Source organism: Octopus bimaculoides, chromosome 12 (genome assembly GCF_046866305.1).
Source record: "Octopus bimaculoides isolate indiv1 chromosome 12, ASM4686630v1, whole genome shotgun sequence".
Lineage (NCBI taxonomy): Eukaryota > Metazoa > Mollusca > Cephalopoda > Octopoda > Octopodidae > Octopus > Octopus bimaculoides.
Window position 1 is genome coordinate 58,779,290 of NC_142939.1, and position 135,000 is coordinate 58,914,289.

Genomic DNA, 135,000 nt, shown 5'->3' on the forward strand with positions numbered 1-135,000 from the left:
CCATTCTTCCACTAGAGGGAATTTTTAATTCCTAACTGCATGGATAATGTCAGTTCACTTTAATTTTTGTGGCTTTTTTGGTTTGGTTTTGTTCTGTTCTGTTTTGTTCACTCATTATATTGTGTTGAAGAATCGTTACTGCACTGGACAAAATGCTTAGCGGCATTTCGCCCGCCGCTACATTCTGAGTTCAAATTCCACCGAGGTCGATTTCGCCTTTCATTCTTTTGGGATCAATAAATTAAGTACCAATAAAATACTGGGGTCGATGTAATCGACCAGTCTCCTCCCACCAAATGTCAAGCCTTGTGCCTTTCGTAGAAAGGATTATATTGTATATGTTACAACGCTCGTCTTTGCGTTCTGAGCTCAAATATAGCCGAGGGTGACTTTGCCTTTTATCCTCTTACGTTGAAAAGGTCGACCAAATAAGTATCAGTTTAGCTGTGCACTGGGGCCCATGTAATCGACTAGCGCCTACTCCCACTCCCCATCCAAATTTCAGGCTCTGTGCCTATAATACAAAGGATTATGTGTTAGATTTTGATAATTCAGATATTCTACTACGAGTATCAAGTATTCATTTTGATGTTCGCACGTCCACTGCGGCCATACTGGGGCACCACTTCCAAATTTTATTGTCATTTTTTTTTAATCGATCATAACGATTATCCAGTCTGCTATATATCTTATCGATATCTATTTGCGCAAACTACTCAGTTACCGGATGTAGAGACAACATAAACAAAACCCGGACATAATACAGATGCTCTGTGTATGTATGTCGCTTCTATTTTTTAATTATTATAAATCTTCCACTGAGGAGGGAGCCAGTTTCCAACAAAGATGTATGTATGCATGTGTATGTATGAATACATATATGTTAATGTGTGTATGTATAGACAGACAGGCGCATTAATAGCATTAAGAAGCTCACTGATACGTGGTTTAAAGTTCCGGTTCATTGCGTAGCACCTTAAGTGTCTTCTGCTTTAGCCACGGGTTGGCCAATGCTTTGCGAGCGAATTTGGGGGCCGGAAACTGTGTGGAAACCTGTCGTATATATGTATGTATGAGTTCGGGTGTCGTTTTGTGTAATACTCTCTCACTGATTATGGCAACTGGCGATGAATTTTTGCGTCCTAAAAAAAATCGACAGAATAAGTAGCAAGTTTACAATGAAAAGTAGTAAGGTCGATTTGATCGACAAAACAATCATGAAGACAGTGCTGTAGCATGGGCGAGGTCCAATGAGAGAAACAAGTAAAAGTAGTCTTTTACTCCTGCATAGTTTTTTACAAGTGGCTGTGTGGTAAGAAACTTGCTTCCCAACCACATGGTTCGGTGTTCAGTCCCACTGCGTGGCACTTGGGCAAATGTCTTCAACTATAAACCTGCGGCCGACCAAAGCCACCTTGTGAGTGGATTTGGTAGACGGAAGCTGAAAGAAGCCCGTCGTGTGTGTGTGTGTGTGTGTGTGTGTGTGTGTGCGTGCGTGCGTGTGCCCACCACCACCGCTTGGCAACCGTTGCTGGTGTATTTACGTCCCCATGATTTAGCGGTTTGGTAAAAAGAAAACGATAGAACAAGCACTAGGCCTTAAAAGTATTGTCGATTCGTTCGACTAAAATTCTTTAAGGGGGTGTCCCAGCATGGCCGCAGACTGATGACGGAAACGAGTAAAAGATAAATTAATTGTATATATTATAAACATCAAAAAGAAAGAAAAAAAGGAAGAGTTAGGATTCTTTTCTACTTCACTTCCTGTCGTGACCATATCATCAACAGCAGCGACCACAGCGGCACCCAGTCAGGTAGGGGACCTTCTACGCAGTTGCTCAATCTACTAGAAATAGCAGCCAAGAATCTCCCTCAAAGCAGATCCTACCATCTTAGGTAAAGAACGACCGATACATTTGATAATCAATGTAATTCTAGACTCACAGTATCTAACAATAAAAAATGGAATGGCCTCACGGTTGAAATGTCTTTGATCAGAGGCGTACTCGATCAGATCTGACGAGGAGCTACACAACTACACAAAAGTTCCGTTTTTTTTTTTATAATACAAAAACGCTAAAATCTTACCTAAGAAACAATCCCTGTTATAATAGGCGATACGGATGTTTGTATTAAAAGAAAAACTCTACATAAAGTGTGCAGTGCCTTGATAGGCAAATTTTTACGAGAAACACCATCCTCGAGGCGGTTTTCTTATACCACGCACAATTATACACAACGCTTGACAGACGAAGAATGTTTTAAGAGCACACCTTTGATGCTGGTTTGATGAAGTACCACTCTAGTATTTAAATCCGCTTATATGTAACTTTTCATATGGAACGTTTTGCGTTCAACAATTGTAACCGACCACTAAAGATGTGCTAAACTCTGTCTTATTTGGATTACATACACACATGTACCGTATTTATTCTTGTATAAGAAGCACCATTTTTATACTTGATTTTAATTGAATAAAAAAAAACTGACGTGCGATTTATACACAAGGAACAAAGCTAAAACAATGAAATTATAAACATCTGTGCCAAGATTTACCACTAAATTATACACTTAGACACGAGTAAATACGGTATGTGTGTGTGTTAATTGAAAAGACTTATACACACGGAGCAAAGCTAAAATAATGAAATAAACGTTTGTTACCAGACGCATAATGTAAGACGAGCAGGACGAATGGCGTTTACCTCAATGAAAGATTGGACAACAACCTACCTGTTGGTTTCTTGATAAGCACTGCCCTTACTGCGCTTTTATACCCAAGCGAGAGGTGTGTAACTACGAAGAGGTAAGAAAATCGATTGGCTACAACGCAAAAGAGCATGGGAAGGTCCATGCCACGAAAATAATTTTCAATATAATATTTGATAAATAAAAAACATAAGACAATTCTTCTTTAATCATAGTTTTCAAAAGATATTTAAAGTCTTTCAAGAAAGGCGCAGGTGGTTGCGTAATAAGAAGCTTGCTTCCCAGCCACATAGTTCTGTGCTTAGTCCCACTGCGTGGCACCTTGGGCAAGTTTCTTCTATAGCCGCGTGCCGACCGAAGCCTTGTGAGTGGATTTGGTAGACGGAAATTGAAAGAAGCCTGTCATATATATATGTGTGTAGCTATGTGTATGTGTGTATATATATATATATATATATATATATATATATATAGTGTTATATGTTCATATAGCTATGAGGGTGTGTATTTGTCTGTTTGTCACCCCCAACACCACTTGACAACCGGTGTTGGTGTGTTTGAGTCCCCGTAACTTAGCAGTTCGACAAAAGTGAACGATAGACTAAGTACCAGGCTTAAAAAAGAAGTACTGGGGTGAGTCGATTCATTCATTCATTCGACTAAAAATTCAAGGCGGTGCCCCAGCATGGCCGCAGTCTAATGACTGAAACGAGTAAAAAAAAATAAAAGATAAAGATAAAAACACATTCAATACGAGGTGGTATCAAAAAGTTCCCGGACTAGTTCTGTAGCGCGCCAGCAGATGGCAGCACACAGTTGCGTGCGCAGAGAGCTAGCAGTGACCTTCATGAGGTAGCGTGCCGAGTGACGACGCTGTGCTTACTTTGTGTTTTTTGTGGATCACCTATATGCTGTAGTCTGCGATTTTTGTCATGGGCAGAAAGTTGGAACAAAGAGCCAACGTGAAAGTTTGCGCTAAACTTGGGAAGTCTGCTTCAGAGACATTGAGCATTCTTCGGCAAGCTTACGGGCAACGAAGCAGCAGTCGTCACAATGGAAGAGCCCTTCATCTCTACGACCCAAGAAGGCACGACAGAGCCGCAGCTCAATTAAGAACATGCACATCGTTTTTTAATTTTTCTATTTTCATTCGACATCCGCAGTATTGTGCATCGAGAATTCGACCCCTGGATCCAACCGTACCGTCGATCAAGAGTTCTACTGCGACGTCTTGAGGCGTTTGAAAGAGAACATTCGGCGAAAGCGACTGGATCTGTGGAGCGCGAAGAACTGGATTCTTCACGACGACGATGCACCCTGTCCACTGAGCTCTCCTCACTTGTAAGTTTCTCGCAAAAGACCAGTTGCCCTATTCACCAGATTTAGCACCTGTGGACTTCCATCTCTTCCCCCACGATGAAAATGTAGCTCAATCGTTGCTGTTTTAACACCGTTGTCGAGATCAACAGTGAATTGCAGAAGGTCCTCCTCGACTCGCTAACGGAAAACGACTTCCAGGCCGATTCCCAAAAAATGGTAGTAACGCTGCAACTGGTGCATTGCTGCGCAAGGTGACTATTTCGAAGATGACGTGAAATATTAGGTAAAATAAGTTATTATTTTTTTTATTAAACATAACTCGTCCGGGAATTTTTTATAGCCCCTCATATACGCAACGAACAGTAAAATAAGATATCACCGTGTCACTCAGTCAGTTTTCTTTCAGTGAATGTTTTGCTCCAATTGCTAAATCTCTAGTTTGATTATCTCAGAAATCAAAGGAGCTAAGCAACTCAAATATCTTATCAATGGTTTATATTATGCAAAATTAAAGTGGGGCACACGGCTGAACTTTCGTTTCTCAAAATACTAACTTAATTTTTTTCATAATTTTACTTTTACTCTCTCGCGTGTGTGTGTGTGTGTGCGTATTTTTTTTATCTTTATTTCTTTTATTGCCCACAAGGGGGCTAAACATAGAGGGGACAAAGGGATTCAGTCGATTACATCGACCCCAGTGCGTAACTGGTACTTATTTAATCGACTCCGAAAGGATGAAAGTCAAAGTCGATCTCGGCGGAATTTGAACTCAGAACTTAACGGCGGACGAAATACCGCTAAGCATTTCACCTGGCGCGCTAACGATTCTGCCAGCTCGCCGCCCTGTGTCTTATCTTTTACATGTTTCGGTCATTAGACTGCAGCCATGCTGGGACACCGCCATGAAGGATTTTAGTCGAACTTATTCTTTTCTTTTTAAGCCTGATACTTATTCTATCGGTCTCTGTAACCGAACCGCTATGGTACGGTGATGTAAACACACCAACACAGGCTGTCAAGCGGTGGTGGGAGATAGATACACACACACACACATATATATATATATATATATATATATATATATATATATACGACAGGCTTCTTTGAGTTTCCGTTTACCAAATCCACTCACACAAGGCATTGGTCGACCCAAGGTTATAGCAGAATATTCTTGCCCAAGGTGCCACGCAGTGGGACAGAACCCAAAACTGCATGGTTGGGAAGCAAGCATCTTACCCTACATCTACGCCTATGTGTGCATTTCATTTTACGTGTGTGTGTGTGTTTGGGAGGGTATTAAGTACTTACAGTTACAACACCAATTTTCTGGACACTGATGATCCCAAACTTCTTAATAATCCAAAACTACTTTTCAAAACAGGAGCTGCAGATTACTGCGGTCACCAGACTAGTTTTGCCGGTGCGTTGCTCAATACAGTATTCATAAAATAAACTTGTACCGTGTATACAGATGCCTGTATTTCATTTAAATTATTGAAGTAAATTAAATATTTGTTTAATTTAGTGTTTGTTGACCAAGGTGACTGACTACCCCTGGCTCGGATTTTTCCGAGCCAGGAATGGATCTGGAATCAACGGTTCCAGAAAACTGACCACCACCACGGCCCAACCCTAATTATGTTATCTGTTGACCCAAGCAAAACGCAATAAGTTTATAAAATGAACTGTCATAAAAACACTTCCACATAACATAGGTACATAGCAACAAACGTTTTCTCAAATGGGTGATTACAGCATTAAGTGGTCAAGTGTTTGTGAGACAAGATCGTAGTTTCGAATCCCGGACTAGGTGTTGTGTTCTTGAGCGAAATAAACCTGCGACAGACCTGCGTTCTGTTCAGAGTTAGAGAGAGCACTGTAATTTTTAGTCATTTGTAAAGTATGGAAACCAGGGCGAGCCCCAGCTTAATGAATCCATAGGCTTATAATAGATCTCAGTCTAATTAACGGCTATAGTTGTTGTTTTACTGCCTGGGCAGCTCCGATCGAATAGAGTTATGTTCAAAGGCATTCTAGCTATGACCACCACACATTTCTTTCAAACACAGTATATCTACAACCACATTTTCAAAGATGCCCTTCCGTTTTTGCTTTTGTTTTGTTTTGTTTTTCTAGATGGTAGAGTATGATTTGAGAAATTTGGCTGCTATTTCGAGCAACGTTATAGAGGCTCCCCCGTTTGCTCGTTTATGGTGGCTTTATTAGTTAGTAGCGATGGCTACAGTTGTTGGGACTGTGTAGCCCTAGGTCAATCCATAAGTAAGCATAAAGATAGTTGTTGCAGTGCAGATGTAGATCAGTCCCTAATCCAGCAATTCTCTGACATTGCAGGTAGCCATCGTCGTATAACCCCACGTCAGACCTGATCCAGCAGACCTATGGTACGCAAAGTAGCGGTTGGTGTGTAATCCTAAATGAGCCCTGATCTAGCAGACCGGTGTTGGGCAGGTCGTAGGCCAAACGGCGAGACGCGGTGTACAGATCTAGTTTCCCAGTTATACTATGCTTCCACCTAGCTAAGGACCACACTGCACTTTTAGGACAGGAAATGACGGATCTTATAAAAGTGCAGTAGGATAATTTGGGCATGTTCAGTTAGTTTAACCGGGTCTATATGACACCTGGGATCAACCGGAGTCCACCTAAGATTTTTGGGAGTCCATGCAAGCAAAATAGTAAATTCGGTAAACACAGCAGTGTTCTTTTACTTTTTGTTTTTTACTTGTTTCAACCATTTGACTGCGGCCATGCTGGGGCACCGCCTTAAAAGGTTTTAGTCGAAGAAATCGACCCCAGGACTTATTCTTTGTAAGCCTAGTACTTATACTATCGGTCTCTTTTGCCGAACCGCTAGGTTACGGGGGACATAAACACACCAACATCGGTTGTCAAATGATTTGTGGGGGGGAGGACAAACAGACACAAAGACACACACACACACATGAATATATATACATATACAACGGGCTTCTTTCAGTTTCCGTCTACCAAATCCACTCAAAGTGTTTGGTCGGCCCGAGGCTATTGTAGAAGACACTTGTCTAAGGTACCATGCAGTGGGACTGAACCCGGAACCACGTGGTCGAGAAGCAAGCTTCTTACCACACAGCCACGCCTGCAAGGATCCATGAAAAAAAATTTTGATTTAGATGTATTTATTGGAAGAAACAGCTGAGTTTCTTTCTCTAACGTTTTACAAAGTTTAACCCAACAAAGTTGGAATTTTGAAAGAAATATCCACAAAACTAGTTTTTAAACGTTGGGAGGCTAAATGGATCCACCAGAATAAAACAATTATCAAAGGGGTCCATAGATAAGAAATGGTTGGGAACCACTGAGTTAATATTGACAGCTACGGTGACTATAATTGTTAATAGGGCAGCTGAAGTAGTTATTCAAGGCCATAGTAAATACTGGTGGTCATATTAATTGCTAGTTATAAAGGCAAGGGTGACTAGGGTAATTATCAGTGGCTATGAAGTTAATTATAATAGTATTGGCGATTATAATGATTATAAATAGTATTTAGTAGTCATAATAGTTAGCGTTGGTGTGCTTAATAGTTATCTATGACTGTAGTAAGTAGTAAATGTTGATTTCAAACTTTGATACAAGGCCAGCAATTTAGAGGAGGGGTAAGCCGATTACATCGACCTCAGCATTCAACTGGTATTTATTTTATGGACTTTGAAAGGATGAAAGGCAATGTCGACCTCAGCAGAGTAAAGACGGACGAAATGCAGATATTAGGGACTATAATGGTTATTAGAGGCTGTAATACTATTGATTACTATTGTAGCTGTTAGGAACGATAATAGTTGGTGTTGTTACATAGTATTGGCTGTGATAGTACTGGTGACTATAGTGTTATAATAAATAGTATCGATGATTAACATGGCTATTAGTAGTTCTATTATTTAGTGGCTCAGTGGTTAGGGCATCGGGCTCACAATCATGAGGTGAGTTGATTCCCAGTCCGGGCTGCGTGTTGTGTTCTTAAGCAAGACACTTTATTCCACATTGCTGCAGTTCACTCAGCTGTAGAAATGAGTTACAACATCACTGGTGCCAAGCTGTATCAGCCTTTGCCTTTCCCTTGGATAATATCAGGGGCGTGGAGAGGAGAAGATGGTATGCATGGGTGACTGCCGATCATCCACAAACAACCTTGCCCGGACGTGGGCCTCGGGGGGGGGGGGGTAACTTTCTAGGTGCAATCCCATGGTCAGTCGTGACCGAAGGGGGTCCTTCCTTCCTATCTATTTACAATTGTAGTTTATAGGGGATATTTTTCAAAACTAACCATAAACATAAAGAAGATAATCTTTGGTTTTCAAACATTATTTTGTTAATATCCAGTCGAATATTTCTATGGAGAGCAATCGAATGGAAGTTCCATGGTCTTTTTTGTTTTTGCTTTTAACTATTATTACTATAATTATCAGCAGTAACAAGGCGAGGAAGAATCGTTACCGCGTCTTTACATTATACTAATAGCGTCGCATCGCCGAAAACTGTGTCTTGGGATCCCTAATACACAAAATTTGTTAACCCTGTCCATGCTAACTCTGCTCCCGAGAACGATTCAATGTGGTCGCTAGCCAGCGAGGCATAATCCTTTCTACTGCAGACACAAGGCCTGAAATTTTGTGGGGCAGAGACTGTCGATTACATCAACCCCAGTGTACAACTGGTACTTACATTCCTTTCGTGGTCGATGAAATTAAGTCAAAGTCGATCTCCGCGGAATCAGAACCCAGAACCCAAAGAGGCCGATAAGCATTTTGTCCGGCGTACTTATGATTCTACCAGCTAGACGCCTTAATCTTGATCGAAACAATAACAAGCAAATCTCCTTCGAATTACTCCGAACGTTTTCAAAAGAGCAGAAGACAATGGAAACTGTGGTACCAAATTCTATACTACGGGGGGGGGAAAATTAGATGATCATGACTGGAACGCCTTTGGTTGTGGGTCTGTTCGACCCAGGGTTGACCTGGGGGATAATCAACAACAGTCGGAATTCGATAGGGTGAAAGTGAAAACGATTTGGTCTTTTTTTTCTGCCAGGATATGAAAACTGTGTGAGAGGCGTAAACCGTTTTAACCAATCGCTGTCTTTTGTGTGTGTGTGTGGCAATTACACTGAACTGTGTATGCATGTAATCAAATGGTGCTCTGTGTTGTTAATTGTAGTTTGTCAATAAGTTAACTGACACAATGAGTAAATATAATTAGTTTAGGCGTGTATGTTTATATATACATGCGTGTGTGTGTGTATATATATATATATATATATATATATATATATATATATATATATATGAGAGAGAGAGAATTATATACCAACAGATGAAAACCTAAAAATGAATACATAGAAATACTTCGAAAACTACATAAATTAGTGAGGTAAGATAAAGACAAAACTAGACACACAGACAAGGCATCTAAGAAGACAAGAGAGTGGGGGGAAACGAACAAGTAAATGACATATTTAGAATTCATATAGCGATATATTGACAACTTTTAGGTATATATATAGAAATGAAGATACGGATATAACTAACATATATGAGGTAGATTTAGAGATGCGGTCGCCTAAATACAAACATATTACAGACATATTAGAGAAAAAACAGACAGTGATAGAGATGAGAAACAGACATGTGACAGGAAGACAGAAGGGACTGTCAGCTGTCTGTCAGACAAAGAGGCTGATATGAAAATAGGGATAGACAGATAGGCATGTGCGCTGAAACAAAGTGAGAGAGAGAGAGATGAAAACAAGGGTGGGAAGAAAGATGGAGATTACGGATGTGCAGAGAGGAGAGAGAGAGAGAGAGAGAGAGAGAGAGAGAGAGAGAGAGAGAGATAAGATAAAGAGCGATGTGAGAAGGTGGGGCGGGGGGTCTGAATGGTTTAATCTGAAGGGGATGAGCAGTCTAGGATGACCCTTTTCAGGTCATCCTAAACTGGTGGTGGTGGTGGCGGTGGTGCATACGGTGGAAAGGAACGAACGGGGGTTGTAACCTCAAGTCAGAGATCCGGCGCGAATGCCAAGCAAACTCGAAATGTGTTCCTCGAAAGTACACACACACACACACACACACATCCTTCGCTTGCTACTGAAGTCCAAGTGTTAAAATAAAATATGTACATGATTGGAAAAGAGAGAGAAACACTCATGTTCAGATAAATTATTTCAAAATACATGAGACCATTTCAAATAGGGATGACGATGACGATGATGATGAGGAAGGCGGTGGTGGTGGTGGCGGTGGTAGTGATGATGATGATGATGATGGTGATCGTTATCACCAACGATGATGAAATGGGAATAATTAGACACAGGAATAATTAAAGGGACGATCAGAAAGTGAAGAGCAGAAATAAAAGTGAAGATGACATACATAGTGTGACAACAAAGAAAGGAAAAATGAAGGAAAAAAGAAAAAGGCACGTCCGTCTTCAAGCATAATACTTCAGACTCAGAGAAGAATGCTGAGAGGGTAGATAGAAATAAGGGGAGATGGAGTGAAGAAAAAGAAAACACCATCGTCATCATGTTGAGCATAGAAGAGATTTCATAGTTCGATACAAAATGTGTGTCTGTGTGTATATATATATATATATATATATATATATATATATATATATATATATCACCAAAAACACAATTTTCAACATACTTTCATTTCCAACGCTTACATACATCATAGAAATCTATTGATTTCTATTCGGTTTCATTCGCACATATACACACACTCACAAACATGTATGTATGTATGTATGTATGTATGTGTCCATTATCAGAACACCTGAGCTGCTGCTGATTAACGGATATACATGGAGTATGTAATGTTACACTGATACAAATACACCAAATTCAGTGATGTAGGTTGCATTCTAAAAATGAATTTTCGAATATAAACTAATTTAAACGAAAATATACATATACTGTAATTTTAACATACCCGCACTCATTTACATCCTATGTTCCTTTTGTTATTCCTGTGTACGTGAATATATCAGATGATGAATGGCAATATATGTTTCCAGCTTTTGTATGTATATAAAATGGGAAAATATATGGTGGTGATGTGTGTGTGTGTGTGTGTGTGTGTCACGGAAAAATGTGTTCTTGTAAGTGGTAAAAGAGTATTAAAATTCTAATAAAACATATGTGTTTAATACCTCCTAAGTGTGCTGCAACAAATAAAATCTTAATAGAACATATATGTTAATGCACTATTTTTGTAAGGTGTGTGTGTGTGTGTGTGTGTGTTAATAGGCTACACAAGTATTAGACTTGATAGAACATACATTTACATAACTATGTATGTATGTATATATATATATATATATATATATATATGCTATGTATGCATGTAGAAATTCTGTGATTTGTTTGTTTTAGCCATTGCTGCCAAGGCCACGTTGGGGCATGTGTGTGTGTAGTTTCCTGAAGTGTGTGCTGTAATGAATATTAATATTTTAACATACATGCATGCATGTATGTTATGTATATATATATATATATATATATATGTCCATGTGTCGTCCATGTACTAGCAAACATAACACATATTTATGTGTGCGGGGGGGAGTGGTGCGCGTGTCTGTGTCTATGTGTATACATTTATATAATATCGAAGTGTGTGCGTTATAAAACAAATTCTAGAGTGCTTGCAATTAATGGGAAATATTTTTGATTTTCTTTATATATATATATATATATATATATATATATATATATATATAATTATGATCATTAGTTTACAATGCATCCATACTCAAATATACATAGAAAACATGTAGACATTACATAGATCTACATACGTACATACATACAATGTTTGAGAGGGTTTCAGTCACTGGACTGTGGCCATACTGGAGCACCGCCTTATACATACCGCCTTTTGACATAATATATACATATCCACACACACACACACACATAAATACATACGAGCAAAATTTGAAACCCGTCAGTGACACACATCGGATCGCGATTTTTAATAACTACAATAATAATAATAATAATAATAATAATAATAAGGTTAATGTTAACCAATAATAATAATAATAATAATAATAGTAATAATAATTTTTTATTTGTCACGGGTACAAATGAAGAAGACATCACAGAACAGTCTATGAATGGCTTCAAATTTTTGGCACAAGACCACAAATTTCAGAAGAAAGGCGAAGTCGATTACATCGATTCCAGTACTTGATTAAAGAATTCGTTCCTTTAACATGAAGATTAAACAAAGCGAAAGAATGGATAATTGAAGAAATCTTAAAAACACAATTACAAGATATAGAAACGTATTCTGTCTAGAGAATACATACGGATTGTGTTGTGGATGTAAGTTTATATATATAAAAACACGTACATATATGTGTGTATGCACATATAAAAAATAATATATACATACACAGACACACCGTTAAATAAGACACACAAACGGATAGATAGATAGATAGACAGACAGACAGATAGACAGACAGAGACAGATGATAAACAGACAGATATATATATATATAGAGAGAGAGAGAGATAGACAGACAGATATATATATATATAGCGAGAGAGAGACTGACAGATATATATATATATAGAGAGAGAGAGAGATAGACAGACAGATATATATATAGAGAGAGAGAGAGATAGACAGACAGACAGACATATATATATAGAGAGAGAGAGATAGACAGACAGACAGACATATATATAGAGAGAGAGATAGACAGACAGACAGACATATATATAGAGAGAGAGATAGACAGACAGACAGACATATATAGAGAGAGAGAGATAGACAGACAGACAGACATATATATAGAGAGAGAGATAGACAGACAGACAGACATATATATAGAGAGAGAGATAGACAGACAGACAGACAGATAGATAGATAGATAGACAGACAGACAGATAGATAGATAGATAGATAGACAGACAGATAGACAGACAGATAGACAGACAGATAGACAGACAGATAGACAGACAGATAGACAGACAGATAGACAGATAGATAGACAGACAGATAGATAGACAGATAGATACATACATACATACACACATAGACAGACAGATGCATACACATACATAGACAGACTGATAGATAAAAAGACAAACATAAACTGACATACAGACAGGCAATATACGTTTAGCCATTGGACTGCGGCCATGCTGGGGCATCGCTTTATACATACTCACACATACATACATACATACACACACACACACACACACACACACACACACACACATAAACACAGAAACATACACACGCAGATTTGTGTTTTCCAGGAAGTGGACATAAATTGGGTTACAGTTTATCTAGAATGGATCATTACAGACGAGTCCCTCAGTTTCTGGCCAGCTTGTTCGTGCCAAAGACACCAAAGCAAGGTAGAATTTTGGAATTTTGGACAGGGAGAGATAAAAGAAGCAAACGAAGGAGAGGATGAAGAAATCTTCGAATAATTATTCCGATTTTGGAAACCTCTATTTTGTTTTTTTTCTATCTTCCTCTTCATATTTCGGTTCTTCTTCATATAGTTATCATTATCAGGAATAACGTTAGTAATAAGCAATAATATTACGAATGGAAAACATAGAAACAAGAAGTTTTCTTCTTACCTCGTCGTACTATGGCGAATTCTAGTGTCTTGTAGAAGAATATCAAGTGGAGTCATTTGGATAACTCCTAGCTCCATGACCATCACCGATCTACATTTACATATATATATATATATATATATATATATATATATATATATATATATATATATATATATATATATGAGTGTGTGTGTGTGTGTGTGTGTGTGTGTATATACTAATATATGTATGAATGAATGTTGTGAGAGTATATATGGATATATGTGTGAGTGCTTGTGTGGCGTGTATTTGTGTAATATTGTTTTTATATATTGATATATATATGTATGTATATACGTGTAAATGAGTGTGTGTGCATATATGTGTTAATATATGTTATGAATGAATATCATATGAGTGAGTGTATGTACGGATATATAATATATATATATATATAAGCAGTGTGTAGATTTTGTAGCTATATATTTATATATTTATATATCTATACATATATAAGTATAACAAGGTGGTGGTGGTGATGAAAGATCAGCAAAGAAAAGTCGAAGATATATATTTTCCCTTTCTCTCTTTCTTTTAACAAAATCTCCAATAAATAATTCTTTTTTTAAAGAGACAGTAGTGAAGCCTCATGTATGTTCAGTTGTAAAACGGTTCCTGGTAATATTGTGGTGTGTATATACATATATACATGCATATAACACGGTCAACATAGACAAGAAGCTGAGGAAAAGACTGTTACGGCTGCCATGGCCGTTTTTTGTAGAACTTGTCACTCACACTTTCACTCACACTCACTCTCTCACTTTACTCTCTTATATTTTCTCTTTCCATCGTCTTCCCTACATCTCCGTTCTCCCTGCTTCTTTTTCCCTTTATTTCTCTCTTTCTCTTTTACTCTCTCTTCCACTTTTTCTCTCTCCTTTTCTCTCCCTCTCTTTCTCTTTCTCTCTCTGCTTTTCTTTCTCTCCGGGTTTCTTTTTCTTCTTCAGTTTAATTCTCTCTTTACGTCGCTTCTATTTACTGTCTTTCTATCTCTTTATTTACCCTGTCTCTTTACGTCTCTCCTATTGACCCTCAATTTCTCTCTCTTTCTATCTTTGTCACTTCTATTTTTCTCTTTCTTTTTCTGTCATTCTTATTTACACTTTCTCTTTTACTGCCCCCCCCCTTCTCTTTCATTAACCCTGTCATTTTCGTTCTCTTTTTTTACTCGTTCTTTTTATCATTTTTATCTACTCTTCCTGTCCTCTTATTTCTTCTATTTCTCTCTCTCTCTCTCTCTTTCTCTTATTTACTCTTTCTCTTATTTACTCTTTCTCTCTTCTGGCTCTTTTATTTACTTTCTCTTTTCGTTTACTCTTTCTCTGTCTGTCTCTTTTTTTCCTATCCGTAGTCTCTGTTTCTCTTTCTCTCTCTCACACACACACGCACTAATGTCGCCTAATCTCCCCCTCTCTATCTCTCACACACTCTCTAATGTCACCTAATCCCCCTCTCTATCCCTCACTTGCTCTCTCTCTCGATCTCTATCTCAAGTTAGTCACCTACTCTTTCATCTTCTCTCACCAGGCAGTCTCTTTATATCTCACTCTTTCTCTCTCTCTCTCTCTCTCTCTCTCTCTCTCTCTCTCTCTCTCTCTCTCTCTCTCTCCATCATTTGCGGTCTCTGAATCTCTCACTATCCCTCTTTATTTCTCTCAATCTATCTAACCATCTACCTTTCTTTCAACTTCTCACTCCAAGCAATCTCTTAATATCTCACTCTTTCTTTCTTTCCTTCTCTCATTCACTCCCTTTCTTTCTCTCTCGCGTTCTTCAGTCAATCACCTAATCTCTTATACTCTCTCCTTCTCTGTCTTTCTCTAACCGGCCTCTCAATACCTCTCCGTCTCCTTCACTAAATTTCTGTATCTATCTATCTATCGCTTCATTCAATCACTTACACTTTTGCTTTCTCTCTCCCCACTCTCTGCTTCTCTCTCTCTCTCTATCCCTCTCTCTTTGTTTCTTTCTCACGTTCTTCATTTCTCATTCCTAATGTATTCTTCTCTCTTTCTTTCTCTAACCATTCTACGTTGTTCCCTAATCCTCTCTATTTTTCTACCTATCTAACCGCTTTCTCTGTTTTCCTATTAATCTCCTAATCTCTCCCCTCTATCTCTTTATCTATCTATCTCTCGTCAATCCTATAATCTCTCACATTCTTTCTCTTTCTTTCTCTCTCCCACATAAATACCCACACGAGGAGACCCCCCTCTCTCTCTAAAATCTTTTATTTATCTAGCTTCCTTTTCTTTCCTCTCTTTCTTCACCTCTTCCTCTTTCTTTAATTCGTCATCTAACCCGTCTCTCTCTCTCTCTTTCTCTTTCTCTCTGTCCTATTAATATTTCTGTCGTAAAATATTTCTATTTCCTATTTATTCATTCTTATAATTTTTCTCCCGCTTTCTCTCTCTCTCTCTCTCTCTCTCTCTCTCGGTTCATCCCATCATTTCTCTCTCTCTCTCCTTTCTTTCTTTCTTTCTTTCTATCCCTCTCTTTCTCTCTCTCTCTCAATATCAACTCACTCCACTTCCGTCCGTGTTTTTCTTACTCTTTGTTTTCTTTCTCCTACTCTCAAGCACACACTTTAAATATCCCTTCTCTCTCTCTCTCTCTCTTTCACTCTCTCTCTCTCTTTCTCTCTCTCTCTTTCTCTTTCTCTCCGTTTCCTCTTTTTCAATCCGTCCTTCTTTTCACTCAATTTCTCTCACTCTATCCCACTCTCTCTTTCTCTTACGCACGCACTCTCTCTCTCTAAAACTTAATATAATTATCTATATCCGCCACTTATCCCCCTCCCGGTCTCTTCCTGCTGCTACTACTACGACTACTACTACTACTACTACTACTACTACTACTACTACTACTACTAGTCCTGTGTAATTTCTTCTCTCACTCCTTGTATGACCCGTGTCCCATCCTTCTCGTCTGTCTTCCTCTGCTTACACCAGTCTTATATTTATCTTTAACCATCATCTATCACCACTCCTGACGGTCGCTGGACCCACTAGAAACAGCAGCCAAATCACCTTCAATCCACACACACCTCTGCCCTCTTATAAAAACACCACTTTCGATGAGTGTTGTCTGGGATACACTATTGCTGGAGGAAATGCGGTGTGATTGTGACTGGATTGGCTTTTGATTTATAGGTTTATGTGCACCTCTCGTGGTTTATGGTGTGGTGTGGTGTGGTGTGGTTGGCCTTGGGCTAAACAATGACCACTCATCTCATATCGAAAGATCCGAAACAAAAAGAAATGGAAAGATAGATTTAGCTAACGAAGTCTACGAGGATCTGAAAGAGAAAAGAAAGAGACGGAATAAGTACGGCTGGAATGGCATTCATTAATCATTGATCTATTTGATCAAAATTGACCTGGGGTTAAATAACTATAACAACAATCATCAGAAATATCCGCCTTTCAAGTAGTTAGTTTGCTGCTACCATTCCCCCATTCACGTCTTCCTTTTTGCCTCCTCCTACATCATCATCATCATCATCATCAACCGCAGCGCCTTGTTTCTCTCAGCATCCAACTTCCTCTTTCTCCACTATCATCACCGTCGCCACCACCTTTTCTGTTCCTTTCCTTCTTTCTTACCTTCCCCAATCCCCTCCATCATCATTATCACCATAATCATCCATCATCACCAGCATCACCGCCCTCCTTTAGTTCCTTCTGCCTCCTCACTTCTTCCCTCTTCTCCATCATCATCAGCAGCAGCAGCATCACTGTCAGCTTTTTACTTCTTCTCTACCTCCTCTTCCTCCTGTCTATCACTATCACCACCCGGAGCTTTCCCCTCCCCTATACTATTCAAAAACTGTCACATTTTTTTCTCCACCTTCAAGAATTTTTACCATTATATTTATGCCAGATTATTATTTATGCCCATCTTGACTTATTTATATCTTTGTATTCTTACTTTTTATGTTTGTTTTCGATTCTTCTATTCATCTGCTTAACAATCTTGCTATTTGTCCATCTATCACTCTCTCTATCTATCTATCTGTCTATCTATCTATCTATCTATCTATCTATCTATCTATCTGTCTGTCTATCTATCTCACCGTCTGTCTATCTTTCTATCTAGCCAGTCATCTGTCTATCTACCACCTATCTCTGTCTTACAATGTATGAGTATCTATCTATATCCGTCTTATCTAGCTCAATATTTTTCTGCCTCTCTCATTTCTCTGTCTTTCTGTTTTTTTTCTTTATATACATATGTATATATTTACACACACACACACACACATACATATACGTGTGTGTGTGTGTGTGTGTGTGTACACCTGTCTATTTGTCTGTCGAATTAGTCGTCTCTTTAGCTAGCTGTCTGTCTATCTACTTCAACATTTTTCTCTACCAATTTATCTGTGACTCTTAATAGGCACGCACTCGCACACACACACACATCCATAGGCAAACTTACATTTTTATCGGTCTTTTCTTCCCAACGGCATTACATTTATTCCACGTTTCAAATATGTATTACTTTTTGCCGAGACAGGCCATCACTAGTTTCTTCAATTTCTGTACAGTAGTCTCATAATACATTTCCATCGGTCTGTTTATAGTATATTAGTATATTTATCTATCTATTTATCTATCTGCTTATCTATTTATCGGTCTCTCTCTGGCTAACTGTCTGCTTATTTTATCTATGTATTTATCCATCTATATATTTGTTTCTATCTATCAATCCACCTGTCTTTCTATCTACATATTTATCTATTTGTTTGTCTATCTTTATCTATAGGTCCATCTATTTTTCTATCTATTTGTCTGCCTATCTCTCTCACTGTCTATCTATATGTCTGTATCTAACAATTTAACAATCTGTACCTATTGTTTCTCATTTCTTCTCCCTCTTTTTACCCCCACGCCCCCTCCCTCACTTGCCTCCCTTACAAACATAAATTTATCTTTACATTCAGGCATATATATGCACATGAATATATACACATGAATAGATGCATACGTACATACATACATACACATCGGATATGAAAATATATTTGTTAAATGTATACTTACACACTCACATACACATACATATATATATATATATATATATATATATATATATATATATATATATATATATATACATATATATATATACATACATATATATATGTGTGTGTGTATAGATATATATGTACACACATTTCATTCCTCCATTAACAATGTAAACATATACATACATGCATGTTTACATACAGACACACACGCACATACATACAAACATACTTACATACAGACACACTCACACACACACGCATACATACATGCACTATATTCATGCAATGCATACATATATACGTAGATCCATACATATTATACGTACATGTTCGCTGGAGGGAATAAATAGTGACAAAAATCAGAGATAAAAGGTTGCGTCTGTAGAAATATTGATATATAAAGATATATTCTTTCACTCAGACCAATATTCTTATCTCTATCTTTAACACACATGCGCGCGCACACACGTGCATACACACACACGTATGCACACGCAAGCATATTTACACACTTAAATGACGCACTTGTAAGTGTACACATGTGTGTTGGAGTGCTTCTATAGAATTAATATACGTATTTGTGAATGTGTGCAATAACTTAAACATACGCAATCGTTACACTAGAAAAATCAACTATTCAAAAGAACTTGTTTCTTGCGGAATATAATATATAAGGAGTCACTAAGTATATCCCTATAAACTACGGTTTGTTTCGGCCTCTTCCTAACTATACTATATGTTTGTGAGAGAGGGGGAGCTGATAGACACAGCAACAGTACATCGTTAACTTGAAGTTTCATGTACAGTTTGCGAAACAATCATCAGACGATGAACTATTTCCGTTTCTACGAAATCCGTGACATAGGCGCAGGCGTACATGTCTGGTTGTGAAGCTTGCTACCCAACCATGTGATCTTGAGTTCAGTCCTATTGCATTGCACCTCGAGCAAGTATCTTCTACTATAGCCCTAGACAAACGGAAATTGAAAGAAGCCCGTCGTGTGTGTTTGTATTTGTTCCGCGCCATCGCTTGACAGCTGGTGTTGGCTTTTTACGTCCCTGTACCTTAGCGGTTCGGCAAAAGAACCAACAGGGTAATTACTAGGCGTTATTTGTTCGACTAAAAGCCTTCAAAGCAGTGTTCCAGGTAAGCTACAGTCTAATGACTGAAAAAAGTAAAACGAAAATGTAAACGCTATTTATGGGTGGTTATTAGGTAGTGTTATTGGAGCTTTGTGCTTTAAGTTAAAATCCCATCAAGGTCATCAGGGTCGAGAAATAAAAAAGTACCAATGCAGGAAAGCGAACTGGCAGAAACATAAGAACGTCCAATCCGATGACTGGCGGTATTTGTTCCTGTTCTTTGCCTCGTGGTTTCAAATCTCACTGAGGCTAATGCAATCTGTGACCGGAAGGTGGCGAGCTGGTAGAAACGTTAGCACGCCGGGCGAAATGTTTAGCGGTATTTCGTCTGCCGTTACGTTCTGAGTTCAAATTCCTCCGAGGTCGACTTTGCCTTTCATCCATTCGGGGTCGATAAATTAAGTACCAGTTGCGCACTGGAGTCGATGTAATCGACTTAATCCCTTTGTCTGTCCTTGTTTGTCCCCTCTATGTTTAGCCCCTTGTGGGCAATAAAGATATAAGAAACGTTAGAACGCCGGGCGAAGTGCTTAGCGATATTTCGACTGTCTTCACGTTTTGAGTTCAAATTCCGTCGAGGTCGACTTTGCCTTTCGTCTTTTCGGGGTCGATAAATTAAGTACCAGTTGCGTACTAGGGTCGATCTAGTCGACTAGCCCCCCCACCCCAAAAATGTTGGGCCTTGTGCCTAGAGTAAAAAAGAATCTATAACCGGTTGAACTTTACAAAGTGGCACTCGGAGACTTTTAAGTGGAGTTCACTCTGCAACAAACTTTCGGACCAGGTTTACAGACGGAGGTGCAGTCGTGGCTGTGTAAGAAGCTTGCTTCCCAACCACATGGTTCAGTATTCAGTCTTATTGCGTGGCATCTTCAGTAAGTGTTCCCTACTACAGCCTCGAGCCGACCAAAGCCTTGTGAATGAATTTGGTAAGCGGAAACTGAATGAAGCCCACCGTAAGTGTTTTGTGTATGCGTTTGTCCCCCACTCATCGCAGGACAACCAGTGTTGACGTGTTTACGTCCCTATAACTTAACTGTTCGGTAAAAGACACCAATAGAAAAAGTACTAGGTTTAAGAAAAGTACTGGGGTCGATTCGTTCGACTAAAACTTCTTCAAGGTGGTACCCCAGCATGGCCGCAATTTAACGACTGAAACAAGTAAATGATTTTTTAAAAAAACAACTTACTTACTACCTTCCTTCCTTCCTCCCTCCTTCCCTCTCATCAGTCTTTGAGGCATTGTAAAGGGTCATGAGCACTAATTTATTCCACTAAAACAAGAGAAAAAAATGTATTGTGCAGGTGTAGGTGATGGCTAATAGTTGTAAGGGACATAACTCGTAACCTAAATCTGGTTAATAAGGAGTTACTTTCTTTAGATAGACGAGCAGAAGTGAATTTGAATTCCTTGAACGCCTGTCAGCTATATCGCCCATCATTCTATACCTCCCTCTCTCTCTGTATATATATATATATATATATATATATATATATATATATATATATATATATATCCCTCTCTCTCCCCATATTCTTACGTTTCATTTTTCCACTTCCTTATATCATAACCATTTATTCTTGTACCCTTCAAAACTTTCTCTATAGTTTTTTTTTAAATGTTTCAATCACCGAATCTCTGTTTTTATAAAGTCTCTCCAAAACGTGTCCAAGAAAAATTCAATAACAACACGAAATCTCGTTGCTCTTTTAATAAATGTGAAGTCTGATTCCTGGTGTGTGTAGAATTTTGTAAAAGCAATAATTTCTGTATGTATACAGATGCATTATTCGACTCTCGTAGTCGAGTATATTCTTTTTGTGTCTCCTCTGTGTGTGTGTGGAGGGGGGGTGGGGGTGGGGGGGTGCGTGCGTGCGGACGTGTAATGTGTTGCATAACAGATAGATAGATAGATAGATAGATAGATAGATAGATAGATGGGCGGATAGATAAACAAATGAGTGACTAGTTAAAAAGATGGATAAAGTACAATATAGATAGACATATATGTGTGTGTATATATATGTATATATATAGAGGGAGAGGAGAGAGAGAGGCATTGATACATACACACATGCGCCTATATATATATATGTGTGTGTGTGTGTGTGTGTGTATGTATGTATATACTTCATATACATAGAATATCACCGTTCTGGGCAGAAATAAGTAGCCTGGTATATCTGGAATGTGCACCTATGTTCGTCACAGATATGCGGTATATCGTTGTACACGGCAGAATTCTCCTCCGTAATAAACTAGTGTTAAATGGTATTCCTCCAGCGTGTCACCATCCTGAGAACGTACAGCGTAAAGAAATAGCTCTCGTGTCTCACTATTTAAATAACATCCTACCTTTGATAGCGTGGGATATATCTCTGCACATACCTTGCATAAATTATTGCTGTTGTCAATAGCCATAGTGCTGCCGTTTCTTGACTCCTTTACACAAAAATGGACTGTGGTTAGTTCCTTCACCCAGGAATACAAAATAGAATCACGGTCCTAGAAGAGCGATAACCTTAATGCTGTTCCCATCAAACCAAACAATTACAACAAGCGGCAATGGACGATTCCGATTGACTATACTTGGATAACTTTAAATGCTAGTGGTAAGAAGCTTGCTTCCCAACCACATGGTTCCAAGTTCAGTCCCACTGCGTAGTATCTTGGGCAACTGTCTTCTCTTATAGCATCGGTGAATTTGTGTAAGTTCCCCACCACTGCTTGATAACCGGTGTTAGTATGTTTACGTCCCTGTAACATAGCGTTTCCGCGAAAGAGATCAACATAATAAGAACAAGGCTTTATAAAAAATATACTTCGGTATGATTCGTTCGATTGAGAACTTTTTTGAAAATGGGTGCCCCCAGCATGACCGCAGTCTAATGACTGAAACAAGTAAAAGATTCATACACATTATTGGTGTGTCTGGAGCAAAGCAGAAAATTCTGCTTGAATCTGTTGTTGTTGTTGGTGGTGGTGGTGTTTAGCCCCCAGGTCGGGCACTAGTCAAGCAAACGAATTTTCACTTAATATAAAACGCACACAGCACGAGAAAATGTCTACACGGTTGCTTGATCTACAAAAGGAAACAACCAAATCCTTCTTAAATCACGCCCTACAATGTTTAAAGGGGAAAGACTGTTGAAAATGCAATCATAAATACCCCCCACCTTGTATCCCTTAGAAAAATGGGATTCGCATGGCCCCCGGAGACACAGGCAATTTTGACGCTCCCGCTTCAGTTATAAATTGGCGTAATAAACAAGAGAAAGTTTCGGGTTCTTCCACACTTGTACCCGGAGAAAAACTGCGCCGTAGTCCCCACTTCCTCTGCTGTGCCTCTGGGTTGTCAACGTCAAAGCTGAATCGTGGACTCACAAATAAATAGAGTTATTTCCCCTACTTCATGCAGGTAGCCAGGTCAGTAGAATTCATTCATTATTCGGCACGTCGTCGTTGATGATGATGAGAAGAAGAAGAAGAAGAAGAAGAAGAAGGAGGAGGAGGAGGAGGAGAAGAAGAAGAAGAAGAATCTCTTTCTACAACTGACGCAAGGCCTGAAATTTTCGGGGCAGTTGGGCTAGTTGATAACATCGATCCCAGTACTTGACTGCTCCTTCTTTTATTGATCTCGAAAAGATGAAAAGCAAAGTCAATCAGTTCGATTAAACTACATTCAGGCGGCACCCCAGTATGGCTGCAGTCTAATGACTGAAACAAGTAAAATTTACGAGATAAAACAAACACACACACACACACACAGATAATTTAAACGAGTTAAGGGAAAATAACTAGAAATGGCAAGTGGAATGTATTTGAACAATAAGGGCGAATAACGGTTTATTAAATACCATACATGCTTAATTTATTTAAATTGTCTCCGCTTTCAGAGACGATGGAACAATGGCATTGGAGGCAGTTAAGATTGACAACCAAATGAGGAGGGGAGATCATCTCAAGAATCAAGAATTCGCCAAAATGACATTCGGTTAAAAACAAAAAGAAAAGACAGAAACACGTGTTCAGATAAAAAGACGACAGTGGACACTTGTTTCTACCTCTATAGGCGTCTCTAGTAGACGAGATACTTAGACATACACAATAGAGTGGAACACATTTATGGCCTTTGAAATATATATATACATGCATGTATGCATACATACATACATACATATACGAGGGGTTGCTGAAAAGTTCCTAACTTTAAGGGTGTCACGAAAGGCCTGGTTGGAGGCCGAACCTTCCCAGTTCTTGTACAGGGCTTAGAAAACCTGAAGGATTGCTGCATTAAGTATGTGAATCTGAGAAGGGAATATGTTGAATAAAATCATAATTAATTGATCCACCTGTATTTTCTTTTAGCCAAAGCCAGGAACTTTTCAGCACACCCTCCTTTGCAGAAACACACACACACATACAGGGTGTCCCAAAAAAATTTGACATCATTTGAGAGGATTACATGGTCGAGAGAAATGAAGCTTAATAGGCTTAATTTTGAATACAACAAGTTTTATTCTACAGATTTCCAATGAAAAATTCTGTGAGATGATAATTTTATAATGTTCCAAAGTTATCACGGTTCTTTGAGATGGCGCAGAACACATTCACTTTTGGTGAGTCCCTTTCGCATTTAATTGTGTCATGTGCTGTACTGATATTTGTTTTATCAAACCCGAAAGGCTGAAAGTCAAGTCGACCTTGGAGAAATTTGAACTCAGAACATGAAGACGGGTTAAATGCCGCTGAACGTTTTGCTTGGCGCGGGCGAAATGCTTAGCGGCCAGCTCGCCGACTTTTTTCGACCACTAATATGACCAACTTTAATGCGGCGAGCTGGCAGAAACGTTAGCACGCCGGGCGAAATGCTTAGCGATATTTCGTCTGCCGTTACGTTCTGAGTTCAAATTCCGCCGAGGTCGACTTTACTTTTCATTCTTTCAGAGTTGATAGAATAAAAATTGAGCAAACACTGGGGTTGATGTAATCGACTTCGCCGCTCTTCTGTATCTGCTGGTTTTGTGCCACAACTTGAAACCAATATTGCCAGCTCTAAAGATGAAAATACCGCTAAGCATTTGGCCCGGTGAGCTAACGATTCTGCCATCTCGTCGCTTTCATTCCGCTAGAAATATCATCCAATTTGCGACGTAATTTTGAATTAGTAGTCCGTTATCTCACGAGAGAGAATAAAAAGTGGTGGAAGGCGGGGTTAGATGTTTTACTTCACTTTTTAGTATTGCTGTTTCAAACCACGAAAGATATAAGTCTGTGGGGGGTGGGAAGCTTCCCACTTTCGTAACCTTTTCTTTTCGGCGAAGGTAAAGAATACGCGCATCCACCCGTTTTCGGTATAACACTAACACTAACACCTAAACACCAGGTGTACGTATTATTTACCTTCGCCTTCTTTTAACACAAGGACTCCTGATTCGAAACTCTACCTAAATTTTTCTTCATTCACGATTATATCGACTGGTCGTCTTAGCATTATAGACCCCTGGGAAAATCGATAAATTTTCAAAGTAACACTCGCACGATTTTCACTAAGAAAAAAATACTCGGATTTTTTGCGTGGAATCAAGGATCCTGTAGTGGTCAAATGTGTATCATGGTAAACAGATGCAAAAGGAATGTGTATGCCTTTGAAGCAAACAAATAAGTGAATGGATTCATAATTAAAAATAATTTATTCACTGGACTTAATTTGTCATTGGTACACATAATTCTTCACTACATGCAAAATGTTGACAACTGCTACGAGTTGCTAGAAATAGAAACAGGGTACATCTATTGAAATGATATGTCACAAGTGAATATATGTTTGTGTGTGTGTGTGTGTGTACGTTGTTCATCTGACACAGTAGTCTACCGTGGAACTTCGGACATTGCTCTGGTCTCTCAGAGGACAAAGAAAACCTGCTTTGGCGCCTGCTGATCCTGGTGGTTTGGACGACCGAGAATTCTTAGATTCGGTTTCGAATCTTGGCTTGGAGAAGGGAGTGTTAATTTTTACAACCCTGACCTCCTAATATGCTGCAAATCCCTTATTTTGGTTCGGAAAAAGGAGGGGCGAAGTGGGTAGAGAGACCCCCCCACACACACACACACCGTCCCGGATTCATTGGAATTTTTTATTTTTTTATTTTTTGCTGAATGAATTCCTGTGACATCCTAATATGCTATAAAACCCTTTTGGGGGTCCGAAAAACGGAGTGGGGTGAGGTGGAAGCCTCGGAAATTTCACCTACCCCACCCCCATTGATATTTTCAGGATTAGGGTTTTAGGGTTTGGGTTAGGGAAATCTGCCCCGGACTCATTAGAAAAAAAATTTACCGGAAAATCAATGCACTGGACCTAGTAGACCACAGCATACATAGTTTTGAATTAGTCTCCTAAACTTGTGAGGCCCCGGGGCAACTATCCAAGGTACCCACGCCTTAAGCCGACACTGCCTCCCGGATTATATCGCCTTAAAAGGAAAAAACAAAGAAAAACAGAACGATCATAAGCCAAGCTATTTCAAGTTCGAACTATAACTAAATAAACAATCTCGACGAGATTGATTCTTATTAATAATCCTTCCGACTATAGGTACAAGGCCTGAAATCAACTAGTACTTATTTTATCAACCCCAAAAGGATAACAGGCAAAATTGACCTTTGAGGAATTTGAACTCCGAACGTAATGAGGGTCGAAGTACTGCTAAAAAATTTTTTTCCGGTGTGCTAATGATTCTGCCACCTTCCTTCTTCCATCTAGTATTGATAATGAGCTAGAAAAAAAAAATCTGTCAGAGTTATCTGTCCTTGCCCAAAAATTCTAATGGCGCTGAATTAAGCTGCAGAATTTTCTGTCTTCCCAGCAACATTTCTTATGTTTTCTGTGTTTTTCTACCACTGTCACATTCGGTGATATATCTAATTGTAAGGATGATTCGTTTATTCGATGAAATTTATATTGGAAATCTACACTGGTTTTAGATATTGTCTCTTATCTTGTTTGTTGCTCTTTCATTCAGAGATGTTAAAATGGGCACTCAAGTAATGGGTGATCACCACTCGACGATGGAAGAGAAAAGAAATGTGTTTCAAAATCGACAGCCTATTCCTGAGCCTTCTCCTGTTAATTACTATGCAGCTGCACAACCACCTTCGCCTCGCCAGACAGGTGAGTGCTTTGCATTCATTCATTCACTTTATGTAACGAAACAAACAAACAAACGAAACAACCTAATCATTTTGACATCCGCCTTTTAATATATATATATATGTGTGTATATATATATATATATAATATATATATATATATATATATATATATATATATATATATATATAATATATATATATATATATATATATATATATATATTATTATTATTATTATTATTATCTAACGTGAATAGATAATCAAGGGAATAAAGTCATGGAAAAGAAAAAAAAAACGAGAAGACATCGTAGTATTTCATTTAAATATTAGAAATAATAGTTAAATTACTTTGACAAATGTAATTTTGAGTTGTCTATTACTTGACAGTTACACGATGATAAAGGTTAAATTAGAAGGCAACATATATGCATTCTACACACACATATGCACATACATTTATATTTACTTATATACACATACATTATACGCACACACATACACACGTACATACACTTAGATAGGCATTATACATGTGTATATATATTTTAAAAAAACAACATTTTATTCAGTGTCCAAAAATACAAAAATAATGAAATTTTAAATATACAACTCCACCCTCGAACATTATAAATCTTTTTGGGACTTTTTATTTCCTGTGAATTCGAATAGATTAACGAATATTTGTAATTTGTGAGGAAGTTAATTAGTAAAGCTTATGGTCAGCCGAGTTCAAGTTTGTTTTCATTTCGAATAATGTCTATTTCACTATCGAGAAAGGCATGAATGTTATACAGTCTCATTCTCCCCTGAATTCCTTACCAATCTAAGAAAAAGAAAACCCCTACTGTTTGTTGTGTAAGAAAATCCAATGAATTGAGATTTTCCTTTACTCATTCAAGATAACATGCTTAAACATTAAAAAAAAAATGAAAACGAAATGAGGTGACCTTGTCTTGTACTGATCTTATAGTTGATTTGTTATTCGTTTGTTTTGTGTGTGATTTATTTTGTTGTGTATTTTCATTGTTTTTGTTGTCTGTCTGGTTGTTTTTCTCTTTAATTTTAAACGTTTAGATATTTCCGTTTGATGTTTATGCTTTGAAGCAATTCTAAATTTCATTAAAAAAAAAAGCGAACTATTTTAAAATAGGTAATATCTTATGTAAATCGTTAAAAATATAGAATTATAAAGAAGGTGGTGGGTTTTTTTAGCCGTAGGTCATCAGCTTCTGATCAACCAGAACTGTGGTAAAAATAATTCTTGTCATGCCCATCCCATCGTTTTTAAGAGTATCTAGCAATATGGGATATGTTTGCCCACGCTCCTCCGTCTCTTTTCTAAAACGTTAGGGTGTGGTTTGAGGTAAATTTGGCTGCTATTTCTAACATGTCGATCGACCACTGGAAAGCATCATCGCCTCTGAAATGGCCTGATGTCGATATTGCTATCATTTAATCCCAGGCAAACCCTGATTGAGCAGACCTATGATCTAAGCAAATTCCAGTCACGACTATCTCGTCTTTTTGTTTACCTGGGATTACACTACGTAATGTATAGTATCGCTCTTGTAGAGTTTTGATTAAAGAGAGATTTTATTGTTATATCTAGCGGGTTGAGCAACCACCAGTAGTATTCCTTGTTGAGATCGTCTACATCATTGTTACAAAATAATCAAGCCAGCCATCTTACAGTTCTTAAATGTATTCCAACTTCTAAACGATCGATTCTTTCAAATACAGGGATATTGAGCTACATCTTTAGCTTCCACGTCTCCCTCCTGTATAAGACGAATGCAACAAGTAGCCCAAGAAGTGTTTAATTAACGACTGCTGCTTTAAACTACATAATAAAAGAAGTTCAATTATGTAATGAATTCAGATTAAAATGGAACTGCAACATATATAATAGCAACAGGTATTTTAAAATACTATAAGACTTGAAATACTCTAAGACAATCACATGTAAAGGGTTCCTAAGGTGCAATCTTTGGGAAGAACATCTTTGAAAACTGTTTTCTGTATTATACACTTGTCGTATCTTCTACCTTAACGTTAGTTATCTCTTATTTTTATCTTTCTGTCTACCTTGAGAGTTTTCTATTAATTTTATCGTTAAATCAAGAAGTAAACAATCTTAACAATGAAGCTAATTTGAAGATATGATTTATCTCTAATATTATTAATGCACTTTGGCACTTTGACTACATTGATGTAACTTTATGGTGAAGGTGCGTGGCTTAGTGGTTAGGGCATTCGGCTCACCATTGTAAGGTCGTGAGTTCAATTCCCGGCGACGCGTTGTGTCCTTGAGCAAGACACTTTATTTCACGTTGCTCCAGTCCACTCAGCTGGCAAAAATGAGTTGTACCTGTATTTCATAGAGCCGGCTTTGTTACACTGTGTGTCACGCTGAATCTCCTTGAGAACTACGTTAGGGGTACATGTGTCTGTGGATTACTCAGTCACTTGCACGTTCATTTCATGAGCAAGCAGTTCCGTTGATCGTATCAGCTGGGACCTTCGTCGTCGTAACCGACGGAGTGCTTCTATACCTTTTATGAAGTGTTCATATGTTATATTACATTCGCTGCTCACCAAGCTATGGCTCAGTGGTTAGAGCATCGGGTTACGATCGTGAGGCTGTGTGTTCAATTCTTGAACTGGGCTATGTTGTGTTCTTGAGCAAGGCACTTTATTTCACGTTGCTCCAGTTCACTCAATGTCACTGTTGCGAAGCTGTATCATCGTTTGCCTTTCCCTTAGACAACATTGGTGGTGTGGAGAGGGGCGACTGCTGGTCTTCCACAAATAACCTTGTCCAGACTTATACCTCAGAGGGGAACTTTCTAGGTGCAGTGTCATGGACATACATGACTGAAAGGGGTCTTTATATATATATATATGTGTTGTATGTTTATTTCCCTCCTATCTATCGAAGGAGGCTCAAGCACTTTGACACACACATACATACATACATGACAGAACTTCCACTTGACCGAATTCACTCACAAGGTTTTGGTTGGCTTGAGGCTATAGTAAAAGACACTTGCTCAAGGTGCTGTACAGTCATGGCTGTCAAACAATTTCTGTGACCACATCACTCCTAACATCTGGCCACCTAACTTCTCAGTGCAACTCCCTTGACTATTATGTGTGGGGCGCAGTTGAGCGAGAGACCAACAAAACCCCTTGTAACACCAAAGATGAAGTGAAGGCAAGGATTATAGCAGCATTCCCCAACATAAGCAAGGAGACTGTCAAGAAGAGTTACAGGAGATTTTGAAGTTGTCTGGGGGCCGTGGTTGAAGCCAATGGCGATTTTATTGAATAAATTTACTCTTTAGTATTTCAAGATATTTTAAAGTAATTTTGATAAATAAATCTGTTAAAATGAGACGTCATTGTTATTTTCATTTTTGCGTAATTTAAATGACAATTTATTCACCCCACCCTGTATGTATATATGCAGCACGGAATTTTGTCAGTGAACAGGTTGCGGTTTCAAAGTGACGAAAATATTTCTACAAATTAAATTTAAATGTCGAAATGAATCTAATGGTTTTTGTGTGTTTTTAAATGGCTTATAAACACCTTGCATACTGCAATTGTTTATATATATATATATCATCATCATCATCGTTGTTTAACGTCCGCTTTCTATGCTAGCATGGGTTGGACGATTTGACTGAGGACTGGTGAAACCAGATGGCTACACCAGGCTCCAATCTGATTTGGCAGAGTTTCTACAGCTGGATGCCCTTCCTAATGCCAACCACTCAGAGAGTGTAGTGGGTGCTTTTCACGTGTCACAGGCACGAAGGCCAGTCAGGCAGTACTGGCAACGGCCACGCTCAAAATGGTGTATTTTATGTGCCACCCGCACAAGAGCCAGTCCAGGGGCACTGGCAACAATCTCGCTCAAAAGTCCTTACACATGCCGCGGGTACAAGTGCCAGAAAGGCGACGCTGGGCACAGGTGCCATCACAATTTCGCTTTCGCTTGCCCCAATAAGTCTTCGCAAGCTGAATTTCGTGTCCAATGAGGGAGACGACATTGGCATGGGTGCCAGTCGTCAAATTTAGTTTGATTTCACTTGCCTCAACAGGTCTTCGCAAGTGGAGTTTAGTGTCCAATGAAGGAAGGAAGGTACGCATAAGTGGACTGGCTGAGGCCTTAGATTTAGGTCTCACTTGGCTTGCCGGGTCTTCTCACGCACAGTGTGTGGCACCTTGGGCAAGTGTCTTCTATAGTTCTAGGCTGACCAAAGCCTAATGAGTGAATTTGGTCAACAGAAACTGAAAGATGTTCGTCTATAATGTGTGTATTTATGTGTGCCCTTGTCCTGATGCCATGGGTTTTAAACGAATGTCCCTAGAAAAATCTGCCTCACCTAACTTTGTCTGATCCATGCAAAAATGAAAACAACTGGTCATTGAACGATGATGTTGATGATGATGATGAATTGACCCCAGTATTTTTTTTTAAGCTTGGTACTTATTCTATTGGTCACTTTAGCTGAACCGCTAAGTGATAGGGACATAAACACACCAACACTGGATATCAAGTGTTAGTAGGGGATAAACACAGACAAAAATACACACACACATATATATATGATGAGCTTCTTTCAGTTTCTGTCTACTAAATCCACTCACAAGGCTTTGACCAGCACGAGGCTGTTGTAGAAGACTCTCATTGAAGATGCCACACAGTGGGACTGAACCCTGAGCCATGTGATTTGGAAGTAAGCTTCTAATCACACAGCCACACCTGTGCCTATATATATATATATATATATGGCCGTTGCCAGTACCGCCTGACTGGCCTTCGTAGGATTTTCGAGCGAGATCGTTGCCAGTGCCCCTGGACTGGCTCTTGTGTGGGTGGCACATAAAATACACCATTTTGAGCGTGGCCGTTGCCAGTACCGCCTGACTGGCCTTCGTGCAGGTGACACGTTAAAGTACCCACTACCACTACACTCTCTGAGTGGTTGGCGTTAGGAAGGGCATCCAGCTGTAGAAACTCTGCCAAATCAGATTGGAGGCTGGTGTAGCTATCCGGTTTCACCAGTCCTCAGTCAAATCGTCCAACCCATGCTAGCATGGAAAGTGGACGTTAAACGATGATGATGATACACTCACACACACACACACATGCACGCATTCACTCACACACATACACACACACACATACATACATATATACATACAAATTCTATTCTACTATTTTCTTCTCTTCTCTTATTCTATTTCCGTGATAAAATTTCTCCCAGGTGTAACTCATTACAATTCGTATTGGTCTAACAGCTCTTAATGTTTGTCTTTGTTGATTGGTTTACTCTGTATGTCCACTCTGTCGTTGTCTGTTTGTTCAAAGCTCTAAGTCTCCATGAATTTTATATTTCCAAAATTTCTGGATGCTGCTGTCTTATGAAGTTCCCTATATTGTCGTTAAAAGCATGAAAGAGGAGTAATGAACAGTCCAAAAAACTGATGAGGAGTTATCTTCTTTTAGTATTTTTTCCTGTACTTTTCTCTCGAGTGTTTACGTATTTTTCATTCGGTGATGATGTCCTGTACTTATTGTGTACTTATTTTATGGGATGGGCTAGTCAATTAAATTGACCCCAGTGTCCAACTGGTACTTATTTGATCAACCTCAAAGGACGAAAGGCAAAGTCAACCTCAGCAGGACTTGATCTCAGAACATAAAATGATGGAACAGTGTTTTGTTGTTTTCTTAATACAGGTATATAATGTTTCTGGGAATGATGGCATTAGAAAGTTTGTCAGACTCCAATATATTTTCCTGATCTAGCTAAAAAAAAAAAAAAACAATGATAAAAAAATGAAAATGATGTTAAGGAAGGTTATAATCCAAGAACCTTTACTGTAGTTGAGCATCAAGTTAACCAGCCTTGAAATTGTTTTTTTTTAATCTTTTTATTATTTACAGTATTATTTCTTTTAGTCTGTTTAATTATTTCTTTCTCCTTGCACTTTATAGATATTGTCCGTTTTACTGGCATGGCAGTCGGAATATCAAGGTAAAGTAATAAATTCATGTCCTTTCTTGTACTTCATCTTATTATTATTATTATTATTGTTGTTGTTGTTGTTATGCGATAGAAGGTAGATTGTATTGTTTATCTGCATGCATGGTAAAGAAATTCGTTTTGTAATCACATGAGTTCAGGTTTAGTTCCACTGCACACCACCTTGAGCAAGTACCTTCTATTATAGCCTTTGACCAATCAAAGTCCTTGTAAGTGAACTTGATGGACAAAAACTGAAAAGAAGCTTGTCATATAAATATATATATATATACATATATATATATATATCTATATGTGTGTGTGTGTGTGTATGTTTCCTCTTGTCTTGACATCATCTGCTAATTATAAGCTACATACAAGCAATATCGTGGAGGCGCAATGGCCCAGTGGTTAGGGCAGCGGATTCGCGGTCATAGGATCGCGGTTTCGATTCCCAGACTGGGCGTTGTGAGTGTTTACTGACCGAAAACACCTAAAGCTCCACGAGGCTCCGGCAGGGGATGGTGGCGAACCCTGCTGTACTCTTTCACCACAATTTTCTCTCTCTCTTACTTCCTGTTTCTGTTGTGCCTGTAATTCAAAGGGTCAGCCTTGTCACACTGTGTCATGCTGAATATCCCCGAGAACTACGTTAAGGGTACACGTGTCTGTGGAGTGCTCAGCCACTTGCACGTTAATTTCACGAGCAGGCTGTTCCGTTGATTGGATCAGCTGGAACCCTCGGCGCCGTAAGCGACGGAGTGCCAACAACAAGCAATATCATTTTTTACAATCTTTCTTGAACCCGTGTGAAGACTAAGGGAAAATATTACCTTATTTGGCAACAGGTGAGCATTGGCCACAGGAAAAGCATCTGGCTGTAAAAAGTCTGCTCTAACAAGTCTTGTCTGACTCATCTAAACTTGGAAAAGTAGGTGTTAAGACAATGAAGATGGAGGTAGTGGCTGCAGTGATGTCGATGATGAAGTACAGTTCTCTTGAGTGATCTGTTGAGTTATAAACGAGCATCATCATCATCGTACAACAAGGTGTTGCTCTTTCTTAGTCTTCTTTGAAAAATGTGCCCAGCCAAGGGAAAATATTGCACCTTGGGCAAGTGCCTTCTACTATAGCCTCAGACCGACCGAAACCTTGTGAGTGGATTTGGTAGACGGAAACTAAAAGAAGCCCGTCGTATATATGTATATGTGTTTGTGTGTCTGTGTTTGTCCTGCCACCATCGCTTGACAACCGATGCTGGTGTGTTTACGTCCCTGTAACTTAGCGGTTCGGCAAAAAGAGACCGGTAGAATAAGTACTAGGCTTACAAAGAATAAGTTCTAGGGGTCGATTTTCTCGACTAGAGGCGGTGCTCCAGCATGGCCGCAGTCGAATGACTGAAACAAGTGAAAGAGAAAAGAGTATACAAGTATAAAATACATTTATATATATATATATATATATATACTGTATTTTATACTTATTTCCTTTTAATACTCTTCTTTTTACTTAATTAGTATTGCAAATATCACTCAAGTCTTATCTAAAAATGAAATATTTATTATCTATTTCTTTGCAGCCTATTTGCTGAGAAGCTCCTTTCACATCCCTGCATTGTGCTGCGTCGACAGTGCCAGGTAAGTGTATTACCATTTTGTACTCACTCTCAGAAATGTGTTGTGATTTTTTTTTTGTTTTCTTTTTGTGATATTATAAATTACTTTGTTTTGATACAAGTTATGAGAAATAACATTGAAATATGTTTACAATGAAAATAGGAATTAAACAATACTGCTTGTGTGATGGTGTCACTTGTTTACAACTACACATGAAATGTCAAAACAAAGACACACACACACACACATGATGAGCTTTTCTCAGTTTGTCTACCAAAAAGCACTCACAAAACTTGTGTTGGCTTGTGCCTATAGTGGAAAACCTTCAAGGTTGCAAGCAAGCAGGACTGAACCTGAAACCTTGTGTATGGGAGATAAACTACTTAACTGTTTAGCTATGCTTCAACTTATCTATTATTCCTCATTCAAATTTGCTTTCTCCAGTGCTGGTATTTAATGTTCTTTCTGTTACAATTTCTGTCTTTCAGGTCCACTATAATGCAAAATCTTACCATTTAACTCCTTTCACCCTATTCCAAATAATTGTAAACCTGCAACAGAAACAGGTAAGTGTTTTCTTTCTTCTTTTTCCATCTTTGGCTCTGACTTTCATCACAATCACTTTCATAGCAGCTGTTGCTTTTGTCATTGTTATAAGATGATTCCCATGCATTCCCTGAAGAGAAGGTTACAATTTTAACATCACAGATCCCTATGGATCACACAGGTTGTAATCCTTTGAAACATATGTAGGAATAAAATATGCAATTATAACATGCGTTTTCTCCATTCCTTAAATTTTTAAATATACTCAAATACCCAAAATTTCAAGGAGTTCCTGCATTAAAAACAGGAACTACACCACAGTTATTTTGTGTTCTTTGCTACATTGGTTTCTATTAACCCATTTATTCTATCCGAAGAATTTTTATTCATTAAGATAGAAGAAATACATATAATTATATATATATATATATATATATTATATGTATATATTTATGTATAAAGTAACCACTCACATGTACAGATTTAAAAAAAAAAAATTTTATTGCAGGGCTCTTCTGCTCTTTGGAAAGGTGTAGGCAGTATGTTTGTGGTGAAAGGATTACTGCTAGGGACAGAAACCATTATTGATGAAACTACATGGCTCCCAAAGTAAGTTCCATTTCTGCGTGAACATTCAAACTGTATTTTGTTATTTCTTATTATATCACTTACAGTATACACGATGACTTGGGACGAGCTTACCAAATTGTTTGAAATGTTTGGTCATCTCTTTTCAGGGAAATCTCGGCTCACAGTTCTTTAAAGAAATACGTTGAACATTTGCTTCTGAAAGGGTAAGCAAGCACAACCTTGAAATGTATTCTATCTGTTGATATTTGGAATATTTTTTTAATCCTCTCTCTCTCTCTTTCATACACACACACACACATACAATCATCATCATCATCATCATCGTTTTATGTTTACTTTCCGTGCTGGAATAGATTAGACAGGTTGTCATGGCTTGTGTCGTTTCTTAATTGGAGTTACTCTCTTCCTGGCATTGTAGGATCACATCTCACTTTTACTTTGCACATTTGTTTTTTTATTTTTATAGCCAGAAGCCCTTTCTTTTGCAAACTACTTAATAGATTGTACTGAATACATTTTATTGTGGCACCAGCACTAAGAAGGTTGTCATGTTCTTGACAACATTCAAGGGTCCTTTTAACCTTTCACTGTCTCCAATCATTAAGTGACTACTTTACAGTATGCAATGGGTACATTTTATCAGGTACCAGCCAAAGAATCCTTACTACTCTTTCATGAAAACAGACAGGACTCTACTCCTTTCAAAATAAATGGACTCATTCGATATGTAGAAATGGTGTAGGTAGAAATTCCATGTGGTGTAGCTAGTGCAAATTAATGTGAAACATGTTTATATAGACCAAATTAAATGCAGCATGTTATATGTTGTGTGGTAGATTTTAAAATCGGTATGTGTGGTTGATAAATTTATATTTTTCTTTACCATTTTTCTTTTTCAGAATTTCATTTGCAGTCAACACACCTTTTTATGCTGCAGTTCTTATTGAAACTGTCCAGGTAAAAATATAGTGTTACTTTGATCCTGTTACATATTAAATAATAAAAATCCTTTATTATCTGATACCTGTCAGTTTGATTCGGATATAACACTGTTGGAATAGTTTAGCACTTATATTTCCATGGTTCAGATTACACTATAACTAACTTAGCTTTCTTCTCCATACGATTGTGAGGCCAACAGCTTAACTACTAAGACATGCGCCTCTAATCTATATAAAGATTATCAGCAATTAAAGTGTATTTTTCTCTCGTTCTTTCAGAGTGATATTGGTGGAGACAAACCAGGTTTATTTGATTGTGTCAAAGAAGGTGTTACACGAGTTGTTGGCATTGGCATGCCACAGACAACTCGGTTATTACCAATCTACAAACTGATGTTACCAACGGCTACGTATTGGCTTTTGGACTATATCACCACCTCTATTGCTCAATACACAGTTATGTCTGCAGTGCGATCTGAGCAGCAAGATCAGGTAAATAGATTTGTATCTTCGTTTGTTGATTTAATGTTGATTATTTTCCCATACGCCCTTGGCTTAGATGGGAATTGATCTTGAGGCATATCATTATTGTTTCAACGTCTACTTTCCATGCTTGAATGGATCAGATGGAATTTGACAAGGCACATTATCTACAGTCCGAAGCCCTTCCTTTTGCCAACCCTCACCTGTTTCCAAGCAAGGCTATATTTCTCCATGGCCAGACATGTTTTTCACAGAATATTGGCAATGAAGGGCATCACCTGTGTGATAGTAATGGTTGTGGAATTGCTTGAGCTAAAGTCTCTTTTCTTAGAGATTTTATCTCTGACAATTCTACAGCATCATGGCTTCTAAAAATGTATATATATTTAGCATGATATACAAATGGCAATTCTAATTTAATGCTTTTTTCAGTTGCATACATCAAGTTTTTCTACAGTCTGGTAAGCTTCTGCAATACCAGTGAATGCTTTATTTACTTCTTCCTGAATATCAAGACATAAATTTTGTTTAAGCAGGTAGCAATCAATGGCAAAACGAGTCTCATATTCATATCCTTTGTAGCAATAATGTTTCTCCTGCTCTGATATACATATATATATATATATAACATCATCATCATTTAACATCTGCTTTCATGCTGGTATGGGTTGGATAGTTTGACAGGAACTGGCTAGGCAGAAGACTGCACCATGCTTCACTGTCTGTTTTGACATGGTTTTTACGGCTGGATACCCTTCTTAACACCAACCACTAATTGGTGTTAAAGAGGGTGTTGAGCTTGACATAGCCCTGCAACTTACTGGTTCCCTGTTAAACTGTCCTGTCCATGCCAGCATGGAAAGAACATGTTAAATGATGATGATGATCATCATCATCCGCTTTCCATGCTAGCATGGGTTGGACAATTTGACTGAGGACTGTTGAAACCAGATGGCTGCACCAGGCTCCAATCTGATCTGGCAGAGTTTCTACAGCAGGATGTCCTTCCTAATGCCAACCACTCTGAGAGTGTAGTGGGTGCTTTTACGTGACACCGGCACGAGGGACAGTCAGGCGGTACTGGCAACAGCCATGCTCAAATGGTGTTTTTTACGTGAATGATATATATTTAAAATCAGGTTTTTAACACAAATCTGTGAAGAGATTTCATCTCAGACAATTCTGCAACATCATGCCTTATAATGGTGTACATACATCTAGTATGATATACAGATGGCAACTTTAATTTAATGCTGTTTCATTTGTGTACACTGAATATATCAAAAGTATTTTTCTCCTTTCCTTAAAATATTTGTTTTTGACTCAGGTTCATTTTGCAGTATTTGATCCTAATATTCATTCTCGCTCTTTTCCCTTTATTTTACATTTTCTAGGAAATGGATGGTGTTAGCGTATATCAGACGTGTTTCCCAGAATTATTAGCACAGTACACTGGTGGGCTTTTGTCCAATGCCTTACTGTTTCCACTGGAAACTGTACTTCACCGACTTTATCTTCAAGGAACTCGGACAATTATTGACAATACAGACAATGGGCTTGGAGTTATCCCCATCAATACCAAATACGAAGGTGTTATTGACTGTTTTAAAAGTATTTTCTTTGAGGAAGGCGTGTTTGGATTTTACAAAGGCGTTGGAGCATTAATTCTACAATACGCTCTCCATGCTTTAATTTTGAAAGGAGCCTTCTTTCTGTTTAACACATTCACTAAAGATATGACGCCACAGCGGAAAGTACCAGCATCTCAAACTGTAAGTACAATTTCTCTCATCAAACATAGCATCTCATTTGTAACCTATGTGGTGGTGGTCATCGTTCTTGTACAGCCTTTTCTAGTATACAAGGTGAGCATGTAGGGTAAACGATGACAATGAATAATTTTTTGTCATGTCTGAGATGCTAAATTCATAATGAAAAGAAGTTTGCTATTTAATTAAATCCCTCCAAATTCTTAATTATTTTCAAAATCATTTACGATAAAGGCATTGTATTTCATTGGAAATATGGCCACAAGATGTTTGAATCATATTCTAATTTTTTACTATTGCTGATATTTGCTGTATTGAATTGTCAACGAGAGTCTCTATGTGGCTACTTGATATACTAGAAATAGCATATAGTTTGATCTCCAAATTTGCATCCTGTCTGTTTAAAAAAGAAAGGGCCTATATTTGACAATGTTGTCTAAACTATACCATGTTTGCTTTATATATGGCATAGAATAAGAATAGCCTGGGCATAGAACAAGAATAGCCTGGGCAAAGTTTAGAGAGCTCTTACCCCTGCTGGCGACAAAGGGACTCTCACTCAGAGTAAAAGGCAGACTGTATGACGCATGCGTACGAACAACCATGCTACATGGCAGTGAAACATGGGCTGTAACTGCTGAGGACATACGTAAGCTCGCAAGGAATGAAGCCAGTATGCTCCGTTGGATGTGTAATGTCAATGTGAATACCCGTCAGAGTGTAAGTATCTTGAGAGAAAAGCTGAACATTAGAAGCATCAGTTGTGGCGTGCAAGAGAGCCGATTGCGCTGGTATGGACATGTGGTGAGAATGGAGGAGGATAGCTGCGTGAAAAAGTGCCACACCCTAACAGTTGAGGGAACCTGTGGAAGAGGTAGGCCCAGGAAGACCTGGGCTGAGGTGGTGAGGCAAGACCTTCGTACATTGGGCCTCACCGAGGCGATGACTACTGACCGAGACCTTTGGAAATGTGCTGTGCGTGAGAAGACCCGGCAAGCCAAGTAAGATCGTTGCCAGTGCCCCTGGACTGGTTCTTGTGCGGGTGGCACATGAGATGCACCATTTTGAGCGTGGCCGTTGCCAGTACCGCCTGACTGGCTCCTGTAGGATTTTCGAGCGAGATCGTTGCCAGTGCCCCTGGACTGGCTTGTGCGGGTGGCACATAAAAGACACCATTTCGAGCGTGGCCGTTTTCGTGCGGGTGACACGTAAAAGCACCCACTACACTCTCTGAGTGGTTGGCGTTAGGAAGGGCATCCAGCTGTAGAAACTCTGCCAAATCAGACTGGAGCCTGGTGTTGCCATCCGGTTTCACCAGTCCTCAGTCAAATCGTACAACCCATGCTAGCATGGAAAGCGGACGTTAAACGATGATGATGATGATGATGATATATATATATATATATAAAATTATTATTTATATAGATAGGGTGATAAATTGAATATTAATTCAATTTAAAACCAAGTGACCTAGCATATAAAAAAAATCTGAAAATTCAGAAAAAATTGTATTACACGTGTATAAGGGATGACCACTAGGTGGACATCCAATATGCTAGAAAGAGGTCATCAACGACCCAATCACAAAGAAAAATAATGTTCTCCAGATTTTTCTGGAGAGCATTATTTTTCTTTGTGGTTGGGTCATTGATGACCTCTTTCTAGCATATTGGATGTCCACCCAGTGGTCATCCCTTATACACATGTGTGTATAATGAACTGCTTCAGACTAGAATCCTTTTGTTGATCAGAGGTCAAACAACTTCATCCCACCTTCCAGATCCTATTAAGAGTTATGTGGAGTTGGATGTTGATATTTGTCATCATCATCATCATCACTAACATTCATGTTTACATGCTTGCTTTGGTCAGACAGAATTCATTTCTATTGCTTGAACTCCTTCCTGTAGTCAACCCTTACTTGTTTCCAAGCAAGGTAATACTGAATTTTCTGGCATACAAGTCATTGTATATAGTGTAAACATTCAGACATCATCTCTGTTCTTCTAATTCCCGCTGCATTTTACATGGAATTTCTGGTCTTCCAAAGTCATCTTGCTATATAAATTGACCTACCTTTGTTTTTAGCCATGCTGGAAAGTAGTGTGTGCAATCAATATTGAACTTCTATGTATATACCTATATCATCTAGACTATTTGTTGTGATATTCATGGCGTGAGTAAAAATATTGTATTTTCTTGCATACAAGTCAATGTTGTATATATAGCATAACTATCTTTTCAAATCCTGCTGTATTTCACAAGGAATCTTTGCTTCCCCCAAAGTCATCTTTGTGTATAAGTTGACCTACTATTTTGGGTTGTAAATTTTTCTCTGAAAATTTCAACTTGTATTCTGGAAAATACTGTGAGTGGAATCAATGCTATATTTCTGGGGTTCTCAACTGGGGGGTCTGTATAAAATTTTGTTGTTGAAATCTATGTGCAATAAATTTGTTGTACTTCTACAGTACACAAAATATTTTAAACAATTTTTTTATACAATTCCTAATAATATTTAATTATAAAACTATAATAGGATTTTTTAAAACATCAAATCGATAGGTGGGTCCATCTAAGTAAAATAGAAATTTAAGGGGTCCATAGTTAAAAATATGGTTGAGAAACACTGATCTAGATTACTTGTGATATCCATGGTGTGAGTAAAGATATTGTATTTTCTGACATACAAGTCGACATTGTATATAGTGTAGACATTCAAACATTGTCACTATCTTTCCAAATCCTGCTCTGTTTTACATGGAATTTTTGGTTCTCCGAAGTTTCTTGGTGTGTAAGTTGACCAACTTATTTTTGGCTGTGTAACTTGGTCTGATAAAGTTGACTTTGTATGCTGGAAAATACGGTACTTGCTCATGGCCAGACATGTTTCCATGGGGAATAGGAAACAGAGGATACCGCTAGAATGACTATCATGTGATGTCAATATCCTAATTACTATTCTTCATCTCCTCCTTCTCCCTGACCCACTCCCATTACCTTCATTTCTCCTTCCCCAAACTGATATTCACTGCATCCAACTCCATCCCCATCTCAAATCACATCATAGTTTCACAAACTTACCTGCTCACCCACCCCTCTCCATTTCCTCTGTTCTTAGTCGTTCTTACATTCACCTTGTACCATGAGGGTATGCTCCCTTCATCTCTCTTTCCAGCTGGTGAAGCCTAATTCTCCTCTGCAGCAAGAGACCTGTTGCAGTCCCTCCATCATATTTTCACTTCTTCCAATACTACACTCTACTCAGTTGAGGAGGTCTTGTCTTGTGAGTACTTGGGGATCTTGTTAATGCCAGTGCCACAAAAAATAAAAAAGCATCCAGTACACTGGTCAGTGATTGGAAGGGCATCCAGTTGTAGAAGCTGTGCCAAAGGAGAGATATTGGAGCTTGGTGCAGCACATTAGGTCGATGGTTCCTGTCAAACCATCCAACATATGCCAGCATGGGAAAACAGATATTAAACAATGATGATATATATATATATATATATATATATATATATATATATATATATATATATATATATATATATATATAGTTAATAAAAGAACATATATCAGAAAGAAACGGACTCTAAAATGTAGAGCATTAATTATTACAACAAAATTTTATATATGGTTACCCAAAGTTTTGACTTTGTGAGTGTGAAACCTTGGGTAACTCTATATAAAATTTTGCTGTAATATATATATATATATATATATATATAAAATAATGAAGGTGGCTATATGCAATATGAAACTAAAAGGAAAAAATTCAATAATCACTAATTATGACTGATGGTGCAGAGTAGCACTTACATTGCTAGAAATAAGAGCTAAAAGTCCTTATACCCATAGGAAGCACAAGTCTATGCACTGAGATATATATATATATATATATCTATATATATAGGCTTCTCTCAGTTATCTGTCTACCATGCAGGCTTTGGTTGGCTTGGGGCCACAGTAGAAGACACTTGCTCAAAGTGCTACGCAATGGAACTGAACTCAAAACCAAGTAATTGGGAAACAAACTTCTTAACCACACAGCCATACCGGCACCTAAATGTCTTAACTCTTTAATTGTGAAATTAAGTTTCATGGTTATTCCAGTAATGCTGTTAAAATATCTATGAAAAAATAGAATTGGTATTTTCTGCAAGTCATGTTGTTTCAATAAACTTGACATATCTCAACAGAAATTGCTTTCCAACATGGCATTCCTCAGTAAAAGATAGATTGGTATATATAATTGCTTTCCACAGTTAAGAGTAATGAAATTTTGAATGGATATATCAAAAGTTTTAACTAATCATTTTACACCAAGCAAAACTGATAAAAGGATACAAAGAACTAACTTCAGAACCTGTTATTTCATGTTATAAATACTGCCAAATATTGACCAATTAATTAGGATTCCATTTTTTAATTTTCTTTTCTTGTTTTTTAACCAATTTAAATAAAGAATTCCAACATTGTTTTATTTTCTTTTTCAGCCGGCAGAAGATTTTAATCCATTCCAGCCTCGTTACAATTAACTCTGTGATTTCCCAGAACCAAAAAAAAAATTCACTATGAATGCAAAATTGTTTTCCTGTTAAACTGGAAACTACTCCCCAAAATAGTACTTTTTACACGGATCTCAATAATAGATCTATGGATTTTTCTCTCTTGTTGATTAAATAACTTTCCAAAAATAATTTTACAAGGCAAGAAACAAAAATGACATATGTAAAGTTATTGTGCAACAATAAATTATTTATACTGAAAAAAAATTGTTATTAAATAATATTTTTTTCCATGGCTTATTTTTCTGCACATTTTTTTACATTACATTTGATTTTTTTCATCTTTTTTCTTAATGCTCCACCCACCTTGTTTTTTTTTTTTTATATATGTATTATCATCTGTTGTTTCCTCCTTTATGATCCACTTCTATTTTCACTATTCACATAATTCAGTTCTGTTGTCACCTCTATCATTTGTCTATCTCTCCTTTCACACTTTTGCAAACCTGGCTATGGATACATCTGGCCATCCTTGATTCTCTGTCCACCTTCTTATTCCTTGAAGGTATGCTCAGAAACCACAACACCAAGATGGTGGCCTTTGATCAAAGGTCTGTTTGGTGATGAAGGTCCAACTAAGACGAAATAACAACAACAACATTAGATTTGTAGAAAAAATATTTTTAATCATCACTAAATGTTATTTTTTTACCTTGAAATGCAGTTACACCTGATATTTCTAGTTTTCTTTTACGACTGGCTTCCCAAGAAGGGTGTAACTTTTTACTGGAAACACCTGCAAGTAATTTTACGAAAACAGAAATTAATCTTTTCTTGATTGTAAGTTATTGCAGAATTGTAGACAACACATAGTTGGTGCAGGCATGGCTGTGTGGTGAGAAGTTTGCTTCCCAATCACATGGTTCTGAGTTAAGTCCCACTGTGTGGCACCTTGAGCAAGCATCTTCTATTATAGCCTTAGGCCTACCAGAGCTTTGTGAGTGGATATGGGAGATGGAAACTGAAAGAAGGCCATCATGTGTGTGTGTATATATATATATATATATATATATATATATATATATAGTTTGTATTTGGTTTGCAAGATTCTTGATTTGAATTCGTGTAGTGGAGTAACTAACCCAATAACAGCAAAGGACTGAACCAGTGCATATTTATTATTATTACTGGCATAATGCCCCTCCCAAGGTTCAATAGTATGTATGCGACGTGCAACCAAGAGAATACCCTCCATCAGGCATTTGCCATATTCTGAACACCTTACTTCCCTGGGTATGGATACATTGAAACTCCGACGTCTGGCGGCTGACTTGGCAGACGCCCATAAAATTATTAACCATCTTACTTGACACAGCAGCCGTGGGCTGGAAGAGGCCTCATGGCAGGCCCTTTACCAGATGGCTGGACATGATTAAGGAAGATCTACAAAGACTCCATGTCTTCTTGGAGGATGCAGAGGGGCTGGCACAGAACACCAGCAACAGAGAGCCCTGGTGGATTTGGCTGGCTCTATGCATCATGATATCTCTGAGACCACTAAACCCAGGATGACTCCAGCCCCATCAAGCAAGAGCATGAAGTGAAGCGAAGCGAGATACACATGCATTTATATACGATGGGCTTCTTTCAGTTTCCTTCTGCCAAAACCACCCACAAAGCTTTCGTCAACCAAAGGCAACAGCAGAAGACAACAGCCTGAGATGCTTCACGATGGGAATGAACACACAACCACTTTGTGGGGAAATGGACTTTTTAACTAAACATCCATACCTGTGCTTATAAACAAACAAACATAGAAAATCAAAGCAACTTGATTGGCTTCTCTCAGATTTCCTTCGCCGTGAAAGGAAACATCTCAAAGAGTGAAGCAGTGAATGAAAGATACAACAATGTCAGGTAAAAGTTCAAATCAAGGTGAGGAAGTAAAAACAAAAAATTACCTTTGTTGCTTATTGTATTTGAGTTTCCTTTCTCAAATGACTTTCTTTCATGAAAATCTCTTTTGTTAGTAAAAGTATCATTGTTCATCTTGTTATCATTTCTTCCAAGCTGTCTATTTCCGAAGTCTTCTCTTCCCCCTCGACCCCTTCCATTACCTGCGTCTTCTCTTCCCCCTCGACCCCTTCTGTATCCTGAGTCTCCTTCTCTTCCTCCTCCTCGACCCCTTCTTCCTTGGTTAAATCCTTCTTGATTATGTCTACCGTCTCTCCCTTGGCCTCGGCTATATCCTGCACCTCTCCCTCTGTACCTTGCATTGTCTTGGTCTCCGTATGACGATGTTCCTCGCCCACCTCCGCCTCTTTTTCCATACTCAGAATAACTTGGTCGACCAAACGCTGAGCCATAACCACTCCTGCCACGCCTGCCACCGAATCTGAAAGTAAAACACATTTGATATTATAAATACATGCATATATTCTTTTACTTGTTTCAGTCATTAAGACTGCGGCCATGCTGGGGCACTCCTTTGAAGAAGTTTAGTCGAATGAATCAACCCCAGTGCTTTTATTCTGTCATTCTCTTTGGCTGAACTGCTAACTTATGGAAATGTAAAAACACCAACACCAGTGGGGGACAAACAGACACACACATATATGATAGGTTTCTCTCAGTTTCCATCTACCAAATCCACCCACAAGGCTTTGGTCAGCCCAAGGCTATAGTAGAAGACACTTGCTCAAGTGACTGAACCCAGAACCATGTGGTTGGGAAGCAAGTTTCTTGCCACACAGCCACACCTTTGCCTATATAATATACAGTATATACACTATATATATCATCATCATCATCATCGTTTAACGTCCGCTTTCCATGCTAGCATGGGTTGGACGATTTGACTGAAGACTGGTGGACCAGGAGGCGACACCAGGCTCCAATCTGATTTGGCAGAGTTTCTACAGCTGGATGCCCTTCCTAACGCCAACCACTCCGCGAGTGTAGTGGGTGCTTTTACGTGCCACCGGCACGAGGGCCAGTCAGGCGATACTGGTGTGTATATATATATATATATATATATATACACACACACACACAATCAGCACAGCATCATCATCATCATCTCTTAACATCTACTTTTCTATGCTTGCATGGGTCAGACAAAATTTGCTGAGGTAGACTTTTCTGTGACCAAATGTTCTTCTTGTCACCCACCTTCACTGTGTTTAACCGTTATTTATTAAACCCACTGATTACATTTTAAATTATAACATTTAAATACAAAGAAACAGAAAAAGAAAAGGAGAAAAAAAAAGAGGGATTTAACCCTTTAGCATTCAGATTATTCTGTTAAATGGAATCCTTATTTATTCACATTATTTTGAATTGCTCATGGATTTACCTTGTAACTTTCAGATTGCTCTGGTGCGACTGTTTGTGTTTAGAATGACATTGTAGGGTAAGTATGATATGCCAGATCTGGCCAGTTTGAACATAAAACAGGAAGAATATTTGGTCCAGATATAGCTGGTTTAGTCCAAGCCAGTGAGAAAGAGAGCCTCTCTATAGTCATTCAATGTTAAATACAGTAGACGAATCTCTCTCCAATGACATCCATTTTAAAAAGATGAAAAAGATGGCCAGTCACATTGGATAAAGTAGGCCTTGAAGCACTAACAGAAATCATAGTTGTGGATGCTTTGAGACTAAACAAATAGAAAACCAACAAAATATTTCTTTGCTGAGGGATGCAGCCATACCGGCCTTGTTTAAAATGTAATATTCTACTCATTGGCTTTACTGGCAACAAAAAGGAATGTCTCAAAATAGAAGATGTATCAGATCTTCTATTTCAAAGCTGCTCCTATACAAGTCAAATATTCTACTAACATGTTACTAACGAAATAAATGTATATTTACCGTATTCCTTCTGTTGTTGAATCTATTGGGTCAGAGAGAGTCAGAAACATAGAATGGTTAGCAAATACTGGAGTGTCATTGTCTTCATCTTGGAAATTTCTCGAAGAGTCTTCAGAGAAATCAGTTGCATGTGATTCTGTGGCAAAAAGATCACGTTCTCATCTGAAGAATTTGTCCCCAACAAATCATTGCTGACAGAATTTTGGCTGCCAAAAATATCATCGTTCCCAAAATCATCCAGATTAATTCTTTTTACAACCATTTGTTTTTTGTTTTTGTTTGTTGCGGCATCTTTTACATTTCCATTATTTGTGCTTTCTTTACATTGTTTGTTTTTTGATTTTACATCCAGTTTCGCTTTTTGCTTTGGTTTTACACTTGTCACCTGTGTATCTTTAGATTTTAATTCATTTTCCTCTTTACATTTCGATTTAACACCTGTCACCTGTTTGTCTTTCGATTTCACACCTGCTTCTTTAACTTTTTTGATCTCTTTCACATTCGATTCAGATGGTATGTTTTCTTTAGGCTGCTTTGAAGAATCCTCGTTGCATTCTTGCATCAAAGTCTTACCCCCTGAGGCGACCTCCTCTTCCTCTTCCCCATCCTCCCCATCACCGTCACTTGCCATTTCATTAGCTTTTTCATCAAGGAAGTTGGATATCAAAGCTTTCTTTGCCCGAATATTTACTTTCTTTTCTGCTTTACTTTTAGTGTTTTTGTTCTTCTTAATCTGACGACCAGTACTTTGTGTCTGAAGGAAAGCAGCTAAAGACTTCCAATCCGGATGGTTTTCCCGGAATTCGGCTACAGACTTCTGGAGCTGGGATTCATTTGCGAAGCGTGCCAATGTTCGGCTCTCAATAGTCTGAAATCCCTGTCAATCCAAAAAAAAGAATATCATTTGTCTTAAGAAACTACATCATAAGAACTACAACTAACATTATCATTACTTGACATCCACTCTTCAATGCTAGCATGTGTCAGATGGAATTTGTTGAGGCAGATTTTCTATGGCTAGATACCTTTCTGTTGCCAACCTTCACCTATTTCCAAGCAAGATAATATTTCCTTTTTGTCAGACATGTTTCTGAGGAAGATAGGAAATGAACACCATGGCTTGTGTGATGGTGAGGTACAATTATAACTATTGCACAATATCAAGACAAGGAGAAACAAACACAAACACACACACACAATGGCCTTCTGTCAGTTTTCATCTACCAAATACTCTCACAAGGCTTTGATTGACCTGAGGCTATAGTAGAAGGTACTTGCTCAAGCTGCTACACAGTGTTTTTAAGCATACCATGTCCATAAGAGATGTTACCTCCAGACATATACAACAGTAAATTTGCTTTCAATGATGTGTAAAGACCTTCTTCAGTCATGAATGACCATGGGATTGCACCTAGAAAGTTATCCTCCGAGGCTCAAGTCTGGACAAGGTTGTTTATGGAAGACCAGCAGTCGCCCATGCATACCGGTCTCCCCTCTCCACGCTACCGATGTTATCCAAGGGAAATGCAAAGGCTGATACAGTTTGACACCAGTGATGTCACAACTCATTTCTACAGATGAGTGAACTGAAGTAATGTGAAATAAAGTGTCTTGCTCAAGAATACAACACACAACCCTGTCCGGGAAGTGAACTCACTACCTCATGATTGTGGGGGCCTGACGCTTTAACCACTGAGCCATGGTCCTTCACTTCAATGATATATTTACATTAAATATAATAATAGATGGCTATTTTTATAAATATATAAATATATATACATATACGGAAGACATAATAAACACTTTTAAATCTAAAAGCTAATGTTTAGTAATTTTAGCTAAAGTAAAAAATGTAAGCAGATGGAAAAGAAAAAGAGATGCCATACCTTTGCACTAAGCTGAGCAAATGTCAATGTGTTACCCAACACAAACCTAGAAATTGTATCAGGTTTTAATTTCTGAAAAATAAAACAAAATTCAAAGTAAGTCGCTGATGAGCCTTCAGAAACAACAAACATTTAAACATTTTCCTGCTTAAAATGGGAGTTTAACCTTGGAAAGCCCACAACAGTCTATTTTTCAGAGCTCATGGTTCTCTTCTCAAAGTAGTGTTTTGTGGCAGGTTATTCTTCCTGACATCAAACTGTTTTAATTGCGTCATGCAATATGCAGGGATACTCCAGCTGAGGCAGCCACAGCATCATCATCATCACCATCATTGCATGGGTCAGATGGAATTTGCTGAAGCAGTTTTTTCTGAGAGTGGGGGCTGCCTTCTTAGCAGCAACCCTCACCTGTCTCCATGCAAGGTAGTATTTCTCCATGGCCAGGCCTGTTTCTAGTTCACCAGGACTAGAAACAAACAACATTGCTTATATGGCAGTGATTCTAATTTTTAGTCATCACACGATGTCTTGACAAGGGTACACATACACACACACATTGTGCAGGTTGTTCAGCAAGAAAGTGTAGAATCATCTTTCTCAGATCAGAGAAACTACCAAGAAGTAGAAGAATTGTGCAAATGCCTTCCATTTACTACTTCACAGGGTCAACTCGTTTCCCACCTGCATTCTATACTGGGTCTCTCAGAACAGCTAACATGTGGCAGTTGGGTAGATGGAAAAAAAAAAGGGTGACATTTGGCCAAGATAATGGGTTTGTTTCAGACCCACACAAATGTAAAAGGAAATTAACAAACAGCAATACATCAAGCATGCTTATAATTACCTTCAAGGCAGCTATTTCTTTTACCAATGTCTCAGAGTTCTTTTTGTTTTTCTCTGTGTTTTCTGCCTTTTCATTGCTGTAATGAATCAATGTTTGGAATAGAGATAGCCGAAGTAAACTTATAGATACACAGTGTCAGAATGAATTACCGACAGGAATTAAATTTTAAAATAAGTCTTAAACACTTAACATGAGATGTATTATGAATAGTTGGAAGAAAAGATAACTTAATATAGAAACATTAGGAAATAATCCCAATCCTGTTATAAATTTGGGTGATGTTTCTCTGTCTGTTACGTTTTTATGTTTAACTCCTCCGAGGCCATAGGTGCAAGGACAATGAAACTCAAACCAATAACTCTCCTATCTAGTAATTCCCAGGGAATGCCCTAAGGGGGTCTATTTTTTAAGGGCTGCCCAATTGGGGCCCTACTAATCTCCCTTATTTTTACTGCATTTTAAACTAAATACATGGCATTAGCGACCAAACCGGAGCGATGACAATAAATTTCACACCATGAACTCCCAGGGAGTATCATAAGGAGGTTCAATTTCTGAAGGGCTGCTTAAATGAAGCCCCACTGACCCCCACTCTATTTTTACTGCATTTACCTCGCTCCTACACTTGGTTGCCTTGGGGCTTTTGCAAGGTACATTACAGTGGGACTGAACCTAAGACCATATGGTTAGGGAGCAAGCTTCTCAACCACACAGCCACTCCTGTGCCTTTATATTTTTACTACATTTGTTCATTACTCTCATTATTTAGAAAACCAAAAGAACAAAAATTAAAATGTTAAAAGAAGGAATTTGATAATGCTGTTGTCAAACGAAACAAAACGTACGTTGTATTTTTTAACTGCTTCAACTGTCGAATCAATTTGGCCAAAACGTGTGATTTAGATTTCTTAGTCGTCTGTCGCAGTGTAACAATCTGTAAGAACAAAATGAGATGAAGATTAGTAAGAGATATAAACAAGTTTTATTCTTTGTTGTTCTGAGTTCACAACTGGCCAGAACCAACTCTGCCATTCATGCCTCAAGGGTCAATAAAATAAAGATTTATCATCATCATCATCATCATCGTTTAACGTCAATTTTCCATGCTGGCATGAGTTGGATGGTTTGACATGGAGCTGTCCAGACTCCAGCTGTCTGCTGAGGCATGGTTTCTACGACTGGATGCCCTTCCTAAAGCCAACCACTTAACAATGTGCTACATGCTTTTTACGTGCCACTAACATGGGTGCATTTATGCAGTACTGGCACAGGTGCTTTTTTAAGTGGCACCAGCAGGATTCTTTCTTTCATTTTTAACTCTTTCAATGCTCAGAATTTTATTACTGTTAACAGCAGAAGCAGTTTTACCCAATGGCTTAAAAAAAAAACAAAACAAGGGAAGACTTTCTCGTATGCTGTAAGAAAAGACATCCCCAGTGATATTTTCTACATAAAACAATTTTTCAGGTTTTCTAAATTTTTTCACATATTTAATCAAATGTTTTTACAGAGAAAGAATCAAATACTTTTAGAGGCGGAAATGAAAACCATACCTAGGAGATACTGATAAAGTATTGCAGAAGCAGAAAATATCAATTCTAATTTTTGGTGGATAATTAACATTATTACAGGAATGACCATGAAATTTAATTATACAGTCAAAGGGTTAATAACTTTGTTAAAGGATCTACAGCCCTTGACAGCTGCAGATCCTCCCACAAGATAAATCTGACTGACGTTCAGCTGGAACATCTCTGGTCAAGGCCTGCCAGAAAAGATGCGAGCAATAAGAGAAGTTAGAAAATTATAATTCAGGAGACAAAAGGGTGAAAAAAACAAAAAAATGCAGAAGCTTAGAAGAGAGACATAAAAAGCGTAATGGGAGGGGGAGAAATGGGTGGGTGGAGAGTTGGGACTGGAAAGAGTGAAGATATAAAACTAATTCAGCTAAATCAGAGGACAAAAAGGCCACGCAAAGAGACACAGTGCCTGTGAGCCAGTGGCTGGAGTGTGTTAGTGATAGAGTCTTTGCCAATTAGTTGAATAGCTTTCTTTTGGATTCAGTTTATGATGTTTGTGTTGCTAGCAGAAACATTTCCAAATGCGCGCAGACGTGGGCGTGTGGTAAGAAGCTTGCTTCCCAACTACATGGTTCCGGGTTCAGTCCCACTGCATGGCACCTTGAGCAAGTGTCTTCTACAGGCTGCAGTTTGCTTAAGACTGATTTAAGACATGTGATAGAGCATTAACCTTCTTGGGACATCCAGACCAATTGATTGGCCCAAGTGGGACAAGCTGAAAGGGCTTTGTAAATGGTTGGTTTTGAAGTGTGATAGCTAATCAGAGATCATCTTTCAGTAGATGTATCTCGATAGAAAAAAACATTTTGGTCTGTTTGGTTACACATACCAAAACACCGTGTCTCAAAAGACTTAACCTCTAATTCAAAAGCAAAGAGTAAGTTCTATCGACCCTGGACAATTCCACTGTCTTCAGAATTGAGGAGATATTTACTCAGGTTAGCCCACGCTTTTGCAATTAAATTTCAGTGTGGCAGGTGAAACGATTCACATTCTGTCGACAAGACAATTCACGTAGATCCGGAACTGAGGAGTTCGTCATATTGACACCTCATTTTCCCCGTATACGTTAGCTCCTAATTCTAAGAGCAATGAAGATGTGAACTCATCCGCGCTAATATGTCACGGATGTTCATAATAGGTAGAGCGGCCACCCAGAAAACTTAGCATCCGCAGTAAGCAAGGAACACCAGGATCATAAATTCACAGCAAACTGTCCCATTCTCTCTGCGTCCATTTACTTTTCAATTACCAAACCAAGCCCCCTCCACGGTTGTACAGATTCATCCCTTTCCCTGTTGAAGTCAGGTCCACGTTGTAAAGAGGAGGGGATTGGCTACCAGAGAGAAACGAACAGAGGAAAGGAAACGGAGGAGAGATAACGAAGAGCATTTGAAACAGGAAGAGTCCCCGAATTAATATACTGGATAAAATACTATGATTTTATAGTGGATCACAACGCTACAAATCACTGGACTATGAATAAAATTCTACTAATTACATTCTGGATTATATTTATTATATCATATACATACAGTACTTTTATACTTTGATTATAGTTTTCCAAAGTAATCAATGAATAACACGTGCAAACGAGCAACGACAACATACCTTATTATTCAAAGCCACTTTGTCCAAAGATGACTCTTCTCCAAACTGTTTGCTTTCATCTTTTGTAGTGTTCTCTTTCCGGGAAGCTATATTTTTAGCTTTTATAGCATGTTCAGCAGTCATTTCGAGAGACTTTAATTAAAACTTACATTCATTAAATTCAAACACGCTGACACACAGCCATATTAGTTTCATATACGAAACTAAGAATATGCCGAAATATAAATTTATCCTAGTTATTCATAAAAAGTACATCTCATAACCCGTTTGCTATTTTAGCAATAAGTTCTACTTGTTTAATCGAAATATCATTCAAAGGGAAAACAGTATATCAATACCATTTCAATTAATTGTATAATTTTCGTATCATTGCTGAAATGATATATGGTTACATAGAATTGTCTCCCTTGTTTTTAATTAATTTAGTTTTGTTTCAGAATAAAGTTTGATAACTCTGTGCGTGACTAAATGATTTTTTCTTAGTCTTAACTCGATAAGTTGAAAGGTATCGATTTTCTCCACTTCCGTACGAAATAATCTAATTTATTAAAAGTAACTTCGAGTTGGTATTAGGCAAGCTACTTATCAACCACATGGGTCTGGGTTCAGTCCCACTGCGTAGCACCTTGGGCAAGTGTCTTCTACTATAGTCTCGGGCCGACCAAAGCCTTGTGAGTGGATTTGGTAGACGTATATATATATGTGTGTGTGTGTTTGTGTGTCTGTGTTTGTCCCCCCAACTTCGCTTGACAACCGATGCTGGTGTGTTTACGTCCCCGTAACCTAGCGGTTTGACAAAAAGAGAACCGATAGAATAAGTACTAGGCTTACAAAGAATAAGTCCTGGGGGTCGATTTTCTCGACTAAATGCGGTGCCCCAGCATGGCCGCAATCAAATGACTGAAACAAGTAAAAGAGTAAATCTCATTGGAAATTAAAAAGAAAGTTGACGACAAATTAAAATAGGTCCTCGACAGGTGCGAGAAATCTATCAAAAAAATCTCTATAAAAAGTAAAATTGTATACTGTGCACTTTGTTGTGTCTTGTTATGCGCATGATACCCCGGTACATGGGAAAATTGTTTTGCTTGAAACGGGTGCGCGGTGGCTAAAATAAAGTTTTGGGATCACTGACGAAGTTATGACAGTTAGTGAAAAACGGAAAAGAGTTATCTCCCTTGGTGCACGTCAGAGACATTTTGTTGCTTCAAAATGGCGGCTATATCAGAGTCTGACATTCTTGAGAAACGGATTGGAATATTGGAGAATCTGGTCTTTGGATTGTCTGATAAGGACACTGAATATCCAAAGGTAAGTTGTATTTGGAAAGGGAGGATTCGTTCATTTTTAACTGTGTAAAACCCTAATGTCGAAAAATTTATTACAAAAGTATGATGTTTGGATTGTGATGATAGACGAAATCAAAAATATTGTCAGTGAATTAATTTTAGGTGAATATAAGAAGAAATAATAAAAGTAAAGCAACCGCAAGAAACGGTATTCTTTGTTTATTAGTCTAGGATATTCTGACGCGAATAACATATTTCATAAATGACTCACTGCGGAAGACCGAAGTCTCGTGTAACAGCTGCGAAGAAGACAGAAGAACTGAATTAAATGTATAACTTTCTACGAGGTATACACCAGGATAACCCATGTCATTAATTCTACATTTCTTGCAGCCCTTCAGATTAATTCACAATTCAGTGATGTATTAGATTCTACATACCTAAAACTAAAGATCCCCAGAAAGTTGACTGAGAAGGGAGATAGAATTAATCGGTAGCGATCATTGACTATAACGTACCCTCTTTGACAATTTTTTTTTTGACTATTATATATCTTTCTAGTGATTTGTTTTTCACTATAACATACCATTCCTGTTGATCTTTGATCGTAGTGTGCCTCTTTTACTTTGTCAAACTGTAGCTAGTGTCAGTGTACCCGTGAAAGACTTTTCTTCTACCTTTTGACGCTGATACACCCAACTTCTTTGTCGTATGGAACATTGTGGGTTGCAATTAAGAATTGTTATTTTTTGTATTAAGATGAAAAGGTCTAATTATATTAATCTTTCGGAGAAAGTATATGAGAAGTGAAAGCATTGTTCGGCAATTTATCGGAATAAATACCAGGTTACTTCTATTTATTTTTGAAAATATTCTTTGGATTTTCGTTTTAATCATCAGAATGTAAATAGAGTGTAAATAGTGGCATATTTTGGTGCTAAACTGATCACAACAACATTTGTGTACACAAACTGGAGTCTGTTTCATTTGATCCACTTTTAATCTTCAAAAACATTTTTAATTATCTTTCAACACTAATCGTTAATGTGAGAGCACCTCTGGTCTACTCGTCTTTCCACTTGGTGTAATCTTTGTTGCGAACCCTCTCAACCTTTCCCCACTCTAATCCCTATGACCAGTTTTTTTAATACCCAGAACGTTGGCTCTCTGGAACATATTCTGCAGAATGGAACATAAACGGTATCAGATTCACTGGATTTGAAGGGCCTGCAAATAATTGTACATTCATTAGGAATTCAGATCATCACTTATAATCATATTCTGTTGGTGGGTCTCTCTCTCTCTCTCTCTCTCTCTCTCTCTCTCTCTCTCTCTCTCTCTCTCTCTCTATCTCTCTCTCTCTATCTCTCTCTCTCTCTCCCTCCCTCCCTCTCTCTCTCTCTCAATTTGCTTTTGGTTGACTTCAAATGATGCTTAGTTGAAGTTAAGTGCTGTAAGATTCCCAAATAGAGATTTTATAATTCCACTTTGAATTTCAGATCCTAACTCTGTAATATGTGGGTAGTCTTTCTATAGGTACAAATACTTGCATCTTCTGGTTGATGAAACCAATCTTCTCAAGCCTGAGCTAATTGTATCTGCCACAGTTTACCTTTACTAACATTACTGAAGCATTAATTCATCCATTGGTTCAGCATGTTTGCATGACATGCTCATATTAATGCAGTTGTCTTTCATATATATATCAGATTGGAGCCTGGTGTAGCCATCTGGTTCACCAGTCCTCAGTCAAATCGTCCAATCCATGCCAGCATGGAAAGCCGACGTTAAACGATGATGATGATAGAATATTAGTTGCTCCCATAATTGCCCCTAAATCCTATTTTTTAGATGGTTAGATGTTTTTAGTGGTTAGAGTATTAGGCTCACGGTCATTAGTTTGTGAGTTCCGTTCTTGGAATTGGTGGTATGTTGTGTCCTATATCACCTTCCCACTGCTCCTGGTCTGCTTCCATAATGTTCCTTGTGCTACCATTTCCATCTGCACATTATTGCATGCCAGTTCAGCTGAGCACTGTTAAATCACCACCTTGTATTTAACATGCATAATTCATTATTGCAATTTCTTGTATTAAATCACTGGATTCTTACAATAAGGTTTTCAAGTTTAACCCATTTAATACCAACCCACTTAAGACTGACCTTAGAGACATGATGCAAACTTCATGTTTTAAAGAGATGCATCTTCCAGGCATACCAGCAAATGGGTTTTTTTTAACACTATTTGCATATAGTCATTGACTAGCGATTCAGTTCACTTCCAATTCAGTTCAGGTATGGGATGTTGATAAGACACAAAAGTGGCAAAACATTAATGTGCATCACTTCTGAATTGGATTTGGGGCGAGTTGTTTCACCTGTCTATGACTTTCAGATGTTTTAACACTTGAGACTTTGATGGAGTCATCTCTACAGTGCTAAATTGCAGCGTACTAGTGAACAAGTAAATCACATATATTGAGTATGTGTTCGATAATACACACACACACACACACGCGCTTTCATTTTCTTGTCTTGAAGTTAGATTTTTAAAAAAGGTTCTTGAAAACTATTATTTACCTTGTATTATTAACTCTTTTGATGCCAACCCACCTGAGACCCTCCCTGGTTCTATTATAAAAACTTCCTGTTTTAAAGGACCTAAATTTAAACTTTCCATCAGAATTTCTCGTGCCAAATTATGTTCCAAACACCAGCTTAATAATGGCCGAGTTGTTCTAACTCCTATCTGCAAGTGTGAGCTCTGTGAGTCAGAGTGGTTGTTCCAACACATCTCTGTCACCATCCTCCAGAGCAATGCCTTTTTCCATTTTGTCTGCTAGGACCATGAGGTGCTCTGAATTTTCAAAATAATAATAATAATGCAATACCATGCTCTATGTGCCGGTCCAGTACCAGGCAGTGGCTTGTGATCCTAACTGATTGGAAATGTTATCATGTGCATTATTTTGTCTTGGTATAAGAGATGGGCAACAGCAAATATTCTGCTCACTACCCAATATTGAATAATATTCAATATTTGTCAGTTGCTTGACCTTAACCAGTTGAGCATGTCCTTTGGTGGCTGACAATATGTGTATCTCTGATCACAAGCAGAAGTAGTGGGGGAGCATCATAGCCATGTGTTGAGAGAAATACTTTGGGGTTTGGATAATTCACCTTTGGAAACATGGGTGTTTCATTCAACATCCTTAAATAACTCTTATTCAGTGACCTTTTGAACGGGATGGGCTACTCGACCATAAGAAAATTCTAACTGAGCCCCACCTGCAAGGTCATTCACTGTTTATCTTGATATGAGATCACCATGTCACACATGTATGGTTGTGATGCATGTACCTGGTGTACTCTTATCAGATGGGTAGTCACGATGGGTATACTGGGCTTTGTATATTTTACCCCAGTGTCTCTTTGATGGCATATACTGCTCTCTCACTCAGTAATAATAACGCAGGCACTTTTCTTTGCTCAGTTTGAATATTGTTCAATATTATTTTCTTAACTTCTTTATTATTTTCAACATTAATTGAAGCAAAAACATTAGATTTCGACAGAAATAGGGTAACAAAATTATTGTTGTTGAAATATTGTTGATAGCAAATTATGAAGAAATGTACAGAATTGTCAAGAATATTTTTTCCCAATCAGTCCAAGATAATTTAAAAACAATTAGGGATAACTTTATTATGTAAAACTATAGTCTTCACAATAATAATTCTTATACTTGTTTCAGTAATATAATTATGTGTAATTTACTTTTCCGCTTCAATCAGACGATTGATTATTATTTTTGCTTCATAATTATATTTATTTACTTTTGTTTGTTCAGAATGTTCAGAAAATAATCTTGCATAATTTTCTCATTGAAATTTGTTCCATGTGTTGTGTCTGGTGTTAAAGAATAGTTCTTAATTGTTACCATCTTTCAGTTTGCTCAACCAGAAACTTCTCCCGTATTTGTAAGTACTTTGGCCAAAAAATAAATAAAAATAAGTGCTTAATTTGCTAAATTATGAAACACTGGTCTGCCTTTAATTTATTTTTAAAATACAAAAAACAAAAAACAAAAAGAAATTATATTCTCTGTCTTTATTTTTGTTGTTGCTGCTGTTGTATTTTAGCCATTTTACATTCTGACTGCAGAGCTTCACTGTCATAAGTTTCATTGGCAAAATTCTTCTTCATTCCCAGGAAATCTTTTTCAGAAAATTGAAATATCAATTTAGTATTCCTGCATTTGCAAATGAGAGTAAATTAGTTGATTTTTATTTTTGTATCTGGTTTGCAAGTTTCTTAATGTAAACTCGTGTTGAAACAGGTTTTTTTTTTGTATCTTGGGAGGATCATTATGCCAATAATAAACACACACACACACTGGTTCCATTTCACTTCTTTCAAGCGTCTCCTCCCTATTGAGGATTACACATTGTTAAAGAGTGTTTTTTTTTTTTGTTAAACCTGTTTACACGCAATACCTTCAAAACAACATGCACACACACATACACACACACACATATTCAGTGTTTTATCCTCTGACGTCCATAATGTTTTTTCTTGATATAAACCTTTTGTGGTCAATACAGAAATCATTATCAAGGTGGTGATCTGACAGACTCGTTAGCATGCCAGGCAAAATGCTTAACGGTATTTTGTCTGTCTTTATGTTCTGAGTTCAAATTACGCTGAAGTCCACTTTGCCTTTCATCCATTCAGGGTCAGTAAAATAAGTACCAGTTGTGCACTGAGATTAATGTAATTGACTTACTCCCTCCCAGGAAATTGCTGACCTTGTGCCAAAATATGAAAGCATTATTATTATTATTAGTATTATTAGGTGGTGAGCTGGCAGAAACGTTAGCACACCAGGCGAAATACTTTGAGGTATTTCATCTGTCTTTACGTTCTGAGTTCAAATTCTGCTGAGGTCGACTTTGCCTTTCATCCTTTTGGGGTCAATAAATTAAGTACCAAGTACCAGCTGCGTACTGAGGTCGATCTAATTGACTGGCCTCCTCCCCGAAAATTTCAAGCCTTGTGCTTAGAGTAGAAACGATTATTATTATTATTATTATTATTATTATTATTATTATTATTAGTTAACCAATGAACTAATTGGTTGTTTGATTAATCTCTCAGTCAATCAGTCTGCTGAATTCATCGAAGTCCTTTCATTGTCGTTTGCAATTTCACCAATGACATGCTCTCTAATCCAGGACTAGTGAAGGTATGTCGTTGATGAGTTCATGAATGGTAATGAAAGGACTTTAACGAACCTAGCTGACTGATTGATTGACTGAAGGGGTAATCAAATAATCAATTAGTCAATTGATTAAATGTTTAACAAGTTGGCTAATTACAGAACCAGTGTATGTGTTTATTACTGGCATAATGATTTTCCTGAGATGCAACTAAATTAGTGGAGTTTTTAGCAAAAGTTATTTCTTTCAAAAAGACTTTTTTTTTTTTTTACCATAATATTCTTCATCATTGCTTCATATAAATTGCTGCAAAGGCTTGGCTTAAGTCTAACATGAAACAATGTAATGTGTTTAGTGCAAGACTGAAATCACATATCCAATGGGCTTCTTTCAGTTTCTGCCTGCCAAATCCATCTGCAAGGCTTTGGGAGGCCCAGGACTATAGTCTAAGACACTTGCTCAAGGTGTCACACAGTGGGATTGAACCCAGGACCATGTGGTTGGGAAACAAACTTCTGACCACACAACAGATATGATGCTCCAAAAGCTCACTTCAGTCTCACAATAAATAGACAAAATACAGGGTACGTACTTCAACTGATATTTGTAGTTGTTACTGTTAGTTTTCAAATAACTAATTTCATCAGTTGTATTTAGTAGCTCAACAACATCTTAAAACAATGTTATCAACAGTAAAATATACTGAAAACAATGTATTTGTTATGTGGATTGTTCAGCTGCTCTGCTTTTCTCTTCGGGCTTTCTCTACTTCACAGTCTTGTTACCATTTTATTTATTCTTTCTTTTCTCAAAGACTTAAGTAAGGAGGAGACAAATTTTTAATGTTTTTCGCTCATAACTTTCTCCTGTTACAGTTAGTTTCCTTTGACAAATCAAGTTTCCATTATTTTTATGAATTGAAGTTGCCATAAAACTGCCTTCGGAAAATGACCTTGCTTTGAAAAAAAAATAAAGTTAAAAAATTACAGTTTCTAACCTTTGTGCAAAATATAAGGAAATAATTTAATGAGGAACAATTTGTAGATGCTGAAAAAGGGAATTGGTATACCTTGTAAACTAATTTTCATTATTTAATAGGTTTAATATGTTGAGTATCAACCTCCCTGAGATCACCCTTAAAGTGTTAATGTTTAAAGCAGATCTTAATTAAATTAATGTCATACCATGAATTTGGTTGGTTAACACTGACATAGCATATGTGTGTGTGTGTGTGTGTGTTTATTTAAAAGGCTGATTGTTATGCTCAGTCAGAGAGTGACCATCGGTTTCACACTTACGAAATACTTAGCTGTATAGGTAACTCATCAGACTCAAATGGCCGGAGGAACATTCCCTCTCTCTCACCATTTCCTCACTATATTTCAATATATTTATTCGAGTTTATTTCATTAAATGTTCATACTTATCCTTGGTTCTTGTTGATACTGCTGTGACAAATTTCAAATATAAGCATCAACTGTATTGCAGAAGCTTTGCATTCTTGAAAGATCTTGCTGTGTTGTGAAGTTCTATAACATGAAACTTATTTTCCTGTCAACTTCCATCTTACTTAGAAGTTAATCAACAAAAAAAAAAAAATGTTCCAGGTTACAGAGTTCCATATTTTACTTGAACTGTGGTCATGCTGGTGCACTACCTTGAAGGGTTTAGTCAAACAAATTGAACCCAGTAATTGTTTTTTTAAATCTGGAACTTGATTTATCTGTCCCTTTTGCCAAACTGATAAGTTACAGATGTAAACAAACCAACACCATTATCAAGGAATGAGGGAGAAGGACAAAGACATGCACATGTGTATAGATATGGATGTAGCCATTTTCTGTCTACCTCACCCACAAACCACTGGCCAACCCTGAGACTCTAGCAGAAAAAAGACACTTGTCCAAGGTGCTGCTGCACAGTGAAACTGAACCCGAAACCACTTGGTTGCAAAGCAAACTTCTTAACTACACAACTGACCGTGCCTGCAAGATTTTCACGAAGGCAGTGCTTCTGCAAACACATGTCATGCCACTCGTGCATTGCTTTGAAACTTCATGCATTTTTACCCTGTGTATTTTAATTCATGAGCCACCATATAAAATGTTTTTTGTTGCAAAATGCTTTCATCATTGGCTGACATTAACTTGCTTGTTTCATTTATTTTTCCTTTGGTTTCATTTTTTTGTTGTTTTTTTTTTCAAACCATGCTGTGATGATTTTGTTTTTCCTTGTTTTGACAATGTATAAAAATTAATCTGATTCATGTGTTTCATGATAATTATTATAACAACTCTTCATTGACAGCTTTCTACAGCAAATGTATTGCCTCACTGTTGCTTTTGTTTTCCCTTTTTTTTTTTGTTTCTTAACCCTTAAGCATTTAAACTTGCAATATATGATTAAAATAAATATTATACTGTTTTTATTTTTGGACTAGTTTCAGCCTCTCACATCTGCCCTACAATGTCATTCTAAATTAAACAATTACATCGAAATCTCAAAGCTATGACACAATGCATGACTAATTCAAAATGATGTGAATAAATAGGTATTATAGTTAATAGAGTAATTTGAATGCTAAAGGGTTAATATTTAATCTTGCTGTTTATTTCTATTTTTGCATTTTTTTTTTGTTTGATTTGTTGTTCTTGTTTTTTTTTTTCCCCCATTCTGTGTTTGTTTGATTATGGCCACTTCTTGCATGTTTGGTATTGAAATAACTCTTGTCTTCCTGCTTCCTTTCCAGGCTAAATCAACCAATGTCAAGGTAACATTTTAACGCACATAGTTGCTTCATCAGTTGTACCTTTTTCTTCTTTTTTTTTTAATCTACTAACACACAGCAAAATATATAATTGCTAAGCTTCCTCTCTCTTTTAATTTTAATAATAGTAATGGTCTACTAATATATATATATATATATATATATATATATATATACATGTCAAATGTGGGATCTTTTTTTCTATTAAGGTTTTTCTTTATGTGGAGTATGTACACAATAATTCCTTTCTCTCTCTGTGTTTATACATACATACATACATACATACATACATACATACAGAGATGTGTATGTGTGTAGATGTATGCATGCGTATGTATATGTGTGTGTATGTATGTATTTATGTAGATATTTACATATATACATATATATATAAACAATATGTGTGCATGTGTGGTTATATATGCACGCACACGTATTAGTTAGTTTTAGACAATGATGTTTTAAATGCTTCATGTTCTAACCTGGAAAAAAAAAAGAAAAAAACAGCTTTTTTTTTTTTTTGCTTATGTATTAGTCTGCAGCAAGTAGAATAGAAGGCAATTGAACTATACATACGGCTCAGTCACAATTCATGGTGGCAATATCAGCTTTTCTGTCTTAATTTTCTTTGATAATAAATACATTTAATAAATACATAAATGTCATTCACACTGCCACCAAATTCAACAGTGCTAGCTCTCTATTAACTGTCCAAAAGCAAGGCTGTCACTCATGAGTGAGTGTGAACATTTTTGGTGAAGCTGATTTGAGGCTGACTTGTTTGACAACTGACATTTTATTGTTTCTCTCTTTCTCTCCCTCCTCCTTTATGTGTATGAGAAGAGGGTAAGTGTTTATGTCACTTGTGCTCAGTTGTCATCATCATCGTCATCATCAGCTCTAAGCTGACATTGGTTGGATGGTTTGACAGGGGCCAGCAAACCAGAGCACTGTGCCAAGCTCTAGTATCTGCTTTGGTATGGTTTCTATACCTGGAGACCCTTCCTAATGCCAACCACTTTATTGAATGTGCTGGGTGCTTTTTTTTTATGGCACCAACACTGGCAAAGTCACTGTCTCTCTCTTTCCCTCTCTGTCACTCTCTTTCATTCTTTTCCTTGTTTCAGTCATTTGACTGTGGCCATACTGGAGCACTACCTTAAAGGGTTTTAGTCGAAAAAAATCGATCCCAGGACTTATTGTTTGTAAGCCTAGTACTTATTCTATTGGTCCCTTTTTCTGAACTGCTAAGTTACAAGGATGTAAGCACAGCATCCTTGCTTATCAAGTGATGATGGTGGGGACAAACACAGACATAGACCAACCCGGCCGTAGCCGGCCGAGAGTACCCATTGTTATTTAAATGTATATTTGAACCCAAATCTCGTTAGTACATTTGTTAAAACACCTGATTTCACTTTGCAAACAGTTGAGTTATTGTCTCCGACATTGTTTGGTGTGATATTTGAACTCAGTGAATTTTGGAAGATTTTTTTTCCACATTTTTTGCGGCATTAATTTTTTTCAACTTTGAAGATGGAGAGGAGTTTCATGCTATCAAGCAGTGATTCCGAATTTGAAGGTTTTTCAACAGGAGATATGGAGATATCAAAGAAAAGAATGAATGAGCTACAAAAGCACGTGGTGAACGATAATGAATCGGATATTTCTGTATCCGAAACTGAAAGCAGCGATGGCGACAGCAAGGATGATTTTACACCAGAATGGAGTAAAGATTTTTGAAATATTTTTATTAACAATTTTTCTGAGGAGACAGGGTCTAGCCATAGTCTTTCTCAGGAAGCGAAACCTTTAGACTTCTTTTTCTTATTTTCTCCAGCATGCTTGTTTGAAATGGTTACTGCAGAAACAAACCGTTACGCAGAATGTAAACAAGCCGGAAAAAAAGATAGCTTGTGGTTTCCTGAAACCGTAGATGAAATACGGGCATTTTTTGCCATAAATATTATTATGGGTATTAGACAGTTACCCAGAATAACAAATTACTGGAGCAATCAGGAACCTTTTGGCGATTAATATGTTTCCAGTATTATGACGCAAGTACAATTCGTGAAGCTGAACCAATATTTACATGTGAGAGACACTAGCAGTACACCCCCACCAGTACGTGGAGAACTTTGAGACAAAAATTATGCAATAGAATTGATTAAGAACCCTTTCTTCAATTATGTTCCAAATATCGCATTTTTTTCATGGCACCAGCACTAGAGGGTTTACCTTGTTCCTGACAAGACAAAGGAGTCCTCTCTCCTATGATGTCACCATTCATCTGACAATGTGTTGGGTACATTAATATTAAGCATAATATTTGAAAGTGCCGCCTGGCTGGCCTTCGTGGGATTTTCGAGCGAGATCGTTGCCAGTGCCCCTGGACTGGCTCTTGTGCGGTTGGCACATAAAATGCACCATTTTGAGCGTGGCCGTTGCCAGTACCGCCTGACTGGCCTTCGTGCGGGTGACACGTAAAAGCACCCACTACACTCTCTGATTGGTTGGCGTTAGGAAGGGCATCCAGCCGTAGAAACTCTGCCAAATCAGATTGGAGCCTGGTGTTGCCATCCGGTTTCACCAGTCCTCAGTCAAATCATCCAACCCATGCTAGCATGGAAAGCGGACGTTAAACGATGATGATGATGATGATAAAATTGAGCAACGATTTTATTGTAAGTATTTATACATGCTATTACTACAGCCAGTATTAATTGTAGCACAGCCAAAATTTTCTGGTTTGATGGAGTGAATAGAGAATTAACAGCTCTTAATCATTTAGACCATACTTGAAGTGGTCAAGAGTTAATCCTTTTGCAAATTGCAAATATCACTGCCCGAGATCAAGTATAGTTACACTGTGCTGTATTCTACTATTTTGCTGATTGGCAGTCTTTATTATCTACCATTCCAAAACAGGATAGTGCAAGCTGTTGCAGGCTGGACCCAATTTTGGCACTCTTGTTACAGAAACCTGGCATCACACCAGCCCATCTGAACTATTAATATGGCCGAAGTATAAGCTTATAGCTGTTGTAAAAATGCCAAGAATATGTTGGCAATAATCTATAATTAAGCTCTGTAATTATAATAGAAGGGTGGAGGCATGGCTGTGTGGTAAGAAAATCACTTTGCAACCACATGGTTTTGAGTTCAGTTCCACTGCATAGCACTTTGGACAAATTGTCTCCTACAATTTCTCCTAAAATTTGACAGTTTGCGTACAAGGAAAAGAAAACAATATTCCATCCAAAAATATAAGTATTTTTAAAGAAACCCAAAAATATTAGCTGGGAGATAACAGTTCAGTTTATTTAAAGTAACTGCCCTCAGTTTTCATCAGGGCCTCAAGCTGGCTTGGAACTTGATGCATGTGTTTCTCACTGTGTCCCTGAGATCTTCGAACACCTCCTTGATCTTGGCCACCAGTTTCGCCTTGGTGTTGCAGGCAGAGTGGTTGGTGTCTTTCTCAACCACACCTCATGCATAATAACAACCCACAGGATTGCAATCAGGTTAAATTAAGAGGCCAGAAATTGGGGCTGAAGTCATAGAAATTCACTGACCACCACTTCTGAGTCTTTCCAGGGTATAGCAAGGAGCCAAATCCTACTGCCTGACATATGGTCTTCCAGCAGCAACCCTCTCCAGCTGGGGTTTGACCACAGTGTCCAGCAGCAACCCTCTCCAGCTGGGGTTTGACCACAGTGTCCAGCAGCAACCCTCTCCAGCTGGGGTTTGACCACAGTGTCCAGCAGCAACCCTCTCCAGCTGGGGTTTGACCACAGTGTCCAGCAGCAGCCCTCTCCAGCTGGGGTTTGACCACAGTGTCCAGCAGCAACCCTCTCCAGCTGGGGTTTGACCACAGTGTCCAGCAGCAACCCTCTCCAGCTGGGGTTTGACCACAGTGTCCAGCAGCTTCACATAGCCATCGGAACTAAGCTTAAAGCCTTGTTCAAAGGTGTGGGGCAGCATGATGTCACCCTCTCTGGAGACACACCTAACGACCATCACAGTTTAGGGGAACTTGGTTTTCATGATGTCCATGTCATGTGTTCACAGGGCATTGAGCAGCAGTTATGATGTTGGCATTTTGGACACCCAGCATAAATCCTCATTATACAGGTAACTCTTTTCCGAAATTCAGATGGCTTCCAGTCCTCCTTGCCAATTACCTTTTTCTCAACTACATCTTTAATCTTTATGCTCTCCAACGCTGTTGCCTTTCATCAATACATCAAGCTCTTCCTGAAAAAAGAAAAAGTGACATAAAATATTGTCAATTTTAGACCACATATCCTGTATATATCTATAGATAAATATACAAAATCATTTACTCTTTTACTCTTTTACCTGTTTCAGTCATTTGACTGTGGCCATGCTGGAGCACGCCTTTAGTCGAGCAAATCGACCCCAGGACTTATTCTTTGGAAACCTAGTACTTATTCTATCGGTCTCTTTTGCCGAACCACTAAGTTACTGGGATGTAAACACACCAGCATTGGTTGTCAAGCGATGTTGGGGGGGACAAACACAGACACACAAACATATACACACACATACATACATACATATATATATATATACATATATCCGACGGGCTTCTTTCAGTTTCCGTCTACTAAATCCACTCACAAGGCCTTGGTCGGCCCGAGGCTATAGTAGAAGACACTTGCCCAAGGTGCCATGCAGTGGGACTGAACCCGGAACCATGTGGTTTGTAAGCAAGCTACTTACCACACAGCCACTCCAACGCTATTAAACTATTAACTTTTTCGTTTTGCATGCTGGCATGAATTGGAAGGGTCTGCATTATAATGGCAGACCCAGTATTCTAACAACAGTTTTGATCCAGCTTCATCTCATCTGCAAGATCATTGTTTTCATTATGGCCCAATCACTTCTTATTTCAAGTTCTTATTTAACCATTGTCTACAGTAATTACTGTTTCTCACTAACAACCAGCATTGTTTAACATATTCTTTGCAATCCATTCATTTATTATTTGTTCATGTCCATACCAGAGCTTTTACTGTTTCTATTTTTCTATCCTCATCCAATGCCATTGATAACTATTCATTTCCCTAAACATGGCTCATGCAGATATATTCAGCTCACTTTTCCCTTACATACACCTTATAATTCAGCCTTTCGTACAAAGAAAGGGAAGCCTTAGAAACCCTACCTCTTTGATAGTCTTTACACACGAGATTATTTTAGAGTCTACCAACAAATTTTTTCAACATTTAATTATTGTTTTTAGTTATACTGTAGATATTCTACCTCTTTGTACCTTTCTTTCTCTTTGTTTATGCTTATCAAAATCATCATCCCTGTCATTATTATTATGATTTCGATATCCATTTTACCAAAATGGTGACAGCATATTTCAAAGACGGTTATACAGATCAACAAGTTATGCATGTCCCAAAGTTAGTGGATTTCGTAATTACATGTTAGATGTAGTTAAATGTGGATTTTAGAGACAAATAGTGATTACTTGATATTTTCTGTGTAAGTGTGTGTATATGCATGCAAACCCTAAAGAACTCAATAGGATTTTTTCCTCTTCTCTTTCTCTCTCTTTTCTCCCCCACCTTTTCCTACAAGGTAACACACATCAGATCTCTCTTTAATAGGATTTGTATGACATTACTTCAAGTTCATGTGAATAACTTGAGTTAATCACAGATTAACCATGAAACTTCCTTAGGCCTGTACTAAATTTAAACAATAAACCCTACTTCTACATATATTTTATATTTTTATTCGTTACTTATTTTTATACTTGCTCAATATTAATTTTTTTCCTGGAAATTAAATGCTTGCATTTCTTATTTTGATTTTGAAAAAGGTCACATATGCTTTTCTTATTCGATTTAATCCCTCTCTCTTTGCTTCTTAACAAGTCTGTTGTATTTATTTCAAGCAAATTCTTATTGTATCTTTGCAGACAAGTTTTGTTTAGAACATGTAGCAAAGTGAAATTCATTTTTTTTTTTGCAGTGTATTGATGCATTGAACAATGTCCATTCCAAAATAAATGTTTCTGTGGCTGGGCGTAAGAACATCACCGAAACCTTTAATAAATGTAAGTGAAACATTTGGTAAAAATAGAAATCTATTTGTTTAAATGTATTGTTTAAAATTTCAAATACATCATTATCGTCATTCATCTGTTTTCCATGCTGGCATGGGTTGGACAGTTCAACAAGAACTGGTGAGCCAGGGGGACTGTGCCAAGCTCTGTATGTCTGCTTTGGCATGGTTTCTTAACACCAACCACTTTACAGAGTGTACTGGGTGCTTTTTGTGTGTCCTTCTTAACACCAACCACTTTATAGAGTGTTCTGGGTGCTTTTTGTGTGTCCTTCTTAATACCAACCACTTTACAGTGTGTACTGGGTGCTTTTTGTGTGTCACTAGTAGTAGTGGAGGATACCAAACAACTCACAAGACAAGAACCCCTCAACTGAGGCAGGTGTAGCATTGAAGGCCCTGCCTTATGCCAGGTGATGAGAGATCAAAGTATGATAGAGGGACAGGGTGAATCGTGTTTAAAATTTAAAATTTTGAATGTTTACTGTTTAAAATATAAAATTTTACTCAGGCTTTTTAAAAAATTAAATAGTTTAAATGTTGTTTAAAGTTTTAACTCTTTTCATGCTGATCATGGAAAAGTGGATGCTAAAACAATTATGATGATAATGATAAGCATGATTCTGGTGAACTATTGACGTCTGTAGAAGAATTTCTGTTAATTTGTTGACTGAAGTTGCATTCTGTCTAAGATTAGAAATATTTCTCAATTGGTTAACTTCATGTGAACTCAGTGAACCCCTTCCTTCAAAATGGTTGTCAGACTCTAAACATTCTCTCTCTCTCTCTCTTTTCTAAATTTCTGTCAAATAGAACCAACTGAATGTTTTCTTTTTAATGTCTATTTTTTTAGTACCAGACCTTCAAAAATATTTGGATCCAGAATTCGCTGATGAACTTACCATAACTCCATCAGCCAAAACAGAAATGATCCTGGCTGGTAAGTGTGTCACATATTAACTTTACACCTGATATCAAGCCTTATCCAAAGAATAAAGGGCTGTGTTGTTCATGATGCTTTCTGTAAGGGGCTCTGAGAGTGGTGGGGGAGAAAAAAAATTGGTAGACGGATCCAAATACAAAATTCCTGAGTTATGTTGTCTAACATTACCAATTTTCCAGCTCACTGTGTTTAGCTTAGTAGTAGTAGTAGTTTCAAATTTTGGCACAAGGCCAGGAATTTCAGGGAAAGGAGTAATTCGCCCCCAGTACCCATCTGGTACTTAGCTTTTCATCCTTTCAGGCCTAATAAAATAAGTCGACTTTGATAGCATTTCAACTCAATGTGAAACTGAATGAAATGCCTTTAAGCATTTTGCCCAACGCGTCAACAATTCTGCCAGCTTACCATTTTTATTTTAATAACGGTTTCAAATTTTAGCAATGAGTCAGCAGCCTTTTTAAAAAAAATTTTTTTTTCTATTTTGAGAAGTGGAATTCGATTACATTGAATTTGTATTTTAAAGGCCCCCTAGGTACATGAATGGTACTTATTTTATGGACATCGAAAGGATGAAAAGCTAAATCAACCTCAGTGAAATTTGAACTCAGAAAATAAAAAAACAGACGACGCACTTCTAAGCGTTTTGTCTAGTTGTTCTGCCAGCTCAGCGCTGTTAGTGTAATAACAGCGAAGAAGTAGCAAGACTTTGAGTTGCCTCCCTTATGTTTGTTATTTCTCTGGTTGATTATCTAGAGCAGTGCTTCTCGAATTATCTGATGTGGCGTACCGTCAGGGACCGGTAATATTTCTTAGTAATATTAATTTATACCGGAATCATTATATATAATGAAGGTAATCTTCCAGTTTCGGGAGGTAAAAAAAGTAAATAAGAATACAAGGGAAATAACTTAACGTCTTACTAGTATTATCCGTACTCTCCTCACCCCACCCGTTCGCTTTATTTTTGAGCTCGGGTCAAACGCTTTAGTTTGACCGTTATTTCCCTATACTGGAAGATTACCATAAGTTGTTGTGCAGCCGGTACTATGATATTCAATCACGTGTGTGATTTATATATAAACAGTTAACTTCAATCACGTGTGTGATTTTATTTATAAACAGCTAAAAAAAAAATACATTTCAGAGTAGTACGGATAATACTAGTAAGACGTTAAGTTATTTCCCTTGTATTTTATTTACTTTATTTTACCTCCCGAAACTGGAAGATTACCTATAATGAATATAAAAGTTGACAATTTCGGCATAACTACAGAGTTGTACCCCACCGACTTTGGAAGGTCATACCTTGCAGAAAAATGAATATTTTTTAATGAAATTTTCTATGCATATATTATTTATTATGTAGATTCCGGATATACAAAAATTTTCGGTGAAAGTGTTTTGGGATGGGGGTGGGGGACAATTTTCGGAAATTCCACCAGAGTCCACTTAAATTCCTCTTAACTTCCAGGAAAATGAATATTTTTTCGTTAAATTTTCTACAAATATACCTTGATGTATGTAAATTTCGAGCATGTAGGAATTTTGAAGGAAACAATTGCAGGTTATTTTTGAGAAGTGTTCCCCACTCTGTGGTTTTTGGGAGCAAGTCCATATTTGTTTCATTTTTCTCTATTATGTGCGTATGTGCATCCGGACCTTCCAAAGTCGGGGGGTACAACTTTGTAGTTATGCCACAATTTCTTTTATCTTATATCTATTTTGTAAACAAATAATACATCTTCTGTTGTGTCTGAGGAGAGTCATTTTCTTATTGTGCCTTAAAATTTAACACACTCACCGGTAAAATTTCCACTTCTTTTTCTTTTTATTCTCCTAAAATTTTCTTTGAATCTTGCAACCTTATCAATAGACTTGATTCTGACCATTATTTACGCTGCGTTCTTTTTTGCTTTTGTTTGTTTTTGCGCATGTGTGTTTCTCAGTGTGTGTGTATGTATGCATGCATGTATGTGTGCATGTGTGTGTATGTATGTCTGTGTGTGTGTGCATTAAAACAATGATGATGATGATGATAGAATATGATTTGAGAGAGATTTGTTGTAGGTGACAATGTTCATTGGACTAGAATACTATGTCTTTGCATTTTGCAAAATGAAGGGCGTCTAATTTGGAGAAGATCTGGCTGTTATTTCTAGCAAACCATCCAACCGCTCTGGAACTCACTTTACCTTTTATTCACATTTCCTGCTGTCAGCCCTGAGTTTTCTTTGTCAGCTGAGGATGTTTTATGATTCCACTCACTGATGGAATTTTCATTTCAATCTCTTAAAGCCTGTTACTTATTCTAGTTGTCTCTTATGCCGAAACGCAAAGTAATGGGGATGTAAACAAACCAACACTGTCAAGTAGTGGGGATGGGGACAAACACAGACACACACATATATATATATGCAATGGCCTTCTTTCAGTTTCTATCTACCAAATCTACTCACAGAGCTTTGGTTGACCTAGGGTTATAATAAAGATACTAGCCTGAGGTGCCACACAGTGGAGCTGAAACCCAGAACCATGTGGCTGGGAAGCAAACTTCTTGCCACACTTGCGCACTACTAAAAAAATACAACATAATTTTTCATTAGGTGTACCATTCAGAAAGTCCTGTGGGCTGAAGTTTGGCTTTGTCTTCTCTTAGAGAACTGCCTTAGGGTTAATAGATGGAGTAAAAACCTTCTTCTTCTCTATACATATGTGTGTTGGGGTAGATGTGTGGAGCAAGCATAGACATGTGCTTGTGATGTAAAACTTTGGAACAAACCCAGTAGCTTCTCCGGCCCTCGATTCTTCAGCGGTTGGTAAGGTTGGTAAGGGTGTTTTAAAGTTGATATTGTTTTAAGACTGCCCCTCCCCCAGCTACCATTTTGGCTTTTGATCCTTCCAAGTTCGATAAAACAAGGGTGTACTGGGGTTGATGTTACATTTTAGGACCGATGCAAAATTGCCCCCCCCCCCCCCCCCCCCCGCAGCTCCCACTTTTGCTTTTGATTCTTCCAAGTTTGATAACATAAAGGTGTACTGGGGGGGGGGGGGGGGGGGGTTGATGTTGACTTTATCAACTGTTCTCTATTATCCAGTGCCCCAGCTTGGCCACAGTCCAGTGAGTAAAAACCATTGAAAGAGTTAACTAAATGAATGAAGCTTTAAAGTTTTAGAGATGAAGACTTTTACTGTTTCACTTACATATACTTCCAATCAGTGAAATTCTTCATCTCCAAAACTCTAAGGCTTCACTCAGACCCAAAGGAAATGGCAACTCGAAGCCACTCACCTATGACCTTTCTCCAAAAACTTATATGACATCATAGCAATTACATTTAGTAGTGAATATGTTTCAAGATAATGGTGATGATGATGGTGGTGGTGATGATGATGATGTAGATGCATATATCTCGGTCAATTATTGATTGCAATGCTTTGAGCGAAAATAGCTTTGGCTTAATTCTGATTTCTTTTTAAAATATTTTCTCAGCTTCAGTGTTTCAATATTATGAGCACACATCTTCATATGGACACTTTCCACCTAACTGCAATGTGTGTGTGTGTGTGTGTGTGTGTGTATAATATATGTAAATGTATGTATGTATGTATGAACAAATGCTGTTCATATATGTATGTCTATGTTTGTAACATTTGTGTGTCTATGTATATATGTTTGTATACATATGTGTATGTGTGTGTATGCATACATGTTTGTATGCATGTGTATGTGTGATTGTATATAGGTGTTTGTGTGTATATTTGTATCGTGCATGCATGTGTGTTTGTATCTATGTATGAACAAGTGCTGTATGTGTATGTGTATCTCTTCGTGTGAGTGTGTATATGTGTGTATGCATGCTTATAGGTGTATGTTTGTATGTCCACTTGGCTATGTATACTGCATCTATGTGTCTGTATATATATATATATGTATGTATCTAAACGTGTGTTTGTGTATATATTCTATGTACACCCACATATATACTCATGCTCATATGCACCCCTCTCGCTCACTAACTCGCTCTTCACTTTGGACGACAGAGCTTATTCTAAGCCACACAAGTAAGTCTACATCCTACAACTCAGAAACTTATTATAATATGAAACTGCCTTGGCAACAAAGATTGTTTAGATTAGTCTTAAGATGGTGCCAAATTTAGCCACAGATAAATAGTTAGACAAATTATTGACTGAACAAGATGTTTTTGTCGTAGTTTTAACCTCACCTTTGTAACATTCTTACAAAATATGTTGATATTGGCATGCAGTTACAACTTTGCCTGTTCATTTAGCTTTTCCTTTTGTGAGCTTACAGAGATTTTAGTTTTCTTATGTAATATAAATTTCCTCTAATCCTTGAAGGACAATCAAGAGCTGGTGTTTAGCTCTGTTGTTTTTTTTTGGGGGGGGGGGGGGGGTAAAAGTTGTAAAAAGGAATGATGAAATTTATTGCAGCATTCTCAGATTTCTGGTACTTATTGCTGACAGAGAGACTTGGACTGAGGCAGAATGTAGGATTTAGTAACCTATCAAAAATGTGTAACCCTTTAGCATTCAGATTATTGCTGCCATAGATATTGCTTATTCATTCACATTGTTTTGAGTTAATCAGGCATTACCTTTTAGCTTTGAAATGTCAATGATGGGATTGTTTATTTTTAGAATGACATTGCAGGGTAGGCGTGAGAAGCCTGACCTTGTAAGTTTGAACACAAAACGGGTAGAATATTTGGGCCAATGCTAAAGGGTTAAACAACTACAGCTTATTTAGACTCATGATCTGTGAATAAGTAGGTGCAGGAGTGGCTGTGTGGTAAGTAGCTCGCTTACCAACCACATGGTTCTGGGTTCAGTCCCACTGCATGTCACCTTGGGCAAGTGTCTTCTACTATAGCCTCGGGCTGACCAAAGCCTTGTGAATGGATTTAGTAGACGGAAACTGAAAGAAGCCCGTCGTATATATATGTATGTGTGTGTATATGTTTGTGTGTCTGTGTGTCCCCCCAACATTACTTGACAACCAATGGTGGTGTGTTTGCATCCTCGTAACTTAGCAGTTCGGCAAAAGAGACTGATCTAATAAGTACTAGGCTTATAGTCATTCCTTACCCAAGTGACCTTATTTTATTGCCCATCATTTGTTATGCGCTCATAAATCAGTTTGATAGTTGAGCTCTGATTGGCTGTATGCAAATGAGTTCATAACTGGGATCTGGAACTCTTGTGGGAAATAAAATTTCACCCCCAAGTTATATAAACCCCAGTTGAAAGCCACTGCTTTAGGGGGTCAAAAAAATAATATACCAGTCAAGTAGTAGGGCCAATGTAATCAATTTGTCCCCTCCTCTCAAAATCACTGGCCTTGTGCCAAAATTAGAAGGGATTATTCTTCTTATTATCATTATCTGCGTGACAAACAATGCAAGTGAATGGAGAAAATGTATGGGCATGAAAATTATCAGCAGATGTATGCGGTAGAGAGTTGTGTTGATGTATGTTTGTGACATGAATAACAGACTTGAGTGGAGTGAAAAGCATCTATGAATTGTCTAGTGGAAAGCATCAATACATATGTACTAGCAAGCTCGCTTGCTATGCTGTGCTGGAAGATCAATTACCGAATTGATTTGCTTCTGGTTGATCTGTAAACTGGCAAACGAGGAGACACTCAGAAAAATCTGCAGCACACAGATCTACGCATGTGGTTTGTCAAATGTGATTCTCAGAGTATCAACAGAATGACATGTCACCTTTGAGTAAGTAAATTAACATCCTAGTGCTGCAGCATGCGTCGTGTGGTTAGTGTGTTTCGTACATTTGACACAGTCCGATGCATCGAGATAAATAAATAATGACACATGGTGGATGATATAATAGAAGTAATGTAACGCAGAACAGACAATAAAAGAAATTATACATTATATATTTGCTTTAATCACTCGTTGAGCAGAGTGGTCAGTGAAAGCCTGCTGGGCCCATAACTCGGAGGTCTGTAGATAGAAACTAAGCTCTGCAAACAAATGGATACAACTTTTGATATTTATACATTGTAACTGAGTTTTCTACAAATATACCAACTATGAAGGGATGCTGAAAAGTTCCTGGCTTTAAGGGTATCATGGAAGGCTTGGCTGGAGGCCGACCTGATGAGTTCTTTTAGAGGGCTTCGTAAAACTGAAGGACCGCTGCAATAAGTGGGTGAATCTGAGAAGGGAATATCATTATCATCGTTTAATGTCCACTCTCCATGCTGACATGGGTTGGACGGTTTGAGATGGAGCTGGCTAGCAAGAGTTGTCCAGACTCCAGTTGTCTGTTGACGTATGGTTTCTACAGCTGGGTGCCCTTCCTAATGCCAACAGAGTGTACTGGGTGCTTTTCACATGCCGCAACTGATCCTCCTGTATTTTATTTTACCCAGAGCCAGGAACTTTTCAGCACCTCCTCATATATATATATATATATATATATATGTACTAGCAAGCTCGCTCTATATATATATATATATATATATATATATATATATATATATATATATATATATATATATATATATATATATATATATATGTATGTATATATGTATGTATATATGTATGTATATATATGTATGTATATATATATATGTATATATATGTATGTATATATATATATGTATATATATGTATGTATATATATGTATGTATATATATATATGTATATATATGTATGTATATATATATATGTATATATATGTATGTATATATATATATGTATATATATATATGTATATATATATATGTATATATGTATGTATATATATATATGTATATATATGTATATATATATATGTATATATATGTATGTATATATATGTATGTATATATATGTATGTATATATATATATGTATATATATATATGTATATATATATATGTATATATATATATGTATATATATATATGTATATATGTATGTATATATATATATGTATATATATATATGTATATATATATATGTATATATATATGTATATATATATATGTATATATATATATGTATATATATATGTATATATATATATATATATATATGTATATATATATATATATATGTGTATATATATATGTATATATATGTATATATATATATATATATATATATATATATATATATATATATATATATGTACTAGCAAGCTCGCTATATATATATATATATATATATATATATATGTAGATATACGTACAGAGGTAGGCATAAATTATATTATGCAATAGAAACTTATGCAGGATCAACAGGTCACCAACTGAAAGGAGTACACCATAATTTATGAAGCGTGGTGGGCAGAGACAATAGTAATGGAACTTTTTGCTTATTAGGTAGGATAGGCAAAGAAGTATTTGAAGAAGGCCTGCGAAACACATTGTGTCTTAGTATCTTACTGGTGCGTGATCAGTATATGCAAAAGGTTGCTTGATTGCAAACCTGTTCAACTTATTGTTGTTGTTGTCATCATCGTTGTCATCATCATCCTCCTCATTTAATGTCCATTTTTCCATGCTTGCTTGGAACAGATGAAATTTACTGAGGCAGATTTTCCACTGCCAGATGCCTTTCCTGTTGCCAACCATTGCCTATCACTACAAAAAGATTAATATTTCCCTATTTCTATACATTGGAAACAAACAGCTTCACTTATATGACAATGATGCTTATTTGCTTATATGACAATGATGCTTATATGCAACCACTGCATCAGGGAACGCATAGACACACACGTGTATATATATATATATATATCTTCTTTTATTCTTTTACTTGTTTCAATTAATTCACTGCGGCCATGCTGGAGCACCGCCCTAAAGGGTTTTAGTTGAACAAATCAACCCCTGGACTTTTTTTTTAACCCTAGTACTTATTCTATCAGTGTTTTTGCCAAACTGTTAAGTTACAGGGATGTAAACGCACCAACATCAGTTGTCAAGCAATGGTGGGTGTGAGTAGACAAACACAGACACAAAAACACACACACATAAATACACCCACACATATATGATGGGTTTCTTTCAGTTTCCGTCTACCAAATTCACTCACAAGGTTTTGGTCGGCCCGAGCCTATAGTAGAAAACACTTGGCCAAGGTGTCATGCAGTGGGACTGAACCTGGAACCATGTTGTTGGGAAGCAAGCTTCTTACCATACAGCCATATTATATGATGGGTTTCTTTCAGTTTCCATCTACTAAATCGACTCACAAGGCTTTGGGCAACCTGAGGCTAAAGTAAAAAAAGCACTTCCCTAAGGCACTGTGCAGTGGGACTTGAAGTATGAAAGAAAAAATAGACATGAATCAAATGATATGAGACAGGTAGCAGATAATCTAAGAATGTTGCACCTTATATGGTACCACTTTAGCAAAATTCCGCTAAGAATCTTTTGGGAATGTTACACCCTACACAGTACCATTTCTGGCAGTGCTGTCAGTAATAGGTAAGAGATCATCTGGGAATGCTACCGCCTTATATGGTACCAGTAAAGCCAATGCTGTCAGGAATAATTAATTAGCTGGTCATGTTGGAAAGTAACAGCTAAGAGAGATTGGCATCCTATCAAGGGGTGGAGAGAAAGAGAGAGAGAGAGAGAGAGTGTGAGAGGGGCTTTATCTTTTCATCTTGATGTTGTGCAATCAGCTATTTACTCGCTCCTTGAAAGGTCCTTGGGACTTTGGAGGAGGTCTTTAAATTTTATCGTTACCATGGACAAATGACTGTAACAACAACTACAACGACAGCAACAAATATTTACAGTATTGAAACCATCAGTATAAACATTTCCATCTGTTTAGTTTTTTCTTTGTGTTTTTTCAATTTTTTAAAAAAGAATAAAAATAGCAAAAGAATAAAAACAGATAAGGGTAATTCTTTTTTAGTTCTTTTTTTTTTTTAATTTTAATTGCAGCCAATTAGGGGAGTGATTTTCGCTCACATTACCTCCACTTTAGAATATTTATCTCTAATTAACTAAACAATTTTTTGTTTGTTTGTTTACTTGGTTTTTTTTTTTTTTTTTTTTTTTTTTTTTTGGTAATTAGAAAGAAAAACATCTTCAATTATCCTGAGTCATTCAATGTAATACTCTTACTTATTAGGAACAAAATAATTTATATAATTGTTATCATCTGTCAGTATTGAATAAAAGTAACCAAAAAAAAGGAAAAGAAATTTTTTTAAAGTTGCAAATCTTTGTGTGTGAGTGTATATTAATGTTGTTAGACTTTTTTTTTTCATTTATACCATTGTGTACACACTAAACATAGACCCATAGACATTGCCACCACCACAAGCAGCATCAATAACAACAGGATTACTACCAGCATTTTTATTGAAGTCATCAGCATCATCATCACCATCATCAGCACTACTACCATCACCATCATCACCTCCACCATCATTCCCACCATCACCATCATCACCATCATCATCACCACCACCTCCGTCACCACCACCACCTCTATCACTACCTCCATCACCACCACCATCATCATGATCATCTACATTGTCATTATTATTTGCCGTTTATGTTAACCCACTGCAGAGCAATATTTGACATTCTCACATTTCTCATAATTTCAAGTAACAATCCAATGAGATTTGAAGTCAATGTAACGAACACTAACAAATAATTAATATATAGATGCAGATGGCATTGCTGTCTGGGCAAGAAGTTAGCTGTGCAACCACGTATGATCCAGCTGTTTAGTACCTTAGGCAAGTGTCGTGTACAGGTGCCTCAACTCGACCATCTTTTACAAGTGGAATATGATGGTGTGAAATTTACACGAGCCTGTCGTGTGTGTGTGAGAGCGTGTGGATTTGGATGGCGTTGTGTATGCTGATATAAAATGGTGCATCTGGTTGTATCACTAATGCATCTGAAGGTATATAAATAATTTGATAAATAGGGGTCGATAAGCTAAATTTCAGACTGACATGAATAAAGGTGGTGTCCTAGCATGGCTGCAGATCTGCCAAAATCAGTAAAAGAAAGTGAGGGTATGTGTGTGTGTGTACATAGATATAACTAGATATATGTATATCTGGCTATCTATTCTACACACACACATGCACACACACACATGCACACACACACACACACATGCACACACACACACACACACACACATATATAATAGGCATAAATGCATTGCAGACTTGGAAAATGCCTTTTTCTGTAAAGAGCTCTTGCAAATTGCTCAGTGAAGATTAATAAAATTCAGATTTGGAGCTATGATATAATATTATTTAAAGATGGCCTAATCAACATGCACTTGAAAATAGCGACAAGTTATATAGGCACAGACATGGCCGTGTGGTTAAGAAACTCACTCAGCTATCACATGGTTTCGGTTGCAGTCTCACTGCGCTCCACATTGGGTACTGTCTTCCATAACCTTGAGCCAGATTTACTTTTCATCAGCTCTGGGGGTCAATAAAATATCGTACCAGTCAAGTACTAAGGTTGTTGGTATTGATTAAATTCCTCTCCTCCAAATTGCTGGCTTTATGCCTAAATTAGAAATGATAATCAGTATTATTTTGGAGAAAAAAACATTATATAAACAGTATTAAAAAGTACTTTATAATTACAAATCTACTTGGCAATTTTCCCCTAAATGGACTAACTTGTTCAAGTATGAAAATAACTTTCAGCTTACTGCATCTTTTCAAAAGTTAGAACTGTTGGAGGAGAAGAAGTATAACCAATAGCATATTGATTTTACCATTGTCTGGACATTATTGTTATCGGCAGCAGAGATTGACAAATGCTTGTGACATCACTGTGTTTGCTTACTAATTTAATAAATTACTTTGGAAAGAAAATGGTGGTGGTGACAGTGATGGCATTGGCAGTTTCTAATTTGCCACAGGGGTGTCGGGTGAAGGTTACAGCTGATAGCTTCAATAATTCTTCCTGGTTTAGGAATAAAGCTAGCGATTTTGAAGGGAGGGTATTTTGTTGATATCATCAACCTCAGTACATTAATTGACTCTGAATGGATAAAGTCCAGTCCTTGTTGTGATGATTTGTGTGTATCACCAGCAGAACTCCACAAGCTCCTTGTAGAGTCTCCCATGTTAGGGAGGTCGAAGGATAAAGGCCAGATTAATATTGACCTCCTGTTCTCAGGGGTAAAAATGGGTTTGCAGAGGGCTAACACTCCTACCTAGAAAAAATGCAAAGTTACAGAAGAAGCTTTAATGACAATTCTAACCCAACAAGATGGGAGAGGTAGGCCTTCCCTCAGGGAAACATGTCTGGACTGGAACCCACAAGGGAGGTGGAAGAGAGGACACTCTAAAAATAGCTGGAAGTGAGATGTTGAGGCAGATCTGAAAAAGCAGAGTTGAAACTGGAAAGAAGCAGAAAAGGCATAAGTGTTGAGAAGAGTGGAGAAAAGTCATCAATGGCGTAAACTTTGTAGAGATTGTAGGGCTTAAGTGAATGAAAGTGAAAGGTATTTCTGACTTCAGTTGGATCTGAGCTTAGGTCAAGCTTAGTAAAATCACTGTCTTCCACACATACAGGTTTGTCCTTTCAGGTGCTGGTACCACATAAAAAGCACCTGTGTTGGTGTTGCATTAACGCACTTGTGCCAGTGTTGCATAAATGCACCTGTAATGGTGCTGCGTAAATGCACCTGTACCAGTGGCGCATAAAGAAGCATCCAACACACTCTGTTAAGTGGTTGGCATTAGGAAGGGTATCTGGCCATAGAAACCATGCCACAACAGACAATTGGAGTCTGGATAGCTCCCTGCTTGCCAGCTCCATGTCAAACTGTCCAACTCATGCCAGCATGGAAAGCAGATGTTAAACGGTGATGATGATGATGTAAAGAACCAGAAGAAATATTGTAAAACAGTTTATCTGATTCCAATGATTTGGTCAATCCAATATTCTAATAATGGTTTGCTTATTGCCTTTTTTTAAATTTAGCCACAAGATCAATGATTTTGAGAAAGGTTGGGGGGTTAGTTCACACCATAGACTCCAGCACTTGACCGGACTTGTACTTTATTTTAAAGAATCTCGGCGAGTGGATAAGCAAAACTGACCTCAGTAGGATATGAACTCAGAACATAAAGAGCCAAAAGATATACTGCAAAGCATTTTTCTGGAATTCTAATGATTCTACCAGCTCATGGAGACCCTCCCTCCTTCTCTCTCTCTCTCTCTCCCTGTCTCCATCTCTCCATCACTCTCTCTACATCTCTCTCTTTCTATCACTCTCTCACTTGTTCTATCATTGTCTCACTCGCTCTCTTTCATTCCCACTGCCCTTATCTCCCTCGTACATACACTCACACACGCACATGCTCGCTGTTTATTTTGTGATTTGTATAAAATCATATATAATGTAGTTTGTTGTTGATGCAGTTAATTTTTTCCCTTTTCTTTTCCTCTGTATTTTTTTTTTTTTGCCTGTTTTCATTACTGCTGCTGTTGTTGTTTTTGTATGTAATGTGTTTGTTCTTATTGTCTTCTATTTTTACCTGGGTGACTGAACTTTCTACTTAGCAGCCATATTCAAAGACCTGCTTCATTGCGTTTTAAATAGAGTTGAATAGAATACTGACATGCACACACACACACATTTTTATATGTGAGTATTCATTATAAGCATATGGTTGTATGTATGTGTATACTTTCATATATATATATATATATATATATATATATATATGTGTGTGTATGTATGTATATACATATATAGGAAAATGAAGAATAAGGCAGAATGCTAAATTGGAAGTATGTTTTAATAAAGATTTCTAACCAGCTTTCATTGCGAAGCAAATTTTCAAGAAGGAGAATGAAAAATAAGGATGCATGAGAATTGAGAGTTGTGGTAGGTTTAAAAAAAGGTTAAAAGTTTGTGTTAAGCAGGAAGTGTGGTGTTAAAACAGGAAGTGTGTGTAAGGTGAGACAAATGTTTTTAGTTGGAGTTATGAACTCTTTTTCAACAGGAAGTTTATGTCTGTTCCTAGAACATTTGTCTCCCCTTACACACACTTCCTGTTTTGACACCACACACACACACAAACAGTTATTAATGAGGAATTATCAATCCTGGCAAAATACTCTATAAGCTCTCTGTAAATACAAGTACACTGGGTAACAAAAGTTTTTTTTAGATTAGTGAAGAACTCTGTGTATGCTTATGGCAGGGTCCAAGGTTCTAGTTTCATTCTATGATATATCGTAAATCCATGGTTGCATTCCCAGTTAAACTAGTCTTTTACACAAAGTGATATACAAAACAAGGTATAAATAATGGTCTTTACATAGTATTTCAGTCTTGCAAATTCGACTTACAGCTGTTTCCCATACTCATTGTGGGTTCATTCATTGATCTGTTTACTCAATCAGCCCATTGATCAGTTGAGAGAAATTGAATGACCGACAAAGATAGCATTAGTTTTTTTAAGGTCATATATTTATATGCATACACACACACACACACTCACATATATATATATATATACATACATATATATGTATACTTATATACATATATATAGATATATAGATATATACACATATATATATATCTATCTACGTATATATATAACACACACACATATATAAAGTTATATATGTATATATGTGTACACACATACACACACGCATTATATATATGTATATATATATCACAATGAATGACATTCCATCTGGTTGCTGTTGATCTCATTGCTCTGCTTTGTTTATTGTGGCATGGTACCAAACCTAATTCCATTGCTATTGCCATATCATTTAAAAGCATTGATTTTTCTCTGCTTCCCTATCTTTGTACTTCTGTGAATTAGTAATGCATCCCTGATCACAGAATTGCTTTTATGAATTGAGGTGAGTGGTAGTGTTGTTGTTGTTGGTGGTGGTGGTGGTGGTGGTGTTGATGTTGTTGTTGTAGTACTCTGTACACCTGGCCGTTGGTATTTAGAGTTGTTTTTTGGCTTTATCAGTTATTCCTGAGAGAGAGTGAGAGTGCATGTGTGCGTGAGCGTATGTGCACGCACATATGTATATATGAATGTATGATGTGTGTATATATTAGAACAATTTGTATATGTGTGTGTTTGTGTGTATATATTGGAATAGTTTTGGGTGAAGCATTGTGTGATATTAAATTAGATAATAAAAACTCGTTAAGGCTGCAACAATGCAAAATGAACTACAAAAGTGAAAAAAGGACAACAGGTGAAGGTTTACCTTATATTTTCTATTTTTATTGATATTTCAAGTTTAGGACTTCTCCAGCAGGATACATGGAGAAATGGGAGATGGAATAACACTATTCTCATTGCTTAGATGTGTGGGAGAGAGTAGTGGCCTGCACAGACTGGTGTTGTTATTGTAGCCAGTTACTTTGTGTAGTTTTTGTGTATTGTATAATGTGGGTTTCATCTTATTAATTTGGATTTAAAAAAAAAGGATCAAAGGACTTTCCCTAGTCATAGCCTCATAAGGCCTGTTTCCCAAATTTTGTGGCATATATATTCCCTCCCGGGACTGGAGCAACATGAAATGAAGTGTTTTGCTCAAGAGCACAATGCATCACCTGGTCCAGGAATTGAAACCAGAATCTTACAAACTTGAGTGCAGCATCTTAACTACTAATTCACAGCTTCCACATTAATTAGGATAGCCTCATTAGTTCAAAGGCTACCTGTGTTGCATTCCATGGCTTTGATGGATACGATAAAGCCCCAAGTCTGCCACTTCAGCAGGTGATTTGGCTGAAAGTTACTAGAGTGATCCAAGGGCCATGAAATTCATACATGTCACTTATCATAGTGTTAGTTTAATCTGTGTCAAGCATGAAATTCTTGGCCCTTGAACTACTTTTTCAACTTATTGCCAATTAATACATAAAAAGTATATATACTCACATACTCATGTTCTCTTTCTCTCCTGAGACTGAACCTAAAACCACATGTTGGGATACAAACCTCTTAACCACACAGCCATGCATCTTCCTGTGTGTGTGTGTGTGTGTGTGTAAATGTGCAGATGTATGCATCTATGTGTATATGTGTTTGTTCAGATATACATGTATATGTCTATATATAAGTATGTATAAATATCAAAAGAATCAAAGATCCTTCTCAAGCCATAGGCTCATGAAGGCAATTTCCCATATTTTGTGGCTTATATATTCCCTAACCCCTGGACAGAACACCAGTCTTTCACAGAGTTATTCATTTTTGCCTGCTAAGTGGACTGGAGCAACCTGAAATAGGGGGTTTTGCCCAAGAGTACAATGCATCACCTGGTCCAGGAATTGAAACCACAATCTTACGATTGTGAGTATGACACCCAAACCAAGCCATGTGCCTTCTCTCTTTCTCTCTCTCTCTCTCTCTCTCTCTCTCTCTCTCTCTCTCTCTCTCTCTCTCATGCACACACACTCACTCAGTCACAGAACAATATTAAAAAATGTACTTGAAATACAAAATATGAGCACCAATTAAAAATGAAGTCATTACTTCTGGTTTCAGGTTACCTCTTTCCAATATGAGATAAGGATATTATAAACTTTATGCACAAGTTTGTGTAATTATAGAGCAGTTTGAAGCTTATAAATACTTGGAATTGTAAGATTTAGAATTCATGTCATGTAAAATATTTCAAATGTGACAGTTGACAAGGTAACTGTCGAGATACAGGTGCACGTGTGACTGTGTGGTAAGAAGCTTGCTTCCCAACCACATGGTTCCAGGTTCAGTCCCACTGCATGTCACCTTGGGCAAGTGTCTTCTACTATAACCGTGGGCCAACCAAAGCCTTGTGAGTGAATTTGGTCGACAGAAGCTGAAAGAAGCCTGTCGTATATGTATGTATGTGCTTGTGTATCTGTGTTTATCCCCCACCGCCATCATCTCTTGACGACCGATATTGGTGTTACTATATCCCTGTAACTTAGTGGTTCAGCCTAAGAGACTGATAGAATAAGTACAAGGCTTACAAAGAATAGGTCTCGGGGTCGACTTCTTCGCACTGAAAAACCCTTTAAGGTGGTGCTCCAGCATGGCCGCAGTGAAATGACTGAAGCAAGGAAAAGAATAAAAGAATATGTAGGAGAGAGTGAGAGAGATGGACAGGAGAGAGTGAGAGAGATGGACAGGAGAGAGTGAGAGAGATGGACAGGAGAGAGTGAGAGAGATGGACAGGAGAGAGTGAGAGAGATGGACAGGATAGAGTGAAGAAGTATGATGATGGCATCTTGGAATTATAACTGCTGGTGTTTTTTTAAAAAAATTTTTTATTGAGCATGGCGGAAAGAACAGTGTCAATGAACTTAGCAGACTAGTGCGCTTGATGCTGTTAATTTTCCATTGAAACTGGTGCAGATCAATAGCTGCAGGGAAGAGATTCCAGAGTCAGATGATGATCCAGGAGAGGAAAGATTCTTGATTTTTTTAAGATAAGCTTACCAAATCCTTGCCTGATGGAGGATTCAACTAAAAGGGTGGGTGTCAAGAAGACCAACCATCCAACCATCCATCCATCCATCCATCCCCAAAACACTATACTCTCTTTTTTTTTTAATCTCTTTTACTTGTTTCAGTCGTTTGACTGCGGCCATGCTGGAGCACCGCCTTTAGTTGAGCAAATCGACCCCAGGACTTATTCTTTGTAAGCCTAGTACTTATTCTATTGTTCTCTTTTTGCCGAACTGCTAAGTTACGGGGACGTAAACACACCAGCATCGGTTGTCAAGCGATGGTGGGGGGACAAACACAGACACACAAACATATACACACACATACATATATATATATATATATACATATATATATATATATATACATATATACAACGGGCTTCTTTCGGTTTCCGTCTACCAAATCCACTCACAAGGCTTTGGTCAGCCCGACGCTATAGTAGAAGACACTTGCCCAAGGTGGCATGCAGTGGGACTGAACCCGGAACCACGTGGTTGGTAAGCGAGCTACTTACCACACAGCCACTCCTACGCCTACTATCTCCTACTATCTTAATAAATCCCATACAACCCATGCCAACATGGAGAGTCAGATATAAATACAATGATGATGGTGAAAATAATGACATACAGTCTTTCAGGTGGTGTGTGTTCAAATCCCACTCTTACCAGTCGGCTGATTTTTTCGTTTTTTAAGGCCGTCCTCCAGCGTAGCCACAGTCCAGTAACTGAAGTTAGTAAAGGAATATTTATTGAGTAGATATGTGTGTGTATACTGTGTGTATCATTTGTGTGTGTGTGTGTGTTGATACAAGCTTGATTGCTGTTGAGAAATCAATGCTGATTACTGTATTGATTTTATTTAATCAGTCTCAACAGGTCGGACAGATTAATAATTTCTTTTGATTTCTTTGTTTGTAATATGTTAATAGAAGTGCGGTTTAACTCTCATCCTGCTGACACGACACTCATGAGTTCAAACCTGGTTGTTTCTAGTGCAGCATTGTCGAAATGAACAAGACCCAACCTCTTCATGATTACTTAAGCAGTTAGGTAGAGCAGCTAAATTTCTTCAAATCATAATCAAACATCTTTAAAAAAATAGAATAAAAAGAATATTTAATCATCATCATTGTTTTTCAACATCCATTTGTCCATGTTTGCATGTAACGTCGTGGATATCGGTGGCGATTTTTTTCTCCCTCCGTTTTTCCCTTCTTTGGACTTTCTTTGTTTCCGACGAAGAGCTCCGCTCGAAACATCATATTCTCTTTCTTTCCTTTCCCGAGCCTCTAGTAACACAATCTGTATCACGTCCTCACATTGTTGTTGTTTTTTTGTCTTTTTCCTTTGGGGGTTTAGTTCACAAGTGATCTAAACGATTAGGTATGCTAGGTAAGTGCTGTAACGGATTACTAGGGCTCCAAGGTTATAGCCAAGACAGTAGTTATGGAGCCATTGTAGACTTCCAATATAGCGGATATATAATTGTTAAAGAGGACAACAAACATTAAGGCAAGACAAACATTTCAGGTCATATTATTATTGGAAAAAATTCACAGTCTTACAGCTGTTTCTGGGATATCCCAGAGTATGGTATATTCCATCTTTACTCCCTTCCTGTATATTGTCATTCCATTAATATATACCCTTCTCATTTTCCCTATTTGTCTCTGAAGATGGAATAACCCATACTCTGGGATATCCCGGAAAAAGCTGTAAGACTTTGAATTTTTTCCAATGATAATGATGTATATGACTTGAGATGTTTGTTGTCCTCTTTAACAATTACATGATAGATCGTTGACCAAACACCATTCAATTTTTTTTTCTCCATGTTTTTCTCCTTGTTTTCTCCGTATTCTTTCTGTTGAAGAGCGTAGCTCGAAACGTAAAAGACTTTCCGTATTCCCGAGCGTCATACTAATACATCCTTTTGTTGTTTACACCACCTGTCCTCGTCTATTGTTGTTTTTTTTCGTATATTCTCCCATATATATATATATAGATAGATAGATAGATAGATCACAAGCTGCTAAACCTTTTTCTATTTTCACTCCCTGTTTATTTCTGTGTTCCTTTCTGTCAAAGAGCATAGGCTTGAAACATTAAAGACTTTCTCACTTCCCAAGCATTAAACTAATACATCTGTTTGTTGTTTACTCACCTATCTTTGTCTTTTGTTGTTTTTTTTTTTTGTAAATTCTCACTATATATATATATATATATATATATATATATATATATATATATATATATATATATATATTCGATGGGCTTCTTTTCAGCTTCTGTCTCCCAAATCCACTCACAAGGCTTTTTGTTGGCCTGAGGCTGTAGGCAGAAGACACTTGCCCAAGGTGCCACACAGTGGGAATGAACCTAGAACAATGTAATTGGGAAACAAGTGTCTTACCATACAGCCATGCCTGCACCTATAACTATTGTTAAAAAGAAAAAGCTACTTGGCCAGGGTGCCATACAGTGGGCTTGAACTTGGCTCCTCATGACTGCAAAAACAAACTTCTTAACTGTTTGGCTAGAAAACACCTGACTTAACAATTTCTCTAGAAAGTGAACCTGTGATGGCATCTCTGTGTAATTACATCTGCCAGAAATAGTAACCAAATCTCTCACATACATTGAAACTCTTATTATTGTTATTATTATTATTATTATTATTATTATTATTATTATTATTAAGGTGTGGGGAATATTAAAATCTGCGTAAAATGCAGTTAAAAGAAAGGAAAAGTAGAAAAGCGCAAATACTGTTACAAGATATAAAGTTACTTAACACCCATTGTTTGTTTACAAAAAAACACGACTGTTTTAATAATCAAAATTGTAAGCTATAGCAGTTGTAGAAGTGGTGGTGGCGGCAGGACTTGTAGTTGTTTCTAGTATAAATACAAGGCCAGTTCTATTCAGGCGAGTGATTAGTTGGATTACATAGAGCCCACCCTTCCACATTTAACTGGTGCTTTATTTTAGCAACTCTGAGAGGATAGAAGGAAGGAAGGAAGGAAGGCAAAGTTGACCTTGGCAGGATTTGAACTCAGAACATAAAAGAGTCGGTACAAATTTCTGCTGGGCATTTCGTCCAACACTTTTACATTCCTGCCAGTCGACCTGACGAGAAAATGTGTGCCACGTTGGAGATAACAAGGCATGTGATTAGCTGTACAACATCTTTGAACTATAATTAAACCCTGGTGTATTTTCAATTAATGTATAGGATAAATAAATACTTTATTAATTAAAAAACATACAGCAACAACAACAACAACAATTGTTTACAGCAACAATCTCTGTTCTTATATGCTTTGATTATTTTGTTGACATTATCCATATGTTGTTTATAATTTCATTATCTTAAGAGTGATTATACTTCGGAATATATGTTACAATTTAGGCTGATGAGAAACTTTTGCTTGGTCGCTCAACATGTTAGCAAATGCAGCTTAAACTCGTTCAGATAACATTTTCATTACCATTATCATTTTAATGTCTACTTCTCCATGCTTGCATGGGTCAGATGGAGTTTACTGAGGCAAATTTTTTACAACTGCGTCCTCTTCCTGTTCCCAACCTTCACCTGTTTCTAAGCAAGAAAGTTATTTCCCTATGAACTGACATTTTCTTGCAGAACTTTGGAAATGAACGATACAGTTTCTGTGACTGTGATGCTGGTGCTACATAAAAAGCACTGGTGATGGTGCCATGTGAAAAGCACCCAGTACACTCTGCAAAGAGGTTGGCATTAGGAAGGGCATCAAGCTGTTCAAACCATGCCAAAACAGACAATGAAACCTGGTGCGGCCCCTGGTCCTGTCAGTTCCTGTCCAGCTGTCCAACTCATGCCAACATGGAAAACAGACATTAGATGATGATGTTGATGATGATATGTCAAGGCAACAAAACACAAGTGTGCGCACACACACACACACACACACACACACACACACACAAGCACACACAACAGGCTTTTTTTACTTTCTGTGTACCAAACCTATTCACATGGCTTTGATCCAGCTTGGGACTATAGTAGAATACACTTGCCCGAGGTACTGTGCAGTGGGACTGAACCCAAAGCTCTATGGTTGGGAAGCAAACTTCTCTACCACACAGTCACAACCAGGAAAAGGACACATTACATACTGTAGTCCTTCAGACTTCTAAAAAAAAACAATGTCTGATGATTATGTGTCTAATCGATGTGGGCTCACTGACCTAGGGTTAAAGAAACAACAACCACAGCTTACGTAACTGGACTGGTTGTTGAGTAAGATCATTGAAATTTCTCACCTTTGTTGCCTTCCTTTTTCATATTCCAGTTTTAGAGAAAAAAAATCTTTGCTTTATTATTTAATCCCAGGTTGATACCAATCAAGTAGAGGCCTCTGATCAAAAGAGAATTGCCATCTGTGTTGGTGGGAAAAATATTTAATGCTACATTGCTTCAAGATACTTAGCTGCTATCAAGAATAGGTTCCACCAAATCATCTGGGAATGTTACCTGGTGTCCTGGCAAAAGTAGAGATTTATCATGGTCAGAATGTTTTTCATCGTAAATCAATTTGATCAAGGGCTACCCTCGTTGTAAATGGCAATGAGTCTAAGCACCAACACTATGGTTTTGGGGTGCATTTTATTATATTAGATCTGTGATTTTGTATATGATATTACTTTTTTTTTTTTTATATCATTTCATGAATTTATTTTTCAGAAGAGGATTTCATAATGCAGACAGCTTCAACAATGCAAACACTTAAAGAGCTAGAGCCTATAATTAGCAGTGAACATGTAAAAGGTTGGTGAATATTCTTCTACTCCTGAATGGTAAAACAAAATATAAGAACTGTTTCTTGTTTGTTTGTTTGTTTTACATTTAACAAGGTGAGTTGTGAGGTATCAAATTTAAATGTTGCTGTCCAAGACCCAATGTAATGACTCCAGTAAATTTACCCATTGAAATACCTGCAATGGATTTGAACTTATGACTTTACAACTCGTATAGTTCAGTAACTGTTTTAACTAAACAATTTTGTAAGTGTGCATATAACAAAATGATGATTAATGTGTGTGTGTGTATGTGTTATAGACTGCAGGCAAAATATTGCTTTACAAAAGAATTGTATTTATAGAAACTAATTTTAGTGATATAAAAAATAAATTTAAAATTACATTTAATTAAATTTTTCTGTGGTTATTAGTAGTGCCATACAAAGGTTGGTGAATAGTATTGGCTACACTTTCACTTGAAGAATAAGTCAACAAGAACAACCTATGACTTGCTTAGAAAGCATTTGGATGTATAAGCACAATCATCATCATCATCAGTATCATCGTTAATTTACATCCATACAGCTATGGGTTAGATATGTTGTCGTGATCCAATTCTTCTACCCTCCTTGATAGCTTGGAGGATCACATTTCAGTTGTATGCTCCATATTTGCTTGGCTTCTATGGTCGGATGCCCTTCCTAACACCAACCATTGTACAGAGTGTGGTGGGTAATTTAGGTTCCAGTTGAGCACTTGGGGTGAGATTAATAGACTAAGTCCTTCCCACTAAAATTGCTGTTCTTGTTCCAGATTTTGAAACCGTAAAGCAGCAAGCTGGGAGAATTGTTAGAGTATCAGACAAAATGCTTTGCAGCATTTGTTCAAGCTCATTTGTCCAAGCTCTGAGTTCGAATCCCATCGAGGTCAACTTTGCCTTTCACCTTTTTGAGGGTCAGTAAAATAAAGTCTTGGTCAAATACTGTGGTTGATGGTATCGACTAATCCCTCCCCTCGAAAATTGCTGGCCTTGTGGCAGTCAAGTAGTGGAATCAATGTAATTGACTTCCCCCTCCCCTCAAAATTGCTGGCCTTGTGCCAAAATTAGAAAGAATTTTTAGTATCCATCTATCCATGCATTTTCTCTCTATCCATTATTCCTGGGAGGCTAAGCACTTCCTCCGTAGTATCCTATCAGCAGCAACCACTATTAGGACTTTCCAGCTGGTTTCTCAAACATGACCAATGAGACCATGGTTGTTATCCAACCATCTTAATTCTTGGTCTCTTGCCAGTTAGCTTGGCTTCAAGAATCTGTTCTGCAATTCCCTCTTGGGACATTCTAATCGTATGTCCTTAGTACTGGATCTGTGGCATTTTCAATGCAGAGAGAAAGCATCTCGATCTGGGGAGACTCCCTACTCTCTGAGCTATACACCTTGTATTATTATCATTATTATTATTACTATTATTATTATTATTATTATTATTATTATTAGCAGGTGGCACATAAAATACACCATCTTGAGCGTGGGCGTTGCCAGTACAGCCTGACTGGCCTTCGTGCGGGTGACACGTAAAAGCACCCACTACACTCTCTGAGTGGTTGGCGTTAGGAAGGGCATCCAGCTGTAGAAACTCTGCCAAATCAGATTGGAGCCTGGTGTAGCCATCTGGTGTAGCCATCTGGTGTAGCCATCTGGTGTAGCCATCTGGTTTCACCAATCCTCAGTCAAATTGTCCAACCGATGCTAGCATGGAAAGCAGACGTTAAACGACGATGATGATGATGATGAGTAGTAGTAGTAGTAGTAGTAGTAGTAGTTAGGTGGTGAGTTGGCAAAATCATTAGCACACTGAAAATGCTAAGCAGTATTTCACCTGTCGCTACGTTTTGAGTTCAAATTCTGCCGAGGTGGACTTTGCCTTTCATCCTTTTTGGGGGTCGATAAATTAAGTACCAGTGAAACACTGGGGGGGAGGGGGTCTATGTAATCGACTAGTCCCCACCTCACCCCCACGCCACCCCAAAATTTCAGGTCTTGTGCCTTTAGTAGAAAGGATTATTATTATTATTATCCTTATCATCAGCATAAATTTACAATGACTGATTAGTGCTGTAAGTCTACATTACCTATAATGTCAAAAATTTCTGTCCCTTCACATTCCTTCAAACTTTACCTAATATCACATCATTAATGAGTGGTGTGGCTTCACTCACATTCCTTTGTTTCTCTAACTATAGAAATTATTGTTATTATTATTATTATCTTTTTTTATAAATGCTACTTTATACATTTAGCTTATATATTCTCTGTTCCCCCACACTGTTCCTATTTCCTGTTACCTTGTATTACATGTAGTTAGGAATTGTTTCTGTGTAATTATATGGATTGGCTCTCTTTCAGTTACTACTCTCAGCTCATTATTATTATTATTATTATTATTATTATAGAATGTCCAGTTTTGTTCTGTTTCAGAAGCTTTGCAATAACAGAACCTACCAGCAACATATATATATGTTTGTTTGTATATATTTATGTATGTATATATGTGAGTATGCGTATGTATGTATGTATAACACACATGCATATGCATACCTACATTCATTCATACATGCTGTGGAATTTTTTTTTAGTTTCCAGTCCAACGTTGTTTTAAGAAACATGCCAATTTAGTATTACTGTTGTTGTTGTTGCTGCTGCTAATGTTGTTCTTGTTGCTGATGAAGGAGACGTTCATTTAAAGGAAGGTTTTTTGATTCACTTGTTGGATGCCCCAACTGAATATCCATGAATAAATGTCTGTTTCTTTTATTTACTCATACAGGAGCTCCATACTTTTCATGTAAGTCCCAAATGCACATAATTCAACTGCTTACTGTTAAATGCTTCACCATCACCAGTGAACAGCTACAGTTAAATAACAATCCTTTTACTACCATTACTACTTTCCCCTCTATCTATCCGACCTATGTACATATATATATATATATATATATATATATATATATATATATATATATATATATATAATATAATATAATATAATATATATATATGTATATATATAATATATATGTGTATATATATATATATATATATATATATGATATATATAGGGGTGGACAAAGGTAGGTAGGCAGTTGCTTAAAATGAATAGAATGTTCTTTTCGTTTCTCTATTTCTTTTTTTGGATAAGAATGTAAAGAACATTCCATTGATATTAAGCAACTGTATTTCTACTTTTGCCTACTCCTGTATATTAATATTATATATATATATATATATATATATATATATATATATATATATGTATGTATGTATATCATATATATTAATATTATATATATATATATATTAGCTTGCATGTGATGCGGCTTCAGCTGAGAGTGTGTTGTGTGTTCCAGTACAATTGCATGCCATTTATTGAATCTCCAAAACAGTTCCTAAATATAATCCTAGAAGTATATTGTGCTTCATGTTTTAGCTACCGTAATACTAAAGGCTCTTAGGTAAGCAGTATTGTTTCCTCGTTATTCACATTCATCAAGACATCTAAAATAATAAAACAGTATTTAAGATCATCGTCATCATTTAATGTTCGCCTTCCATGCTGGCATGAGTTGGATGATTTGATTGGAACTCCTAAGCTGGAGAGCTGCACCTGGTCCCAGTTTGATTTGGCATGGTTTCTATGGCTGGATGCTCTTCTTAATGCCAACCACTCCGAGAGTATAATGGGTACCATTTACATGACACTAGCAATGGTCACTACTATGATTTCACCTGGTTTGACAAGTCTTCTCAATCACAGCATATCGTCAAGGTCTTGGTCACCTGTCATCACCTCCATGAAGCTCAACATTCGAAGACGATGCTTCAAAAAAAAAGATGTTGGTCATGTAGTTGATGATGTTGATATTCTTTGTCATCAAACATCAGAAGATAATTCTTCCTTGAAGTTAAACAGCAAAACCTTTGGCTTATGGTGGCAAGTTGAGATAAGCTCAGATTGTTTTGTTTTTTGTTTTTGTTTTCTTTTCTGTTCAAGATTAGAGTTGGGTAGAACATGATGTGGATCCTTTATATGTCATAAAATTTATAGAAAAGGTGGTTAAAGTTGATTAAATCAATCAACAGTATTTGACTGCTACTTGTATCATCAAGCCCAGAAGGATGAGAGTTAAAATTGACCTCCACATAAACTTGGCATCTAAAATGGCAATGCAAAAAGAACTTGAATAGTGTTTAATGTCTAGTTTTTGGGGGTAATGATCTAGATTCTAGATGATCAACTATGAATGGAAGAAGTGTACGGCTAGGGTGCTAGAGGAAAGTTTACAATCTTAAAATTTTATCTTCACAACCTTGATGTGATTTTGGACTTTGCTAAGTGTTATAGAGTATGGAAGAATATTATTATATTGTTTGAAATCATAAAGTACTGTCACCGAAACAGGTTGAATGTCCAGTCAGCCATGCCAAATTGTCAGTGTCCAGAGAGCCATGCCCATTTGCCTTGTTCCCTACAAAGTTGATTCAGCTCAACAGCAGCCTGAATTGGGAATGCCAGTTAACCCATTAGCATTTAAACTGGCCATATCCAGCCAAAATGTTCTACCTGTTTTATGTTCAAACTGGCCAGATCTGGCCTCTCACACCTACTCTACATTATCATTCTAAAAATTAACAGTTACCTCATCAAAATGTCACAGCTACAAGATAATGCATGATTAATTCAAAATAATGGGAATTAAAATGTATTACTTTTGATAGAATAATATGAATGGTAAAGGGTTATCAACAAAGATGCCTCTATGTGTTAGCTTGATCTGCTAGGAATAATAGCTTAGTCCTCATTAAAATATTTGCTCTTTGGGAATAGTAATTACAATAGAACCCATGTCTTCTGCTGTTTGTGTTGCCTTACATTCTTCTGTTTCTAAATTTGTGTTTAAGTCTCTGATAAGGCTTTGAAAGATGCAGCATTTCATGTGTTACAAATATTTTTGTTGATCAAGTTTTGTACGTATTTGACTAGTGAAGTTTTTCTGTTCCTTTTGTGTTTGCTATTTAAATTAATCATTAGTATATACTTGTGTTTCGAATCAATATCTCGAATATATGTCTACTGTGTTGCTTGCTCTGGTTATAGATATAAATATAGATAGAACTCCACTTCTCTGCTCTGTTGCTAAGTGTGTGAATTATGCTTCTACAGTCACCTTGTTGCTAACATCATGTACAAATAAATACACACACACACACACACATTACTCATTTCATCAGTTGATGTTTCGTAGCTCCATCTTTACTGAGTTGTACACCCACACATGCATACTCAAGAGCACACACATATACATCTATATATCTTCGTTATTGTTTGAAAGCTACATGTCCAAACTACCTAGGATTGTGTTTCATAGCTGGGTTCTTTTCCTGCAACCAACCCTTTTACTCACTCATTGAAACAATCAGAGATGCAGTTTATCAATGTGTGTATCATGGAAGCTGGATGCACACAGTAATGTGTGTATTTACATACATACACACATAAATACACACAAATATACATGCACACATAAATAAATAAATAAATGAATGAATGAATGAATTAATTAATTCACTAGGAACTCTGAGGAGCAGCAATGTGAAGCCTAGATGAATGAATAAGTAAACTCTGTTATATGTTTTGCATACTCTTCTTACTCTGTTGTACTCTAAAATCATCGTTAAAGTCACACACTTCAGAGAGAGAGAGAATGAGAGAAGATGGGAGAGAGATGGTCGTCCAAGTTGGTAAGAAGCAAGGCTAATAACTGCATGAGATGCTGGTGACTATTTACTGCCAATGGTTCCTGTGATGTTGATATAGCCAAAATACCTGACTCTCAGATGGACCAGTCCACATAGCTGCAAATGGACACTACAAGTTTGAATCACCATATCAATATAAGTAACAGCAGCGCTGAGTTCATCTCATTCTGTAGCTTGGACAGGGATGTTTTTTGTGTCAAACTGACATGAGTGAGGTACCTAATGAACCCGTGGGTTATGGGTTCCTGTACATGCACATACACACAGGGGTAAAGACCCCCTTCAGTCATGAATGACCATCGGATTGTACCTAGAAAGTTCCCCTCCGAGGCATGAATCCAGGCAAGGTTGTTTGTGGAAGACCAGCAGTCATCCATGCATACCCCAGTCTACTCTCTCCACACCACTGGTGTTATCCAAGGGAAAGGCAAAGGTCAGTTTGGCTTGGCACCACTCATTTCTACAGATGAGTGAACTGGAGCAAAATGAAATAAAGTGTCTTGCTTAAAAACACAACACTCAACCTGGTCTGGGAATCGAACTCACTACCTCATGATTGTAAGCCTAAAGCTCTAACCACTGAGCCATGCTACCCGCTACACACACACAAGTATACACACATACAAGGTGGTTGTCTCATTAGCATGTTGGATAGATTGCCTAGCAGTATTCCTTCCAGCTCTCTCTGTTCAGTGTTCAAATCCTGCTATGGCCCACTACTGCTGTTAGTTGCTCCTCTTGATGATAATGATGCTGATGTTATGGAACAAGATGGGGCTCTGTTAAGTTTTGGAAGTGGCCATGGCACTGTATGTCACAGCAGTGCCCCTACTATTCTACCAGGAGTTGAGGACCCAAGGAAGGGAAGAAAATACATGTGCACACACACACACACACACACACACACACACACACACACAAATTCACTCTTTTACTAATTGCTGGTATAACTTCTGTCTCCTCTTAGTTTCCAAATGTAGCCAGCCATTGTTCATCATCTTGGATAGCATCTTCCCCTTTAGTTTTTCCTCTCCCTCTCTAGACAGATGTATCCCTAGATAAATAAGGTGTTCAGTGTATCCAATGTTAGCACAGATCTGCAGTGTGTTGGTTTGTTTACTCTCACGGGCGATATTTACAGCTGTGTACACATCATTACTTCATTATTGTGGAGGTTGAAGTACAGAGTTCTCTTGTACAATACATCTCAGCTACACCATGTTGGTTCAGGACCCTCTCTACTGTACTACCTTGGTATAAATCTGTCTCCTATCTTTACACATATCTATATCCACTACACTATGATGCTACACTTCTTTAATGATTCTCTTGGTATAAGTCTGTCTCTTACTCAACTAATTGGTTGTTTGAAATCTGTTTCCCATTATTGTTTAATTGGTACAGTTGTGTCTTCATTCCATTTTCTTTTTCTCTTTATATTGTCTTGGAGTGTTTTCACTGCACTGTTTAAGTAAATACATACATGATATAAAAAAAAAAAAACACTATTTCATTCTACCCAATTCTTAATGATAAATAAATAACGAGGTAGATATGAGAGACCTACATATTTTACTCTTTATTTATTGGCAATCTACTTTTTTCTTTTCTTTTTAAAGTTCAATTTTAAAATTTCAGATTTGGTCAAACCATTCATGTTTCTATATTTCTGTTTATATCTGAAAATACATTTTTTTTGCAAGTTTTGAATATTTTCTAAAAAAAAAAATTTTAAAAAAACACAATTTATGTAACATTATTTGACAACAAATTAACATATTTTGTTGTTACTGTTGTTGTTGTTCCTTGAAAAGATCAACAGGAAACTAAAATCTAACAAAATTACTCAGCAGGTCTGGTTGTTTTGTATGATCCTTGAAGAAGTCCCGTTACTTCTTGTTTTTATAACTAAAACTGTGTTGTTTTGATCACAATTATAACTAATCAATTAATTAATCTTTTGCCTTGAAGAGGAATCATTGTCACTATTTTTGGTATGTCTTGAATGATTAAACTATTTACCTCTTCTCCAACAGACTACAACGTATTTGAGCCTACCATTTCAAACTAAAGAAATATTCATGATATTTAACCTTTTAGCATTTAAACCAGCCACATACCTGGCCAAAATATTCTGTTTTATGTTCAAACTGGCCTTATCCATCCTCTCACACCTACATTACAATGTTAGTCTTATCATCAAAATCTCAAGGCTACAAGATAATGCAGGATTAATTCAAAACAATTTGAATAAATTAGTGTTATATTTGATAGAATAACCTGAATGCTACAGAGTTGATATTTAATCCTTCAGTGCTTACCCAAGTGAATTGCAGTTCCCTGTAGTACCTACGTACATCTACATGAATTGAGCCAATGGAAGTTGTCTTTATTGAGGTTACTCAGTGAAAACCTCAAGACAGAGGGCAAGCTACTAAACTTTTAACAAATGGATCAGCACTAACGTAACTTCCTTGGTTAGATGTGACTCATAATTTTCATTTTTTTTTTCTGTGTTTTAATATATATATATATCATCATCATCATCATCATTTAACGTCTGCTTTCCATGCTAGCATGGGTTGGACGATTTGACTGAGGACTGGTGAAACCAGATGGCTACACCAGGCCCCAATCTGATTTGGCAGAGTTTCTACAGCTGGATGCCCTTCCTAACGCCAACCACTCCAAGTGTGTAGTGGGTACTTTTACGTGCCACCAGCACAAGGGCCAGTCAGGCGGAACTGGCAACGGCCATGCTCAAAATGGTGTATTTTACGTGCCATCCACACAAGAGCCAGTCCAAGGGCACCGGCAACGATCTCGCTCAAAAGTCCTTACACATGCCACGGGCACAAGTGCCAGAAAGGCGACGCTGGGCACGAAAAGAACAGTGATGATTTATTTTTAATAATTATTTATAATAATATCCTACCTGTCAAGACATGTGTTCAGGTGTTATGTTTTTAACTCTGGAACAAAAATTTTCAAAGCCATGATTGAAATCTTTTAATACACTGAAACAATTTTGAGTGTTAGGCTCTCAACAAGCTTAAAATTGTGGAGCAGAATTGAAGATGCAGTTGAAATCTTGAACATTATGAAACCATACCAAGAAGATTTATAAATTTATGCATCAAAACAGAAACAAAAATTTTGGAAAAAACAAGGAATTCCCCCAAGCTCCTCATATTCCATTATATAGAATCTTTGCCACAACTAAATTGAATAAATAGTTCATGCATTCTTCTAGACAATTTGTGTGAAACTGACCAATCAAACCATTTTCTGTTGCAAAGCACAAGACATTGTGTGTGTGTTTTACATACACACATACACTCGCACATGTATATAAACACATGCTCATGCACACACACACACACACACAGAATTATTATTTCTATTCTTTATTGTCTTCAGCATATCAACTGTGTTTTCCTGATTGAATGTTTTCTTTTTGATTTGTAAAAATCTTGTGTTGAAACAGATGTTGTTGTACCTGGGAAGGTCATTTTACTAATGAAGTGTGAAAAACACTGTTAACCAATTAATGAATCACTTGTTTGGTCAATCAATTTAATCAATTGGTTAATTAGAGTTCATTTCATTGCAGTGAGCAACCTTAACGATGACACACCTTCATCAGTTCTTCTTCATAGAAAAAGAGCTGCTGACAGCGCATCATTAATAAGATTATAGATTGCAACAAAAGGACCCAAATAAACTGATTTACTGACCAAGCAAGTGATTAGTTAATTGGTTAACTGATAACAATAATGATAAAAAGAATTGAAATACAACCAGTGCTTGTGTATTTATTGGCAAACTGACCCTTCCAAAACACATAATTGAATGTTCCTTGCTTAATGTCAGCTATCTGTAGCTAAAGAGTTATGTTTCTTTTTTTTTGTGACCCTTCATTTAGTTTATTGCTGAGCAAGTGATTGATATTGCTTCCCTGCATTATTGCTACATTCAGTTCCTCCATCCATTTCTTGAGATGGAAATGTTTTGTCATTGAATGATGCTGCTTTATCATCAAGCACTATTGTTGTTGTTGTGAACTCCCGAACTTCTGTTGGGCTTTAATGTCTTTCACATAACTTCATAGCTTGTTTCATCATCATCATCATCACCATCATCATTGTCATTACTCCCTTTACTCTTTTACTTGTTTCAGTCTTTTGACTGTGGCCATGCTGGAGCACCGCCTTTAGTCGAATCAAATCGATCCCAGGACTTATTCTTTAGAAGCCTAGTACTTATTCTATCAGTCTCTTTTGCCGAACTGCTAAGTTACGGGGACATAAACACACAGCCATCAGTTGTCAAGCGATGCTGGGGGGACAAACACAAACACATACACACACATACACACATATATATATATATATATATACATATATACAACGGGCTTCTTTCAGTTTCCATCTACCAAATCCACTCACAAGGCTTTGGTCGGCCCGAGGCTATAGTAGAAGACACTTGCCCAAGGTGCTACGCAGTGGGACTGAACCCGGGACCATGTGGTTGGTAAGCAAGCTACTTACCACACAGCCACTCCTACGCCTATTATTAGACTTATTGTTAGTGGCATCATCACCATCACCACCCATCATCATTGTCACTAACACTACAATCATCATCATCATCATTACAGTCCTCCACTACTGTTATCATTATTGTTGTCATCAACATCATCATCATTTTCACCTCCATTGTCATCATCATCACCACCATCATCATCATGGTCTCTATTATCATTATCATTAGTTGTCGTCATCACCATCATCATCATCATTATCATTGTCACCGCCAGCACCACCATCATCATCATCATTGTTGAATTTGATGATGTCATTCTTTTAGTTGTGGTTGATTCTGTTTTCTGCATCAACAACATTAAAGAAACCAACTGTCAAAACGTCGGAGGCTGTTTTTTTTTTTTTATAAATTTCATTTAATTTTAAAATCATTATGAATGAAGAGAAATAAACCAAGCCTACAAATTAAGTAAATAAATAAATAAAACAAGGCAGTTGTTAGCTTGAGTTAATTAACAACAGCATATGTATTGATTTCTTAATGAGATACAACAGTATTATAATCATAGCAGAAATGTGATTTTGTGATATTCATGCCTTTCTCAGTGATGTTATTAACATAGATGACGTGAAACAGCCACAACTGCGAAATGAAACTTAGCAGTGAAATAATTAATTTTATATCCTACTTTATAAATAATAGCATCGTTAATTAGAGGTTTTTTAACAAGCCAAATACTTATTATAATTCTGATGGTGGTGGACCATATTTGAAGATCTAAAGATATTCTTTGTTGTTATAGTTTGGTGAAAGATATAAACATATAGGCGCAGGAATGGCTGTGTGGTAAGTAGCTTGCTTACCAACCACATGGTTCTGGGTTCAGTCCCACTGTGTGGCACCTTGGGCAAGTGTCTTCTACTATAGCCTCGGGCCAACCAAAGAAAGCCTTGAGAGTGGATTTGGTAGACAGAAACTGAAAGAAGCCTGTCGTATATATGTATATATATATATGTATGTGTGTATATGTTGTGTACCTGTGTTTGTCCCCCCAACATTGCTTGACAACCGATGCTGGTGTGTTTAGGTCCCCGTAACTTAGCGGTTCGGCAAAAAGAGACCGATAGAATAAGTACTAGGCTTCCAAAGAATAAGTCCTGGGATCGATTTGATTCGACTAAAGGCGGTGCTCCGGCATGGCCGCAGTCAAACGACTGAAACAAGTAAAAGAATAAAAGAATATATGTATACATCTATCAATGGTCATCATTTTGCATCCACTTTCCATGTTGGCATGTTTTGGACTGGTCATTTCTGCTCTCCTTGATTAGTCAGGTCAAGGGACCATGTCTCATTCATGTTTCATTTTAGCTTGGTTTCTACAGCTGGATGTCCTTCCTAACAGAGTAGATTGACACCAGCATTCGAGAGGATGGGTTAAGAAAGTGATGGCTAGCCAAGAGTAGATAATAGGGTGAGAGTGAATGAAAGATTTCAATACCAAATAGCCAGTGGGAGGGGTATGAGTAGAGAGCATGAAATATGTGTGTGTGTGTGTGTGTGTGTGTGTTGTTAAGAAGCTTGTTTTGCAACCACATGGTAAGTAAAAGATTTTAAAAATTGTTTGTTTGTGTGTGTGTGTATACATATACATATATACACACTCTTTTACTCTTTACTCTTTTACTTGTTTCAGTCATTTGACTGTGGCCATGCTGGAGCACCGCCTTTAGTCGAGCAAATCGACCCCGTAACCCTAGTACTTATTCTATCGGTCTCTTTTGCCGAACCGCTAATTTACGGGGGACACACCAGCATCGGTTGTCAAGCAATGTTGGGGAAACAAACACAGACACACAAACATACATATATATATATATATATATATATATATATATATATATATATACACACATTTATACGACAGGCTTCTTTCAGTTTCCGTCTACCAAATCCACTCACAAGGCTTTGGTCGGCCCGACACTTGCCCAAGGTGCCACACAGTGGGACTGAACCCAGAACCATGTGGTTCGAAAGCAAGCTACTTACCACACAGCCACTCCTACACACACACGTTTTTTTAAAAATCTATATATGTATATATATAATAGTGTATAAACAATTTATGTATTTATACACGAAAGAGGCAGAAAGGGCAGTTGAAGCCCAAACCACAAATAAGAGCAATTTCAAAGGCAAATGAGAATAAAAATATTTTTGTAGTTACCCTCAGACTTGAGTTTCTGTATCACTGGTGTGAACATTTCTCTAAATTTTCTACCCTTATTATATATATACATACATACATACATACATATATATATATATATATATATATATATATATATATACAAGAATAAGGGCAGAGAATCGTCAATTAATAATAGAATTAATAATTAACAATTTTGCCAAGTAGTTCAGTATGAAAAAAACCTTTATCGGTAAAACTAGTAGTTTGGAATCAGTAGTTCTTTGACTGCTATTTCTAAATTTTCAGTATGTTGGAGAAGCAACTCAATTGCTAATCCCTGTATATTTATAATTATATATATATATATATATATATATATATATATATATATGTATATATATGTATGTATATATAAGATGGTTTCTGCAGAGTTTTTGTCTCCCTAATTCCTCTCAGAAAATATTGGTCAACCCAAGGTTATAAAAGCTGAGACTTGCTGAAGATGTCATGCAGAGGAATCAACACCAGAGTTGCATGGTTACAAAGCAAACTTCTCAATACCATAAGTGCCAGATCATATATCAATAATAATGCTATTCATAAATTTATTGATTACTTTTGCCAAAGCACAAGGCCAATTTTTTTCTGTTAACAATATTGATCCTGATATATTACTGGTGTTTAAACCAATAGTTTCTGTGGAATGAAAGACAAAAAAATTGATCAGTGCTAGACGTCAACTGAAACAAATAATTTATGTAAATCAACACCTTAATACAGTTGCTTATATATTTGGTAATTAGTCCATCTGAAATACAATGGAACTTTTTGTAGAAGTCTACCCCTAAATATATTACTGGTACTTATACTATACATATGTGAAAGTATTTGGCATGGTGGTTAGGCATTGCACTCATGGTCACAAAATTATGGTTTCAATTCCCAAACTGGCAGTGTGTTCTTGAGCAAAACACTTCATTTCACATTGCTCCGGTCCACTCAACTGTATCTGTGTAACCCTGCAACAGACACTGGCATCCCATTCAGAGGTAATGTTCACCTGCCCACCTATCTAGTGAGGTGGCATTATTAGAAAGCTACAATAGCATAAGGAAGCACATTGTGATCAGCAATGTATAACAACATTCAATAGTCTCGTCCATACAGGGATACATTGATATTATATTTATAGATGCTTATCCACATGACCGACCAGGCTATTAGATGTTGTTACACATTGCTGGTCACTATGTGCTTTTTGCATTGTTTTAGCCTTCAAATGACGCCACCCCACTGGCTAGGCAAGCAGGTCCCTGATAGAAGGGGGACTAGAGCAACGTGAAAGCAAAGTGTTTTGCTCAAGAACACAAAGCACTGTCCAATCAAGGAATCGAACCCACTCTCTGGTGATCATGAGTGCAACGGCCTAACCACCAGACCATGCGCTTTCACAGATACTCTTTACTCTTTTACTTGTTTCACTCATTTGACTGCGGCCATGCTGGAGCACCGCTTTTTAGTCGATCAGATCGACCCCAGGACTTATTCTTTGGAAGCCTAGTACTTATTCTATCGGTCTCTCTTTTGCCGAACCGCTAAGTTACAGGGACGTAAACACACCAGCGTCGGTTGTCAAGTGATGTTGAGGAGACAAACACACACACACATATATATACATATACATATATATATGACGGGCTTCTTTCAGTTTCCATCTACCAAATCCACTCACAAGGCTTTGGTCGGCCTGAGGCTATAGTAGAAGACACTTGCCCAAGGTGCCACGCAGTGAGACTGAACCCGGAACCATGTGGTTGGTAAGCAAGCTACTTACCACACAGCCACTCCAGCACCTATATGTTTATAATATTGATAAAAGGTAAAGTCTGTTTTGGTGGAATTTGAATGCAGAACATAGAGAAATGAAACTAAATATTCCAAAAGAGGGACTGTTATAAGCATCTGTGAAGGCGCATGGTCTGGTGGTGAGGCTGTAACACTCATGATCACTAGAGAGTGGGTTCAATTCCCTGACTGGACAGTGCTTTTGTTCTTGAGCAAAACTCTTTGCTTCATGTTGCTCTAGTTCCCCTTCTATCAGGGAGGACTGTTGGCCTGGTCGCCTAGCCATTGGGGTGGCATCATTTAGTAATTAGTCTGTTGTGTTGGTTGTACCATTTCTGCTACCATATCTCTCTTTGATTGCATTTTATGGAGAGGATCATGAAAATAGAACCAGTGAAGAGAAATGGGATGAGATGGCTAAGTGAAAAGAGTGATGGAAGTGACTAAGGAAGGAGGTAGAGGAAAAGGAAAGACTGAGAAGGACATAGCTAAAGGTGATGGGGGTGGAAATGAGAGCAAGGGAGCCGAATTAGGAGGGTCGTAAGAGTCAGGGCAAAGTGGAAGAGACTGCCATGGGATCCAGTGCTTTCAAACGCTTGTGTGTGTTTCTCTCTCTATTTGTCCCTGCTACCTCTTGACAACTGGTGTTAGTTTGTTTATGTCCCCCATGGTTTAGCTGTTCTGCAAGAGCGACTGATTAGAATAAGTACCATACTTAAAAATAAAAAAAAACTGGAATTAATTTGTTAGACTAAATGTATTCGAGGTGGTGCCCCAGTATGGCCACAGTCCAATGACTGAAACAAGATTAAGATGAGATCATTTACGTGGGTGTACATATGTGAATGTGAGAACAAATTTAGTCTATTTTAGAACTAAATTTAACCAGTTTTTTTCTTCTTTTTTAATTGTTTGACCTGTTTTATTTTGGTTTCAGTGATCCCATACTCATAGCTCCGTTCTTAGTACTTGACTCTCTCTCTCTCTCTCTCTTTCCTCTCTCCCTCTATTCTCTCTATCTTTTCTTCCTCTCTCTCTCTCTCTCTTCAAAAAATTCTCTTTCTTCTGTTTGATGTTACTCTGATGGTTATTTATCTATTGATTTCTTCACCAAATACCAACGTTTACTGTCTGCAGTTTTATAAATAATCAAATCACACTTATTTATATAACTATTCTTATTTATCTAATTGAAAGACATTGGATTGTTTGTTTTTCTTTCTTCTTTGCATTTTACATTTGTTTTTATTTATTTATTTGTTATTATTATTATTCTTTGCTTTTCTAGTTCGTTAAATTGTATTTTTTTTTAAATCAGAAATTAGTTTCTCTGTTTCTATATTTGATATTGCTAATTGACTAGGAGACACAATGGGGTGTCTTGTTTTTTTTTTTTTTTTTTTTTTTTTTAGGACAAGGAAATATAATTGATTGGTCTTGGTCCAGAATATTTCATTTCCATTATGGACTTCTTGAGTCAACTGGTCCCAGTGCTTATCTCCAGTATCTCTGGCTTTTAGTAGGCAACAGACAAATATTCCCTTCAATAGGACTCTCGTCTGCTGTTAGTAACTTTCTCTTTGGCAGGAATTGAACTTAACCTTGCAAGGGGTGTCCATTTTCTAGTGCAGCCACTTCTTAAAACAGTGACCTATGCCATCCTGTATTGGAGTCTCTACGTAGTTTTTCTCAGTCTGCTAGAAATAGAAGCTAAATCTCTCTAATTCACAAGTGAGTCTTTGAAAAAGAAAAGATGAAAGAAAATGGTATTTAGAGGTACACTATTCAATGTCTGAATATAAATGGAATTGATCATATGTCTGTTTGATCAGGGCTGACCTGAGAGGGTCATGTTACTCAGAGTTTGATGGACCCAGCAATTGAAAAGTTAAGTGTTTGGGTCACAAACACAACTTTATGCCTGTCATATGATGAGAACCGTGGAGGCGCAATGGCCTAGTGGTTAGGGCAGTGGACTCGCAATCATAGGATCGCGGTTTCGATTCCCAGACCGGGCGTTGTGAGTGTTTATTGAGCGAATACACCTAAAGCTCCACGAGGCTCCGGCAGGGGATGATGGTGAACCCTGCTGTACTCTTCCACCACAACTTTCTCTCACTCTTACTTCCTGTTTCTGTTGTGCCTGTAATTCAAAGGGTCAGCCTTGTCACACTGTGTCACACTGAATATACCCGAGAACTACATTAAGGGTACACGTGTCTGTGGAGTGCTCAGCCACTTGCACGTTAATTTCACGAGTAAGCTGTTCCGTTGATCGGATCAACTGGAACCCTCGACGTCGTAAGCGACGGAGTGACAACAACATGATGAGAACCAATGACTCTTTGGTCAGTTGTTTGGACCCTATTGATTGACTGTTTGTACACCTCAGAACTGTCTGGGCTCATGACATGGCCAACCATGGTATTCTCATCCTGTTCATATCTTCTCCTCTGATCACCCTTGTTGCATCCACCCAATCCCTATACCCTGACCTTCATTACCAGAACATGAACCCTCTGGAATTTCCTCCCTACTCATGTCTTTCACACAGATGTTAACTTAAAAAAGTTCATTTATTTACTTAAACCCTTCACTCCGTTGTGCATGGGTCCACCACTCTCAACTCTGGGCTCTTTTCTGTTTTCCATGGTTTTGAATAGTCATTGAGACTTCTGTAACTTTGCTCTTTTTTCTTAGGGAGGGATTCCCCCCCCCCCCCTCTTTTTTTCACCTCTGGGAAGAAGTGGTCCATATTAGTCTGGTTTTATTCCTTTGAAATTATTTGATATATTGTATAATACTTGTAATAATATTTATGTAAATGTATTGTGTTTTTAATCTTTTTATATTTTTTAAATTGACTGTAGTGTATGTTTTTTTTAGAATATTAAGCAATAATAGTTGAACATTATATAACATAGGAGGCCCTGCCAAGAGCTTGCACTTTGCTTGAATAGCTCTCACCAGCCACCACATCACAATGAGAACTGGACCTTCTAGTGATTACAATAGTCCAAGAAGAACATTAAAACATCAGCCTCACCACTGCAGGAGAGCCTGCAAAGGTCATAAGTGTTGCCCCTTCTTCTACTCCCAGTAAGTAAGGAAAAGAAAAATTAATATCTGATTTGTAGTAGAAGGAAAATGATGCTGTGTGATACTCGTACTTTTTGTCTGTAGCATTCTCAGTATCAGAAACATGAATTGGCTTCAACCTGGAATCATCTTCCTCTATAGAATTCACCATGACATGGTTTAGTATTTATTACTTCCATAAGTAAGAACCTTCAGATGTAGTAGATGGTAAAAACTTGTTTTGGGAACACTTCCTGATGTCTTTAGGAAGAAACATCAATTTTCAAACATTTTGTTTATTTCTTGTATATTGCCCTGAATTTCTTGTTTGTTGTTGATGACTGTTGAACTTCAAGGCAAGTCTCTCTGTTTTTCAGCTTCTTCTATGAGTCATGAAAAAATACAGGAACTCAGCCAAGTCCATTTAAACCAACAGGTCAGTTACATACTTTGTTTTTCTTATTTGTGTGTGTGTCCCCGCCCTCCCACTCCTTTGGCTATTCTTAGCATTATAACTGAGAGAATTTATTTACAAATTTGTTGGAATTCAAAGAACTGAATAAATTATGGTAAAAGCAAAGAAGAGTGATGAATATTTAAGAAAGAAGCAAGAATTCAAAATCTACTGCAAGAGTTCTACTCCTGGAAGGAATTATTTAATCTTTTTGTCCATTTAATATCTGTCTCACTGATCAAAAATTATCATATTGATATAAGCTGAGACATTATAAAATTATCAATTAACATACAATAATTTTCTTTCTTGTTTTTTTTTTTTTCTTTTTTCCTTTTCTGTTTTAGGACCAAGCTGCTCATTTGACAGATAAAGTGAAAGCACTGCTTGCTACTTACAATTCTGTGGTATCCTTTTTATATAGAAACAGAAATGTCTTCAAAAATCAACTGATATAACATGATCAAACACTTTTTCTTCTTCTCTTCCTGCAATATTTAAAATTTCATATTCTGCTAATATCAACGAAGCTTTTTTTTTTTTTATCGCTTATCTTCCCAACACTTGCATCACTGAGGTGAGGTACATCAAACCATTCCCATGATCCTCGTCCTATAAAATTCATTCTGTAAAATAAGCTTTGGTCTATTGTTTTTAATGCTAGACTTTTACTATGATATGTATCAGCAGACTTTAGCTGTCACTACACTCATAAATTAATTAGTTTTGTAAGACAGTCGCAGACATCTGTCACATTTTTATAACCTCAAACAAACTTAATTTTTATCATTATTTCAAAAAGATATAACTACATATGTTTTAGTAGTTGATTTGTCACTATTATTCAATATCTGTCACTTCAATAATGTAGTTGATTCCTACTTATACAGAGCGGAGGAGCATTCTGTCACTTACCCAAAAACATATTCCATTTTTATTCCTTGTAACCAGCCTTTTTTTTTTTTTTTTTGCCGCAAAGACCTTCTAGGTAAGAAGAAGCTGACTACTCCTCTTTACTCTTTTACTTGTTTCAGTCATTTTGAAAATAATGAAGAATTTTGTGAAATAACTTTGCCATTTTTAAGCTGGTGTTTGGAACTGAAATTAACATGAAATTTTGATGGAAGGTTTTAATTTAAACCCGGCTGAAACAGGCTCTGGCTCCGTGGTACAAATGTCTTGTTTTCATAAGATTTGAATTAAAATCTTCCACCAAACCTTAATCACAATTTATGTTCCTAACACTAGCTTTATATTTAAAATAATTGAAAGAAACACAGAGCATCTCAAAATAAATACGGTAATGAAAGAGTTAAAACAAGACGCTTTTATCATGGAACCAGGAGTTGTTTCAGGTAGGTTGGTATCAAAATGATTAAGGCCCTAGTACTTTTAGTTTCTTATTACTGTAACCTCTTCAAAGTACTATATTTTCTGCCATACAAGCTGATGTAGTGCAAACATTTAAGCATCATCACTGTCTTTCTCCAAACCCTGCTGCATTTCACATGGAATTTTTGGTCCTCCAAGCACATCTGAATGTGTAAGTCAGCCAGCCTTTTTTTGGCTGTAAATTTTGGCCTGAAAAATTCAACTTGCAATTTGGAATATATATGGTACCTGAGATCTCATGTCACCTTATTCTCATAGCCTCTTTACTTTTAATGATATAATTATGTAATTCTTTCAATATGCAATTATTATTATTTTTTTTTTTTTTCCAGTCAGGTTCATTGTTTCAGTTATAAGCCTTAAATCAAATCTTTTAGATCACCACCCTTTCTAAACAGTTTGTTGTTTGGGACCAAATGCTTACCGATCTGGAAATCCAGGCAAAACCAGTAAAGAAAGCTGATTGAAATATTAAAATTGGGAAAACGTTTTTTTTTTAAATTTTTTTTTTTGCATTTTCTTTTTCTGCACTTAAAGCTTATCTGTGTATATGTGTTTTTGAGAGAGAGAGAGAGATGATGAAAATTAAGAGACTTGATAAAAAGTAGTGAGGTACCGAGAGAGAGAGAGAGAGAGAGAGAGAGAGAGAGAGAGACAGAGAGAGAGAGAGAGAGAAATAAAGAAGGAACAAGGGGAAAGAGAGCTAACAGAAAGGAAGAGTAAAACTAAAAGAGAGAGAGAGAGAGATGGGGAAAAAGTTTCATAGTAAGTGTTAAAAGTATTTAAGAGATTTACAATAAGAAATTATGAATGGGACTTGTGAAAGAAAGAAAGAAAGAGAGAGAGAGAGAGGAAGACAGAGAGAGAGAGCTATGTAATTATTTAATATCTCATATCATTAGGCTGAAATAATAGACTACTTTCGTTAACTTTGTTGAGTTTCCTTTTAAAATGAAAGCTCTAAAACTGGCACCAATATTGCACCAGCTTCATTATACATTTATTACTGTTCTTATGATATAAGGTAACAGTGGCAGATTAACAGATTCTGGACAAAATGCCATCCAGTATATCTTGCTGCGCTGAGGTCCACTTTGCCTCTCGTCCCTTCGGTGGTTGATGAAATAAAGTACCAGCCGAGTACTGATGGTGGGGGTTACTGTAACTGACTTCCCCACTCCCTCCTCCAAATTTCAGGCCTCATGCCTATGTTAGAAATTATTACTTAGAGCAGTCACTTGCTTACGAGCATTGGCCATTGACACAATTTTCTTGGACAGTCCTACCCCAGGTCTTGTTGGGTTTAGTGTTGTCATTGATGCTTCTGTTACTACTTTTTGTTTTCAGGTAAAGGTGTTGGCCCTATGCAAACCCATTTTTACCTGTGCAAAGAGATGGTCCCTCTTAGTCTGCCCTCTGTCCTTTGACCTGTCCAGCATGGGAGGCCCTATCAGGAACTTGTGCACTGCTGGCATAGTGCTCAGTGTCATTGAGGCATACAAGCCTCCACGCAACAAACAAGGACTGGACCTTGTAATGGATGAAGAGCAGTGGATCGATAGAACCATTACAGCATTGGAGAAATTACCTTGTGGTATTTGTTCCAGCCTTATATATACCAAGTTCAACTCCCACTAAGGTCAGCTTTTCCTTTCATCATTTCAGATTAAATTTAAAAAATTAAATATTAGTCAAGTACAGTGGGGATCGATTGAACTGAGTAACCCCTCCTGCCATCAAAATTGCTGGCATTGTGCCTAGATTAGAATCTATTATTATTATTGTTATTCATTCGGGGTTGATAAATCAAGTACCAGGGAAACAATGGGATCGATGTAATTGACTGGTCCCCTTGGATTTGTATTGTCTTTGCTGCAAATAAAGAAAAGATTACTATTCTTATATTATGTCCACAAAAGGTGGAAGTAAATTATTATTTGTACTGTGGAATAAATATGTTAAAGCTTTTATATCGTTGTTGTTGTTTTTATATTGTTTCTGTGTGTGTGTTTAGCAATGCACATGACTGCAAGTAGCCAGTGAATGCTTTGCATAAAAGGAAGCTTAATATCTACAACTATTAATGTTGATGTTAATGTTGCTGTCTCTCCTCCATACTGTAAACTCTCTTTCTGTAGCATAAAGCCACTTTCCTCGATATTGCAGCCCCTCAGTTGAAGGGTTCTTGTCTTGTGTGTTACATGGTTATCGTATTGGTGCTGGGGCCCTGTAAAAAGCACCCAGTGCAATTACTGTGAAGTAATTGGTGTTGAGAAGGGCATCATCCAGCCATTGATATGTCATGCCAAAACAAACATTTCATGGGAAACGTCATGCAAACAAGATCCATTCTAATACTCAATCTCAGATCAGAAACTCCAATCATTGTCTTGTCACTGAAATTGTGATCTAATTCATTGTAATCACTGACATCCTTGAGAGAGAAAACATGACCACCATGCAATCTCTCTCCTCCTTCATTCTTGCATAATCCAAGGCTTTCCACTTATATAATAAATCAATACAGTTCCAAGTTCCACAAGATTTTAATAATGTATATCTGACTGTTATTAACCTGAGGCTATGGAGAAGAATCTTAATGCATTTATTTTCAAATTTGATTGAAACTTTGGAAACAGCAGACAAATATTATTTTCCCTTCATTTTCTTCCAGACATTCTTTCTGACTGCAATCTTTTTATAAACTGTTTTATTAACTTATTTATACATTCATCATTCTAATTTTAGCCATTTTGCTTTATTTTTATCTGTCTAAGCTATCTATCTATCTATCTATCTATCTGTCTATGTATACATATCTCTCTATCTATCTATCTATACATACATACATACACATCTATCTATCTATCTGTCTGTCTAACTATTTTTACTATCTTTCTGTGTACCCCATCCACTTCATCTCTTTTCCCTTATATATGTGTGTGTGAGTGTAAATTATTAGTAGTATGTATATGTAATATATGGCCGCAGCTCTAAGCTGAAACTATAAACAAGTAAACGTGTGTGTGCTTGTGTGTGATGAAGATGAGTACCAGCATTCTTATGTGGCAGGCTTGATAGTTGTTGAAAGATTTCTCTTTACATGAAACCATTTGTAGCTTTGTTAACCCACAAATAAAGTGTGTATATATATATATATATATATATATATGTGTGTGTGTGTCTGTGTGCGTGCGTATACACATATATAAAGGGACTGCGAGTTGCGGCGATTTGCTGTACTCGAGAAGACACATCAAGCTAAGTAAAATCACAGACATCCATACATACAGGCTGGTCCTTCAGAGGTGCCAGTGCTACATGAAATGCACTCATGGCGATGCAGTGAAAATGCACCCATGCCAGAAGCATATAAAAAGGACCCAACACACTCTGTAAAGTGGTTGGCATCAGGAAGGGCATCCAGCTGTAGAAACCATGCCAAATCAGACAACTGGAGTCTGGTGCAGCTAGCCAGCTCCTCTCGAACCTTCCAACCCATACCAGCATGGAAGATGGACATTAAATACTCAATACTTAAATATTTCATCATCATTCATCATTTAACATCCATAGTCTATGCTGGCATGGGGTGGATGGTTTGACCAAGGCTGGTAAGCTGAGGGGCTGCATCAGACTCCAGTCTGATTTGGAATGGTTTCTACAGTTGGATGCCCTTCCTAACATCAACCACTCTGAGAGTGTAATGGGTGCTTTTATGTGCCACTAATATGAGTGCCAGTTGTGTGACACTAGTATCTGCCACAACTGGCTTGATGGGTCTTCTTCTCAAGCACTTGGTCATTTGTCATTGCCTCCATGAAGCCCAACACTCAAAAGGTGCTTATACACACACACACACACACACACACACAGGATATTAGATGACGGCACAGTTAAGAAATACTTCATGGTTTTCAGAGATGGAAGATATTGGAAAAATGAAAAAAAACAGTGAGCAGTTGCCATATTTTTTCCATACCTACCATCTCTGAGGAACACATGGTATTACTTAACCATGCTGTTCTCTAACATCCACTTATCATACCCATGGCAAAACTGATTGGCAAGATTAACTGTAATGGATCTGTAATACTGTATACCTTGGTTAACATACTCAGTCTACTGATAAGTATACGAGTGTATATTCTTCCTGAGTTATGGATTCCTAGATAACTACATAGGTACATGTATATAATATATATATATTTATATACACGCACATATATGTGTGTGTGTGTATCTGTCTATCTATCTATCTCTCTCTCTCTATATATATATACATATATATATATATATATATATGTATGTATGTATGTATATATATATATATATATATATATATATATATATATATATATAGGAAAATGAAAAATAATAATAAGGCAGAATGCTAAACTGGAAGCATATTTTAATAAAGATTTCTCTAACCGGCTTTCATTGTGAAGCAAATTTTCAAGAAGAGGGAGAATGAAAATGTTTTTTACAAAGAAGTACAAAATGAAGAAAATAATATATAAAAAAATAACTATACCAATACATCATATTGTCTTTGAGCTTTTGAAGTTCAGTGGTAATTCATGTATATAATGGTTGGAAAAATAAGGATGCATGAGAGTTGTGTTATGTTTAAAAACAGGGTTAAAAGTTTGTGTTAAGCAGGAAGTGTGGTGTCAAAACAGGAAGTGTGTGTAAGGGGAGACAAATGTTTTTAGTTGGACTCCAACTAAAAACATTTGTCTCCCCTTTCACACACTTCCTGTTTTGACACCACACTTCCTGCTTAACACAAACTTTTAACCTCTTTTTTTTAAACAACACAACTCTCAACTCTCATGCATCCTTATTTTTCCAACCATTATATACATGAATTACCACTGAACTTCAAAAGCTCAAAGACAATATAATGTATTGGTATAGTTATTTTTTTATATATTATTTTCTTCATTTTGTACTTCTTTGTAAAAAACATTTTCATTCTCCCTCTTCTTGAAAATTTGCTTCACAATGAAAGCCGGTTAGATAAATCTTTATTAAAATATGCTTCCAGTTTAGCATTCTGCCTTATTATTATTTTTCATTTTCCTATTATTTTTCCACGTGCGGTTAACACAACTCCACTATTTACTGACTTATATAAACAATATATGAGTATATGTATATATATGCACATGTATGTACATACCTTCATCTACATATACATATAGATACATATCTGGGTACATGACGTTTTATATATATATATATATATATATATTTATTTATATTTATTAATGAGGGTAGAAATTGATATTAATCAATTAAAACCAGTGGTCTAGCATATTAAAAATATCCGAAGATTAAAATTATATTACATACAAAAATAAGATGATTCGGCATCTATTTCTAGCATATAGGGGTCCACTTTTGCTGGTCATTCCTCTTATTTTTGTATATATTTATATATATATATATGCTCACACACACAAGCATGCATATTCAATATTTGTCTTCAAATTGTCTAACCAGCTGACTTAGCCATCAAAACTTTTCCCTATATTTCTCCAATTCCCCCTCTCTCACACACTCTCTTACTCTCTCTCTGTTTCTGCTTCTTTTTCTCATATTCCTCCTCTTTTCCTTTTGTTCTCTGTATCCATTTCTTTTAACATTTGTTTGTTTGTTTCATTTTCTTCTTTATATATCCTTATCATTCATTCCACTTTGCTGTTCATTCCACTCTTTTCCTTCTTCAAAACTTGTACATAATATATTGTCTGTGATTTATCAGCTCAAATATATATATTCTTGCATCAGCAATGGCAACAAATACCTCACTAATATACAGCATGAGGTCTGCATTCACTTACTTATCAAAACGGTAAATTCTTCTTTTATTATTAAGATTTCTGAAAATATTTATTTTATGCAAATCTGCCAGTTTTCTAAGCTTCCACATTTCATCTAGACAGCATCGTGATCTTGGGATTAACTCTATCTGTGTAACCTCAGATGTTAAGTGATGCTAGTCAGTTCGCTGGTTGCTTACATTTATTTTTCTTGAATTGGATATCAATGCTTTTCTTTCGTTGGCTTCAGTTGATGCCGTTGTTGCTGTTGCTGCTGCTGCTGCTGTTGTTGTTGTTGTTGTTGTGGTACTGGTGGTGGTGGTGGTGGTTATTGTTCAGCCCTGACCCAGCAGACATATTGTGAAAAACATCTCATCCTTACCAGCATCATCATCATCCTCATCATCATCATCCTCATTATCATCATCATCATCATCATTGTTGTCATCATCATCGTCGTCGTCATTGTCGTCATCATCACCATTGTCATCATCGTCGTTGTGATCATCATCATCCTCATCATCATTGTCATCACAGCTTTTTGGATCCAGGCGAAACCATTATGGCAGAGAAGTACTGTCAGCAAATGAATGAAAACTCCAACAACAACAGCCAGCATTGGTCAGTAGAAAAGGACCAATTCTTCTCCACAACATTGCTCAGCTGCACGTTGCACAACTGACCCTGCAGAAGTTGAACGAATTGGGCTACAAAACTCTTCCTCATCTGCCATACTCACCAGAACTCTCGCCTACTGACTACCACTTTTTCAAGCATCTCGACAACTTCCTGCGTGAGAAATGTTTCAAAAACCAAGACCATGCCAAACACACCTTCAACGACTTCATCGCCACCAGAACGCAGGATTTTTACGCTACTGGCATAAATAAACTTGTTTCATGTTGGCAAAAGTGCGTTGGTTCTGATGGTGTTTATTTCGATTAATAAAGTTTTGTTTGAGCTGAGATATGTGCATCTGAATTTAAAGGTTAAAAACTGCAAGAACTTTCTTGATGACCTAATACATTACAGAGTTACACTATTACAAAAATTGTTCTTCATTTTAAAAGGTTATATAATTATGATAAAAGAGAAGCTATATTTAAACTATGCAAGAGATCAACTTTGTTAGAAAAATGTGCAGGTGAGTTCAGTATATAGGTTAGTCCTTTTGTTTAAATTGTTCAATATTTCATTCAAAACCTCCCATCATGATATTATTGGAGGATTTGTCTGTTAAGTTATATTCCAAACAACTGCTTAATATATTAATCGATAAACTTCATTATTTTAACTAAGGCCTCCAAAATTCATGATTACTTCAAAAATTAATTGAAATATAGACATTGTATGCCAGGAGAAATGCAATCATGAAAAGATTAATGAACCAACTCTACTTTAAATAGTATTAATTATATCAACCTCTTAGATCATCTCTCTCTCCAGCCCACTCTCCAACAATCCCCTCTCTCTCCTGTTCACCCCAACATAATTCTACTTGCTAGAGCTTGCTTTGTAGTCTAACAAGTAGTTCCAGTCATACTCCATGCTTCAATGATTGCTTAGCAATATATAAGTGCACATAGCTATATAAAGAATTTCTCCAACAATGCAATGTAAATGTCCAAATTTTGCCAAAAGAACTATTTCATATATAAGAACACAGTTGGCTAAATCGATAGAACATATCTTAGACCAGCAGACAATCAGTCAACAGTTTGTCATCAACATTAATAGGTGAAAGCAAGGCGGTGTGCTTAAGAACATTGCTTCTCAATCCCATGGTTTCAAGTTCAGCCCCACTCCATGGCACCTTGAATATTTTCTACTATAAACACAGGCCAACCAAAACCTTGTGAGTGTATATGGTAGAAACTGAAAGAAGTCCATTATACGTATACATGTATAGATGTGTGTGTGTGTGTGTATATATATTATATGTATATGTGTGTATGCTTGGGTCTATTTGTTATGACATCATGTGGTTGTTGTAAATGAATGTTATTCATTTCCAGTATTCTGCAAAAATATGTCAGACCACGGGGAAATATTATCTTGATCAGAAACAGGAGAGGGGAACCAGCTGGAGAAGAACCTTTGTTCAATAACCTCTGTTCAACCTGCCTAAGTAAGCATGGCAAAATGGACATTAAAACGACAACAACAACAACGACGAGGAGGAGGATTGCATTTGGTTTCTTGGACATGACTCTTATCTCTCACTGATCTAGTAAAGTTTTCTGTGAAAATGTACTGTAGTATGGTTTATAGTTTATCATCATCATCTTCATCATCTTCATCATCATCATCATCTTCATCATCATCATCATCATCATTTAATTCCTGCTGGCATAGGTTGGATGGTTTGACAAGAACAGACAAGCCAAGGGGTTCTGCCAAGTTTTTATGCCTGCTTTGGTATGGTTTCTATAGTGGGATGCTCTTCCTAGAGTGTACTGGGTGCTTTTTTACGTGGCACCAGTGAGGTCACCAATATAAGGCACTCCAACTGAGTGGGATATAGACTGGAGGAATAAGAAACTATGATAGAGACAGAGGAGAATGTGTCTTGTTGAAGAAGTGTATAAATAGCTTGCTTACCTGCGAAAGAGAGAGACGTGAATTCCAGGTACAATATGAGTATGAGACAGAATAGGAAAGAAGAGGGAAAAAGGTGGATGTATGGTAAGAAGCTTGCTTCCAACCACATGGTTCCGGGTTCAGTCCCAAGGCATGGCACCTTGGGAAAGTATCATCTACTATACCCTCGGGCCGACCAAAGCCTTGTGAGTGGATTTGGTAGACAGAAACTGAAAGAAGCCTGTCGTATGTGTGTGTATATATATATATATATATATATATATTTCATTTCATTTCATTTTATCCAGTTTCAGCTCATGAGCTGTGGCCATGCTGGGGCACACACACACACACACACACACATATATATATATATATATATATATATACACACACACACACACACACACACATATATGTATATATTTGTGTGTGTGCCTGTGTTTGCCCCACCACCATCACTTGACAACCGAAGTTCAGCAACAGGGACCGATAGAATAAGTACTGGGCTTACAAAGAATAAGTCCTGGGGTCGATTTGTTTGACTAAAGGCGGTGCTCCAGCATGGCCACAGTCAAACGACTGAAACAAGTGAAAGAGTAAAAGGAAAGAGAATAAGCGCACTGAAAGAAAACAGCGTGACAGATGATTAGAGATAAGGGGTGAGGTGGATGCAAAGGACATCAGTTCAGTGTAGGGGTGGGGAGTGAAGAAAATGAGGTCACATAGGAGATTGATGTAAGAGTAAGCGTCAGAAGATGAGTTTTGGGGAAGGCCTGACAGGACCTTAGTTCTGTTGAGAAGGACCGGTCTTCACATACACAAAATAAAGCCTTTCATCTGAGTCCCTCGTCATCTCCTCTGAGAAGCTCAACCTCTTGAGGTCAAGCTTCCCCCACTTCATTCCACAACTTCCTGGGGTCTACCTCTTCTACAGGTTCCTTCTGTGTTTAGCAATGAGTACTTCTTTATACAGCTGTCTTCATCCAACCACATCACATGACCATACCAGTAAAGTCGAGCGAGATCATTGCCAGTGCCCCTGGACTGGCTCTTGTGCGGGTGCCACGTAAAATACACCATTTCGAGCATGGCCGTTGCCAGTACCACCTGACTGGCCTTCGTGCCGGTGGCATGTAAAAGCACCCACTACACTTTCTGAGTGGTTGGTGTTAGGAAGGGCATCCAGCTGTAGAAACTCTGCCAAATCAGATTGGAGGCTGGTGTTGCCATCCGGTTTCACCAGTCCTCAGTCAAATCGTCCAACCCATGCTAGCATGGAAAGCGGACGTTAAACGATGATGCTGATGATGATGATGACCACATCTGATACCTCTTATGTCCAATTTTTCTTTAAACACATTTGCACTTTCTCTTACATGCACACTGACATTACACATCCATCAGAGCAAATTCGTTTCATTTCTTTCAAGTCTTTGCATATCTTCTGCATTCACCACCCAAGTTTCACAGTCATGTAACATTGCAGTGTGTACACAGACATCATACAATCTGGCTTTCATTTTGAGAGAGAGGGAGGCCTTTTGTTGCCAACAGAAGTAAAAGTTCTCTTTTACTCTCTTACTTGTTTCAGTCATTTGACTGCGGCCATGCTGGAGCACCACCTTTTAGTCGAGCAAATCGACCCCATGACTTATTCTTTGTAAGCCTAGTACTTACTCTATTGGTCTCTTTTTGCCGAACCACTAAGTTACGGGAGACGTAAACACACCAGCATCAGTTGTCGAGCGATGTTGGGGGGGACAAACGCAGACACACAAACACACACACACACACACACATATATATACATATATATGACGGGCTTCTTTCAGTTTCCGTCTACCAAATCCACTCACAAGGCTTTGGTCAGCCCGAGGCTATAGTGGAAGACACTTGCCCAAGGTGCCACGCAGTGGGACTGAACCCGGAACCATGTGGTTCGTAAGCAAGCTACTTAAGTTCTCTAAACTTTTTCCAGCCCATTCGTATTCTGCTGCATATGTTTGTTAGGGGTGACACTACTAAACGAATGAAGGCCTTGTTGACTCACTGCGAGATCAACGAGATCCTTATTTTCTGATGAGGGTCTCATCTATTTTATTCCTGCTTTGGTAAAAGTTACCTGCGACAGTTCGATCTCGTTATATCCCAGGAAAGATTTACCCCTCATCAGCTCAGCATCGCAAAAACTGAAGAGAAGCAGAAGCTCAAACACAGCCAAACTCTCTCTCTTTCATACACACACACACATGCATGTGCGTACATGCATGCACACACACAGAGGCACACAAATGCACACACATGCTCAAACATATGCATGTGAACATACATGCCTTACACACATGCATACATACACATACTTACACACATGCACATATATGCATACATATACATGAGCACATACATACACACATGCATACACATAATCACACGCACACACACATTCTCACACACTCTTGCGAGCTAGAATGGAAATATTTATGCCAAATAAATGCCAAAAGAACAAAGAAAACATACAATAAAAAAGTAATTAATTTAAATCAATAAAAAAAAAAATTGCAGAAATAAAAACGAAATTAAAAATATCAGTTGGTTGTAGCTTAACTCTGCATGGTACAGTGTGTTTTTTTTTTCTCACGATACCCACCATACCACCTCCACGACCACCACCAACAACACAGCCAGCATCAAAACCAACACTACCACCACCACCACTACCACTAACAGCAACAACAATAACAACAACACAGCCAGCATTAACACCACTGCCACCACCATCAGCAACAACAACAACACAGCTAGTATCAACATCAACACTACCACCACCACCACCACCACCACCAACACCACCGTCACCACCACCATCATCACAGCCAACACTACCAGTACAACTACCACTTTCTGCCAAAACCACCACCACCAGCACCTCCTCCACTGGCACCACCACCATTAACATCACCACCAACGCCACCATGTCAACACAATCACCAATACCAATTTCAACACTTCAACCACCACCACCACCACCACCACCACTACCAACAACAACAACAACTACATCTCCTACTACTGCAGCTTGGTGCCAGTTTCTACCAATGTTTCCTTTGAAACTAAGCAAGCGTTTATTTTCCATTCCACCCCCATCTGCAGTTCTTCTTATCTCCTCCCCATTCTTAGAATAATCCTGATGTCTCCAGAACAAAGGAAATATTACACAGAGGATGCATGGAGGAAAAGAAGAGAGAGGGGGGGAGGGAGAGAGAGAGAGAAAGAGGGAGAGAGGAAGAGAGAGTGAGAGAGAGAACCATATATATCTATATAGACAGACAGGCAGACAGACAGACAGATAGATAGATAGATAGATAGATTGATAGATAGATAGACAAAGATAGATAGACAAAGATCGATAGATAGATAGATAGACAAAGATCGATAGATAGATAGATAGACAAAGATAGATAACTTTCTTTTATTGGCCACACAGGGCTGCACATAGAGGGGACAAATACAACTGTAGAGCTTTTCTTTAAGACAAAGATAGATAGATAGATAGATAGACAAAGATAGATAGATAGATAGATAGAGAGAAAGAGAGAGAGACAGACAGACAGAGTGGAGAGAAATGCAGACAGATAGACAAGCAGAAAGAGGGGCAGAGAGAGAGAGGTATGAGGAAAGAAAGAGAGGAAGTGAGAAACAGAGAGGCAGAGGGGGGAGTAGGAAAAGAAAGGGAGGGAGGGGAAGGGGAGAGAAGGGGGAGTAGAAAGTAAGGCAAGAGAGAGGGAGGGAGAGATGAATGTTAAACTGGTGGTGATAATGGTGATTAGAGCATTTCATCTGTCTCTGTGTTTTGAGTTCAAATTCCGCTGAAGTCAACTTTGCCTTTCATCCTTTCAGGGTCGATAGATTTAAGTACCAGTTGAGTAGTGGGGGTCGATGTAACCATCTATGCCCCTCCCCTAAATCTCAGGCCTTGTGGCTATAGTAGAAAGGAATATTACTTGTTGTAGTAAGGTGGTCAGCTGGCAGAACTGTTTGTTAGCAGACGTTTTGTCTGGGTTCAAATTCCGTCTCAGAGTTGATGAAATAAGCACCAGTACCACACTGGGGTCGATGTAATCGACTTAGCCACTTCCCTGAAACTCCAGGTCTTGTACCAAAATTTGAAATTATCATTACTTGTAGTAGCAGTAGTAGTAGTAGTAGTAGTAGTAATAGTAGTAGTAGTAGTAGTAGTAGTAGTAGCAGTAGTAGTAGCAGCAGTAGTAGTAGTAGTAGTAGCAGTAGTAGTAGTAGTAGTAGTGGGTGTTAGTGGGTGTTGATGTTGTTGGTAGAATTGGTGTTGGTGGTCGTTGTGGTGGTGGTAGTGTTGGTTGGTACTAATGGTGTTGGAAACTGACCAAGAATAATTAGCAGCAGCAGCAGCAGTAGTAGTAGTAGCAGCAGTAAGTAGTAAAAAAAAAAAAATTTTTAAAAGAAGAAATTCAAACATTGTGAGATTACTTTCCAATGAATAACAATGAATAGAAAAACCAGAAACTAACTAATTAAGAAGAACAAACAGCATGAATGAATCATAAGAGAGAGAGAGAGAGAGAGAGAGAAAGAAAGATAGAAAGGGAAAGAGAGAGGGGGGTGAAAGAGCAAGGTGGATTTAAAGAGAATGTTGATTAAGAACCTAAATGTTTCTTTTCTTTCTTTTTTTTTTCTGTGGTCATACACTCATACAAAAGGTGTAATGAATTGCCCCTATTATTACAGAGAGCCGCAACAGATACTTAATATTTTTAAATACGGTTTGGAATAATGAGTTTATTTTCATTGTTGTTGCTGCCTTGTTTATTTATCTTGTGTACATTGTAGGTCTTTTTTTTTTTTTTGCATATTTTATCTATTTATTAATTTATTATTTATTTATTTTGCATTTATTCATTCAACAAAAAAAATAATAATAAATAAATACGAAAATTTGGTGCAGGTATGGCTGTAAGGCAAGTGGTTTGCTTCCCAACTACATGGTTCCAAGTTCGGTCCCACTGTGTGGCACCTTGGCTACTATAGCCTCAGGCCGACCAAGGCCTTGTGAGTGGATTTGATAGACAGAAACTGAAAGAAGTCTGTCAAAAATATATATATATATATATATATATATATATGTAGTTGAAATTTACAGAAAAGCAAAAGACGAAGACAGGTGTATGAACAACAAGCAGGTGTATTAGTTTGACGCTCAGGAAAGTGAGGAAGTCTTTTACATTTCGAGCATAGGCTCTTCAACAGAAAGGCATAAGAGAAAATAAACAGAGAGAGAATTAAAAAACTTGTGGATTTAGTGGTCAAGCATGATGACTGGTTGGAAAAAAAGGGTTGACAGGAGAGAGTGAAAGAAAGGGAGATAATAAAGTGTGTATATATATAGATAGATAGATAGATAGATAGAAATATTACAAGTAAATAATAATATTACTGCTGATCAAAAGCAAGAACTGTGCAGGCAAGTTTATGAATATATATATATATATATATATATATATATATGGTACTGCAGAGCACCAGCTTCACTACACATAGGAGTCAGATGAACCTCTAAGCCACAAGATGCTGGACAGTGGGATCATACCTGAAACCACATGACTACAAAGCAAACTTCTTAATGACACAGCCATGCAATAACAAAACCATAATTCGTCATTCCTGTTCTGCTGCTCAGCACTGTCAATCATCACCTATTCTCCCCACCATGACACTGTGGTTCTACTCAATCACTCTCACATTCTCTTCTGAAGTGGCCCCTTGTCACATACTTTTAACCATCTTTTGCCCCCTTATCTCCTAGCATAAAGCTCCCTAACCATACTTCATAGTCTTGCAAACTGCATAATAGCCTCACTAGAGCTGGTGACACAATAGTAGCGCCCAGTACATACTGTAAAGTGGTTGGTATTAAGAAGGGCATCCAGCCATAGGAAACCATGCCAGAGTAGACATTGAATGATGCAGTCTTTGAGCTCATTGTATCCTGTTAAACCATCAAACCCATGCCAAGACATTAAATGATGATGATGAGGAGGAGGAGGAGGATGAGGAGGATGTAGAATTTGTTTAAATACGGTTTTTTTTCTTTCACAATGAGATGTGTGTTTACACCAAGAACATTTTACTAAATCATAAAGTTCTATAGGTAGTTCTGTGTATTTTCAAGTATTTACTTTAACGAACAATGATGATCATGCACACACACACACACACGCGCGCCTCTGTAGGAAAAATAAATAAATAAATAAATGAAATAAGAAATAAAATAAAATAAAAAGAAACTCAGTCTATAGAAAGTTGTTGCCTGTAAAAGAAGTTTCTGATGGACAAACACTAATAATTGTTAGTAATAGTGATTTGTTACATCGGCAGCACAAGGCCAGAAATTAGTAGGTAGTGAGGCAGGGTGGTGGGTAGTCTATTGAATTAATCTCGGTACACGCTTGGTACATATTTGTATTAAGACCCTGGTAAAATGAAAGACAAAGTTAATCTTGGTGCAGTCAGATCTCATTCTAAAGATGGACTTCTTTACATTCTGAATTCAAATCATGCCGAGGTGAACTTTACCTTTCATCCTGTCGGGATCGATAAATTACATTACTATCAAGTCATGGAGTTGATGTAATTGACTAACCCGCATCTGCTCATCTGGATGCCTCTTATAGCTACTCTTCACTCGGCGAACTTAGCCCTTGGTAAAAATTTCAGAGTGTAGGTTCAAATCATTTGAGTGCTACAAATTGCTTCCTATATTGAGCATCACTGACTTTCGTCTGTTGAATATTATGTGTGTGTGTACATGTATGTATGTATGTATGTATGTATGTTCTTTTATTTGTTTCAGTCGTTTGACTGTGGCCATGGTGGAGCACTGCCTTCAGTCGGATAAATCGACCCCAGTACTTATTCTTTGTAAACCTAGTACTTATCTATTGGCCTCTTTTGGTGAACTGCTAAGTGACGGGGACGTAAACATACCAACATTGGTTGTAGAATGACAGTGGGAGTACAAACACAGACACAAATATATACATATAACGACAGGCTTCTTTCAGTTTCTGTCTAACCAAATCCAGTCACAAGACTACATACATATATATATGTATGTATATATATATATATATATATATATATATATATATATATATATATATATACATATATATATATGCCAGAGGAGGCTGGCAATGGTATATATGTATGTATGTAGGTAGATGAACACACATAAGATATGTATACATGCATGTGTGTACCTACACACACACACACACATACACATATATGCATGCACACATATGCATACACACACATACTTTCACCATTACCTTTACTACCACCACCACCACCACCACTACCATCATACATCAAACCTTTTACTGTCATCAGATCTGCTCAGATTCCATTTGGAATATCAGAACCCTCTTTAGCAACTCATAATTTTCTCAATAATTCTTACATGCCAGCCTAACACCCCCCCCCCCCCCATCACCACCACCGCCAACGTTACCACGACGACGACCACCACCACCACCACCACCACCATCGCCGCCACCACCACCACCACCACCACCACTGCCACCAATCTACTTACTCCATGCCCAATCCAATCGGGAATATTTGTATATGTTATTTTTGTTTTCTTTTCTGTTTTTTTTTTACTAAATTTCCGTTGGAATATTTTCTTTTATTGATTACTTAAAATGGCAAATTCCTTTTCATCATCATTGTCATCATCATTACAGTAGGCAGCAATGACATCATCATCATCATCATCATCATCATCGTCATCGTCGTCGTCGTCGTTATCATCGTCATCATTACTGTCATTGCTTTCATCATCATCATGATCATCAGCATCATCATCATTATTGTTTTCATCATCATCATCATTATTGTTATCATTGTCATCATCATCATCATAATCATAATCATCGTCATCATTGTTATCATCATCATTATCATCATTGCTTTCATCATGATCATAATCATCGTTATCATCATCCCACCATCGTTGTCATCATCATTGCTTCCTTCAGAGTACCATTTCCATGAAGTTATACAAAAACCCCACTGATATATAAACTTACCTTACCAATTCCACAGCAGTTGCCAGCTTTGGCAATTTCACAACAAACAAAATTCTTTTACCATTCATCCTAATTTTTTCTTCTCTTTTCGTTGTTACTTTTCTGGAAGTTTTCTCCTTTCTTTTTGTTTTATATTTTACTTTTCCTTCGGTTTAATTTTTAGTTCTCAATCAATAAATGCTAATCAATAATTTTACTAGAACTTTTTCCCCTTCACATCACTAAGTCGTGTTTTCCAAATTGTTTTATGTATTTTCTTTGATTTTTTTTCTTTCTTATCTTTTGACAGTTTAGTCAAAAAGGGGAAAACATTCCTTTTTATTTTTATCTGGGCTACTGAGATTGGTATGGGAGAAAAGCAGGAAGGTGCCTTCAAATTGATGATGTGACCTGAATGCTTGAGTGGATTGAACTACAATAGTCCAAAGGCAGATGTTGAGGGACTTACACATCCTATAAAAGGATGGAGTATGTGGGCTGATGCAGCTGCAACTGTCTCCAAAGACAGCAACCATAGGTTTAGATGCCTATCTAAAGAAAACCAATGACTGGATGCTTGAATGCGTGTGCAAGTATGAAAGTTTAAAGAAACTGTACTCAATGTCAGAAGAAGCAAAGAAATATGTGAAAGAATCAACAAGACTGAGGCACAACAAGATGAAGCAGAAGAATCCACCATGAAAGCAAAACAAGTAAATACACAAACTGAATCAAATGGAATCTCAGGGTTGTGGAATAGATGGAAAACTAAGGAATCACATGGGAAGTACCCTACAAGGGCCAGCGACCTTGATGTTGATACACATGTGACCTATCAATGGTCAGTGCCTCTAGAATTAAATCAGAAACAGAGGGCTTCATCAGAGCAGCTCAGGATCAGTGTCTGCCCAGCAGAAACTACCATTTAAAAAGTTAAGTGAATGCAAGGATCTTGAAATAGAGATGCCAAAAATGTAGCATCTAAGAATGACAACTGTACCTGTGATCATTGGAGCTTTGACGGTAATATCAAATAGTACAAGCTTGCTTCTCAACCACATGGTTCCAGGTTCAGTCCCACTAATGTCATAAATTCATACTGTCTAGTTGGCAGCAAACTGGCAGAATTGTTTGAGCATTAGAAAAAATGACAAGATGTATTGATTTAGGCTTTTTTATATACTGAGTTCAAATCTCCATAAGGCCATCTTAGGGTCGATGGCATCAAGGAATCCACTCCATTCAAAATTGGTGACCTCATGCCTTAATTAGAGACAGCCATCTAATTGGAGGAGGAAGCAAGCTGACAGAATCATTAGCATGCTTGACAAAATACTCAGAAGCATTTCATTTGGCTTTACTTTCTAAGTTCAAATCCCTCAGAGGTTGATTTTTGCTTTGCATCTTTGCATCCTTTCAAGATCGATCAAATAAGGGCTGGTCAAACAACAGGGTTGATATTATCAACTAGCCCCTTCCCTCATAATTCCTGGTCTTGCACTTATAGTAGAAAGAATTATCTAGTTGAAGGAAATAGGAAAGTGCTTGAGACCTTTGCATGGTCTCTTTGAGGAATAATATTTGTCTTTTATTATGATTTCATTCTCTTTTATGATGTTTTATATGGATATTCAATTGACCTCAGTGTTTGCCTGATACTTTCTTTATTTTATTAACTGACCTCAAGAAGATGAAAGATAAAGTTGACCTCAGCCACTTTCATCACACAATGAAACTAATATGGCTGATGAAAGCCAATAAGAAATAAAAGTGTGATGATTTGGTCAATAGATGAATGGTCAATAGTGAAGCTGGTGGTCAAGAAAATAAAAAAAAAAATATTGAGAGTTGAGACTAGCAAAATAAATGAGCAACATAACTATAAAGATGTTTGGCAGTTAAATCTAATGGTTCTTGAATTCTATCCAAAACGTTGAAAATTTCAATACTGTAAGACCATTTTAGCCAATGCTCTAATGAGTCTATTAATATACTGCTTGTTGATGTTGGTGTGGTTCTGTTTAAAATTCTTTGAGATTGAAACCTGTGGAGAAAAAGAGAAAAAAGTTGGTCAGTGGGGATGGTCCAAAAGGCCTTTGTTTCAGATAGAAACAAAAAAGTATAGTAGTTGTTATATAGACTGTTAGATTTGTTGTACATATGAGGTCCCGTGTGTCAATGTGGTTCGTCTGAGTTCCCTGTTTTCGTTGTTGTTTTGAATGACTGTAGTAGTAAAATGTTATTGATATATATGGCGAGGACATGATTCTTGTTTATTAATGACGAACATTCGGTGAGTGCGTTCTTTGTATGTAATTTTAAAATAAATGTAATAACTAAATTGTACAACTTGTCTTTTCTCTGCGAGTCTCCCGAGAGGAATACAACAGTAGTATTTAGTGTAGAATCTCAAGAAGTGTGACAAAGTAGGAGTGAGAAACAGAAGGTGTGGTGTTGAATTGGGTAAATTTTGGTGGAAGTTGTATGTAGCTTGTTTGTTCAAAGGAACTGCATCTATTATAGTTGTGGTAAAAGAGAGTGAGGGAGGGGAAGCAGCACATGAGAAGGACAGTAATTGTTGTGGGTTGATTGTAAATCTATGCCAATTACCCAATGACCTTTGAGGAAGGTCAGCAGTTGGTTGTATCTGTGTTAATGTTTGTCCTCCCACCCCACCAACATTTGATAACTGGTATTGTGTTTACACCCCTGTAACTTATCGGTTTGGCAAAAAAGACTGATAAGATGAGTATGAGACTTAAAAAATAAGCCCTGGGGTCAATTAGTTTGACTGAACTCTTCAAGGTGGTACCCCAGCATGGCCACAGTCCAAAAACTGAAATAGGTGAAAGCAGTGCCAAGATGCCAGTGCTGTCTGACTGATGCCAGTGCCCCCTGACTGGCTCTTGTGCCAGTGGCACGTAAAAAGCACCATTCAAGCATGGTTGATGCCAGTGCCCCCAGACTGGCTCCTGTGCCAGTGGCATGTAAAAAGCACCATCCAAATGTGGTCGATGCCAGTGTCCTCTGACTGGCTCCTGTGCCAGTGGCATGTAACAAGCACCCATTAGACTCTTTGAGTGGTTGGCATTAGGAAGAGCATCCAGCTGCAGAAACCTTGACAGATAAGACTGGAGGCTGGTGCAGCCTAATGGCTTGCCAATCCCCAGTCAAGCCATCCAACACATTCCAGCATGGAAAATGGACATTAAACGATGATGATGATGATGATATACAAAACCACAGGCATGTGATAAGAAGCTTGCAAGTTCAATCCTACTACATGGCACCTCAGTGTCTTCTGCTGCAGCCTTGGACCAACCAAAGCCTCGTGAGTGGATTTGGTAGACGGAAACAGAAAGAAGCCTATTGCATATAAAATTGTGTGTGTATGTGTGTGCGTGTGTGTATGTGTGTGCGTGTGAGTGTGTGTGTTTGTGTGGCTTTGTGCATATGTTTTTTTTTTCTACCACTGCTTGACAACTAGTGTTGGTGTGTTTATGCTCCTGTAACTTAGTGGTTTGGCAAAAGAGACTGATTGAATAAGTACCAGGCTTTAAAAAAATGGGGTCGATTCATTCAACTAAACATTCTTCAAGGTGGTATCCCTGCATTGCCACAGTCCAATAACTGAAAGAAGTAAAAGATAAAAGATGTGTGTGTGTGTGTGTGTGTGTGTGTGTGTGTGTGTGTGTGTGTGTTCATATATAAAAATATATATCCCCCAACTCATATGTACCATTGGACGCACTCCAACCCTTATCTATCCCAACCTCTACAGTTGTCACCTATTCTCCCACTGCAATGGACAATCATGCTTACTGGAAGTTATTTTTGGTGGAGGGTATCTAGGTTTTCTCATAGAAAAAAAAATTATAAATATGTAACTGCAGAATCAAGAGATCTGTGATTAGGTTACTTTTTTCTTTTTTAAATTCATGTTGGTGAGAGTGGTGAACAACAGGACTCTACTAGCAAGATCGAGGTTCCAAATAATGTTGAGGTGGCATTAAATGAGCATAAAAGAAAAATAAATCAAGCTTTTTTGGCAGCCTGTTTGATCCTGCAAACTTCACAGATTGAGAAATACTACACCCCTACCAGTATTATTATTGATTCTTTAAATGAGGAAATTATCAAATATTTGCTGGAGAAGTAGTTACTTATAAAAATATTGATTTCTGCAATGAAAAAGATGGTCTATATAATTATCCAATGGAGTTCCTAAACAGCTGTAATTTTTGTGGAGTTATCTTCTGTTCCCTACTTTGATCTTGGTAAAATAAATTTGCTGTAATGTTATTCTGAAATTCAACACACAGATACATCACACATAAAGTAAACCAAGAAAATTAACTGTTAAACCATTTTGAATCTGGCAATGATGATTTTATTAGTTATAACATTATTCCTATAATCTTTTGCTGTCTTCTGCAAAATGCACTAACAATCCACCACAACTATCATTTACTTCAGGATGATGAGGCCAAGAAAGTCTTGAAACGTCAGAAACACTGTAGTTCCAGACTATGCATAACAGACTAAGAAATATAAAGAAAAACCTTTTATAAAAATAATTCTTCTTTGGAATAATGTATCTCAAAGTACATAATGCTACAATAGCATACAAATATTGGGTAAAAGTACCCTTTGGATAGAAAAAGTCTAAGACTGCCTATTGAACAGTGTTCTTTAAGTCAATATTTACATGATATTATTTATAACTTTATTTGGTACTAAATGTATTATTCCCAAAAAGAATTAGTTAAATTAGTAAATGCTTTCTCGAAGTTTATAAATTCTATTGATATTTAGTAAAGTTGTCAATTTTTATGTGTATGTATATATATATATATATATATATATAGGCGCAGGAGTGGCTGTGTAGTAATTAGCTTGCTTACCAACCACATGGTTCCTCATGCTGGTGGTACATAAAAAGCACCCACTACACTCTCGGAGTGGTTGGCATTGCCAGTGCCGCCTGACTGACTCCTATGTTGGTGGCACGTAAAAAGCACCATTTGAACGTGGTCGATGCCAGTGCCCTCTGACTGGCCCTCATGCTGGTGGCACATAAAAAGTACCCACTACACTCTTGGGATGGTTGGTGTTAGGAAGGACATCCAGCTTGGATTGAATAATCATTAATGTGTTTCCAAATGGATTGGAGGTTCACATCTTGTGAGAAGGTTTTATTTTGGGGTTGGTTTCTATTGTTGGGTGCTCTTCTCAACTCCAATTACAGAGTGTACTGGGTGCATTTTTCTCATGACACCATATATTATACATACATACATACATACATACATACATACATATATTTATATCACCCAGCACACTCTGTAAAGTGGTTGGTTTTAGGAAGGGCATCTAGTTGTAGAAACCATGCCAAATCAGACTGGAGTCTGGTGCATCTTCCTGGCTTGCCAGTTCTGGTCAAACTGTCCAACCCATGCCAGCATGAACAATGGACATTAAATGATGATGATAATGATGATGTTTCAATTCCTGGAGCACACATTTCTCCAGTCCATATACACACAAACACATATAGTTTTTTCTATGCATTCACATACGTATACACATACACACACATGCACACACAGACACACACACATATATATATATACACACACACACACACACTCTCTCACACACACACACACACACACACACACACATATATATATATATATATATATATATATATATATATACATATATATATATATATACACACACACACATATATATGTACATATATGTACATATGTACATATGGACATATATGTACATATGTACATATATATGTACATATGGATAAATATGCCACACACACACATGAATATATGTATATGTGTTTGAGTCTATGATGCGTACATGAGTCAACTGTAGTGTATAATTAATATTTATCTCATTGATCAATCAATGAAGGAAGGATGTTCAGTGACAATAAAATCAATCATCGCTCAAGTAATTTTTCTTAGAAGTTTTGGTACCTATTGCCGCCTGCTTCTTCATTATCTGAGCCAATACAGAATAGAATGTCTTGAAATATCTGGAGCAGATGTTTAACTCATTACTTCGTGAGAAACCAGCTTGTGGAACTGACTACTTTATTATTTCATTATTTCTCTATAATTATTTCAATGGTGGCATAAGTCATCTGTATTAACTCATATATAGGTATATATTTAAGTTACTGCTATCGTAATTTAACCCTAGGTCAGACCTGATTGAGCAGTGATATGGTGAAAGTTGTTTTAGCTGTGATTATTATCATTGTTAATGTTTTTGCTTTTTGCTTGTTTGGTGTATTTTTTTGCATAGACATGGCTGTGTGTATAATGAGTTTACTTTGTAACCATGTGGTTTTGGGCTTAGTTGAGCTGTGTGGCACCTTGTGCAAGTGTCTTCTACCACAGCACTGAGCCAACCAATGCCTTGGGAGTGAATCTGGTTGATGGAAACTGTGCAGAAGCCCATGGTATATATTTGCATGTATATATGTATTTCTTCACTTTCTCTCTTTAATTTCAGAATAAATTTTGACCGGCCACTTACTTGGTAGCAAGGTTGTGAAGGAAAGTATCTTCTTTTAACCATCACCCTTTAAATCTTATGACAGTCTTGCAGATTTTTATAGCCCCACATACTGTAATCATTTGTAGTGTATGAATTAGGGATTTGCATTCTCTCCCCAAGATCCCAAGTTCAGCCATACTTTGCCCCAGATGGGTTGATACACATCATGTTGTTGCAATAATAATGGGAATGAAACTGAAAATGTATCTTTGGTACTGGATTAGCAGACTCCTTATCAATGGTCCATTGAGGTTTGCATTTTTCTAACTACACTATGTATGTACATATGTATGTACGTATGTATGTATGTATGTATGTATGTATGTATGTATGTATGCATGTATGTATGTATGCACATATGTATGTAAGTATGTATATATGTATGTATTATGTATGTATGTATGTATGTATGCACATATGTATGTATATATGCATGTATGTATGTATATATGTATATATATATGTATGTATGTATGTATGCATGTATGTATGTATGTGTGTATGTATGTATGTATGTATGTATGTATCTATGTATGTGTGTGTGTATGTGTCTTTGTGCTTGTCTCCCACCACTACTACTTGGCAACTGGTGTTGGTTTGTTTACATCCTTCTAAAAATACAGATCAAGAAAAGAGATCGATAAAATAAGTACCAGACCTGAAAAAAAAAACAAAAAAAACAAAGCTGAGTCTTCTACTATACCAGAAGAGTGCTGCACAGTAGGACTGAACTCGAGAGCACATGATTGGGAAGCAAACTTCTTAACCACACAGCCACATCTGTTCTTCTGCTCCAACGACTAAAAACTCCTCCATAGTTATGTCATTTTCTGAAGTTTATGTTTACTAATTTCAATGGCAGTCTGAAGAAATCAATATGCATTTAAAAAACGTATTGAATGCCACTCAGCTGAACAAATCCAAGCCTGCAGCTGCTAGCAACGCAGTACAATGCCTACAATGGAAGGAGTATGTTATTGCTGTTCTCATAGTAAACCCTGTTTGAAACGGGCCTTAATCTTTTTAAGTCTATAATCACTGGCAACGTATTTTAATAGCTAGTCTTTTCCTAGAGCTATTCTAATTGTGATGCATGTTGTCAATGAATTGGAGAGAATTGATGGTATAAAACTAAGAGGATATACTGTACAAAAAAACATTAGAGAGAAAGATTTCTGTTCAGTTATTATTATGAAGTAATTTTTTTTTTCTTTTACAGTAAAACAAGAATTCAGCAACTTTCTATTATGTGTTTGCAAACACAAAAAGTCTAAGTGTAGAGATCGTTTCAATTAAAAAAAAAACAAAAACAATCTACAAGTGTTTCAACAGAAATTAAAAACAAAAGTTAATTGTAACTGAACCCATTTCATTAATTAAAAATTTTTTTTTTATGTCTGCCTCGTGTTCCAAGAGATTCTTCGCAATTTAGGCATTTAGGCATGCGAAGATCACTGTTGCTGGTGCCATTGTTATTGTCATCACAGTCGTCATTGTTATCATCATCACCGTCATCATTACCACCACCACCACCACCACCACTACCACCAGTCCGAGAATGGAACTCACTACCTTGTAATTGTGAGCCCGAGCCATGAGCCTTCCATCAATTTTAGATCGAGGAGCA

At 37.3% G+C, this 135,000-nt stretch overlaps 3 protein-coding genes across 10 annotated transcripts; 2 read left to right on the forward strand and 1 right to left on the reverse strand.

Moving 5' to 3' along the window:
* The first annotated feature begins 25,762 nt into the window (after positions 1-25,762).
* LOC106883609 (mitochondrial outer membrane protein SLC25A46) lies at positions 25,763-43,820 on the forward strand. The gene is made up of 11 exons (XM_014934701.3): positions 25,763-26,832; positions 26,928-27,076; positions 33,069-33,108; positions 34,676-34,733; positions 35,201-35,278; positions 35,767-35,867; positions 35,996-36,052; positions 36,749-36,806; positions 37,070-37,282; positions 38,668-39,045; positions 43,542-43,820. Exons 2-11 carry the CDS (start codon positions 26,938-26,940, stop codon positions 43,581-43,583), a joined length of 1,164 nt encoding a protein of 387 aa, XP_014790187.1. The 5' UTR covers positions 25,763-26,832; positions 26,928-26,937; the 3' UTR covers positions 43,584-43,820.
* Positions 43,821-44,218: 398 nt separating this feature from the next.
* LOC106883606 (uncharacterized) lies at positions 44,219-53,549 on the reverse strand. Its single transcript, XM_014934693.3, is given in 8 exon segments — positions 44,219-44,349; positions 45,515-45,948; positions 47,430-47,583; positions 47,586-48,306; positions 49,316-49,387; positions 50,160-50,235; positions 51,005-51,093; positions 53,351-53,549. Coding segments are annotated over 8 exon segments (1,782 nt in total). The 5' UTR covers positions 53,474-53,549; the 3' UTR covers positions 44,219-44,236.
* A 991-nt stretch (positions 53,550-54,540) lies between these two features.
* Positions 54,541-112,239, forward strand: LOC106883605 (dynactin subunit 3). 8 transcript variants are annotated; one of them, XM_089361100.1, is made up of 10 exons: positions 54,541-54,661; positions 58,590-58,619; positions 62,608-62,628; positions 68,641-68,725; positions 69,587-69,673; positions 90,890-90,973; positions 93,775-93,792; positions 108,801-108,859; positions 109,225-109,284; positions 110,647-112,239. In XM_089361100.1, exons 1-10 carry the CDS (start codon positions 54,563-54,565, stop codon positions 110,734-110,736), a joined length of 633 nt encoding a protein of 210 aa, XP_089217226.1. In that variant the 5' UTR covers positions 54,541-54,562; the 3' UTR covers positions 110,737-112,239. The 8 variants fall into 8 exon arrangements, with proteins under 8 accessions (XP_089217226.1, XP_089217227.1, XP_089217228.1 ...); XM_089361101.1 differs by lacking the exon at positions 93,775-93,792; XM_089361102.1 differs by lacking the exon at positions 62,608-62,628.
* Positions 112,240-135,000: the final 22,761 nt, after the last annotated feature.

Excerpts from the sequence above, each read along its gene's own strand:
- LOC106883609 (XM_014934701.3), top strand. The coding sequence starts at position 26,938 with ATGGGCACTCAAGTAATGGGTGATCACCACTCGACGATGGAAGAGAAA. Across the intron at positions 27,077-33,068 it reads ACCTTCGCCTCGCCAGACAG|ATATTGTCCGTTTTACTGGC; the intron begins GTGAGTGCTTTG and ends TGCACTTTATAG. Across the intron at positions 36,053-36,748 it reads GAACATTTGCTTCTGAAAGG|AATTTCATTTGCAGTCAACA; the intron begins GTAAGCAAGCAC and ends TTTCTTTTTCAG.
- LOC106883605 (XM_089361100.1), top strand. The coding sequence starts at position 54,563 with ATGGCGGCTATATCAGAGTCTGACATTCTTGAGAAACGGATTGGAATA. Across the intron at positions 108,860-109,224 it reads AAGTCCATTTAAACCAACAG|GACCAAGCTGCTCATTTGAC; the intron begins GTCAGTTACATA and ends TTTCTGTTTTAG. Across the intron at positions 109,285-110,646 it reads TTGCTACTTACAATTCTGTG|ATCACCACCCTTTCTAAACA; the intron begins GTATCCTTTTTA and ends CAAATCTTTTAG.